Source organism: Eretmochelys imbricata, chromosome 12 (assembly GCF_965152235.1).
Source record: "Eretmochelys imbricata isolate rEreImb1 chromosome 12, rEreImb1.hap1, whole genome shotgun sequence".
Taxonomy (NCBI): Eukaryota; Metazoa; Chordata; order Testudines; family Cheloniidae; genus Eretmochelys; species Eretmochelys imbricata.
Window position 1 is genome coordinate 6,175,567 of NC_135583.1, and position 141,085 is coordinate 6,316,651.

General features: G+C 46.3%; 3 protein-coding genes across 3 annotated transcripts; 1 reads left to right on the plus strand and 2 right to left on the minus strand.

The window, feature by feature from the left end:
• Positions 1-479: 479 nt before the first annotated feature.
• Positions 480-47,500, minus strand: KCTD19 (potassium channel tetramerization domain containing 19). The gene is made up of 17 exons (XM_077831410.1): positions 47,279-47,500; positions 37,549-37,848; positions 31,623-31,773; positions 29,417-29,608; positions 26,176-26,298; positions 23,045-23,267; positions 21,730-21,890; positions 19,730-19,833; positions 17,540-17,682; positions 16,638-16,721; positions 14,882-14,990; positions 12,916-13,573; positions 11,818-11,898; positions 6,973-7,155; positions 4,576-4,730; positions 2,042-2,143; positions 480-578 (listed from the first exon to the last, which is right to left on the minus strand). Exons 1-17 carry the CDS (start codon positions 47,498-47,500, stop codon positions 480-482), a joined length of 3,090 nt encoding a protein of 1,029 aa, XP_077687536.1.
• Positions 47,501-47,590: 90 nt separating this feature from the next.
• On the plus strand, positions 47,591-87,235 carry LRRC36 (leucine rich repeat containing 36). The gene is made up of 14 exons (XM_077831480.1): positions 47,591-47,660; positions 52,044-52,171; positions 53,237-53,429; positions 58,181-58,280; positions 61,536-61,627; positions 62,287-62,432; positions 63,531-63,582; positions 67,989-68,456; positions 74,599-74,897; positions 77,570-77,735; positions 79,578-79,744; positions 81,721-81,835; positions 84,563-84,677; positions 87,037-87,235. The coding sequence occupies exons 1-14, from the start codon at positions 47,591-47,593 to the stop codon at positions 87,233-87,235; spliced, it is 2,310 nt and encodes a 769-aa protein (XP_077687606.1).
• Positions 87,236-101,848: 14,613 nt separating this feature from the next.
• Positions 101,849-105,774, minus strand: TPPP3 (tubulin polymerization promoting protein family member 3). The gene is made up of 3 exons (XM_077831335.1): positions 105,587-105,774; positions 102,907-103,060; positions 101,849-102,037 (listed from the first exon to the last, which is right to left on the minus strand). Exons 1-3 carry the CDS (start codon positions 105,772-105,774, stop codon positions 101,849-101,851), a joined length of 531 nt encoding a protein of 176 aa, XP_077687461.1.
• Positions 105,775-141,085: the final 35,311 nt, after the last annotated feature.

Genomic DNA, 141,085 nt, shown 5'->3' on the forward strand with positions numbered 1-141,085 from the left:
GCCTTGTGGTCAAGGTCAGGGTGGCAGCACAGGGAGAGGGGGGCGTGAGAGAGACACACACACCAGAAAACCGACAGCCTGTGATCACAGGGTTTCTCCTCCACCCACACAGAAGGAAAGCTGAGAGGCCAGCGTCTCTCCTGGGGCAGTTCCAGGCGTTCAGAGGCCTGAACTCGCAATGGTCTTTTTCAACTTGTTTTGTTTCTGGTAAATTTAACCTAATTCTGCATTTCCTGCTTCTTCATATTTTTGGGTTTCGGTAGTTGGTTTGCGTTCACTAAAAGTTTTGTGTAAGTTTTTCTAGGGCTTCAGTGCCTGGTTCTCTCAACCTTAATTCATCTTAGAAAGGCTTTTCAGCTGGGACCTGGCTAACCTTCCACATCGTTAATGGCGGATTTACCAGCTGAGCTGTCAGAAGCAAGGACAGACATTTCACAGCGAGAAACAGCCAGGTCAAACTTTATTAAAGCTCCTGTAAATTATTTTCCCAAGCCAAAATATGAGATGGATTTGGAATACCCTTTCTTTACCAGTAAATCAATGCAGTGACTGTACTTCCATGCAAATGGCAGTGTAAACTGAAAGGAATAATCAAAGAGACAGTTACACATCACTCAGAATTCAGAGCAGTGCACTAGTACGGCTCCTAAGAGAGTCACAGAATTGTAGGCCTGGAGGTGACCTTGCAGGGTCATCTAGTCCACCCCTGCACACATGGCAGGACTCATTATCTAGACCAGGGGTCTCAAACACACGGCCCGCGGGGTTATTTTCTGCGGCCCGCCAGCTCCCTGTGCCTGCCTGCCCTGCCCCCGCACTGCTCCGGGAACCAGCCAGGACCTCGGGGGGGGGGGGGGGTCTGTGTGTTGCCTGCCCTGGGAGGCCCTGCCCCCAGTGCATGCCTGGCCGGACCCGTTCCCCAAACCCCTTCTGCAGCCGAACCCCCTGCCCTGAGCCCCCTGCTGCACCCCACACCCCTCCTGCACCCCGACCCTCTGCCTTAAGCCCCCTGCTTCATCCCTCCTGCACCCCAACCCCCTGCCCTGAGCTGCCTGCCACACCCTGCACCCCAACCCCCTGTCCTGAGCCCCCTGACACACCCTGCACCCCTCCTGCACCCGAACCCCCTGCTGTACCCTGCACCCCTCCTGCACCCCCTGGGGGCAAGGAGGGGCGGAGTTGGGGTGGGGATTTCAGGGAAGGGGTGGGAAGAGGCAGGGCAGGGGCGGGGACTCACAGAAGGGATGGAGTCGGGGCAGCGGTGAGGGGTGGTGGTCAGTGGTGTGGCCCTCGGGCCAATGTACTAGTCCTCATGTGGCCCTTGTGGTCATTTGAGTTTGAGACCCCCTGATCTAGGCCATTCCTGAGAGGTGATTGTCTAATCTGCTCTTAAAAAATCTCCAGTGATGGCGATTCCACAACCTCCCAAGGCAATTTGTTCCAGTGCTTAACCACCCTGACAGTTAGGCATAGGTATTTCCATCCTTGCTGCAATTTAAGCCTATTGCTTCCTGTCCTGTCCTCAGAGATTAAGAAGAACAATTTTTCTCCCTCCTTGTAACAACCTTTTAGGTACTATAAACTGTGATCATGTCCCCTCACAGTCTTCTCTTCTCCAGACTAACCCAACCCAATTCTTCCAATCTTCCCTCACAGCTCATGTTTTCTAGACCTTTCATCATTTTTGTTGCTCTTCTCTGGATTTTCTCCAGTTTGTCCACATCTTCCCTGAACTACTCCTCAATACTCCAGTTGAGGCCTCGTTAGCTCTAGAGACGGCAAGTGTCATCGTGTCCCTTTTACAGGTGGAGAAAACGATTCCCTGAATGGCTTCGGATTTAACTGACAGATTGGTATGATTTTAAACTAATAATATTAACATCTGTACAACTTTTATCTATATATGCTGCAAACTAGCTCCTAGTTCAACCATCCCACAAGGAAAGCCGAGCAACCACAAACTAATATAAAAGCGGATAAATTTGTTCAGCATAGTCTGTCTTCAGTGATAACACAAGGCTCTTGAATGCTCTGTACTTACTTCCACCCATCTAAGTAGCTTTTCATGAACAGGTCCGTCATCATTAAAAGGGTTTGTGTTCAAGACATCAGCAACAAACTCCCTTGGTGTGATCTGTTGGGTCTAATGAAATAAAAGGTTTGTCTCAGTCGTACTCTTACCTGGTCCTGCCAATGAGCCTTGGGCTTATTCGTGTGCAGAGCTGCATCCAGACCGGGTAGCCCCCAGTAATACTGATGTATACAGGACCGGGAGAGAAAACGCATTGCTCCCAGAGTGGCAGATTTGCTACATTCTTAGATCTGACTTGTGAGAAGCAACTCGGCTTCCACAGTCTGACAGGAAACACTTTTTAAACACTGGCCATTGAAAAGAAGCTGCTTCCAACCCAGCTCACAGAGCCGCACAGACTGCAGGAAAGTGCAGGAGGTCGCTCTTTGCTCACCCCAGCCCTAGCTGACATGGTTCACTCAGTGATATAAGAAACAGACAGGTACGAGTAACAGATTTACCCACGATGACGTGTCCAGCCACAGACGCCTGGCCAGCCCACAGCGAACTCTCATCTCTAGAGGTGGAGCTATGCGACCGCCTCTCACCAGGGCCTGCCTTGACCAGCAAGGTGTGGTAGCCTAGGGCTAGAGCCACAGAGAGACTTTGTCTCCTTGCCATGCAGTGTTATTCCCAGACTCCCTACAATGCACATGGGGAGAGTGAGGTGCCTAAGGGTCTGTCTACACTGCAATTAGACACCCGCGGCTGGCCCACGCCAGCTGACTCAGGCTAAGGGGCTGTTTAATTGCAGTGTAGACTTTTGCGCTGGGGCATAGCCCAAGCCCTGGGACCATCCCACCTTGCAGGGTCCTAGACCCCGGGCTCCAGCCTGGGCCTGAAGGGCTACACTGCAATTAAACAGCCCCGCAGCCCAAGCGTGGGCCAGCTGCGGGTGAATAACTGCAGGGTTAAACATATCCTACAAAAGCAATTCACGAAGCCAGCTCACTGAGCAGGAATCCTAACCCCTCTGCCCCTTAAAGGTAGCTGGGCATCTCCCTCCACAGGATTCATTGCCGAGCCCGCTCCTGGAGTCAGAGACCCGCATCCACCACACAGCCCATTGCAGCCAGTAGCCCAGTGAGCAGGGCACTCAGCAGGCATGGAGAAGCCCATGTTCAAATCCCTGCACTGGTGCTGGGACTTGACTTTAGGTCTCTCACACCCCAGCCACGTGCCCTGCCCACCAGGCTACAGCGTCACCCTCACTCTGGCCCACCCACTAGTTAATTATTTATACAAAGTGGAATGGCTTCAATAGGAGAGCACCAAAGCCTCAGGTGCAGAGCACGCATCTGGGAGGCGGGGCATGTGGCTGCCAGTCACTGCTCTGACACAGCCAGAGCAGGAAGTTGAAAACCGATCATAGCTGCGGGCCCTAACCATTGCACTGGTGGGTATTCTGGGCCATACAGCTGCCCCGAAAGTCCCAATGTGCTTGCCTCCAGCAGGCTTTTGTGCAGCCTATGCACGCTCAAAACACACCCACCTGACGAAGCCCCACGGGTGAGCCAGGGAGGGGAACACCCCGGCTGAGAATCCAGCCAGGGGTTAGGTGTGCACTAGGGCGCTGAGCAGTTTGGTGGTGTTAGGACACTGGTGGCTTTGTGCATGCGCATGGGTTGGCATGTAGCCACCTCGGGGCCTTAACCAGCAGTCACTTAGGTGCTTACGGGGCTAGGCAGCATCTAAGCAGGACTTTTGAGGCACTCAGGAATGGTGGCCTCAGCTACCTAAAGTGACAGTTAGGCGCCGAGGTCCCTCTGTGGATCTAGCCCCAGATGCCCTGTCTCTTGCTGGCAGTTTGAGCTTCTGCACTCACTGCTTCCACTGGGAAATTTGCCTTTGTGATTCCTTGCATCTCCTCTCTCCTCTGGCCCAGGGGAGCGAGCTGCCTTGGACACTGGTTCTCTACTCTTCTCCTTTGCTCCACAAGCCCAAGGAGGGATTTTCTTCCTCTGGCTCATGATTCACAGTCGGGACCCCTCTCTCCTGGAGTTAAGCACCTAAGCCAGCTCAGCCACTTAAGTAGCCCAAGTCCTAGCAGCCAAATCTCTCTCTCCTACTCATGCTTGATAATGCTCTGACCCTCACCCTACCTTTCCCTGTGCCTCTGGCTAGCTTTTATGTAGGCACTCTGCTGCTCCTTCCGCCTCTTGGTGGCCTGATGTGGGGCAGGGAGGTATCAGGTGTCCGGTGTACTTAAAGCACACCTATGGGATCATGCCCCAGTGGCAAGCTAAGCGTCCCCCTGCCTAGATTTCAACTCCTCCTTCAGCGCCTCTGGGGCTGTGACGTGAGCTAGGCTCTTAGCTGCGGGGCAGCATCACTACTTAGGCAGCTTTGCAAAGCTGACTGGCAGAAACGTAGGTGCCATGGGGACTTAGGCACCTTTGATTAAATGTCAGTGGCACCTAAGTGACGGATGTAGGCGCAGAAAGACGCAGTAGGCACCTCGATACCCTGGCCCAGCTTCAGCATTGATAGGAAATCATACCTACCCAAAGCCTGTGCACAAGCCTCACAACTTTGGCTGTGATCTCTCTGGCATCCTTCTGCCTGATGGAATTCAGGATGATGTCAGTCAGAAAACAATGGCACTTCCTGGCATAAAATATCTCTTCCCGTGCCAAAGCAAAACTTAGGAAAACTATATCTACAAGGAGAGTGTCAAACACAACATACAGAATTAGACACCCTATTTCAGCGTACCAGCCCTTTTCATTTAGCCGGCCACTGAGCCACCTGTCTCCATTGTCATGGGTGCAGCAGAATCCTGTAACACGCCATGTTCTGATCCAGGGTCAATGGACGTTGCAGAGTAAAAACTGACCAAGGATTTCAGGATTCTACCCTGGCTTTTTCTAATTGCTAAAAATATTTCCAGCTTTGCCTGCTGAAGTGTTGGGGAGCGTGACAAGGCCACTGGGATTAGCTACAAACAGCATCAGTACATTTCAAGCAGTAAAGCCTCTGGCACAGCAGAACGTCTCTAAAAAACGTTTTCCAATAGGAACTGAATTGCCACACTGTCCATTTCACTGAGACTGATACAGGGTTGGGCCCCTACAACAGCAACTACAGCAATGTAGCTGCAGGGATCTGCCAAAGAAAGCAGCTCTGTGGGTGTACACATACCTGGAGAGGTCTATCATGGTGTGTGTGTGTATGGGGGGGGGGGCCTGGCCCCAGAGCTGGCCCCTCTGGACTTCTCACAAGGAATAAAGAGCACATTGCAGCTGCAACGAAGAGATTAGTGATTGGTTTATTAGTCGCCAGGCACTAACAGCGGGGACTCAATCTATAAATTTACCTGTAGTTTGTACTGCAGGAGCAGGCTCTAGCTACACCCCATATTCGTCACAGTAATATTATGATGATATGACATGATTATGGTATGGTTGCATATGGTATCATATGGTTGCATTTTTTACAAGATGGGTCATGTAAGGTGTTATTGGAAAAGGTATGATTTGCTGAAGATATATAATTTTTGTATCTGAAGTTATGAATATTGACTATGGATCTGTATTTCAAATGTGCTTACTCTGGATACACCGACAGCCAGCCTTTCAGGTACGACACTGATGAAGCTAGACAGTGCTGATGGCTCATCAGCAAAGACAATGGGCTGTAGAAAAGCTTTGTCTTACTGCAAAGATTTCAACCAGCCTCTAAGTAATGGCTCCTATGTCTCAGCAAGGGCATGTGACCAGACCACATGGTACTGAACTCCATTTTGAGTACCTGTATTTTTCTAGGCTGGGAACTGTTTTTGGAACAAAGGGTTCCCGCCCTATGTTAAAGCTATATAAGGTGGAGTGTGACATCATCTAGTGGCCTCACTCCCCACACAAGAGAACTCCTGGAAACACCTGAGGAACAAAGACTGAACTGAGGGAAGTGCTGGTCCCAGGCTAAAAGGATTTCTAGCCTATGTATGGAAACCTGGTGAACTGCTTGTATCATCAGCCAGAGTGAGAAATTGCTAATTCATATCCAATCTTTCTAGTATTTTAGGCTTAGTTTGCAATTTTGTTTATTTATAGGTAATCTGCTTTGGTCTGTTTGCTATCACTTATAATCACTTAAAATCTATCTTTTGTAGTTAATGAACTTGTTTTTTGGTTTATCTAAACCAGCACGCCTTTAAGTGAAGTGTTTGGGGAAAAATCTCAGCTTGGTTAACATATTGAGGGAGAGGTGAACCATTTATGAGCTTGCATTGTACAGATCCCTGTGCAGTGCAACACGGTATAATTTTGAGTTTATACTCAGTGGGGGGTGCGTGCCTGGGGAGCTGGGTCTTATCTTGGCTGCAGCCTCTCTATTGCTGGTTCATACAGCAGCTGGTTGGAGCCTGCATGTAACCTCAGCTGGGTGTGTCCCCACCTGTGTAAATGCTGGTGGGAGTGTAGGACCGGAAGTGGTCTACAGCTTGTCACAGCAGCACAGTGTGAGAGGGAGCCCAGGCTGGTAAGTGAGAGGGCTCAGTGGTACCCCAGTTCCAGATGACACCCCGCAGGGAACCCGTCACATTTGCCCTTTGGGGAAGTCAGTTAGAACTCGGGGTGTACTGTAAGTGCGAGGACTGATTTATTCTAACCAACTGTGACTACACACGTCTATAGTTTGTTAGGGATTTATGATATTTTGGTAATCTACTGTCATCTCGTCTTGTCTTCCCTCTACTAATGATATAAACTTGTTGGCCTTCATGCCAGCGCAAAAATTAAACAAGAATAGTTATAAAAGTGCTACCAAGAAGTTTGGTACTTAGCTCCTCATACTATAGACCAGGAAAAGGTATCAGAGGCATTTGTTGTCACACAAAAAGCCTTGTGGCACCATCGAAACGCTAAATAAGCTGCCAGATTTCCAGTTCTTTTCAATGTTACCTCTAGCCACTGGTTGAGTGTTTGCATTAGCCAGTTTGATGCCAGCACTGTAAACAACACTCTCTTCATGCCAAGTGCAAGATCCATCACTGCCTACAACTGGAGGATGTTCGACTTTAAGGATGAATCCTACATTATTAAATTCTTTGGTTAACATGTTGGTTTGGTCATTGACGGTTGTTTCTGGGGATAAAAAACATGTGGATTTTCAAACAATAAAACCTGCAAAACTTCTAACAGGATTAGCACATCTGTTCACAGCAAATGAGGGGCACAGCATTTTCGCCCCCTTACTTCTAGTTGTACCCCTTTATTATTAAGGAATTATTATTAAACATTTATACTGCAGTAGCACCTAGAGTCTACCAGTCTGGTGCAAGGCGCAGAACAACCATATTATAAATGACAGATGGCAGTCCCTGCACCAAGGAGCTTACAAACTGAAGGTACAAAACCACAAATATTCTCTCCCTCCTTGGTATTGAAATCCTGGAAATACTTAGTGATGGTTATCATGTGCTCCCTTAGTCGTTGCTTAACCAAGCCCAAACAGATTTAGCCTGGGATGTTCAAAGGAGCCTAAAAGAGTTCTAGCTATTGAGGTAATCATATGGGCTTCCTCACCATTGTACTGGAACACTTTGCAATCATTAACACATTTTACCTTTACACCACCCCCAGGAGGTAGGCAGTGCTAGCATCCCCTTTGTACAAGGCACAGGGTTCATTTTGTGACTTGTGCAGGGCCATGCGGTAAGCTTGCAGCTAAGACAGAAACTGAACTGAGATCAGGTGAACCCCATTTAGGCCCTGCTCCACTCTCCTCAGCTCCACTAGGTGCCTTTGAAAACCTCAGCTTTAGCTCTTCCAGTCTTTCCCCAGGAGTAGCTCATGGCAAGCAGAGACTTGCAAAATGTTCTCACTACAGCCTGGCATCAGCTGAGCCTATCTCAATTCAGACTAGCACAAGACTAATGATTGTGTGCTCTGGGCTTACTGTAATGCCCTGCATCTGAAACTCAGAAGCATACAAATCATAGAGGCTTTTCAATTTTGTTGTGAAAATAAATTCCTCTGAGCTGGTCTTGTACCCTGATTAGTTCTGTACAGTGCTAGGCATGTACTACAGACAAAGCCTAATGAATAAAATAACTCCAATACTTAAAAGGAATTGTACTAGTATCTTCACAAAACTTTGAAGAAGACTCAGTCAGATCCTCTCCCTCTGCTCAAAAAGCCCTGGGACCAACCTTCGCAGCCCCTGAACGAGGACTAGAATTGCACTCCCATTGTATTTTCATCACGCTCCCAACTTCCACACAGAACGTCAGTGTTGTAGAAGCAGCAGTGATCTGTATGCTCTGTATGACTATGCTATGTATAACCTGTACGCTCAAAAAGTCTGTTACACCTCCCCCCCATTTTGTCTCCTCTCCCCCTTTGAATACCTGTGAAGTGGCTTTCCCCCCTCCCCCTCCCTCCTGGAATGCTTGGGGATGAATGGGCTGGTTGAACAGCTGGAAGATCAGAAGAGCTCCCAGGTAGACAAGGTGTCTGGGACTCTAATTAGGCAGCAACCATACACCCATGCATGGACACTGCATGGACACTGGCCGAGGTGGAGTGGTTTGCATAGAGTAGTCATTGAGTGTTATTAAAGTAATTGGTCCAATTTCTTTCTGGAGACAATAATATGTTACTGAGATTCCAACTGTATCAGACAGGAAGACGAGTAAGTGTTTTTAAGCACAGGAAACCAGATTCTGTTTTTAGCTACACAGGTGAAAATGTGAAGTAACTATTGACTTTAGTGGAGCTACTCTGGATTTACACCTCAGCAACTGAGGTCAGAATTACCCAGTGTCTGTAATGGAGGAGGAGCAGGGAAATTAATATCCGTGAATTAATTTCACTGGGCCAAATTCTTCCCAATTGCGAGTCCACTGAAATCAATAGTGATGAATTCAGCTCTCTTTGTCTCACTGTGAACAACTCTCCTGCACAACTTGCTGTTGTTACATCATGCTACCAAAGTGCTGTCACCAAAATCATCGTCTCTCCCACCTCTCTGATCACATTGCCCCCTTCTTGCTTCAGATCATAGAATCATAGAATAACAGAGTTGGAAGGGACCTCTGGAGGCCATCTAGTCCAACCTCCTGCCCAGAGCAGGACCAATCCCAACTAAATCATCCCAGCCAGGGCTTTGTCAAGCCTGACCTTAAAAACTTCTAAGGAAGGAGATTCCACCACCTCCCTAGGTAACACATTCCAGTGTTTCACCACCCCCCTAGTGAAAAAGTTTTTCCTAATATCCAACCTAAACCTCCCCCACTGCAACTTGAGACCATTACTCCTTGTCCTATCATCTGCTATCACTGAGAATGTCTAGATCCATCCTCTTTGGATCCACCTTTCAGGTAGTTAAAAGCAGCTATCAAATCCCCCCTCATTCTTCTCTTCCATAGACTAAACAATCCCAGTTCCCTTCACTGGCTTCTCTTCTGCCTCAAGTTCCCGGACCTTGTCCTCACCTGTAAACCTCTCCACCACTCTTCTTCCCTCAGTAACAGTTTCTCAGCCTCCTGCTTCCAGTGACTACGTTTGTCCCAAGCCACCTCCAAAAAGCCCTTTTGTGTCCTTCTCCCACTCATATCTTCACACCTTCATCACACATCCTCATGCGTTTACTACACAAGAACACAGAGTTCCCAGTGACCACTCAAATCCCTCCTTAAAGCACATCTTCTGCGGAGCACTTCAGCAATCATCCACCAAACTGAGAAATGCGTGACACCAAAAGAAGCATGCCGGTACAACCAACAGGCAGCTGTACACAAATGAAGAATGCTTACTTGTAACCAGAGTTCTCTGCAAGCACTGCGAAGTCACAGTAATGGTAATGCGCTGCCTAGCGCAGCCTAGTGGTAGAACCTTCTCCAACAGTTGCCCATTGGAGCACATGTGCACCCCTTCCCATTCCTCCCTTCAGGGTGTCCAAAAGTTGTGAGAAAGAGAGCTCTACCCCCTCAGTTCCTTCCCCGCTACAAATCATAATAGGACTCTGAGAAAGAGGGGAAAGGTGGCGGAAGAAAGAATTCCAGTTACAAGCAAGTAACCACCTCTTCTTTGCGTGGGTCTGCATATTCCCACTTACGGGTAAGTTGACAAGCAGGGCTGAAAAACTCAGAAAGAGGAAGCAGAGTTGTAATTAAATAAAGACTGACAAACCATTCTACCTAATTTGGCATCGGCTCTTGAAGCCAAATCCAAAGCATAATGTTTGGTAATGGATCGACTTCCAAGTCAGTCTTACAGACTCCCCCAGTAAGACCATGTTTAAGGTAAGCAAGAGCCGAATAATATCTTACAACAGTAGGCCCAGGAACTGTCACCAACTTGTAACATTCAATGATACATTATCTAACCCATCTGTAAATAGGCTGCACAGATACATGAAGACCCACAGGATTCTTAGCCTAAGAAACAACCGACATAGATGAACTTCCAAAACCTTGTGGCTCTATTTAAATAATCTGCTAGAACCCTTCCAGCATCCAAAGTATGTAACACACATTAGTATGTGATTTTGGGGGAAAATAAATTAATTATCTGATTCATCCATATGGACTGGAGTGCTTCACTTCCATCTGGTGCAACACTTGGAAGGAACTGAGCTGGTAGAAGGCGCTGTGCCCCCTTATAGAGCCTTTCCCTCAGAACATTCCAAAACTCCGAGGGGACGGGTAGGACAGCACATGCGTTTGCTCTAACGGCCACTGCTCCGAGGTGTTTCTGCTGCTAGGCATCAGTGGGCGGCACATTACCATAAGTGTGAATAAGCAGAGCCACTCAAAGAATCACTTTCAGATTAGCCCACTCTAGAGTCATCTGGTGGATGTGTCTGAATTGTTCTCTCTGTCTGGCCCCTATGAATTGCTGAACATTTCCCTGGGGAACTGAGTGTCCTCAATGCCAATGAAGTCAAGAGGAACTGAGGTTACTCAACCCCTCACAAGAGAAGCTTAGGGTCAGATTTAGAAAAACATCCCATTTTTAGGCTCCATTGCAATCCACAGAACTCCCGCTTGACAGCCACCTACCTCTGTAGACACACAAACTCACTTGGCACCTAGGCATCTATGTTTCTGCCTCTGACCACACACACATTCAAATCCCTTCTCATCAGGCAGTAGAGGGGCTTGAACAAGTGATCCCTCATGTCCTGGTGGTGCTCTGGCCACTGGGCTAAAGATCATAAGAGACCTGCTCCTGCTTCCTTCTTCCCCAGTTCTTTTGTGTAGATCTAGGCGGCCTCTGAGCATGCCTACTTGATCAGGCCCCTCACATTAATTAGGTGGAGGAGCATCTGCCTTACCACAGTTCATGAATCATTAGCAGAGCTAGGTGCCCCCCTGCAGCCCAGATTTAGGCACCTAGCTCCGTGAGAGGGGCAGGGCTTAGAACGCATCTCTCATAGGCATCTCCCATTGGCTAGGTTAGGCAGTTTCCCGCCTAACATGCTGGCTTTTGTAGATCCCGTCCCTCTCCTCATCCACTGTATAGGGAGCCTGGGCACCAAACTCAGGCTTTGTGGATTACAGTGTTATTGTGTGATTTGCTAGGCGCCTAAAAGTTAGTCATTGTGACACTCAGCATCCCGATGCCTACGTCCCTTTGTGAATCTGGGCGGTAGTGTCTTGCAGCATTGGTTCTTATATTAAGCTCCTTGGGGAAGGACCTATGTCTTTCTCTATGTTTTACACAGTGGTGTGTACATTGATTGACAGCTCTCAATAACTAACAATAATTTGAAAGTAGCTACTTAAGAAGAGGACATGGTACCTGGGCAAGTGCTACTGCTCATCCCCACGCTGAACTTGCCAGTTATAAGCTGCTTCAGCCAGGGAGAGGTTGGGTGAGGATCTGTTAGAGAGGGGAAATCGTGACACAAATAAGAAATAGGGTCTTTTTCGCACAGCTCCTTCCTTTTAATCTCCGGTTCGTCTCAAATCTTTTTTACATCTTGCTGCTCAGGTGCATCCTCCCATGTTGCATTTCCTAGACACATTAATTACTGTTTTCCCCAGGCTTGTGAACTTCAGGCCCAGGCCTCACTCCAGCAAGGTGCTGAGGAGTCCAGGCTGCACAACATACCGCAGCAGATGCTGAGCACAGTGCGACATCAGGCGCTTTGATGCTCATATCCCTGCAACAAGGGCTAAAATCTGGCACACAATAAAGTAATACAAATAAATCATAATTAATACCTGATAGGGAATCTAAACTCTTTTCTGAAGGAAAAGGAAACTTGCTCTTCACCATCTTCGCACCCCTTCTGAGCAATCTGCATTAGTTTACATGTTGTGGGTCAGCACAAGGAGCAGGCATCTCTTCAGTTGCACTCAAACCCTTGGCCAGGTCTACACTAGGAAATTAGGTTAGTATAACTATGTCACTCAGGAGTGTGAAAAATCTACCCTGCTGAGCAATGCAGTTAAACCAAGCTAACCCCCAGCGTAGACAGCACTATGCCAGTGGGAGGGCTTCTTCCATCAACAGAGCTACCGCCTCTCAGGGGAGTGGAGTAACTACGCCCATGGGAGAAACCCTCCTGTCAGCATGGGTAATGTTTTCCCTGAAGTGCTACAGCAGGACAGTTTTAAGTGTAGATCTGCCCCGAGTTTGGAATCTGAAGTGGGCCTCAAGTGGCATAGGACTAGAGCTATGTACGGGGTGAATTTAGTCATCCAGGTGCTGCCCCTAACTGCAGTGGGAACCCCTCTGGTTTGTGGAAGAACAAGAGGAAGAGGTGAGATTCTTTCATCCTGACATTTCCTTTTTGTTAATCAGTATCACCAGACATTTCTGGTTTCTTTAAGCATCACGTTTACTCGTTAATTTCTCCTGCCATTGTTAAAGTAATGAGCACATGACACTTACCTTTTTCTGTTTGCTCCTGGCCCCTCCACTCTTTGAATGCTGCCATTTTTTCCATTGGGTAAGTCTCCCTTATGGTGCTGAATCTGTGTTTTTCAGCAGGTAGGGTAACTGGCAAATTCTGTTTGAATGCGTGTTGCTCCGAATGTTTCTCTTCGGCACTGAATGCAGCTTGAATAGTCTGGTCATTTTCCTGAACTCCATGACTTATTTTCGCAGGAGATCTGTCAGCAGGATCTTTGATGTCACCCCCATTTTCAAGTGTTTTATGACAAAATACATTATCTGCAAGGTTACTGCTGGATATTGTCACATGCCGGAATTCACATCTTTTGGAGTTTACCATATCCCATTCCTTTACCAGGGAAATTAATTTCTGAATGGGAGTGGCTGAGTTTCTATTTTCTGATTTTTTTGCTAAATTGCCTCTTTCCCCTTTCTTCCTTGGAGGGCTTGCTGAATGTTTACAATAGCTGGAATTTTCCCCGATGTCTGTAGACTGATGATATCCTCCAGATTTATTCCTTCGTTTTGTCCCTCTGGTCTGTGAAATCATTCTGGTATACTTCTCATTCTCTCCTTTGCTATCCTGCATGTCTTTTATTTTACTCCAGGTATTAACACACCAGTTACTGAAATCCACAGCAGTGTAGGAATGTTCCTGAAAAGGGAGTGGAAAGCGGTTTATTTTTAAATGACTCTTCTTATTTGTCCCAAAGGCACGGTAAGTTTTGCCTTACCTGATCGCTTAGATTTTAGCACTGCATAAACAGGGCCATTTTGTGGTCTAAGTTGTATTGGCATAAACTTGTGAGGCAGCAGGAGCTGAGAACTGGTCATTCTGAGCACTTGTCCATCTAGACCTTGCAGAGGCCTCACACTGAACCTTGCCCATGCTACCAGAGCTATAACCACATGGGGCTAAACCCACAGAGGTACTTAGGCATTGTGGGCTAGATCCACAAGGGGATTTGGGTGCCTAACTGCCACTTTAGGCAACTCATGCCAAAGGCCCAGTGGAATTCTCCAACTAGGCGTTCCCCTGCCTATCTCACCTGTGGAGCCCCGTCCAGTAGGCATGCTCAGAGCATGCCTACCAGATGAGACCCTGCATAAAACAGACACAGGTGGAGGAAGTGCCACCCTTTTGCCCATTAGTTAGAGCAATCACCCAGGAGATGGGAAACCCAGGTTCAAATCTTCTCTGCCTGAACGTGGAGTAGGGCAAGTGTGCCTGTTCTTATGGGTAAAAACCTAGCACAGAGAACACTGAGACAGGGAGTGGCCTTCCCTGGGGCAAACTGGACAGGTCTTGATCAGCCATGTTTACTCCAGAAAAGAAGCACAAATTGCTCTGGGAACTCAAAATGACAATGGCACAGAAGCTATCTAAACCTGAACACTAAAAAACTATCCAAACAAACTAAACTACAATAATTAGCTGCAAATGACTGAGATTTTCTTTCTCCTTTTATAGATGGAACCTTCTCATATTTCTGTAATATCTAAAGAAAATACCTTCAGCTGTTTTACCCTGAATCTGTATCTCTTGATGCTCAAAAACCTGTTGTTCTATACATAGGTGTTGGGACCTGAGAGACTGGGGGTCCTGCCGTACCGCCTGGCTTGAAGTGGTTTCCATCATATCTAGGGTTTACAGTTTGGTTCAATGGCTCTCGGCACCCCCACTATACAAATTGTTCCAGCACTCCTGGTTCTATTAAAAAAGTCATTATTTTTTCTGAACTGCTACTGGCATCTTGATGTGAGCAGATTCTTAGAAATTACTGCACTTTTGGAAGAAAGATTTCCTCTTTATGTAGAAGTTTCAGGACTTTCATTTTTGTTGATAATTTTGCAGTAAGAGTTAAGACAATTTGTCCCAAGCTGCAACTGGACAATTTAAACATTCAGGTCTGAACTGTTTTTTAAACTTATTGTTTTGAGGTATTTCTGAAAAAAATCTTACTTCTTTTGGGTCTTTGCTGAACTCACGCTCCTTATCCCAAGTCACAATATTTAATCTTCTAAATGGAAAAGAAGCTTCATCGTAAGTTTCATGTTTTTTGACCCACAATCTGTAAAATGAATATTTTTCAGTTTTGCTACATTTGTGAACCTTTGAATTTTTTTCCAGGGACAGCCTAAGGTTGTTGGGTTGTGTGTGCATTCTGGTGAATGTTAAAATTAGTTTTATATGAATTTTAATTATTGGGGAATTATTAGACAAGATAATGGAGTGGCTCATATGGGACTTGATTAAAAAAGAATTAAAGGTGGAGTATATAATTAATGCCAATTGACACGGGTTACTCTAAAATAGATCCTGTCAAACTAACTTGATATATTTTTTTGGATGAGATTACATATTTGGTTAATAAAGATAATAGTGTTGATGTAATATACTTAGACTTCTGTAAGGCCTTTGACTTAATAGTTCATTTTGATTTAAAAACTAGAACAATACAAAATTAACGTGGCACACATTAACTGGATTAAAAACTGACTAACTGATAGGTCTCAAAATGTAATTGTAAACAGGGAATTGTCACTGAGCTGGTCTGTTTCTAATGGGATCCTGCAGGGACTGGTTCCTGGCCCTATGCTATTTAACATATTTATCAATGACCTGAAAGAAAACATAAAATCATCACTGATAAAGTTTGCAGATGATACAAAAACTGGGGAAATGGTAAAAAAGAAGAGGATAGGTCCCTGATGCAGAGCGATCTGGATCGCTTGGTAAACTGAACTTAAGCAAACAATATGTTTTTAAATGGCTAAATGTAAATGTATACATCTAGGAACAAAGAATACAGGCCATACTTATAGGATGGGGGGCTGAAAAAGTTTGGGAGGGGGCAGGTAGATATTCAACTGAATATGAGCTCCCAGTGTGATTATGTGGCCAAAAAGGCAAATGGCTGTCAGAGGGGCAGCCGTGTTAATCTGTTTCAGCAAAAACAACGAAGAGTCTTGTGGCACCTTAAAGACTAACAAATTTATTCGAGCATAAGCTTTCGTGGGCTGTGACCCACTTCTTCAGATGTATGGAGTGAAAACTGCAGTAGGCTAATGTGATTCTTGGATACTTAAACAGGGGAATCTCGAGTAGGAGTGAATAGGTTTTTTTGCCTCTATATTTGGCACTGATGCAGCCACTGCTGGGATCTTGTGTCCAGTTCTGGAGTCCACAATTCAAGAAGGATGTTGATAAATTTCGTGAGGGTTCAGAGAAGAGCCAGGAGAATCATTAAAGGATTAGAAAACCTGCCTCATTGTGATAGAATCAAGGAGCTCAATCTATTTATTTTAACAAAGAGAAGGTTACAGGGTGACTTGATCACAATGTGTAAATATCTACATGGGGAACAAATGTTTGGCTCTTCAATCTAGCAGGGAAAGGTGTAATATGATCCAACAGCTGGAAGTTGAAGTTAGACATATTCAGACTGGAAATAAGGGGTACTTTTTTAAGTGACGGTAATTAATCATTAGCACAATTTACTAAATATTGTGATGGATTCTCCATCCCTGGAAAATTTTAAATCAAGACATGATTTTATTTTTAAAGAAACATGCTCTAGTTCAAAAGGAATTATTTGGGGAAAGTTCTATGTCCTGTGTTATACAGGAGGTCAGACTAGATGATCACAATGGTCTCCAATGGCCTTGGAATCTATGAGCCTATGAAACGATAGAAAATAGACAGGCATCTTCTTTACCTGTATCCATCGCACTGATAAAGTGCTTCAAAAAGAGAAGGAATTCTGTACTCCTCTGCTTCTTGACAAAATAGAGACCATTCTCTGTAAATTGTAAATAAACATAACTGTACAGTAATTCTCTCAAATACATTTAGATTATCTTTTCTAAATACTAGTCAATTTTTGAAATCATCTTCTGTAATCAACGATGCAAAGTGATCGTGCAAAATGCACTCTCCCTAACTTGAGTCATTTCTTATTTTGCTACTGATGCAATATTAACACATGGAAAAAATAGAGGCCAAAACTTTCAAAAGTGTTTATGACTTTCGGGTGCCTTGTGTTTTGGATGACATACAGGCATCTCAAGTTGGGAACCCAAACAATGAAAGGTGAAATTGTGGCTCCACTGAAGTCAAGGAAAAACTTCCATTGACTTCAGTTGAACCAGAATTTCATTCCAGACATCCAAAATAAGTGAACTCTTTTGAGAAAAACAGTTCAAACTTTGAATATCTAACACTGAAAAGAAACTGCTCATGAACACTCAACAGAGCAAGATTTATGTGTAGAAATCATACAGCAAATAATTTTGAACAACAAACGAGTTTAAGTAAACCATGACCTGTTTGCAGTCAATTTGCACACAAAAAAAAGAAGCTAAATTTGGTGAATAAATTATTGGCTACAATTTTTTGCTCAGGTTTTCTTTAAATTCACAAAGCGTTATGCTAATTTTTCTCACACTAATGTTGCTGTATGAATTTGATAACAAATACTACTGGAACTAAAAATCTTGCTTTAATGCTTTAATCACCATGTAAATCAGAAAACCTATAGGTGGAATAAAAGATTAATACCTTTTTTCCTATAGATATCTGGAATAAGACTAATAAAACGCATGATCTCTCTTTTCTTACTTAAATTCAGTTGGTAAAAACAGCTTGCCAAGTCTAAGGAAGTTGAGAATGTGTCGAAATATTTGCCCATCTCCATGGATTAGGAGACTCTGACCATATGTAATCCAATAAACTTTTTTGCAGTTTGACAGGAGCTCTGGACACTGGAGAAATAAATATATATCGTAACTTAGGAGGTCAGAGTTACTTTAAGACCTTTTTTCTTCCCACCGTGTCCCTCCTTCAAAGCAACTCTCCTTCTAGCCAGGGAAGGTTGAATGTAGCTAAATGTAGAGCAAGTTGCTAGAACATTATGCTACTTCGCTTGCCGATGGGGTTCATTTATATCAGCGGTGCCCAAACTTTTCCTGTCGCGCCCCCTCTTATCAGTACTGGAATTTCTCTGTGCCCCCTCCTCCATTACTGCACAGTTGGCTCAGTAGAGGAGCTTGGGCTGACGCAGAGCTGGCCTGGTGGGGGAGAAGGAATAAGGGCAGAGCTGGGCTGGGGATGGAGCAGGTGGTGGAGTGGAGCTGCAGCTGGGGGTGGAGCTGGTCTGTGGGAGGAGTGGAGCTGTGGCTGGGGGTGGATCAGGGGGCAGAGCAGAGGTGTGGCTAGGGGTGGAGCTGGTCTGTGGGAGGAGCGGAGGTGTGGCTAGGGGTGGAGCTGGTCTGTGGGAGGAGCGGAGGTGCGGCTGGGGCTGGAGGGGGACTGGGAGCAGAGCAGGAAGTAGAGAGGAGCTGTGGGTGGGGCCAGAGCTCAGCCGGGGGTGGAGTCAAGGTGCGGATGGGGCTGGAGCGGAGGTGTCGCTGGGGCCAGAGCTGGCCTGGGGGTGGAGTGGAGGTGCAGCTGGGGCTGGAAGGGGGCTGGGGGTGAAGAGGAGCTGTGGCTGGAGCTGGAACTGGGGTGGGTGGCGCTCCCTCCCCACAACCCCTGGGGGCTGGCCAGAGTCCCACCATGTGCCCCCCGAAACATTCTCCAGGCCCCCCTCCAAACTCCACGGTTTGGGGACCACTGATTTATAACATGAGATAGTCCCTTCCCAGGCTGAGCTTGTTACTTCTGCAATATATCCAGACTTGCTCTGCTTGCTCTGGCATTTGTGGCAGCACAAAAGCTCAGCGCTAACCATGAGCTCAGGGTGACCGTTGATTCTTGTCATTTAAAGCCTCTGAGGCCAGTGCATAGCAGGTGACTCACCAGAAAACGGGGGTTCTCTGAATATAGAACTTCCAGAGACCTCCCCTCTTAGAATCACATTGGCCTGCCTGGACCTGGAAACGTGCAAGGCCTATGAAAGAGCCCCATGTGTGTTCTTTGATGTCAAGGTTGCCTTTATAAAAGAGGCTCATTTGTCCCACCCCCCTCATTTCTTCTCTACCTGCCTTTACATAGACAAGTGGGGATGAAGGGAGGGCAAGAATGGCTCTGTGGAGGGCGAAACTTTTCAGTCAGACTCAGGCCTGTTTTCCTTGCTTACAGGTGTAATTTGTGTCTGTAAATTACACTTCTAGTTCAGTGCTCCTGCAGTCAGGAAATTAGAATCGGGCACCTGCTCAAATTTGTGCCTTCAGTTGAATTACAAACCCACAATTCAGTGCAATTCTTGTAGGGCCAAAGGCAGGCCACCTTTCTGAAAATGCGCCCTGGAGTGTTGTGTATACATTTTGAGATTTAGATTGGCTCTTTTTGGCCCTGATTCAGCAAAGCCCTTAGGCTTTTTCTTAACTTCACACATGCGCTTAAGTCCATCTCCATTCAGCAGAGCCCCTAAGCATGTGCTTAAACTAAACTTGAATTCAATGGAACTTAAGATCATCCATGAAGTTAAGCGCATGCTTATGAGCTTCTATTTGTTCTTATGGATTTCTAATATTAATTTTGAGGGAAGGAAGCCCCACCCCCCATACATGGTTTTGGCAGCCCATGTACCCGATGAAAGAAGAATTAACCAGGTCCTATCAGCCCCAGTCAATGCTGTTTGTGTTGTTGGCCAGAAGGGGAACTCTTCTCTCATGAATAATTCTAGGTGCTTATTTCCTCAAGGGACTAAACATGGTGCCTTCATACAGCTCCCAGCCCAGAAATGAAGCTCTGCTTGCCCCAGGCTGCCAGGCAACCCCATCAAATGCTATCTCATCACCTTTCCAATAGTAAAATGTCTTAGGCAAACTTACAGTAAGGCAATATAAAGATACTTATTGACTGTACCTTCAGCAAGGTTTGTAAGTATGTTTCATACCAATGGCTTCCTACATAAATTTTCACAATCTGATGCAGGGAGTAGACTCTTACTTCTGCTTTCCAGTCGTCATCTAAGGGATAAGGTTCAAAATGTCAAGGTCACAGTGGAAGTCATTTTAAATAATAATGAAACTTGGTGGTGGATATGACAGTTGTAAGCTACTGAGGGGATATCACAATAGTGTAATAATAAAAATATGGATTCTTTAGTATGCTAAATGAATGTAGAGAATTCTGAGCAAACACACACAGAGCTCAGGCCTTGCATTCTGGTTCCAGGGCTCAGATATAAGCATTGTCAAAAAATAACCAGGCATGCAAATGTACAACAGCAAACACCCATGCTGCAGCCAGTATTCTTCTCTCTAGTCCAGTCAAAAGTCTTGGCCTGCATCTGTGAACATAAGTTTGGTTCTGTTTGGGCTCTCCAACCTGGTACATTTAGCTGCCCAATGTAGATAAAGCTGGATATGCTGTTGAACCTGCACCCAAAAGGTACACAACGTCAAAATTCAGCAGTGGGAAAAGCTGAGGTGTGCTGGAGTTTGCTTTGAAAGTTACGACTGATAGAAAGCTTTCACTGGACTTGACTGTGGGTTTAAGCTCAGGGAACTCCTGGGAGCGCACGGGAAGCAAAGCTATTTCTTCACCACTGTTTGTGTGTTCCTTTTACCACTACTTCTGGAGACATTAGGCTAGCCTCACTCACTTCGTGTGTGCAAGGAATGGAAGTAGTGCTATGGTGCCTGCTCCATTCCCTCCTGTGGACCTGCACAAGCTTGGGCACAATTTAGCCTCTGCATTTAGCCTCTAGATTTTATCGGAATGCGGAAATGACTTTCTGGAAAAGTTCAGATTGAAATCAGTCACAGGAATAGTCCGTGAGACAGTTACCGTATTGTCCTGTGATGTGCTGGCTGGAAAGTTTAAATAAATATTCACCCAAATCAAAATGGTGAAAAATATTTGAAAAGTGCCTGCATTAAGAAAAGATTTGTGTGCCTACAATAGCACACGTCAGTACTGAAAGATATACGTAGCAGTCACAAACTCACAGAAGTGATGTTTGGAGGGACGTGAACAATAACATGAAAAGATTAGACAACTCTGGAACGGGAATATGTAAAATAAAATGAGTGTGTAGAGTAGCTCATCTAGCACAATGAGCCCCGGTCCATGACTGAGGTCCCTAGTTGCTACTGTTATACAAATAATAACAACAACAACTCAGTTGTTAGGCATTTGAGATTGTTACAATTATTTCCCATTTAATTTCTCTAACACAAGCTATGCACCACACTATGTCATGATGACATCAAGATGCCATAGAGATGACTGAACTCCTTCATACCAAGCCCTGTTATCATGGATTTTAATTCCATCAAAATAATTAGTAGGATTCAGTCCTTTGTAGGTACAGAGATTTCCCACAGGAACCCACTCTGAATATCAGTCCCCTAGTCTCATATGTACGACATCTAATATTAACCAGAAAATGTATTGGAGCAACTCAATTCACAGAGACTTACTGGAATGTAAGGCTTATTTGCATATCTGCCTGGAAATATGCTGTGTGCCATGAAGGGCTTTCACTAATTCCGTCTCTTTTGAGGGGGAGAGACAGAATTTTCAAGCAAGCAGTTATATTCTAAACATAAATATGAATGCCTCTTCAGAAATAAGTGTCACTGTAGTGCAGTTACTGTGCATTTCTTCTAAAGCTTTTTGTTGTATGTATAATTATACAGCTTGGGGGGGTAGCAGTAGCCACTTCTTAAAAACTATTGGCTTATACTAGATTTTACGAAAATGAGGAGTTTGTTGGTCACATAAAACCCTGGTTAATTTGAAACCTACCTTTTCCTCCTAGCTAGCACTGGACTATTGAGTCTTTATTCTTAATCAGCCAATATCCACTCATCATATTTTAAAACAATATAATTACTTATTTAAATCAATTTACTTACTGTGTCCCTTCATCTCTGCAGGTATCTTTTGTTTCAGATATGATTTCAAAGCATCTTTCATTGGTTCATATGTGATGTCCCTTTTGTCCAAGTAATCACAGAGTTCATGGATTTCAGACATATTTTCAGTAAGCGGGAGGCGGCAAGTTCCTAGCCAGTTCCTATCCATCCAAAGTTAAATGAGAATAGGTCACTAGATCTTTGTCTACTTTTTATACTACCAAATACTTTTACATGATTTATTTTTAAGTAATTCAGGCCAAGCCATTGTTAAGAACACCTGGTAGAAAGCTTTTCCAGCTATTGATACTTGAGCTTTCAATAAGATTTTTCCCATTGAATACTTTTGCATTTCTTCCACTTGACAAATCATGCTAATTCACTAGAACCTTCACATGAGTGCTCCTTACCAGCCTTAGAACAGGTCTGCAGTATCAGGCCCTAACAGACTATATGTGTTGTCCAAAAAATTTAAAGGTGAACTTATGGGCCTTTCATCTGCCAAGACCTGGCAACGGTTGCTGTTAGTAGAGACACCTAAACCAGTTTAAGAGCTGTCTCCTTACTCTGCAATGTTAGTGATCAGTGATACAAGCAGAGGACTGCAGAATGCTGAGAGGAGGGTAACAGCAGGTAAATGAAAGACAGGTAAATGAAAGAAATTATTAAACAATTTTTTTGAAAAAGTATGTTTTTAACTTTTCACTCCCTCCTTTCATCCTTTTTGTTTCTTACATTTATACACTTTTTGGAAAGCATTTCAATGCCTCTTTAGTGCTCCTTGGGGAGTCATTCCTTCTGTCTAGTGTAATGATGTCTGCCCTTCTCTAGGCATACAGGGTCACTTTGTCACAAAGCAGAGTTTAGCACTTTCAGTGCAGTTTAGAAATTACAATATTCAGTGTTAGCAATTTATCTGAATGTTAACAGTAGGAAAATAGGCTCAAATTTCATTCTTGGTGTAACAGACCACTCTATATACTTATACTCAGCTAGGCTCATTAAGTCAAATATATGCAATTTATGAATGAGCCAAATTCATGCCTGATGTGCGCCAACTGAAGTCCATGTCGTATATTTGGAGAACTCCAGCTATTGTTAGTAACTTTCCTTTGTTCCTTATGCAGTTGCCTGTGCAGAGCCCCACTGTCGGAGATTAGACAGTAGTAACAGTCTTCAGGAGCAGCACTAATTAAATGAAAGGCTGAAGGACTGCTCTTCCAAAGTTAGTATGCAATATGGCTGAAGAACTCAAACAGAAAAAGAACCCAACCTCATGAATTTAATGAAGACTAGTTTATAAAAGAAAACCTACTTGACATGTTGGAAGAGGACGCCATTCCCAGAGACGTACAGCTGGTTTCTGTCTAAAGTACTTTCTATATGGAGCTGTCCAAGTGCTGAATCAGGGTATTTTACTAAGACACCAAATGCCATAACATACAAGGGAGGCCTCTCGGCTTCCTGAACTTCCAGCATCTTGTTTACTATGCCCTTCATAGAATCTTCAAGGTTAGAGGTCAGCATAGAGCAATTTCCTACATGAAAAGGAAAAACATAAAAGTATCAAGACTGTGCTCTAACAAGCAAAATATTAATATGAGATTAATATCATTAATATTAATGTGAGATATAATATAAGATTAATTGTGTGTGCCCTTGTTGCCAAGAAGGTCCATTCCAACCCTGATATTCTATGATTCTATGAATAATTACAGCAACACTTGGCCCTTCTCTCAGCCTTCATGCAATCTGTTGAGAAGACTCTGGGTTCAAAATATTCATGTAATATATTTTTCTGTCCATAAGAAATGAATGTTAAAAACATGCCAGCTGTTTTGGCATAACTACAAGGAGCAGTGCTTGCTCAAGATGCTCCTAGAGCCCTTAAGCAGCAGGTCACTAAGAAATACAAAACCTGCTCTTAAACAAGCAAACAAAACCTTTGCTATACTGGAGTTAGTTATAAATGCAAATTCTGAAAACAATAGGAACATCTTTTCCGAGTGGGAGCATTCATTTAATCTTTCTTCCTTCATGAAAGAAAGACATGTCATCATGGTCTGCCAGGAGTAACAGAGGGTGGGGAAGGGAGCATCCAAATTCTGGTTAATTATGCTGATGGAAATACAGTATGCCTTAAATAACCATTTCAATAGGTTTCTATTTCATGCTGTTATTGGTGACTTAGCAGACTGCTTGGTGCCTAATCATTACTCTGTACACTCTCAAATTTTGCAAAAATTTGGCACCATAAAATTCTTTTGTCATTCTGATACCTAAACAGCTAAATGGCTCAGAGAAATTACATGCTAGGACTCTGGGTATGTACTCTGGTGGCTAGACCACACTAAAACCCATGCCACCACATCTTCACTATTATTGTTACTAGCTAGATTAAAACTTGCATGGGTAGTGATACCTGTGGCCCAATTACACCTTAATTTGTGGTGCAGGTGTATCTTTAATGTTGTAAGAGAAATTCAGAAGGCAGTCTTTAGGGGGGCTGTATATATGGGGACCTGACACACTGGGGTTGGGAAGTAGATCCATGCATAGGGCAACATGGAATAAGTAGGAGTGGGAAAAGAGAATGTAGGGGCCACTGTTAATGGAGAGACACAAAGGAGCAACAAGAGACACAATAAGAATTCAGATCCAAGTTGCAGGCCAGGGCAAAGTTGTTCAGGGCCATAAAGATGAGGGTAAGAAGTTTAAATATAATTTCATGGGCAAGGAGCACTAACTGAGGGATTCCAAGAGGGAAGTGATGCTGTCTGATCAAAAGGCAAGGAAGGTAAAATTACTTATCTTGTAATTCTGCATCTGAGGAGATCATCTCAAAGGGGTTTTTGTCTCCAGCAACTGTTATGTCAGAAATTGCCCTAGCTCAAGATTTTTGAGCCCATTAATTTTGATTTTCAATAAGTCTTGGGATACCGAAGTCTTCTTCCAGAAGACTGGAAGAAAGCTAGTGTTGTGCCAATATTTTAAAAGGGTAAATGGGATGATCAGGGTAATTACAAGCCTGTCAGTCTCACATTGATCCCAGACAAGACAGTGGAGCATCTGATATAGGACTTGATTAATAAAGAATTAAATAAGGGTAATATACTTAATGGCAATCAAGATGGGTTTATGGAAAATAGATCTTGTCAGACTAAGTTCATTTTTTTTATGAGATTACAAATTTGGTTGATAAAGGTAATAGTGTGGATGTAATAGACTTCTGTAAGGCATTTGACTTGGTACTGCATGACATTTTGATTGAAAACTAGAACAATATAAAATTAATATGACACGGATTAAATGGATTAAAAGTTAGCTAACTGATAGATCTCAAAACGTAATTGTCAATGGAGAATCATCATTGAATGGGTATGTTTCTAGTGAGGTCCTGCAGGGGTCAGGTCGTGTCCAATGCTAGTTAACATTTTTATTAATAACCTGCAAGAAAACACAAAAGCATCACTAAAAATTTCCAGATGACACAAAAATAGGGGAAGGAATAAATAATGAAGAGGACGGGTCACTGATACAGAGCATTCTGGATTGTTTAGTAAGCTGGGCTCAAGCGATATGCATTTTAACGTGGCCAAATATAATGTATACATCTAGGAATAAAGAATGTAGGTCATACTTACAGGAATGGGTTATCTATCCTGGGATGTAGAGACTGAAAAGGATTTGGCGTTGGGAGGGTGGGTAATCAGCTGAACAGGAGCCCCCAGTGTGACTCTGTGGCCAAAAGGGCTAATGAGATCCTTGAATGCATAAACAGGGGAATCTTGAGTAGGAGTAGAGAGGTTATATTACCTCTATTTGGCACTGGTGTGACTGCTGCTGGAATACTGTGTCCAGTTCTGGTGTCCACAATTCAAGAAGGATGTTGATAAATTTGGAGAGGGTTCAGAGAAGAGCCATGAGAAAGATTACAGGACTGGAAAACATGCCTTAGAGTGACAGACTCAAGGAGCTCAATCTTATTTAGCTTAACAAAGGGAAAAGGGGTGACTTGATGACAGTCTATAAGTACCCACATGGAGAACAAATATTTCAAAATGAGCTCTTCAATCTAGCAGAGAAAGGTCTAACATGATCCAATGGCTAGAATTTGAAGCTAGACAAATTCAGACTGGGAGAAAGGAGTAAATTTTTTTTAACAGTGAGAGTAATTAACCATTGGAACAACTTATCAAGGGTCATGGTGAAGTCTCCATCCCTGGCAAAATTTAAATCAAGATTGTTTTTTTTTTAAAATGCTCTAGTTCAAACGGAATTATTTGAGGTAAGTTCTACATCCATGTTACACAGGAGGTCAGACTAGATGATCACAATGGTCCCTTATGACCTTGGAATCTATGTATCACCTCAATATTCAAACACCTTAGCTGAGACAGGAAGTGAATGGAAGAATACACTGAAAACAAAGTGACACCAAATTACCCCTATAAAGCTTCACTGCGTCTGTAAGGTTAGGAATTCCCAAAGCTACAACTTCTGCTTCCAAAACATCTATGTTGGAGAAATTATCAGGCAACAAAATCTTCTCTGAGCGAAGAAAATTTACTTGAAAAATAAAGACAAAACCCGAAGTGTTAATTTTGTCATTTACCTGTCCAATGCTCACTCTAGCAAAACAATAGGCTGTTGACATTTCCCTCCCTCCCCCCAACAACAATATATTCATTAGTTGTTTTATATTCTAGAAGTAAACCAGGAGATCCTTGGTGTTTGAAAATAAATACCTGAAAACTAATATATTTGTAACAGTTTTTGAAGATCAAGATGTAAAATCAAATGTCACTTTACTTTAAAGCATAGCAAAATGATAGGTAGTACAATCCATGAATCAGGAATCAGTTTGGTTTTATTTGCAGCAATGTTCCACGTGACTCAAATATGGGCTTTTCTGCAAGCAGAAATCCTTCCTGAAGTATGCTTCAACATAGTTTACCACGGGCTGATGAAATCTGATGCCAGCAGGTCCTTCAAAAACACCAGGGCAAACTTGTGGCAATATCAGAATGGAACAGTGGAGGAGCTGTGGTTTTCTGCCACACTTTAAAAGGGTACATAACTCTTTTGAAGCTAGATGATCCTTTCATAAATGAAAAATTATTTTGTTACTACTGGAGAGATAAAGAACCTAATTCTCATATACAGTAAGACCCCTTTCTACTGCTTTGGTAGTGTAAAGAGGCTTTAAAAAGGGGGTGAAATTTATTCCCACCTTAAGATCCATTTATACTGTTCTGGCAGTGTAAAGGGCTCTTGGTGTAAACGAGAATCAGGCCCACCATCCTTCTTCCACATGTTCCACAGCATATTAATGGGATTATTTACAGAAGCAAAAGATATAGGAACATGCCTTAATCCCGTATTTGAGTTTAAGATATTTTAAATTATTATTTTAACTTTGACATTAATATTTTTAAATCTATATTATTGATTGATTTTTAGGTAAGCTTACATTAACATCTACAAATTATTGTATTAATATACAGTATATCATACTAGTTGAGAATTACATTAAAACAAATATAAGCTTTTCTTTTGGTTCAAACTATTCACCATTAGTGTTATATATTCTGAAACCTGCATAACAAGTTTGATTTGCAGTCTAATTGAAATTTGTTCCAGTATATATATATATATATTTTTTTTTCCTTCTATTAAGGCTACAAGCAGTGGTTTAAAAATATTTAGACCATTTTGTCTGTTTCAAAGTAATCTGTATATTTTGACCATATTTTGTGGTATATCTTAATGTTTTTCCTTTTTTCAATAGCTAGTTTGTTCCTTGGATGATGCTTTCAGCACACTGCGAGGCTATGGTTTGTTATAAGTCTCTTTTTTCATCCATATCAAGGGGATGCTATGCTTGGCAATCAGCAGTGGCAGAAAGGATTTAACATTGTCAGGGTATGTCTACATCGCAAACAAAACCCCATGGCAGCAAGTCTCAGACCTGGATCGACTGACCTCCCAGGGCTCATGCTATGGGCTAAAAAGAGCAGTGTAGATGTTCCTGCTTGGACGGGAGCCCAAGCTCTGAAACCCAGTGGGGGTGGGTCTGAGAGCCCGAACGTCTACACTTCTATTTTTAGCCCCGTAGCACAAGCCCCAGGAGCCTGATATATATAGTTGGTACTGGTTTTCCAGTAACATTTGGTATTACAGTTGGGATTTGTAACCTGACCTTTTGCATGTATATACATTTCCAGATGAAGTGAAGAAAGGTACCCCTTTGAATATATATTAATATAGTATCTAAACTTTTCTTTTTATTAAATTTTAGAAAGTTTCACTGGCATTATATATGCTTCATGGAGCATTTTGTGTTCTACAGCCAATTACAGTATAAATATATACAGACACAAACACATACATTTATGGATAATGTTTTAATGTTATCATGAGTCTTGTCTGCATGAGGAAATTACCAGTTGCCAGCAATGGATGTCACCAGTGGCTGCAGCTGAACTAGTTCTAGAAATGGTCTAACTCGGGGTGGCCAACCTAAGCCTGAGAGGGAGCCAGAATTTACCAAAGTACATTGCCAAAGAGCCACAGTAATACGTCAGCAGCTCCCATCAGCTCCCTCCCCTCCCCCCACTCCCAGCGCTTCCCACCCACCGGCAGCCCCACCGATCTGCACCTCCCCCTCCTTCCCTGCCTTTCCCGATCAGCTGTTTTGTGGCATGCAGGAGGCTTGGAGGGGGAGGGGGAGGAGCAAGGGCACGGCAGGCTCAGGGGAGGGGGCAGAAAGGAGTGGCGTGGGGGCAGGGCCTGTGGCAGAGTAAGGGGTTCAGCAGCAAGCACCCCCCAGCACACTGCAAAGTCGGTGCCTATACAAGGAGCCGCATATTAACTTCTGAAGAGCCGCATCTGGCTCCGGAGCCCCAGGTTGGCCACCCCTGGTCTACCTGCAAACAGAGGGAAAAAGCCAGAGAGTGTGAAGTAAACTTGCAGGCAAAGTTGCCTGACAAGTGAAGCTTGTTGCAATGCTACAGAGGCAGTTTCTCTATAGCTCACTGGAGAAGTCGTCTGGTCTGACTAAATTTACCAGGTCTGTAGACTGGGAATCCCATTGCTGAAGCTTAAAATATCCAAGGAAGACTGAAGGGGTATGGATGAGGGACTACAGGCAGGTAGGATGAAGGGTTGGCAAGGGCTGTAGCTAGCAAGCAAGCGAGTACAGTTACTCAGCCTCAACGCCCAGCCTAACTCCCCAATTCCAAGGCCCTCTCTCCATTCCTCCAACTCCCTTACCTCACTCTCTGTGGATTAAGGCGATATCTTTTATTGGACCAACTTCTGCTGGTGAACAAAACGAGCTTTTGATCTTACACAGAGCTCTTCTCCGAGCTTGGGCTTGAAGAAGAGCTCTTTGTATGTTCAAAAGCTTGTCTCATTTACCATCAAAAGTTGGTCCAATAAAATATATTACCTCACCCATCTTGTCTAATATCCTGGGACCAACACGGCTACAACAACGCTGCATACTTAATGCACAGTCAAAGTTTATATTTATTTTCAAAATGTTGTGTGTTTAACATAATACAGATACCAGAATGAAACTGAAGATGTTGAGAGACAGGGGTAGAGTATAATTATTTGTAACTTATTTTGATAGTGCTCAAATGTGCAAGATGCTTTCTAAACAGAAAAGAATGAGGTTTACCTATGAAACGGAACTCACTGCATTCACACTCTATCAGAGCTGCATTCTCCAGGAGCCACAGCAAATTATCATCATTGACTAAAGTAGGGTACTTTCCCACCAAGTCTAATGGCAGAAAACAGTAATGCACTTCCTCTTCTGTATCAAGTAATGGTGTATCCATCAGCCCCAAAGGAGCTTTATCATGTAATCCTAGAGCGAAATCAGAGGATATCAATACACAAACAGGGAAGACTGCCGTTAATTTTGTATTGGAGTTACTTCTATTGGTGGACGGTACAAAGAGTTCTTCTTAGCATGGGTGTTCATGTCTCCTCTCTAAACACAATATGGCACATATCAAAGATTAATAGTGGGAAATAGACTATATAGTTGTTAATGGGGAGTTATCACCTAATGGGTGTGTGTGTGAGACAATTTGGGGGATCTGTTTATGTACAACATATTAATTCTGTTTGACTCTGGGGATTCTCTGTGTGTATTTATGACAGACTGCAAACTCAATTTTGAATGTCGGGCTTGTCTCCCTTCTCTGTTGTCTTTTTACCTTCATTTTGGAATGAAATTTCAAGGGATGGTGACACAGGGTTAACAAAGGAGGGTTGTTAGAGCTTGATAGTCTTCTATTCTATGGAAACACCCTTGGGACAAAGAAGGCAGACTAAGAAAACCGGTCCATCTAGGTAGGCTGCTAACTCAGCAATGGATAACTTGGCATGGGGACTGGATATTACAAAAAGGAGGTTAAATCAGGAGTCACTGGCCATTTTGGAGAGAGGGATAAGAGACCAGTGAGACTTCATGCTCAAAATGAAAAGCCAGTGGAGGAGAGCAGGGAGAGAGGGAACTCCTCTCCTGGACTCCTTAGAAGACTCTGGCTCATATCCCAAAGAACACTCCAGAGTGGTGAGGAATCTCAGGGAGGAAAGGGTGTATAGGTGTTAAGATCTGCATGTCTTTTGTGCTGTATAACATAAAGAGTAATTGTTTTAGAATCCCTTTTGCAAAGTCTGACTGTTACGTCCTTCAACTATGTGTTCCTGGATAGGTAAACTATAACAGAATGTTCACAAGATCGGAGCTCTGGGAAAGGGTGTGATTAAGCACTTGGAGTGTGTTGAGAAATCACCACTGGTACTGGGGGCCTAGGTTAGTTGAACCTAGGCCCCCAGGTTATGAAGGAGTAACAGACAGTGCCTGCAACCAGGAAGTGCACCAGAGAGGCCAAAAAAAAGACACAATGCTGGAACCTCCCCAGACCAAGGGAAACTTAAAAACACACTGTCCAGCATATGGGATGCAGGCACAGCAGCCTGATGTGTGTCCAGCAGGGGGAGCTTTACCAGGGCTGCGAGAGGCTCTATCTAGCAGGGTCTTGCTGGGATTGGTTCTTGGCCCAAAGCTATTCTATATTTTTATCAATAATACAGAAGAAAATATAAAATTGCTGCTAATAAAGTGTGCAGATGACAATTTACCAAGCGTCACAGCAGATTTCCATCACTGACAATTTTTAAATCAAGATTGGATTCTTCTTCTAAACGATCTGCTGTAGGAATTATTTTGGGAAAGTTCTCTGGCCTGCGTTATACCGGAGGGCAGACTAGATGATCACAGCAGTCGCTTCTGGCTTTGGAATCTATAAATCCATGATTGGTAGGGTGGCACATAATGACTAACACCAGTCACTGATCTAGAATGATCTGAATCACTTGATTAACTGGCTACACTTGTCAGATGGGGTACTGATTCCTGGACAGCCGTGTCTAAGAAAAGGACTTAGGGGTCACTGTAGCTAAGCAGCTGAACATGAGCTCCCATGACAATGCTGTGGCAAATGGGGCTGATGTGATCTCTTTACAAGGGAGTATTGAGTAGGGAGGTGGCGTTTCCTCTGTATACAGCATTGGTGAGACCCATACTGGATATTGCACCCAGGTAGATGCATGCCTGCCTGGATGCACACACCAAAATCCCCCATTGCATGTGCACGTAACTAAATGTGCAGCTTTCCTTTCATATAATCAGTCGTCTGGAAGTTGAGCATGTGCATGCAAAGCATAACATTTTAAGGACCTTCAGATTCTAAAGTATTTTAAAAATCCTAGTCTTGGCTGAACACAAGTGGGTGCTTATGACCTACAGAGTGTGCTGAGTAATTTAAAACACCAGGTACATCCACAGAGAGGAGGACTGGGACATTTACCTGTAAATGCTGGGCTTTTAATAGGAAACTCTGAAGGCTTGCTGATACATTTTTGCGTTCTCCAGTAATTCATAGATGCTCTTTCAGCTATTGGTATATCTGCAGGTCGCACTCGCAGATTATGTTTCCCTTCCTTCAAATTGTCTAAAGTCTGTTAAGATATAGAAATGTTATTGACTATTTTAAATGCAAATAAAATAGTTCAAAACATAAAAGCCACAGATGATACTCTAATGCATGGTGAACAGCCCTTTGCAGCCATAAAAAAATGTCATGGAATATTGTACAATAAGTATGCAATAGCTTCTATGGGTGTTAACAGATCCAAACTTAGAATGTCCCTATTTTCTGTAGAAATAAGAATGGCAGGTGGATTTTCATAGGAACGTGTAATCTAATGAGAACCCTCATATATTCCAAAAAGTGTATTTGAGTCGACATGCCTAGCCCTGTGACGGTACAGTACAGCCAACATTCACAGTTTTATCACAAATCTTACAAATATTTTTGGAAGGGAGAGGAGGATAAAGGCTTTTAGGAATTTCTGATTTCTACCTTTAAGGTTGTGAAGTTTGGCCCTTACTCCAGTTACTGTCAGTGGGACTGAGCAGGGATGCAGAGAATAAACAGGGGGCGGGAGTGGGGAGCAGTAAGGAAACTGAGGGAGAAAGTGGAATAGGCAGTGATCTACTCTGCCTGGGTAGGGCAGGGGATAGGATTGTAGCTCCCACACACCAGGCAGGAGGAGGGTAGAATAAGGCAAATCCCCTTCAAGTAGCTAACAGCGAGGCCTACATTTTTGTGTGTACATTTAAAGTTGAACTTTGAAAACAAGATGGTCACACACAAAGTGAGGGTAAGCAACTTCTCCCTCGAGATGAAAATCAAAAGACAGGTGAAAAGCAATGTGCTATATTAGTTTTTAAAACTCTCATAAATCTCTCCTGTTTGTTGTCTAACTCATGAATGTTGAACACTTTGATTTGGCAATGTTAGCATAGAAAATGAGATATAAACAGGCCCAACACAAAGGCCGAAGGACCTGCTGGGCTCTGATGACATCATGAAGGTAGGTTATTGGAATTAAGGGATCAGGAAGGGGAGTAAATGTTTGGCTTCATATAAAAAGTGCCCTGGTGCTAGTAGTAAATAGTATCTTACATTCAAAACTTTTTGTTTGACCCAAACACTTTTTTTGTTTTAAGATAGCGACCTTCATGTCTGTGATTGCGTGACCAGAGAGATTGAAGTGTTCTCCGACTGGTTTATGACAAATCAGATGTCAAGAATTATAACATTCATAAACCAGTCGGAGAACACTTCAATCTCTCTGGTCACGCAATCACAGACATGAAGGTCGCTATCTTAAAACAAAAAAACTTCAAATCCAGACTCCAGCGAGAAACTGCTGAATTGGAATTCATTTGCAAATTGGATACTATTAATTTAGGCTTAAATAGAGACTGGGAGTGGCTAAGTCATTATGCAAGGTAGCCTATTTCCTCTTGTTTTTTTCCTACCCCCCCCCCCCAGATGTTCTGGTTTAACTTGGATTTAAACTTGGAGAGTGGTCAGTTTGGATGAGCTATTACCAGCAGGAGAGTGAGTCTGTGTGTGTATGGGGGTGGGTTTTTGGAGGGGGGTGAGGGAGTGAGAGAACCTGGATTTGTGCAGGAATGGCCTAACTTCATTATCATGCACATTGTGTAAAGAGTTGTCACTTTGGATGGGCTATCACCAGCAGGAGAGTGAATTTGTGTCGGGGGGTGGAGGGTGAGAAAACCTGGATTTGTGCTGGAAATGGCCTAACCTGATGATTACTTTAGATAAGCTATTACCAGCAGGACAGTGGGGTGGGAGGAGGTATTGTTTCATATTCTCTGTGTATATATAAAGTCTGCTGCAGTTTCCACGGTATGCATCTGATGAAGTGAGCTGTAGCTCACGAAAGCTCATGCTCAAATAAATTGGTTAGTCTCTAAGGTGCCACAAGTACTCCTTTTCTAGTAGCTAATTATTAGCCCTAACCACTAAGCTAACCTAAAGCTGACTTTTGCTTACAGTGTGGGTTGAGTATCAATTTGGATACCTAGGCCATGGCATAAGCTACATACTGGTAAATACTGATTATTTATTTATTCAATATTTGTATGGTATTTATTAATTATTTTTATTATTATCCTCAGGTATCCCATAGACAAAATATGGAGGCAGTCTTGAACATGAAGCACTCCTCAACTGTATCTTATGAACAATGCATTATTTGCCAGCAAGTGAAAAAGGACAGTGTTGTTGCTTTTAGTGAACAGGGATTGGCTATAATACAAGAGGCAAACAATACAAGACAGAAACTCCGGGATTTCCAAAGCAGGGATGCAACTGATAATCTTCTGCCAGCTCTTCAATCTGAATGCAGGCAATCATTATTTTGGCATAAAAACCGTTATGCAATGTGCACAGGTAAAGGTCAAATTAGCAGACTTGGAAATCCATTGAAGGTACTTCGTCACCCAGTCAGGATGAACTGCAAACCCAGTCTTGTGTTACAATCATCAAAACTTTGACAGTACTTCAGAGCAAGTTCCCCACAGTGTACTGGAGTCTTTGCATTTTCTGCCAGGGTGAAAGTTCCAAACAAAAACTTTCTTCTGTAAAAACTGTTGAGAGCGAAGGCATATTTAGGCCTTAACAGAAGCCTGCTTTGGATTTTATGTGTCTGTTCTGATAACATTTAACAGCATAAACCTAAGTAGAACTATGTATATTAAGAAAATGCAGACTAATCGTGTTTAGTGTTGCGCGTGTGTAAGAAATTGCAGAGTAATCGTATCTATGAAAACAAGAAAAGATACAGTAACTATAAAACTAGAAAAGACCAGTTTGGACTAACACTAATCTTGTACTGAGAGAGGAGGAGAGATAACATGGAAATGAGAGACTAATAGGTATGTATAAGAAAAGAAAAGTTATAAATAAATGTGTGGAACAACGAGAAGCTGATGCTGTATTGTCTGGTGCTGGAGGCAAACTGTGATCGTCCTGCTAAGCTTCAGAGCTTCTCACTTGTGAGTGTAACTGATCACTATTCTGAGTGTTTTGCCTTAATAAATATTCGTTAGACCCATCTACTGAGTAAGTGAACCTCAGTCCGACAACATTCAAAATGAACAAACAAATCCGTGAGGCACCAAAGTATGAACATGAGCTCTGTGTATGCACAGTGGGTGTAAGGAACCTTATAGCCTAAGAAGGGAAATACCACCCTAACTGCTAGAAGCATCTCTTCAGAAAAGTAACAAAAAGTAAGAATGAAGGTATTGACTTGCCAGTAGTCTGAATTAGTACTGGGTTAAAACACTGCAGAAAAAGGCAGTTTGAACCTTTTATGGACTCCTTACAGTTTTCTCTCAAGTGAAGCCAGTGGAGAGGTCCACATTCATTTGTAAGCCATCTGGCAACCTTTAACACCCCCCCCCCCATATTCTACATCTTGATAGTGCTTACGAGTTCACTGTCTTACATGATCAACCTGCTTCAGAGAGACAAACATTATTAGTGCCTTTCAAATTCCACCATATCCCTTTCTCTAAACCAGTGGTTTTCAACCTTTTTTCCATTTGCAGACCCCTAAAATGGAGGTAAAAGCCCTTTGGAAATACAACTTGTGGTCTGCGGACCCTTACCATAGAGTCTTAGATTGAAAACTGACTGAACAGAATTCAACTATAAATGTTGCACATGCTCTGCACGGAATTTGACGCCACATGAGAAAGGGTGCTAAACTGTGGGCTTCTATGGTAATGACAACACTTCTGGGTTTTGACCTGATAGGGGAGGGTATTCACATACTTTGATTGATCAGAAAAATGGAATGCCTTTTCTGGGATTTGAAACTTTATTTTCATAGTCACTTTTTGCAGATCCCTTAGACATAGTCTGTGGACCCCCAAGGGTCCAGGAACCACAGGCTGAAAACCTCTGCTCTAAACTCTTAAGACAGGGCAGGAGAAGAAAATGTATCAACTATTACAATATACAAGACTGAGCTGGAAGATGAATTTCTCTCAGTGATCATGTAGCACTGAAATTACGCTCAGATATACTTGCTCATCCCAGCTAAATGTCAGTGAGGAAGAGGCACTAGACTGTGTGCCAAACAGTGATTACCAATGTTCCCTCTAATTTTTGACAGTCCATGTGCGCAAATTGTTGTGCTTCTGTGCAAATGTTTCTGCGCGCGGTGTTTCGCTGTGTGCGTAGGGTTTAGGATCTGTGTGCGTGGGTACGGGAGGTAGAGGAAGTTGAGGTAGGGGACGTTGAAGAAATTGATGATAACAAGGAGGAGGAAGAGGACACAGAAGATGACATTGCACAAGTACATGAAGATAAGACATTGGAATCACATATGCAGTGTTGTTGGAACTGTGTTGGTCCCAGTATATTAAAGAGAGACAAGGTGGGTGAGGTGATATCTTCTGTTGGATCAATTTGTGCTGATGACAGAGCAAGCTTTTGAGCTTACACACACCTCTTCTTTAGGTCTGGAGCGCTCTATGTAAGCGCAGAAGCTTACAATACAGAAGTTGGTCCAACAGACATCCATCTTGTCTCTAATATCCTGGGACCAACATGGCACAACAACACTGCATAGACAGATACTATGTAAGGAATTAGGTATATACACTGAAAATGTGTTCTTAGATTCTGTATCAAGGTATAAGTCACCAGCAGACATGAAGAAACAAGTTTTCTGTCAGACAAAAGATGTTTATTTATCTCTCAGTCAGATTTAAATTAAGCATTGTAAGCTAATAAAATGGATGCCCATTTACATATGAAGTTATCAAAGAGGTTGGAAGTCAACAGGGCAGAAGCACAAAAGGAAAACTAACTACAGTACATACAATGAACTTTAGGGATATAAGAAGAAGGCAAACAAGACACCCCCTTATCCTGCACGTAGGAAGTAAATGGGCAGTGCATTTACACTCATGAAAACGGGATCTCAGCCAACCTTGGCTGAAGATACAGTAAAAGACATTCATTGGGTGAGATAAATGTCTTTAGACAGGAGGTTAACCTGTTTGTTAAGTTTAGTCTCTAGAAAGTGTGTTATAATTTTGTTTCCAATATCCTTACTCACTATAACTTGAATCTTTGATAATAAACTTCTCCTTGTTTTCCCTATAATATATTTAAGTGCTGTGATATTAAGCAAGGTACTTCAGCTTCTGAGTTGAATCACACAAGCTGGTAGGTACACTGTTCCCTTAGGTACAGCAGACCTGGTATTTCTATCAGTGTTCAGTGGGAAAAGGGCTGGACACTACAGAAGAATGCTTCAAAGGTGCTTGAGGACTGGGGTGCACCTATTGCTAACCTGCAAGACAAGCTAAGGGCTGGCAGAGTCCAGAGGAAAGCGTGTGAGTGGTTACGTTGATGGTGTCAGGGAGCTGATACCGGGTTAAGCACAAGCAAGAGTCTCTCAAGCTAGATGCAGGGAGCAAGCAGGTTATTCACAGTCCTGGGTACCCTGAAAACCATCACACGCTCACTGGAAGTTTTAAAGAACAGGTTGGACAAACATCTGTTAGAGATGATCTAGATTTACTTGGTCCTGCCTCAGTGCAGGGGCTGGAATAGATGACCTCTTAAGAACCCTTCCAGCCCTATGTTTCTATGGATCTGTGTTTTTAATATGAGTACAGATCTTTCAATGGCCTCTGATGGAAAGGTCAAATGTCATATTCGGGTTTTATTTCTGTACTCAGCAGCCCATAATGAATAAGTGTATATTGAAATTAATTGTTAGGCATCCATTCCAAGCATCTATATATTCACACATACTCTGAAATCTTTATATGGTCATTATTATTTATGAATTAACAAAAGCTGTATAAAAGTAATACATAACATCACACTGTACCTGCAATAAAGGTGTCAGCTGCAAAATTAATGCTTGTTCATACAACAAGTTCAATTCAGCACAGCTGGAAAAAGACAACTTTGAGGTATGCAGATAATAATGGACATGCCTAAAGGTGAATCCATCTCTGTCGATGAATAGTCTTGGGTTTTCAGACGGAACCAGGGAAGAAGATTCTTTCCAAAGCAGAGATTCTGGAAACTGAGCAATTTTACTTTTAGGAATAGAGAAATGCCAGCCGCCAACATTAAAATGAATTGAGTCCTCTTCTGTAGATTCATTAACTATCTCTGGTTCCTTCTAATTAAAAAAGAAAATCATATCAATAGGCTAGAGTGAATAGGTAAGTTCTGAAGCAGGGTCTTATAATAATTTATTTTAAATGCCAGTGGTCTTTACATTTGATTTCCTATTCAGTGGCAGCACACTTAGTACACATTTTGGGCCTGATGAAAGAAGTATGCATATGACCAATTACCTTACCTACACAATCACTTGTGCATACAAACACCATATTTCACACAAGTATGGTAACTGTGCATGCAAATTAGGCACACAATACATAATTCGAAAGTCAGGTCCAAAATGCATAGTGAGTTTGTTACCATTGAATGAAAAGTAAAATTTAAAGAATAATATCATTTGTAGATGCGCAAATAAAATTGAGCATCTAGTAAGTACTTACATGTCTGACAACAATGGGCCTGACTATAATCACTTACACTGGTGTTTGACAGACCTGTAACTCAGTTGGCTTCAGTAAAGTTCAGTGATTTATATTAATGTGAGATCAGCCTGGCCCCAGTGTGTGTAGTAGCAGAAAACACATAGCAGTAAAATCCAAAATAGAACAGCACTAATAAGGTACTATCCTAAACAACTCTGAATAACACATGAATGCATCTTACAACTATCACAGAAAAATATTTTGTTCCTATCTAGAAATGCATATATGAACTATTATTATGGAATGTTCAATCACAATTCTGATTATTTCATAAGGGGCCAGGGGGGGAAGGGGGGCGGATTGCCTGGGTACCCTAATTGTGAATTTCCAGAGGTTAACACATTTGGATTTCTTTTAAGGTGAACTTTAACCCTGAAGTACCTGTATTTTAATGCTTGTTTTTGAGATAATTACAACATCCCTGTAAAGTTTTTACTCTAATTTCTCATATATACACTTAACATTAACTAATGCCTTCTTAAGATCATTTTAACTAGAAATTTCAGATGAAAATTTATATATCTTAAATTTATATCCATATGGCAAATTTCTTTAATCAAGAAAGACTAAAGTTAGACCATGTCTACATTATGATATGAGGCTGGTAAAACTGTGTCACTCAGGGGTGTGAAAAATCCCCCCCTCTTGTGCAACACAGTTAAACCGACCTAACCCCCAGTGTAGATAGCGCTAAGTCAATGGGAGGGCTTCTCTTGACAACATAGCTAACGCCTATCGGGGAGGTGGAATACCTCTGCCAATGGGAGAAGCCCTCCTGTAGGCATAGGAAGCATCTTTCCTGAAGCCCTACAGCAGCTATTCCTGGGGGAATTCTGCACCAAAAATTTCAAAATTGTATGGAATTGGAATTGTATGAATTGGAATTCTGCACACAATATTTTAAAATTCTGCAAAATGCTGCACATTTACTTGTCAAAATAACACAATATAATCCTGCCAGTTTCAATTAGTTTGGTAATTTGTTTCAAATTACCCGTCAGCAAGTATGTCTGTAACAAAACAGGCAACAAAAAAGATTCGGGAAATGTTTTTTGAAAAATTGAATCCTGACTAGGCATATTAATACAGAACTTAGAGTAATAGTTCATTTAAACTACAATACAAAAACGTATTTCCTGCACCCCTCAGAAGCAGTGCAAAGCCTTGGGGAGTCAGGGGTAATGGAGGAGCTGAGGGAGAGGGAAGTAACTGCTGGGAAGGAGTCTGAGAATGAACCTGGAGGGTTGTTGGGTGTGGGTGGTAGAATTGTGGCACAGGTTTTTTGGTGGGGAGGGATTGTTAGGGAGTTGGGGAGCCTTCCCCATGCAGACCCTGGCTGACCCCTAGCCTCTCCCATTCAGTCAGGCACATCTGACCCTGTCTCTGTGTGTCCCTGCACTTCCATTAACGATTCAGCCAGGCACAGCAGCACATGTCCCCATGTGGCCCTGCACTGCCACTCCCATTGAGCTCCAGGCTCAATGTCGTCACCCCACTACGTCATAGATTCATAGATATTTAGGTCAGAAGGGACCATCTAGTCTGACCTCCTGCACAACACAGGCCACAGAATTTCACCCACCACTCCTACAAAAAAAACCTCACACCTATATCTGTGCTATTGAAGTCCTCAAATCGTAGTTTAAAGACTTCAAGGAGCAGAGAATCCTCCAGCAAGTGACCCGTGCCCCATGCTACAGAGGAAGGCGAAAAACCTCCAGGGCTTCTTCCAATCTGCCCTGGAGGAAAATTCCTTTCCGACCCCAAATATGGCAATCAGCTAAACCCTGAGCATATGGGAAAGATTCAGCAGCCAGATACTACAGAAAATTCTTCCTTGGGTAACTCAGATCTCACCCCATCTAATAGCCCATCACAGGCCATTGGGCCTATTTATGAATATTTAATTACCAAAACCATGTTATCCCATCATACCATCTCCTCCATAAACTTATCGAGTTTAATCTTAAAGCCAGATAGATCTTTTGCCCCCACTGCTTCCCTTGGAAGGCTATTCCAAAACTTCACTCCTCTGATGGTTAAAAACCTTCGTCTAATTTCTAGTCTAAATTTCCTAATGGCCAGTTTATATCTATTTGTTCTTGTGTCCACGTTGGTACTGAGCTTAAATAATTCCTCTCCCTCTCTGGTATTTATCCCTCTGATATATATATAGAGAGCAATCATATCTCCCCTCAACCTTCTTTTAGTTAGGCTAAACAAGCCAAGCTCCCTGAATCTCCTTTCATAAGACAAGTTTTCCATTCCTCGGATCATCCTAGTAGCCCTTCTCTGTACCTGTTCCAGTTTGAATTCATCCTTCTTAAACATGGGAGACCATAACTGCACACAGTATTCCAGGTGAGGTCTCACCAGTGCCTTGTATAACGGTACTAAAACCTCCTTATCCCTACTGGAAATACCTCTCCTGATGCATCCAAGACCACATTAAGTGAGCTGTAGCTCACGAAAGCTCATGCTCAAATAAATTGGTTAGTCTCTAAGGTGCCACAAGTACTCCTTTTCTTTTTGCGAATACTGACTAACACGGCTGTTACTCTGAAACAAGTCATCCTATGATCAACCAATACTCCAAGGTCCTTTTCCTCCTCCGTTACTTCTAATTGATGCGTCCCTAGCTTATAACTAAAATTCTTGTTATTAATCCCTAAATGCATGACCTCACACTTCTCACTATTAAATTTCATCCTATTACTCCAGTTTACAAGGTCATCCAGATCCTCCTGTAGGGTATCCCTGTCCTTCTCTAAATTGGCAATACCTCCCAGCTTTGTATCATCCGCAAACTTTATTAGCACACTCCCACTTTTTGTGCCAAGGTCAGTAATAAAAAGATTAAATAAGATTGGTCCCAAAACCGATCCTTGAGGAACTCCACTGGTAACCTCCCTCCAGCCTGACAGTTCACCTTTCAGTAGGACCCGTTGTAGTCTCCCCGTTAACCAATTCCTTATCCACCTTTCAATTTTCCTATTGATCCCCATCTTATCCATTTAACTGATAATTCCCCATGTGGCACGGTATCAAATGCCTTACTAAAATCTAGGTAAATTAGATCCACTGCATTTCCTTTGTCTAAAAAATCTGTTACTTTCTCAAAGAAGGAGATCAGGTTGGTTTGGCACGATCTACCTTTTGTAAAACCATGTTGTATTTTGTCCCATTTACCATTGACTTCAATGTCCTTAACTACCTTCTCCTTCAAAAATTTTTCCAAGACCTTGCATACTACAGATGTCAAACTAACAGGCCTATAATTACCCAGATCACTTTTTTTCCCTTTCTTAAAAATAGGAACTATGTTAGCAATTCTCCAATCATACGGTACAACCCCTGAGTTTACAGATTCATTAAAAATTCTTGCTAATGGGCTTGCAATTTCTTGGGCCAATTCCTTTAATATTCTTCGATGAAGATTATCTGGGCCCCCCGATTTAGTCCCATTAAGCTGTTTGAGTTTTGCTTCTACCTCAAATATGGTGATGTCTACCTCCATATCCTCATTCCCATTTGTCATGCTACAATTATCCCTAAGATCCTCTTTAGTCTTATTAAAGACTGAGGCAAAGTATTTGTTTAGATATTGGGCCATGCCTAGATTATCCTTGACCTCCACTCCATCCTCAGTGTTTAGCAGTCCCACTTCTTCCTTCTTTGTTTTCTTCTTATTTATATGGCTATAGAACCTTTTACTATTGCTTTTAATTCCCTTTGCAAGGTCCAACTCTACTTGACTTTTAGCCTGTCTCACTTTATCCCTACATGTTCTGACCTCAATAAGGTAGCTTTCCTTGCTGATCCCTCCCTTCTTCCACTCCCTATATGCTTTCTGCTTTTTCTTAATCACCTCTCTGAGATGCTTGCTTATCCAGCTTCGTCTACAACTCCTGCCTATGATTTTTTTCCCCTTACTTGGGATGCAGGCTTCCGATAGCTTCTGCAGCTTTGATTTAAAATAATCCCAGGCTTCCTCTACCTTTAGATCCATAAATTCTTCAGTCCAATCCACTTCCCTAACTAATTTCCTTAATTTTTGAAAGTCAGCCCTTTTGAAATCAAAAACCCTAGCTGCAGATTTATTTTTATTAATCCTTCCGTTCAGTTTGAACTGAATTAGCTCATGATCACTTGAGCCAAGATTATCCCCTACAACCATTTCTTCTATGAGGTCCTCACTACTCACCAAAACCAAATCTAAAATGGCATCCCCTCTAGTCGGTTCGGCAACTACTTGCTGAAGGAATCCATCAGCTATCTCATCTAGGAAAATCTGAGCCCTGTTATTATTACTAGCACTCGTCCTCCAGTCTATATCTGGGAAGTTAAAGTCTCCCATGATCACACAGTTTCCATTAGTATTTACTTTATTAAAAACATTAAAAAGGGCTCTATCCATATCCAAATTAGATCCCGGCGGTCTATAGCACACCCCAAGCACTATCCCAAAGGAGGCTCTAATAGTTTTCTTCCCCAATTTAATTTTTGCCTAGATGGACTCAGTCATATCCATTTCATCGCTTCTTATTTCTTTACATTCTATCTCATCATTGATATACAGTGCTACTCTACCACCTTTACCTTTATTTCGGTCTTTCCTAAACAGCACATACCCTTCAATACCTGTAGCCCAGTCATGACTACTATTCCACCATGTTTCTGTTATCCCTATAATATCTGGTTTCACTTCCTGCACCAGTAGCTCTAGTTCCTCCATTTTGTTACCTAGGCTCCTCGCATTAGTGTACAAACATCTTAATTTTTGCTGTTTGGCCTCACTCACATTCTGTACCCTATTAGGCACAGTCATTTTACTACCAGTATAACCTATTAGACTTGTACCTACACTGCCCTTCCTCCTACCCATGGCTGTATCCACTCTTACTTCATTTTCTTTCCTCTCAATGCTAAATTCTGGCGTGGAGATTACCTGGACATCTCCCAACCATCTCCCCCTAATTCCTAGTTTAAAGCTCTCTTAATCAGTTGTGCCAGCCTCCATCCTAGAAGTCTATTTCCTTCCCTACTCAAATGAAGTCCATCCCGAGAGAACTGTCCTCTATCCATGAATGCCTCCCAGTGGCCATACATCCCAAAGCCCTCCTTATAGCACCACTGCCTAAGCCATCTGTTGATAGTTATAATCTTGTCACACCTTTGTTGCCCTTCTCTAGGAACAGGCAGAATCCCACTAAAGATCACCTGAGCCTCAATTTCCTTAAGCGTCTTCCTCAACCTAGCACAGTCTCCCTTAATACTTTCCAGCGAGAATCTAGCCATATCATTTGTTCCCACATGAAGGATAATTAGGGGATTCTTTCCTGCTCCCTTTAGAATCCTTTTCAACCTCAGGTCTACATCCCGTATCTTAGCACCTGGAAGACAGCACACCCTCCTATTCTCCGGATCAGCTCTGGTTACAGGCCTATCTATTCTTCTCAGTAAAGAGTCCCCAGTCACATAGACCTGTCTTTTCCTAGTGACGGTGCTATTCTCCAGTCTATCCCCTGTTCCCTCTGGCTGCAAGTTCTTTCCATTCCTATTCTCCCTTGTAATCCTCTTTAACCTATCCTGTATCCTCCTGGGGCTCATATTTGGTGTAATCTCCATTAACTCTTCCCCTTTTCCTATAGAACTAGCCGCTCTTCTCTTCTTCCTTGCCCTTCCACCTTCAGTGACTACCTGCTGAGCCCCTTCTTCATTTTCCAACTCTGCATACCTATTCTTAAGCTCTATTTCTCCTTCACTAGCCCGTCTTTTCCTCTGCCTGGTTCTTTTAGTCACATGCTTCCACTGACCACTTTCCTCACCCAGTCTCCCCTCAGAATTCCCAGTCCTGCTTCCATCTGCAAGTCTGAGCTTTTCCCGTCAGATACCTCATATCTTTGCTCCATAATCTGCTCAAACCCCGTCCTAAACTCTACCAGACTTTCCACCTGCATCCCCAAACCTCGGATCTTTTCCTCCATCAGCTCAATCAGACGGCACTTCATACAGACAAAACTCTTACCAGGTGCCCCCTCCAGGATCATGTACATACCGCAGCTTCCACATCCAGTCATCTTCATTGTGTCTTCCGCTACACAGGTCACTCCCACTGCTGCCTCTGTATCTGCCATAGCCTTCCCACCTAAACCCTGTTAATCTGGGAAACACGAACCACACCAAAACACCACCCCCCACAGCAAAAAACAAGCACCACAAGACAGACTCCCCTGTTTACAGCTCTGGCTGCTGCCTGACTGGCTGCTACCTTTTAGGACCCCTAGTCAGAGAAACCCCGCCCCCTTATCAGGGCTCAGCTTCTCTCCCAGCACAAAGCCCCTGCAAGCCTCTCCACATACAAATAATACAAATACAGAACCAAATACAAATACCTTCTCCTCCAACAGAACTCCCACTGAAACTCCCCTGTTTACAGCTCTGTTTGTTAGCTCCTGTGCCGCTGCAGCTGTCTGTGCCTCTGCCCCAGTCTGTCCCCCCACTAGTCCTTCTGAACTTTTTAAAGACTAAGGAATTGCAGGAGTTGCCACTGTAGCGTTTTAAGTGTAGACAAGCCCTGAGTCATTTTCCTATTGTTGCCCCTTTTGGCCTGAGCAGTTAGCCAATGCCTAGGGCCTTGCCAAACTGTTTCCATGAGGGGAAAAAAACTGATTATATAAGTCAGGTATTACTTTGGTGCAATCTTGTTTATTTACCAGGCATAAAATCTTGTTTCCTTGAACACAGTGGGAAAAAATCAACACAGGCAGTTTCTTGGCTCACTATTTCAAAGCCTGCCTCTCCATATCTCTGCTTCATGTCTGGTCCACACTCATGACCTCTCTCACTTCTTGTTCGGTTTCTGCTTCTACCACACACACAGATACACACAGCTGCAGCCAATCAATCCCCTCACCTCTGTGTTTGCAGTTAGTCCCAGGACACACAGGACAACAGGCAGACAACAAGGCTAACACTATGTCTACACTACAGACCTTACAGCAGCACAGCTGTACCGCTGTAAGGTCTCCCATGTAGCTGCTCTAATTAACAAACCCCTAACAAGTGGAGGTACTATGTCAGCAGGAGAGCATCTCCCGCCAATGCAGTGCTGTTCACACCAGTACTTTTGCTGGTGAAACTTTTGTCAGTCAGGAGTGTGGTTTTTTTCCACACCCCTGACTGACTAAAGTTTTACTGGCAAAAGTGCTAGTGTGGCCATAGCCTTAGTTTCTGATTGGCCTCATAATATAGCCCATTGCTTTGGGCAATGGCTTCCTAATGTTTCCAGTTATCACTACATGAAGCAGCATTTAGTTGCTCCACACATTTAACAAAGTTTGTGATTGTCTCTTTATCAAAGACACACCTGACAGCAGCCATTTACACTTTCCAGCATAACACTCTGAAATGTCCCAGTAAAACAGCTATCCTCATATAGTGTGTCCCATTGAAGAAGAGTATGCTGTAGTAATATTTTATATTTACATAGCACCTTTCATTTTATACACATAAAGCATCATGGAACTGCAGCAGCCTCTGTGGAGGAGAGCAACAGCCAACAGACAGGCACAGAGTGCACTACATAATTACTCCAGGGCAAACTAATGAACTCTTACTCTAACAAAATGCATCATGGATTTTTTTTTGTTTGTTTAACATCTACGCACTTCCGACACAGTCTCACTATTTAAAGGTCCAGCCTGAAACAGCCACACAGTAAACTGCAGCAAACTCAATGAACTTGAAGCTGAGCTGCTCTATACTGCATCTGGTTTCAAAGGCTCTCCAATGGACCATCCTGCAGCCTGAAATCTCTGGAGTCAGGAAGTGTCAGAAAGAAAGGAACAAAACTGTTTGAGGACAGCCCAATCAACTCCAACAGGAACACTGGGCTCCACACCTGGCTCTTCCACTCTCCAGCTGTGTGGCTTCTGTGCTCCAATCTCCCTGCCTGTAATATGATAATTATGTGAACTGCTCTGCATCAGTGAACGCAACACTCAGGCCTCGACTTCCCAGAAACAGAAAGTGAAGTAATGAAATCAGCTGCAATTCACACCAACTATTTCAGCACAAGTCTGCATGTGGATGCCAGTTTTGGGAGAAGAGGGCCCCAAACTCAAGTCAGTTTAAACAAAACAAAAAAGATTTGAGAGCATCTACGCATGGACCGGCACTGAAAGCTCCGATTAAACCCGATTGCAATGACGCAGTGCCAGTCTCTGTGCGTACAAAGCCTCAGGGACAAGCTGGCTGGGCAGACACCAACCATGATGCCCTCAACTGTGACCTGAGGAATCCATTACAATTACATCTCCATCACAGGAGAGCAATAGAGACAATGTTTGCACATCGACTCATGCATTGCTCGGAACACCTGGGCGAAAAGGTACCCTCCCCAGCCCGGGCCAAATGAGCGAGTGAGGGTGGGGGAAAGCAAGCAATGGACGGAGGGGGGATGGAGTGAGCGGGGTGAGGCCTCGGAGAAGGGGCGGGACAGGGACGCTCAGATTGTGCTATTACAAAGTTGGCAACCTTCCCAACTTCTCCCTCCTCCGCCCACAATGCTCCCAGAGGAGGGATGCCCCCTGTTCTCTCTTTGATCCCATGGGGGCCTTTGTTCCCTCTCCCCCTTGCAGCCCAGGGAGGCTGCTCTCTCCTCCCCCCTTTGACCCCATAAGGGGCCACTCTCTCCTTCTCCCTTTGATCCCATGGGGGGCAGCTCTCTCCACCCCATTTGGCTGCCCCCTCCCCCTTGATGTCATGGGGGGCAGCTCTCTCCTCCCCACTTTAATCCCATGGGGGGGCCACTCTCTCCTCCCCCCATTGGCTGCTCCCTCCCCCCTGATCCCATGGGGCGCAGCTCTCTCCTCCCCACTTTAATCCCATGGGGGATCACTCTCTCCTCCCCCCTTTGGCTGCCCGCTCCCCTTTGATCCCATGGAGGCAGCTCTCTCCTCCCCATTTTGATCCCATGGGGGACAGTTCTCTCCTCCCCACTTTGATCCCACGGGGGTGGTCCACTTTCCCCTCTTTGATCCCAGAGGGGGCCGCTCTCCCCCCTCTGATCCAGGGGGCGCCGCCCTCTCCTCTCCGTTCATGGTCCATACCATGGCGAAGGCGGCGGCGGCCCCTCTTCCCGCGCGGGCGGGGCGGGGCGGGAGGGCGCTGGACTGAGGTTCCAGTAACGGGCCCCGCCGCGGGGCTGCGCGCGCCCTCCATCTTCCGATCTCTGCGCGTGCCGCCGCCCCTTGTCCTAGGCGCGCGCGCGCGCGGTGGGTGTTTGGCTGCGTTGCCCGGCAACAGGCCGGGATGGCGCTGCAGCTGGACCTCAGCGAGGCCTGGATCCGGGAGCAGGCGGCGCTGCGGGGAATTGGCCCAGGTACCGCCCCCGGCAGGCCTGGGGATGCGGGAAATGCTGACGGGGCAGCACCAGGGTCCTGGGGGCAGAACGGGGGCCCCAGGGTATTTGGGGGCAGGGGCTTGAGGCATGCGCCTGGGGAGGGAGAATCAGGGCCCCAGGGTATTTGGGGGGCGGCAGCAGGGACTTGGGGTGTAATCAGGGCCCCAGGGTATTTGGGGGCGGCAGCAGGGACTTGGGGTGTAATCAGGGCCCCAGGGTATTTGGGGGCGGCAGCAGGGGGCCGGTACTGGAGCAGCCGGCAGGGCACAGCACGGGTACTGGGCGACACTGGGGTAGGCAGGGGCGCTTGTGGAACCGTCATGGTTGGAAGCACAGGAACCCAGGGAGCAGCGATCGCCCGTGAGTATCAGGACCGACCGTCCGGGAAACGACGCTCATTCAACAGGGCAAGAGCGCTAGTAGCCATCCGTACAGGTGCACGCCGCAGCCAGGCACATAAGTGGTGGCCCATTTCCCAGGCTCCACGTCAAAGGAAACGTCTGTGCTTGCTTAGGCCCACCACAATAGGACCCTGGTTTTTATGATGCCTCGGGGTCTGACCAATTAAATATTTTAGTAATAGTAAAAGGTGTCCCTTTGATATGAAACCATATGCCAGCCCATTGTGGTAGGGGGAGGTCAGCATCAGGGTATATAGAAGTGTACAACGCTGGTTCTGATACATTATCTGGGAGTTGTTAATGCCTCCTTACTTCCATAAACAAAATTGAAGGTCATGGCGATAGCTGAAATAGTGATGGACAGCGGGACCCGCACAAAGGTATCATTTGGGTAAGATACACGAGCCCTGTTGAAGGGACACATTCCTATAGACAAAGTGCTGCAAGCACAGAGTGGGAAACAAACAGGTCCTGCCTAGTCTTCGCAGCATTTTCTAGCTCGTCACGCAGTAGTGTGCACAGACGCAAAACAGCAGTATGATTCAGAGGGATCTTTGAAGTGAGAAAATCTGACAATCAGTATTATGATGCATAGTCTGTTCAATCTCTCTGGTGGTCTATGCAGTCAGAGGAACATGTCTCTCCTTTGGCACACTCATTTGCACGCTGCAAATACTATCAGCGCTGAGTAGGACAACAATAAACAGCGGGAAGGCACCACCCCCTAATGGCTAGATTCACAAAAAAAAAAAAAAAAAAAAAGGACTTAGGTGGTTAACTCCCTCTTAAGGTGCCTAAGACCAACTCTTAGGCCCACTCCCATTCACAAAAAACATTGCTCAACTGCCAGCTGAAGTTCCTAGGTGCCTAACCTTCTGCCACGGGGTACAAGCAGAGCCACCTACGTCCTGTCACTTGGCAACTAAGCGCTGGCAGGATTCTCAAGCTAGGCTTTTCCCCATCTATTTCCCGTGCAAGGCCCAATCCAGTAGGCATGACCTGAGTCCACCAGATTGAGCCCTACATAAAAGACAGTCATTGTGGGCATGTGTGTAGCCCTGACCTAGTCATTAGGGCACTCCTATAGATCCAGATTTGAATCCCTATTCTGGCTGATTCAAAGCCCTTACATTTTCTCTCATCTTTCTTCTCTCACTTCCCTCCAGTGCCCTTTCATATTCTACACCCATCCATGCACTCACTACAGCACACCTACTCACACACAGAAGTGGTGAAATTTCACCATACACATCACAGACAGAGGACTAATCCCGCTAGCAAAATGCCTGTGTGAAAGATGAGAACTTCCTACTATCCCATGTCATTACCCAGGTGAGAAGCCAACACCTTCCAGCACCCAGCCTGCTGTGTGAAGCAAGCATGAGTAGTCTTTTTCTGTTCATTGCTCTCATTCAGAAGCTTCCTGGTTGCTGCAAGGGTTGGTTTGTGTCCCCTTATCCCTCCCTCAGCTTTCTGCCTGTTGCATGGAGGTTTCTTACTTTATCCTTCCCTAGTCTGTTCATCTTGTTTTCTTCTCCAGCACACAGCTCCATTCCCTCATTCTGTCAAGCAGCAGAAAAGAGAAATTGATTAGACTTTTGTCAGTTTCATGATTGGCCACAAGATACTGAATATCAGTAGTGAAAACTGAGGAGAACCAGGTTAGTTTTCACTCAGTTGCTGTGTGGAATAGCTCTGAACAGCAGCAAAAACACTGGCACTATCTGCAAATTCACACCGACAGCACCGCATCTGTTACACTCTGGTTCTGAGTTTTGTTTGTAGCCATATGGGCTGGAAGCTATAGTTTATTTTTAAATTAACTCAGTTCTGCAGTAGTTGATGGCAGTTGCCAGGAAAATATGCCTACTAGCAACACTGTCAAGTGGAGTTGTCAAGCCCTGCTCTGAATAGAAATTAATTCTTGGCTGAATGTTCCCAAGGCTGGCTACACAGTCAGTGTGTGGTTATGGTAATTCAGCTGTAGTGAGATCAGTTGAGTGTACACAATCAACAGGTTAATTAAAAAAGCTGGAATGGCAAGGATTGTATTTCTTTCAGTGCTGTAGCAGCATAATGTTAGCCATACCAAATGAGAGAGAGCTACAGACATCCAGAGATGCTCAGACAGGATGAACATTAAGCCAGGTATAGAACATGATCAGGTCACACAAGAAGGGAGTGATCATAACAATTTACAGTTCTCACCTGCTGTCAGGAAACCAAATCTTCTAAGGTTCAGTGCAAACAAACTCCAGGCTGAGACTGAGCTGCTGTGGAGGTAATTCCTAGTCTTTCATATACAGCAAAATCCTTTTGCAGAAAATCCCTTAAACGTTGCTCTCTTCCAACTGAGTTCTTGCAAAGCTTATCCATGCATGGTCTTTGTAATGCGGTTGGCACCCGCCTCTTATGAGTTCCCCCTTTCTTTGGCCAATGTACCTGCAGTCACAGTTCTTTTCAGGGGTGGCACTCACATCACGCGGGGGGCCCCCTTTGGTTGGTTGGGTGTGATCCTGCATTTGGGTCTAGTTTTTTCAACAGGGTGGCACCCACCTCTTGTGAGCAACCCCCAGCCAATGGTTCTCTCAGCAGGTCTTCGGCAACTCAGCTGTCCAGCCAAGTTGCATACGCTGTCCCCAATTCCAGAGTATAGAATCCCGAGTTCTTATCCTGGCCCTGGTATGGGGCTGTAGTTCTTAGGCTTTTTCCCAGAGGCACTGCCTTCTTCAACCACCCAGCCGGAGCCCATCTTGGTACCCTCAGCTGCTGTCTTTTTCAGCAGCCCTCCCTGGGCTCAGTCTGCAACCAGACTAGCAGGACTCATCTCGGTACCCTTATCTGGTCTGTCCAGGTTCTGTGCTCAGTTCCCACATTGACCTTTTCATGATCCTGCTGCTATTCTAGCCAGCCAGCCAGGCACCCAGTCTTTGGCAACCTTCCCTGGGTGGTTCTGTCTGGAGAGCTCTCTTCAGTGAGCTGTCCATGGTCCTGCTCCTGTTTCTCTAGCCAGCCAGGCACCCAGTCCTCCCTCATCAAGCTCCACACAGCAACTGAAGACTCTGCTTTGCTGCTTGCCTTTTATCTGGCCCCTTATTGGTCGCTCCATCTTATTCCACTCCAGTGGCCCCTCTGATTGGCTGCTTCTCTGCATCCATTCTAGGCTGCCTGGAGGACTTCTCACTGCTCTATTCTGGGGCAGTGAGACACAGAGCCCCAAGGCCTCCACCGTCTTCGTGTTGTGACTCAAATGACAGTAGTACCTCAAGATTGACCCAAGGTGTGTCCAGATGCTGATAGATAACTGGAAGAGAAACTTGTTGAGAAGCCAGCAGGGCATGGCAGACCTGGAATAAACACTCTACCCAGGGATCACGACATGCCAGAATGCTTTAGAACACCATTCTGGCACTTTTCGAGGAAGTACCAGAAGTGTGTTATGGCACTTTTTTTTTTTTTAATAAGGACTTGCCCACTTACTTTACCAGTGCAGAGTATTTCCCCTAATGTAGATAATGTTGGGTCATGGTAACAGACACCAGCAGAATAGAGCGCTATATAAGCCCAAATTTCCTATTTCCCCTCCAGGTTAGTTCTCCTGTGGAGCTCTAAAGGGTATGACACCCGCAACATAAGTCAGTTTTCTATGGTGGGTCTGGACACTATAGTCCTGAAATAAGGGTTATTTTAAAGGAAGTAGTACTGTGATTTCTCCCCTCTTCTAGGGCACTTGGGGCATTCACTGCAGAATTCTAGTGGGGTTAGATTTTCTCTCAAAAAAAGGGCACTTCAGCTCACTGTTACTGAACAAGAGAGACCTCTAAAAATGAAAAAGTAAGGCTCGTGCACATACAAGAAGCTGATGAAACTGGGGTTATTGAACAATCTAAAATATAAGTTACATTCAGTTTTTAGAAAACTAGGAGAGACCTTAGGACCTTTACAAGTTCTTTTCTTTCAGAACAGGTGGAGTCCCTCTCACTGCAGGGAACATATGCAGGGAAAATCCACTCCCTTGGAGATGCCTTCAAAAATTTTAAAAGTCTCCAATCATTAGATCTGTCCAGAAATATGATTGTCAGTCTAGAGGTAAGTTCCCCATTCTCTGTTGAACTCTCTACAACCTCCAAAGACTTTGTAAGAGATTTGCTGTTATAAAGGATTAACAATTTATTTTTTAAAAAATCTAGTCAATCTGATAACCTGACTAAAGCAAACTGGTTTCCTTTCACCTCAGGCAGGGAAAAACTTTTCATGATTACCCTTTTGGTAACCCAACAGTCCCATTCCCTCCTCCAGGCAAAGAGTTCTGTTTCCTTCTTTTAGGTGGGGAATTAATTTGGGACCTGTAAAAGCAATTCCAGTTCTCCCTTGTGACAAAGCAAAGGGGAAAAAACAACGAACCAAAAAAACCCCAAGGGATTCGCTCCTGACTACATAGTATCAACCAAAAACCCCAAAAGAACTTGTACCTTCCTTTTCAGCAGGGTAGACAAGCACTCATAAAGATGTCCAGCTCCTCAGGTTCAGAATAACCATTCTACAGTTTTTCTTAGCTCCTTTTCCTCTGGGTTGACTTTCTCTGCAATCAAACTTCTCTTAGCAAGCATGGCTGGCTTGCCACCTCCCAAGCACCCCTTTGTGGTGCTACAGCTCCCTGCCTCAGTTTCCACAGCTGGGTCACTCTCAGAGTTCAATCACCTTTCTAGGTAACAAAAGTTAAAAAAAAAAAAGTTCTGCAGAAAGGAATATTGATTGTGACTGAAGCCCTCCAAACTATTCAGACAAATGGGTGTGTGGTAAACCATATGTGATGTGAAAGGCAACTGGGAGAAAGTGAAGCCATTCAGAACTGATTGGCTAAATGATGTTTGCTTATCAGAGGTTATCCTGTATTGCTTTCCGTCTCTATTTGGGTCATAGGATAATAACCCTTTTAGAGTGCCTTTTATCTGAATATCTCCCAGTGCTTTACAGAGCTATACGTAAGTATAATTATCACCAGTTTACAGATAGAGAGATCGAGTGCAAAGAATGTAAAAGACTTGACCAGCATGCCACAGTAATCCTGTGGAAGTCTCTCTGTTTAGGGCTCTAAAGACTATACCATGCTCCTACTCTATTAAATATATAACTTTGTTTTTTTCCTTACAGGGTATTGAATATTTATATTTGTTACAAAATCTGAATTTATATTACAATCATATCTCATCCTTGCTGGAAGTGTCTCGCCTCCAAACATTACCAGTCCTCTCAGAGCTGGATCTGCGCCTCAACCCCATTACCAGAAAAGAATCCGATTATAGACTGTTCGCTGTCTATACGCTACAAGCCCTGGAAAAACTGGGTGAGAGATATTACTGTTGAATGCTGAAGAAAAGGTATTCAGTAGCAGCAATCTGTTATTACTGGATCAGTGTCATAAACTGTTGTGGCAGTTCATACACACCATGGGAAGGAGCTTTCTCCCATGTCGTTTATCAGCTCCACGGGCTCCTCCCTTCTTGCTGAGTTTATAACCATACAAATTGTTGTTCTTCCAAGTTCTGCAGGTAAAGCTGGCAAAACCAGTCATCTCTACAGTTCCCATAGTTGTGGTTCAGAGACCTTACAAGCTCTGCAAGTTTAACAGCTCAGTATTTTTCCTTCCTTTTCCTAGAAAATCCAAACAAGCAATTGTATAAATGTAACTTTACAAATTTTAATCCTCAGCATAGGAAATGAAAAACATAAGGCACTCCTAGTAATGCTGACTCAGCCACAAAGTGTTGCTTTGTAAAGGCTCATCCCTGGTCTACAGTCTTTTCTGCTGTGTGTAAGAAGGATTGTTTCTACAGTCTGTGCAGAGCTGCGCTCCAGTTAAATGTTTTATAATTCTGTGTTTTTTCCGACTGTTTGAAGGTACTTGATTAGACCTCAGCATCACTTTATGCTCAACCTAGAATTAAGTCTTCATCCTGAATTTATCACGTTGCAGTCTGTTGCTATGGAAATAACTGAAGACAAAAGCAGGTTCATGACTTCACTACAGAATCCATGTGAAAGAGCTGAAGTCAAAGCAGGCGGTTGCCATGGCAGTAGACTGGAAAGTGAAGTATGCCCTATGTTGGCTAGCCTTTTTCCGTTTGGATACTCAGTTCAGTGCACAGCTACTATGAGTTAGGGAAGAGTGTGGCTAATAATTCTGTCCCTCTCTTGGCATGTCTGAGGCACTCTGACCCCAAAGTGGACTAAGGTAAGTATGTATACTTGGGCTAAAATTTTAAAGAGCCTTGAGTAACTTAGGCCATGGCTACATGACAAAACTATGTCGACCTAACTTACGACAGCACACAGACACTACAGTTATTAAATCATTGGTGTGCACGCATGCTTGGCTCTTTGTAATAGTGGTGTGCGTCCTCACCAGGCGCGCTTGTTATCGATTGTATTGCCAGCATGGGGCACTGTGGGATGGCTGCTGAAAGGCAGTAACAGTTGTAAGTAACGCAGCCTCTACACTGACTCTGCGCCCACCTAATTACATCGACCGTGACTCCACGCCACTCGGGGAGGTGGTGTTACTACATCAGCATAGAGAGGCACTTATGTCGGCGGGAGCCAAATTTAAGTGAAGAGCCTTCCACAAGACGCAGGGCAGCTTATGTCAACCTAACCCTGTAGCGTAGACCAGGCCTCAGTCCCTTTTCAAAAGTGATTCCAGCACAAGAGAGCCTAGACCTTATTCAAAGTCAATGGAAGTTAAGCTCCTAATTCAGAGGCACACTTGAAAAGTTTACTATTGGTATTTAGATCCTAGCTTGAAATCTCTGTTGGAGCCATGGTAATGAACAGCACCACTCTGCTCCCTTAAATTCCTCCCCACCTTGACTTAGATCTTTTTAGGCCTGGCTTTGGAATCATCAGGTGTTTTGCTGTGGACATCGATTTCAATGTTGTAACGAGGCAGGGCTTCTCCTCACCCTGCAAAGGATCCATTGCCACACCCAGAGTCTCTTTTAGATGGTTTTATTTTCCCAAACTTAAGCAAACCAAACAAACACAGTTCTGCAGTTCACGCTGGGCTATAACTCCCAGGGGATGTTTCCTCTTTACCTTTCAGGCACTCATTCTGCTTCCTCTCCCATGGGACACTGGAAACCTTGCTTCCTACTTCTGACTCATTAGGTCTTTCTTACTTCCCCAGGTCAGGGGCCCTCCTAATCCGGGGCCAGGTCTAAGAAATTAGGTTGCTATAAGGCATTCCAACCCCTGGTGTAAGCAGTGCTATGTTGATGAGAGAGCTTCTCCCATCAACAGAGCTACCACCTCTGGGGGAGGTAGAATATCTATGCCGATGCAAGAAGCCCTCCTGTCAGTATAGGTAGCATCTTCACTGAAGTGCTACAGAGGCACAGCTGCCCTTGTACAGTGTTTTAGGGGTAGACCAGCCCTGGGTCAGCTGGTGCAGCACAAGTACACTGGCCCTGCTCCCTCTTAAACCGTCAGTCACCCTGTAACAAATGTTTACGTTGATTTTATTATATTCATCTGGGGTCTCATGGTCTCTGTAACAACCATAAAATTGGCTCAGGTAGCTCTGTAGCATACTGGGGGAGTTGGGCCACTTTGTGTTGGGTCCTACAAACACAGACTGTTCCTGCCCTGGAGGGTTTAGGATTTAAAAGACCTAAACAAATGAAGGGGTGGGGATGGGGCTGTAACATATAAACCAATGAATGTAATGATAAATTGGCTTGATTTTGTGCTAGTTACATGTTTTGTTGTTGAGCTATTTATTTCACGTTGGGTGAGGTAGGGTGACCATGAATAGCAAGGAAAGAGGAGTTAATAAAAGTAAGGGAACAAGAACAGAAAGAAAGGGACAGTCACAGCTCACCACGTGCCTAGCCAAGTTAAGAAAATGTGCTCTACTTCTGGCTGTCCTTGAAAAACATCTGAAGATTCCAACTGGTGCAGAATACTGTGTAACTCACTTCTTAAGGAGGGTGAGCTGCTATGAGCATGTAACACCAATGCTCTGTACTGGGATATCGGATTCTTCTTTGAGTGCAATTCAAGGTGTTAGTTCTGGTCTTTAAAGCCCTGAATGGGACTCTCCCATCTGGGTGTTCTCTCTCTAATATATCCTATTGCAGGAGTTACAATCTTCTTGGATCCTTGGGTTAGACTGTCTGTAGTGGGCAGGGGGGTGTTCTCCATGGAGAGCCATGCCTCTGGGCCTTTTCCCTCCAGTGGTCAGCCAGAGCCAGAGTCTGGAAAGCTTCATGACATAGACTAAAAGACTTATTGAATTGGGCAGCCATTTGAAAATCTTTGGCTTAACGTAACAGGGATTGGAGTTTTGCTAAGGAACAGGGGTTCCATTGGTGGACCTTTCAGTGGCTTGAGACACTTGCATTTTGACTTCTTCAGACCTGCTGATTGTTTATCATGGAGAGGTGAAAAGAAAAGGAGTACTTGTGGCACCTTAGAGACTAACCAATTTATTTGAGCATGAGCTTTCGTGAGCTACAGCTCACTTCATCGGATGGAGAGGTGCCTGCTCATGTGTGCTGATATAAATTTCTGAATGAATGAAGTGATAATGAGGTGATAATTTCAGAATTATGGGCACAACATTCCTGGGTACTTCTGAGCTATAGAAGCACTCAAAGTGCTAGTAATGGGCACAGCACATGTTGTATTACTTACCCACAGCCCCAGTCCAGAACACTGCTGAGAGTCCCAGCAGCTAATGTAGCGTTTAGTCAGAGATCTCCATGTTTCAGCCTTGAACTCTGACACAGGGAAAGGTGAGATCTCACTGTTTACAGCACATCCAGTGACAGGAAGGGGAGCAGACTGTAACTTCTTTCAGTCTTGTGTCGATAGAGCTTTCACTCCAAAAGGCTGGAGGCTGTTAGGCCCCCCTGCTTGTGTTCTAACTCTTCCAGTAGCCTGCCCTTCAAATGTTCTGCCCTTAGCCCCACAAACACCCCTCTAGCCACAGGTTTTGTCCCTGTGCCAAAACCACCACTCTCAGCTTACTGCAGTGCAAAGAACCATGGGATATGGCCCCAGCTGTCTAAGGGCTTGACTACCTGGTGAAGTGATCCACTCTACGGGGTTGTGATTTCTAAAGCGCGCTAATGTGTTGTGCATCAACTGATCTGTGTAGATGATGCAGATGCACACTAAAAGTTCCAGAATGCATCTTAACGTAATACTATTTCAGACAGCGCTACGTTAAAGTGCCCCAGCAGGGTTTGTGCCGCTCAATTAATGCAGTACGTGTTAGTGCGCTTTAGAAATCACACCTCCGTAGAGTGCATTACCGCACCACGTAGACAAATCTTTAGTGCCACACATGAGTGAGTGAAGCTCCAGCTATGTGGACACAGCAACTGGAGTGTTACTTTGCCGTGTGGCTCCTTTTACTCGAGCTAGGCCAGCTTGGCAGAGCTATCGTAAGTGTAGATAGCACACGTTAGTGTAATGTCTGAAAATTACAGCCTGAAAAGTGAAAGTTTAAGAAAGGCATAAGCAGTTGAAAGGGGGAGGGGGGATAGAGTGGAGTTGTTTGTGTAATCTTCATTTAAACAGGTGCTACCACTCCCTCAAACAAAAAAAATTCAATGCGTTCATCTTATGTTTCTTGGTGACACTAAATGCACACATTTGGGCAATGGGTGATAAAGCAATTTATCAGAATCTTAGAAATTAATTCCCTTCTGATTTTGAATTAACTTGCTAATAAAGTGATACGCTGAGTTTTCATATGGAAATACTTTTGTAATAATATTAGCAGCTGCACTGTGAGCGTATCCCATACATTCCAAATGGGGTTACGTATATCTTTTTCTTTGGTTAGGTTAATATGTTGTCAGTTTTCTAATCATTAATGGAATTTCACCTGGTGTGGGAAAGGCTTTAATTGTTAATATTTTACTTCCCCAAGTTGTGGTTATGCAGTATACAGGCTGTTGCTGTGGCAGTTAAGAGAGTCTGTTTTTGCTTACACTTGTGATAACATACGTCGGGGCTACACTGTAACGCTAGTGTGCTTATACGCAAAAGGAAATCTAGAAATGTTCAACTAATCTTTCCTCTTTTTAGATGACAGAATAGTGAGGGAGAGTGAAAGAAAATCTGCCATGCTGCATTTTGGCCTAAAGAGAAAAGAGGATTGTTTATTTTCTGAAAAAGAAAGCGTAAGGTAAGAAAGTTTGTTTTGTGTTTAATTGATAGTGCCCTACATAGTGATTTGATGTTCCTTTGCCAGGTAGACAAAGTCCCTGGAAATAAATATAACAAACCCTCTGCCATCAGGAATCTATGGGTATGTCTACCCAGGGATAAAAATCCGACGGCTGGCTTGGGTCAGCTGACTTAGGCTCGTGGGGCTTTGGCTTCGGGGCTGAAAAATTGCTGTACAGACATTTGGGCTTAGGCTGGAGCCTGAGCTCTAGGACTCTGCGAGGGTGGAGAATCCCAGAGCTCGGGCTCCCCTGAGCCCGAATGTCTACGCAGCAATTTTTAGCACCATGAGCCCGAGTCAGCTGACCCTGGCCAGCCACAGCTGTGCTGAGGGTCTTTTATCCCTGTGTAGACATACCCTATGAGTCTCTGGGCCAAATTCAGCTTTGGGTAAGGAGATGCCACTCAACTGACTTCAGTTTGGCCCTGATGGTAAATAGTTACTATCCTTTGGAATTATCTCCTGTAGAAATCAAGGGCTGTAAAAAATGATTGGTACTTTACTGTTCTGCCTAAAATCTGTTCAACTCTGATTATCTAAAAAATGACTAAGCACTACAACGGAAGGGAATATTATGGAACACACCTTAGCTATATCACTGGGAAATCTGTCTTTCTTTGCTTTGTGTCAATTTGCTAATTCATAGGGTTTTGTATTATTCAACTCAAGTTTTCTCTAAATTGTTTCAGTTCTTTACAGCACCATAAGTTGTACCTGTATTTACAAAATATATTGCTTTGGGTTATGCTACCAAAGGCAACATGCAACATGATTAACTGGCACACAGAAGTATATAATTTCTCTGAATATAAAAGGCAAGCTTTTGAAAAGAGCCCAGATTCCTTTTAGGTGCCTAACTCAAGTGGCAAGATTTTCTACCTTTGAAAATCTGGCTGCTTCAGCTGGGTGCCTAAACAGGACCTGAGCTCTTTTAAAAATTGGGCCAGAAGTGTTTTGCAATGTCTTATTAACACCAGACATGCAAGTGCTTGTCATGTATAAAGTAACTCTGTCTGTAGCCCAACTTCCCTAAAGGACCCAAATACAACAGTGGTAGGGATTTCCTTTTTCCACTCAACATACAGCATCAGTCATAGTACTTCTCTCTCCTTGCTTCACCAAAGTAACAATCAACAATATTTTAAATGCTGCAAAGGGCTCTGTTCCAGATTGGCATACACAAGTCTTGAAAATCTGTTTACATACCAGTAACTCTTTACAAACATTTTAACAAAATGTGATCGCATTTACATAGCTGAAACAGTATAGAGAGAGGGTAAAGTGCCTGAACCCTGAGATATATTCAGCATATTTTTCTGCCCTGTCTCTGACTAAACCCATTGTGATCCCCATCCCATGAGGTTCTCAGTGCCTCCTGAACAGTGATGATTGTTCCCCAACTCCCATTGTCTTCAGGGGAAAATTAGGGATCTCAGCCACTTCCAGGACTGACCATTTTACCATTGTCTTCAAAGGAAGCAAGATTAGACCATCCGATCTGAATCCATTTTAAGTTAATGTAAGGGCTTGTATACATGACCATTTAGTTCACAGCAAGCTGGAATATGAATCTACCCCATGCTAACCTGCCACACACTAACTTTCCATATGGACCCTGCTGATGCACACTGAGGGCTTGTCTATGTGGTGCTTTAAAGTGCACTAGCTGGGGTGTGAATTCTAGTGTGCACCATAGTGTCGCACGTTAACTGGCCATGTGGACCCTGATGGCACTCACTAAAAGTTGCCTAGTGCATGATGATATCATCCCATTTCGAACAGTCCTACATCCGTGTGCACTTAGGGAATGTGTAGTGCCTGCCAGGAGGGTCCATGCAGCCAGTTAGTATGCAATATGCTTGTATGTGCTAGAATTTATACCCCAGCTGGTGTACACTAGTGCACTTTGTAGACAAGCATTAATAGTTCCTTAGTGCACTTTGACTGAGTCCCGTTGCAAAGCAGGATAGATGAAAGCACACTAAGGAACTGTTTGTGGACCCTGCTGATGCACACTAACAGTTCCTTAGTGTGCTTTGATCTACCCCACTTTGAAACGGGACTGGATCAAAGCACTCTAAGAAATAGTTAGTGTGCGGAGATAGATTTACACCTCAAATTGCCATAAGCTAAATGTTTGAGTAGAACAGCCCTAAGAAAATTGTCACTCTTCTATGCTGGGATAGACAGTGGTTTACTTTGCAGCAAAGCCCGTTGCCAACTGTGTCCACATATCTATTCAGGGGACACCATCATAGGGCCTAATCACATCAGCCACACTATCAGAGGCTCGTTCACCTGCACATCTACCAATGTGATATATGCCATCATGTGCCAGCAATGCCCCTCTGCCATGTACATTGGTCAAACTGGACACTCTCTACGTACAAGAATAAATGGACACAAATCAGACGTCAAGAATTATAACATTCAAAAACCAGTCAGAGAACACTTCAATCTCCCTGGTCACTCAATTACAGACCTAAAAGTCGCAATATTACAACAAAAAAACTTCAAAAACAGACTCCAATGAGAGACTGCTGAATTGGAATTAATTTGCAAACTGGAAACCATTAAATTAGGCTTGAATAAAGACTGGGAGTGGATGGGACATTACACAAAGTAAAACTGTTTCCCCATGTTTATTTTTCCCCCCTACTGTTCCTCACGTTCTTGTCAACTGCTGGAAATGGCCCATCTTGATTATCACTACAAAAGGTTGTTTTTTTTTTCTCTCCTGCTGATAACAGCTCACCGTAACTGATCACTCTCATTATAGTGTGCATGGTAACACCCATTGTTTCATGTTTTCTGTGTATATAAAATTGTCCTACTATATTTTCCACCGCATGCATCTGATGAAGTGGGCTGTAGCCCACAAAACCTTATGCTCAAATAAATTTGTTAGTCTCTAAGGCGCCACAAGTACTCCTGTTCTTTGTGGTAGAAGAGAAAGTGGTAGATCAGAAACTTCTGGTATCTATGGCATGCCCTTTAAACCAGTCATATTTTTCTTGTCTGTACTTGCATCCAGAGGGTGGGGGTATTTGTTATAAAATGTAACTGGTAAGAAATGACATTTTGAGGAAGTAAAGGAGTGTAAACAGGGTACTAAAATTCTATTACATTTGGGTACAGTTGCAGGGCTTGATTCTGCCACTCTTACTCATATTACTCCACATCTAACCCTGGTAAATCTCTTTTCTGTTGCAGCTGTAGGGAGAATACAGTGAAGAACTATGCAGTAGATAAAGGGACTTCTTCAGTATCTAGTTTAGATATTGATAGTAGCAGAAATCAAACTGGTAAGTTGCTTCTTACCAATTAATGTAGCAAATACAAAGATGTATAGTAGGCCTGTATACAAGGTTGGAAATATGCAGGTATTGAAAATACAGGAGGAAGCGTAGCCTCATGTTTTGTTCTAACTAATTTTAGAAATCACTCAATAATTAGCATCTCTTTAAAAGGAAAAAGTTCAAGCTACTGACTACAGTCCATGTACCAAAACTAAAGTGCACTGCCTTTGAGATTTGGCTGTGTAGATCCACACTCTGGGCTTTGTGCATCCCCCATGCTGCTAGGTTGGAATCTGCTGTAAAGGAGTGATTGTTGGGGTCCTGGGGGTGTCCCATTGTGAGCCCAAATATGAGGCTGAAAGGTATTAAAAAAGAATGCACTCCCAACCTTTTCATTTCCTTTTTGGTCACGGGCTGCTCTGGGCTTCAAGGACCTTTGGCCCCCTTTTTGAGCTCTCTTACTCTTTAATAATCATCCTGCAAGGCCCAGACATTAGTGAGTGCACAATGTGCACGGTGCATGTTTTTTAGGGAGAGGTTTTGAAAATTGCAAATGATCAGGTAGTTCTTTCTGAGAATCAACGCTTCTCCCATAATAAAGCAACCGCTTTCTAGTTACCTCTGCAATGTTGAGTCATGGCTTCTAATTATTTTCTGTTTAACAGAGTCAAGCCAAATGCAGTTAACTCATAAACTTCTGTTAAAATGCCAAGCAAAGGATTCCTCAATAAACACTTCATCTGCTTCTGCAGTACAGGCCAGCAGCACAGCCAGAGAGAATAAACAATGCAGCAACACACTGGGAACACAAGTAAGACACTCTTGAGTTGTTGTTTAAGCACTAACAGTATGCTTGCACATTGCCTGCTTTTCTTTTAAGTGACTTGTATCTATTTTTGGTGATGCTTTAATTTTTTTTCTCCTTCCTTCCTTAGCAGTTGTATGTAATATGAGTGTAGATTGGCTGGATAGCATAGTTTAGTTTAGCTTTTTTCTTTTACTTTAACATCATTTAAAAGGCACATTAAGTTCAGTGCAAAAATCTTTATGAATAGAACCTTAAGATTGGGAATTGAAATGCACAATAGTCAAGAAATTCATAACTATGGATCCTACAGCTACAATAAGTTGCCCACATATTAGGCCAGCTCAGTTGTCCCAGAACTGCAGTTGGTACACATGGGGGCAGCATAGATAGCTTGATCCCAGGGCACACTGAATGGCTTGCTCTAACGTGGTAATAACAGCCCCAAATTGACGGTGTGGCACATGCTCTAGCCATGCCGTTAGCTCTCCCCATATGCTCCATATTGGCAGGAGCGGACAGTGTACCTCCACACTGGCTTGCCACCACCACCTGGGGACTCCCATCCACAAGGGGAAACTTCATTTTCCATCCTCTTTGGGCTACTTGAGCTGAGGCTATACTCTGATTCATTGTACCTACAACTATCAGCTTAAAATCATAAATGGGTATATAGACTACTTCAGACATGCAGCGTGACCTAGTTCCCCTGGGTGTGGGAATCTTTACTTTTGATTGTCCTGATGTTTGTGTTTAATTCTTAACCTTAATGCAGACTTCTAATGAAGCAGACGTACTGTGGGTTTGAATTCTTGGTGCTAGTGACTTCATGTTTGAAAAGCTTCTTTTAAATTTGTGTTCAAGCCTGCACTCTTGTGTTCTGCACCTAATTTGTTATCAGTGTTGCCATCTGTAGCCATAGAAAGTCTCTCTGTCTTGTAGCCTGGACAGGATGGGCACAGCTGCAATCCTTTCACTCAGGGAGCACAAGGGCTAGACAAGCCCATGGCTTCACATTTTCAAATTTTCTTTTAATAAGTGGATGACTCGGACCCTTTTGTGTCAGTACGAAGTGCATGATTTGATGTTTCAAATATTTTTCAGCTGGAAGAAGTGGCAGGAAAACAGTTGCTGAATCACAGTCATCTGGAAGATGGTAAATCTTTCAATCTTCAATTTTCTTTCAACAATGGGACTTTTAATTCTTTCCTATACCAATAATAATCCTGTAATTCTTTTTCAAATTCATCCTGCTGCACTACTGAATCTAATATTAACATTGGAACAATTTACCTCTGCTTGTGGTGGATTCTCTATCATAGGCAAATTTTAAATCCAGATTGGGTGCTTTTCTAAAAGATCTGCTCTTGTACAAACAGGAATGAATTCCAGGAAATCCTATGGCCTGTGCTATACAGGATATCAGACTAGATGATCACAGTGGTCCCTTATGGCCTTGGAATCTCTGAATCTATTAAGTGACTGTTCCAGTCGAAGTGGTGCTCTGAGTATAGTTGTCATGTATGTCCTGTACACGATAGGCCGAAGGGCTGCTACAAACAGGTCAGGATTTTGTACCAGGTGTGGACTGGCCAGAGCTTCCTGCTCAGTGATACACACGTAGGTTCACTGTAGTCTCCTCTCCTGTTCTATCCGGTATGGCCGAGGTTAGCTTAAATAAGGTATATTACAATTTGTTAGTCTCTAAGCCCTGGTCTACACTAGGACTTTAGGTCGAATTTAGCAGCGTTAAATCGATGTAAACCTGCACCCGTCCACATGATGAAGCCCTTTATTTCGACTTAAAGGGCTCTTAAAATCCATTTCCTTACTCCACCCCTGACAAGTGGATTAGCGTTTAAATCGGCCTTGCCGGGTCAAATTTGGGGTACTGTGGACGCAATTCGACAGTATTGGCCTCTGGGAGCTATCCCAGAGTGCTCCATTGTGACTGCTCTGGACAGCACTCTCAGCTCAGATACACGATTGTTTGCCACTGCTCTGACGCAGGGAGGGGCGACTGATGACACAGCTTACAGGGTTGGCTTACAGCGAGTTAAAATCAACAAAGGGGGTGGCTTTACATCAAGGAGTATTTCAGGCAGGACTTCAGGGAGGGTTCCAATAAGAAATGGTGCACCTAAGTTATTGTTCTTATTGGAACAAGGAGGTTAGTCTGGCCTCTGATTGATAGATGGCTAGATTTACCTCGCTGCACCTTCTCTGTGACTGAGTGCTGTGTGACCTAGAGGAATGAGTCCCCTAGACGGGGGGCAGAGAGAGGGGGTTGCAAATGAGTACAAAACAAATCTGGTCTATTTCTTGTTTTGATACACTCCATCTATCTTTTACATCTTTGGCTGGCAGCAGACAGTGCAGAAGGACTGCATGCCATCCACATCTCATGGCTGCTCGGCAGAAGATGGTACAATAGGACTGCTAGCCATCCTCATCTCTTGCCTGCCTGGCAGAAGATGATGCAATAGGACTGCTAGCAATCCGTATCACCTGCCTGCTCACCATAAGATGGTTCAATAGGACTGACTGCAGGACTAAAGAGAATGACCTGATCACGTCACTCCAAATTTAGTCCCTGCGCCCATGTCTGCCCAGGCGCTCCTGATCGACGTCACAGACGCGACCAGGAGCACCTCAGACATGACGATGATGGCTACCAGTCCTATTGCACCGTCTGTTGCCACAAGGCAATGGGTTGCTGCTGCTGTGTAGTAATGCAGTACCGCGTCTGCCAGCACCCAGAAGACATATGGTGACAGTGAGCTGAGCAGGCTCCATGCTTGCCGTGGTATGGCGTCTGCACAGGTAACTCAGGAAAAAAGGCGCGAAACGATTATCTGCCCTTGCTTTCACGGAGGGAGGGAGGGAATGGGGGCCTGACAATATGTACCCAGAACCACCCGCGACAATGTTTTAGCCCCATCAGGCACTGGGATCTCAACCCAGAATTCCAATGGGCAGCAGAGACTGCGGGAACTGTGGGATAGCTACCCACAGTGCAACGCTCCGGAAGTCGACTCTAGCCTCGGTACTGTGGAAGCACTCCGCCGAGTTAATGCACTTAATGCACTTAGAGCATTTTCTGTGGGGACACACACACTCGAATATATAAAACCGATTTCTAAAAAACCGACTTCTATAAATTCGACCTAATTTCGTAGTGTAGACATACCCTAAGGTGCCACAAGTACTCCTTTTCTTTTAGCACCATCTAGTGGTTGAACAGTATAATACAGTCACCTCAACTGCTAGAAGAGGGCCTCATCCTCCCTGATTGAACTAACCTCGTTATCCCTAGCCTGATTCTTGCTTGCATATTTATACATGCCTCTGGAAATTTCCACCACATGCATCCGACGAAGTGGGTATTCACCCACGAAAGCTTGTGCTCCAGTACAGCTGTTAGTCTATAAGGTGCCACTGGACTCTTTGCCGCTTTCACAGATCCAAACTAACATGGCTACCCTTCTGTTACTTCAGTATAATACAGTTAAGCATTCCATTACATCTCCTAAGGTTTACATTCCTACCATTTACAAAATGTACACTATCACCCTATCTTTAAAGTTCAGTACAGATCAATGTGTTAAGTATCTCTGAATTGGTACTCTCTCTGTTCTGGTTTTCTAATTACACTAGTAACAATATATAACAACTTGATCATCTGGCAGTCCATTAGTTGCAACGACCGGCAGAGGTCGGTTTGGAATTCTTGAATTTTCTTCTGCATCTGTCATGTGTAAATTTTGCTCGGATTGCTCTTTCTGAGGAACAAACTGTAGATGTTGATAGCTTCTGTTGAACTCTCCACTGTTGGTCTCAGTCACATATGATCAGGGCCGGATTTAGGGACAGGAGACCGAGACAGCTGTCTGGGGTGCTGGGGTTGAGGGGGCACCGGGTGCTGTTTTTGTTGTTAGCATGAATAAATACAACTTTACAGATCCTAGCCTAATGTGCAAATGTATTGTCTTATATAATGGATAAATCATGCGAGCAAATCGTGCATCAAAATAATCAAATGGGCCACAAATGCAATAAAAAATAAGGTATTCAAAAGTTTAACAAATGAGGGGGGGTGCCAAAGACGTTCCTTGCCTGGGGTGCCATTTGGTGTAGGGCCAGCCCTGCACATGATTTGAGCACTGAATTATTTTTCTTTATTACTGCTGTAGTTGGCTATCCAATTTGACACAAGCGTGGTCACCAGGTTTTAGAGAACTGCCTAGTCTACCTGAGCGTCATCTGTTGTAAAAGTTTTCATAAGCTGTTTTTGCCTTTTATCTGATTTGGCTACTCTTTGTGTCTGGCCACTTTGGAGATAGATTCTTTTCCAGAGTTGGAACAAAAAGAAAAGGAGTACTTGTGGCACCTTAGAGACTAACCAATTTATTTGAGCATAAGCTTTCGTGAGCTACAGCTCACTTCATCGGATGCATACTGTGGAAAGTACAGAAGATCTTTTTATACACACAAAGCATGAAAAAATGGCTGTTTACCACTACAAAAGGTTTTCTCTCCCCCCACCCCACTCTCCTGCTGGTAATGGCTTATCTAAAGTGATCACTCTCCTTACAATGTGTATGATGATCAAGTTGGGCCATTTCCAGCACAAATCCAGGTTTTCTCCTCCCCTCCCACCCCCCCCCACAAACCCACTCTCCTGTTGGTAATAGCTTATCTAAAGTGATCACTCTCCTTACAATGTGTATGATAATCAAGAGTTGGAACAGCAGTTCTGAGTTGTCTTCCCGTCAGGAATTGTGCTAGGCTATATCCAGCACCTCCTGCTGGTGTTGTCTCTAGCTCAGAAGAGCAAGGACTGGATTTTCCTGCTGCAGGATTTTCACAAGTGCTGCTTTGCTCTCTGCTCACAAGCACAACTGCAGAGGTTGATAGTGGTTGGTCCAGCTGGGCAGTGGCCCCTCCATCATAGGTCCCCTGCCAGCTCACCAATGTCTCCTCACTGCACAGGCTCCCAGCTCTCACACCCTTTACTTGTTGCAGCAAAAGAGTTAAAACTTCAAAACCATTAGCACTGGATCTTGCAAAGTCCACTAGAGAAGTATGTTACTCTCTTTGAATTTCCACTGTTTGAAAGTTGTTGGAGATTTTGGGGGGCAATGAACATCACAAAAAGAACATGATTGTGAATGGTGACAGGTCATCTAAATGTGAGGCTTAAGAGAAATGGTGGAAGCCCCATCATTTGAAACATTTAATACCGGAATTTTTCAAGCACTGGGGAATATGTTGTAAGGAATAATCCTGAATTGGTTCTTGTAGGAGAAGGGATAGCTGAGATCTAATGGACCTTTTCCATCTCTAATGTATGATTTCATAAGTGTGTACAACATAAGACATGTTACATTCAGGTCCCTGCTTTCTTATGATTTCTTTCTGTGGGGGCCAGTTCTTCATAGGAGGCTTACAAATGCCGGCAACTTAAGTGCGAAGTTGGAATATGAATAAAAATAACTTTAGGTGAATGTTTTGCAGTTTTCACAATTTTTAACTCCTATGTTTGTGCTTGTTTTTTGCCAGAATACAGATCCCTTCCATCACCACCACAAATGCGTTCATCCCTGCGCTCCCCAGACAAAATAAGAGCCGGACTCACAAGAGGAGGATTTCGGGTGACTTTTTCAGAAAACGATTCCTTAGACTCCTCTCTTGAGAAGGACATAATAGAAAAACCTAATATTTATTACCTTAACCAGGACATTTCTTCAACCAAGAAATTGCATTTGAGTGACACCAACAAAACGAACCCATACAAGTCACACAGAGATACTGGTCTAGATAGTTATGACCACCTCTACCTTTCCTCCACCCCTCAGAACAAGGACTTTAAGAGACTTCAAAAAGATAAGAGAAGTACAAATTTCAGAGATTACAGTGTAAGCCCTGCTAATGAAATTAAGACAACTTCACAGTCCACTAGTAGTGATCTACTGACACAGCACACTGAGATGGACAATAGCACTCGAAGCCTCTTAAAACTCAGTTCAGGTAAAGACATACTTACTTGTCTTAATGGTTTTACTTTTGAGAGGTTCAGGCCATGGCAGGGAGGATTGTATTTACTGCCATTCCTACTTTTGTGGCCACTAAATGAATTTTAGGCCCTGGCTAACCTACAAATAAAAGCCATGTTCGTTCCAGGATATGAGAGAGACAAGGAAGGTGAGGTAATCTTTTATTGGACCAGCTTTGCTGGTGGAAGATACAAGCTTTCAAACTACACAAAACTCTTCTTCGATCTGAGGAAAGAAATCAGATTGTTTGAGTTAAATACAAGTTGGGACAGATAGTTAAGCATAAGAGGTAACGTGTTGTAGGAAGTCACTGGAGATAGAGTAGGCAATAAGGGTTAGCTTGTTTATATAAAAAGAGTTTGAAGTGGGCCATTAAAGTTTAGCTAGCAGGTGTGTATTACAGGTTTTTGTAATGAGCCATGAAACCAGTGTCCCTGTTAAATCCATGGCTTTTAGTGTCTAGCAGCATGAACTTCAGTTCCCAGGCTCACCTTTTGAGGATGTTGTGTAGGTTTCCCTTGAGGATGAGTATTGAAAGATCGGGTATGGAGTGATCATTTTGTGAAAAGTGTTTGCCCAGGGGTGATATGGTGTGTTTGTCTTCTATCACTTTTCTGAGTGAGTTCATTTGAGAGCGTAGTGATTGTCTGGCTTCACCCACATAGCTGTTGGGGCATTTGATAAAACCCTGTCAGGGAGCATGATTATAACTCAGTTGTCCCCTATGCTGATTGCAAATATAGTTCCAGATAGCAGAGGAATCTCATAATCAGAGTAAAGCCTGATCTGGACAAACACAGTGAAGGGCCAATGTACATTACGAGTTGGAACCATGTTAAGAAAAAAACCAGTTTTAACCAGACTCCCTGACAATTTTATTTGTGGAGTAGACAGGACCTTGTTTTTACCTCTCTATCCACCTGTGTCATGGGCTGACTCTAGGTCTGTTGAGGGGTCCATATTTGACTAGTTGCAGAGCTCTGAACGCAAGCTCATTTAGATTGAAGCCTCTTTTAGATTCCTAATATAATAGCACAGGTGGATTTCTTTTGTTTTCTTTTTTATTAAGGCAAAATTACAATAAAATGGTAACATGCTGCATGATACGTTATTTATTCAGGAGCAGGTTAATATTCAAAGAGGCCGGCTAAAGATTCTGGCTTCTTAGCTAAGGAGCCGTCCTCCGCACTAAAAAGCGTGATCAAATTTCTAAATACCTATACTCTTTTTGGTGCTTCTCTTTTGTACTTGATGTGAAAGCTTTTTCATTACAAGGACAGTCCATGTTGTGCTGTACCACAACTCCAGTAGTGGGAGGGGTCACACCTTTCCAATAACGTGCAATACAAAGCTTACCTTCTAACAATAAACAAATACATTAATTTGATCAAAGACATAACTAGGCATTTTAGCACCTGGGGCAAGCAAGCATATTTGTGCCCCCCAGAGGTGACGCTTTGGGGAGCACATGGGGTCATGCGCCCACTCACATTTCTGCCTTCCATTTAGCACTGAGGTATTCAAACTGTGGGATGAACCCCACAATTTGAAATCATTGCATCCTTCCAGGAGCCGGTGGATTGGAAGCTGATGGGAGCTGCTCGGGCCCCAGGCTCTTCACACTGTGGGAGCAGGGGTGCTGCCCAGCCTCCCTCCCTGCCCTGCTCCCTGAGCCGGGCTGCCTCTGCACAGCCAGACACTCCCCAGGCATGGTGAGTGGCACAGCTCCGAGCTGCACCCCTGATATGCTCTTGCCCCTTCCCCAAAGGAGGCCGGCACCACTGACCTGGCTCCTCAGGAGCAGCAGCAGAGTCAGGAGCGCCAGGGCAGCGGCGAGTAAGGGCATCTGGTAGCACCTCATGGCAGCCAGGCTACGCGGGCAGGGGACGGCCCTGGGGGTGTCGCTGGCTGGTGCCGGGCTCTTTCAGGGGAGAGGCATAAGTGCTTCAGGGGTGCTGCTCGGAGCTGTGCTGACCAATCTGCCTGGGGAGCGCCTAGCCTGCTCCAGAAACCTATCTCCTGTACTGCCCAGCCCTCTCCTGGGCAGCGCAAATATATTGAATCCATTATTCCTTTAAGTGCACCAATTTGTTACCCCAAATGGAGTTTCCCAGACCCTTCAATTTAAACACACTGGATTAGCTAAAACAATAAAACAGGTTTATTAACTACAAAGAGAGGGTTTAAGTGAATACAAGTAATGAGCATAAAAGTCAGAAATGGTTACAAGAAAAATACAGATAAAAGGCTTAATAATTCCTAACTTACCAAACTATATTAGATTCAAGCAAAGTTTCTCACCACATGCTTCCAGCACATTCTAAGATTACTGACCAGACTCTCAAATCAGGGTCCCGCCCCCAGAGTCCAACACCTGCTTCCTTTGTCTCTTCAGGTGTAATTAATGTAATTGGCAGGGAGAGAGAGGGGGGTGCCTTAGGGTGTTAGTCCCTCCCGTTTATAGTTTCAGTCCCCCTCTTGAAAAACATTTCCAGCTGAGAACCAGGAGCCAAAGAGTTTGTGTGGAAGGATGATCCCTGCTGTTTTTTTCACCTGTTTGAACTTCCTTTGTCTTCCCTTCCTGCTTGATGGCTCTGTTTACTGCTTAAATGCAAATTCAGCAGAGCACATGTTCCTTTGTTTAGGACAGTCCTGTTTACCAACTTCTGTTTGGACAGTGTTGTGGGGTTTGGATCTTCTGTTAATAACACCATTCAGAGGAATCTTATAAATTCACATTCAATGGTGCCACACATTTTACCAGGAGACTACTGATCAGCAAATTGAGTGTTCAAATGGTACCTTATAAGGCCTATTTTGTACAATGCTTATTACAGTCGTGTGTAGGGTGTGAATACAAGGGTGTCTATTCTGTCACAACTGGACAATATTTCTCCCCTACCCCATGACTACAAGGCTCATCAGGAGCTGTTTAAGAGGATGACCACAGCTCTTGATATTTAAATGGAGTGAGAAGTCACACAGACTGGTGGATGTTTTAGCCCTGGCAAGTACCTGTAGAGTAGCCCTCCCATCAATGAGTCTATCCTTGAGCCCGGCAAGGTGTTATGCCAGACCCCATCTTCTCTTCCCCCTACTGTAAAGAGAGCAGAAAGGATGTACTGTGTCCCCTTGCAGGGGTTTGAGTATCTGTGTACCCATATCCCTTGAGGCTGCCTAGTTGTCTCTGCTACTAATGAGAGAGAGTGAGCACCACCAGACATCAGTGCTCAAAGGAAAAGAGACAAAAAAAATTGGGTCTATTTGGAAGAAAAAATTATTCCACAGGAAGTTTACAATTTAGGATTGCAAACCAGCAGGCTGTGCTGGGTCATTATGATTTTACCTTGTGGGAAATGTTTTAAGGGTGAAGAACAGGCTACTGGATGAGGTGAAACAGGAGTCTGCTGCAATAGTGGATGAGGGCAAATTAGTGGCCAAGATGGCTCTCCAGGTCAGTCTAGATGGGGATAACTCTGCTGCTCAGGCTATGGCCATTGATATGGAGAGGTGTTCATGGCTCCCGTCCTCCAGAGGTTCAACTCAACAGCCCATTTAAGGCCTCCCGTCTAAGGGTCCTTTGCTGTTTTCAGGCAAAACAGATGATAGGCTGTGTAGCCTAAAATATTTAAGGGCAACACTTAAGTCTCTGGGCATCTGTATGCCAGCAACAAAAACAAAGCGGTATCACCCTCAGCATCCTCACTGGTATCCAGCTTTTATGCCTTGTATCCAGGACCTGTCCAGACAGAAGAGCAGAAATTACAAGATGCATCCTCCTCCTCCCTCATCTTCTGCAGCCGCTACTTCTTCTTGGCAAGCTGGTTTTTCCAGTCAAGCTTCTTGCCACGATGGTCGAGGACTGACAACTGGTCCCCAGTATGCAATCATCTCCTACCCTGCTATTTCTCAATCGTTTATCCCACTTCCTATGAGCGTAAATGACTTTAAGCTACAAAATGTGATGCTCAAGTGGGGCTATATGTTTCTGGCCCCTATACCTATGACTGTGGCAGAGAGCCTTAAAATATGAAGCATCTCCTGTAATGTCAGTGGCTTGAGAATAAATGCTCTTCTGGTGATCTGGCAGAGTGCAGTGATCAGCAGTCACATGTGCATGGATGTGGTGGGAAGTAGTATGAGGACATGACAAGAAGACAATCATGGCTACACTGTTACCCGGGGTTCTTTCAACCCAAAGCTCTTGGTAACTTTTACTCTGTGTGAGTGGTGTCAGGGAATAAATCGGGAGACACGGCCGTCCGACCGATAGATGGTTGGCACAAACCGGACAACACCAGAGTGCTTTCACTTAAAGCTAAACTTTACTTAGTCTCAAGCACTTATGCACACGTCCGCAAGAGGTTAGTAAAACACCCCCAACCCTTGATAATTACCAAAGCTGAGTGTGGCTCTCGAGTGGCACAGCGGCAGCCCGTCTGCCGCTGGGAAACACAAGATGCATCCAGAGAGAGAGAGAGTCCAGTCCTGAACAGTCCCCCTACCTCAAACTTTTTCCCCTTATTTATACATTAGTAATAGAATGACATGTCCCTTAAAGCAAACTTGTTAAGTAAGCAGTCTCAATGGTCAAGCAAGAGTTTCCTTCTGATTATCGATTAACCAGGTGTGGGTTTTTCCAGAGTTTGCAGCCTTGAGGCCCCAATAGACATTCCTGGGGCACATCCTGCTCTTCTAAGATACATGTATCAGCAACTTCAACATAATTCTTATCAGGAAGGATGAGGGGTCAAGCTGCCCTTTCTGTGGCACCCAAAAAAAACCTCTCCCCTCCTGCCTTGGTTAAGCTAAGCCTGCTGACTTGGCTAATTTACAGCCTGCTGACTTGGCTGCTTTTAGCAATAAGCCATAGTGGTTTCAGGCACTTTACTGGTTTGCCAAAGTGTCCCCATACAACACTACCTAGCCAAGAAATGTCATATGTCTTCCATTCCTCCCAGTCTTTTATTATTTTATTCCACATTGGACAGTAATGCCCTTTATATTTCTCCACAATATATTTAAATATTTTAAAGATTCCTTTACCCGTTTAAATGTAGGTAGCTGACAACAGTTTGGTTTGACCCTTTGGGGAATAGTAATTCCTACCATTTCAGATTTTTTGTAGTTCATGTGGAAGCCCTGCTACCTGCCCACATTCCAAAGTCAATTGTTCTATAATTTTTAACAGGGTTTCTGGTGCCTGCAAAAACAAGACCTTGTCAGCACGTACAAAGCTATTTGGTGTTCTCATCCAGAAGGCATTTTGATGCCCTTTACCAGGGGACTGTTTCTCACATTTGTTGCAAATGGCTTCATTGCAAAAGCAAACAATGCGGGGGAATAACCAGCTACCTGGTCTTGTACCTTTAAACAACTTACAAGGAGGGGATAACAAAATTCTTTTGTTTCCAATTATTAATCTTTTATGTCGAGTTCCTTTACAGTGTTGTGTACATAACTAGGAATTCTTGCATTGCTTGTTTCATTTACAGCTTGTGTATACAGTGCTGCCTGTGACTGAAGGGGGTGGAGGCGAGAATTTGAAGCATAATCAATCTCCATTGACTAAACTTACTAGGACGGTTTTCTAAGGGAACATATCTATCAAATGTTTTCATGTAGATCCATCTCTCTTTTCCAAACTTAACCTCATAAGACTACCCTCCTTTCAGACAAGATGTCTGCAAAGTGATGCATCTCCCACATTTTGCCTAAAATTGAATTAATATTTGTTTAATTAGATTATTTTTGATATAGTGTAAAAATGTTGATTCTACAGTCACATTGCAGATCATTGATCATTTGGCAGGCCTGGACATATTCACTCAACCTGGCCTACATCTATCCACTGCCCCAGCTGTTCCCACGCTATGCCCTTCCCAGAAACACTGTCACTCAGTGTTTTGGGTTTGTTTTTGGTTTGTTTGGGATTTTTTTGTTGTTGTTTTATATGAATGACCCCCTTGACACTTTATGTTAGAATCATAGTCCTTCCTTTACTGATAAGTAAATGTGAGTTACTGCTTAGCGGAGAGCACAGAAAGATACACGGGGGAAAGGAGGATAAAAATGTCTGAGAAGGTTAATCTGCATTCCTGTTTTCCTTCCCCTAGATCTGAACACCAATACACACCTAACCAGCGAGCCTGCTCTGTTAGCCACTCGTTTTTCTACATTATCTACGAGCTTCAGTGATTTAACATCAAGGCATCAACCTTTATCAGCTGAAGCGTTGCTTGAGCAGTCACAGCTAGCAACAATGAGAAAAACATTCCCATCTGCAATGCCTAGGAAAGACAGCGAATCGGCAGCTAACAGGTGCTTGAGCCCTTCTAGAATGGGGTATAAACAAAGTGACAGACTGCATTCATCACTGTCCCCTCAGCATTGTTTTAAAGAGTCAAATAAGGAGGCAAGTGTCTTGCTATTTAGCCTCTTTGCTGTACAGAAATGCATTTACTATTAATGGAGATTTATATCGGCATCTCATTATAATATGCCTGTTTGTAACAGAAAATGATTGTAAAAGCTTTTATGATGTGGCTATGTTTTTGTATGATTATTCTAAATACTACAAAACTGTAGAATGCTACTTATAATGGGTTACGTAAAATAACATACAAAAGGTACTCTAAGAAAACAGTACCCCAACTTGAGTAAGCAATAGATCCTCCTCTGAAACTACCTGGCAGCACTTAATTTTGAATCCAGGATCTTGCAGACTTGGGGGTCCAAACCTAGCAGCACTGGGATCACATTAATATGGAATGTCCAGTCTTAGAGATGGAGTTATTGTGCCCACTTTGCACCACACTGGCCATGTAGGTTGGACACAAACCTTGTCTACGTGGTTTGGAGATTATCACCCAAGCACAAGTGTCAACGTGCAGTGGTCTACAGCCGTCTGAGAGGCTGTACATCACATGTCCTCTTCGTTGTAAGGGTAGATGAGAAGGGGACAGGGCTACCAAAAAGGAGGAGTGGTTGTGATGGCGTTGCACCATACTAGCTGTCCTAAGCCTGCTGCTGTTCAGCACCTTGTGGCTCTTACAGGCAGGCATTACATATGCAGCCCTCAGGCTGCTGTAATATAATATACACAGTGGAGGGCATGCACAGAGTAGCACCAGATATATACTGGGTACTAAAGGGTTCTTCAGTCTAGCAGAGAAAGGCAAAACAAGAACCAGTGGCTGGAAGCTGAAGCCAGACACACTCAAGTTAGAAATTAGGCACAATTTTTTAGCAGTGAAGGTGGTTAACTGTTGGAACAAACTTCCAAGGGAGATGGTCGACTCTCCATCTCTTGATGTCTCAAATCCAAACTGGAGGCCGTTGTGGAAGATCTGCTTTAGCCAAAGCTAAGTTACTGGGCTCAGTATGGGGTAGCTTGGTGCAATGTAATGGTCTGTGATATACAGGAGGCCAGACCAGATGATCTGGTGCTCTCTCCTGGCCTTAAAACTAGGAATCAGAACAACACAAGCAGGGACTTTATGCCAGCATTGTACACTAGTCCTGATTCCGACTGTATGCATTTTGTGAATTCCTGAGGATCTAGCCTTTAATGCTTTGGCCTGTGTCTACTTTCTTGTGTCCTCTCAGTTCCATGTACCTTAACACTGGGACTAATTTGCCACCGCATTATACTCGTATAATTCCATGGAAGCCAATGGAATTATACCAGCGGGTCACATGATGCAGTGGAGAATGTGCCCCATGGTAAATTTTCTCAGGTTCTAAGAGAACAGGCTGGGAATTCTTCCATGTCTCAAGGCTCTTGAAAGGAAATATAAAACCATTGTTTACAAAGCATGTAGATGACACAGATATTGCTTGGGTGATCATTAATGATCATTAGTAATGAGCAGTCTGAGTCACTTGGTAAATGGGGCATAGCCAAAAATATATTTTAATACGGCCAAACACAAGGTCAGACAGGTAGGGACAAAGGTAGGTCACACTTGCAGGTTGGGGGACTGTGTCCTGGAAACCAGTGACTCTGAAAAGGATTTAAGGGTCAAATGCAGTTGTTTGACATAGAGAGAGAGAAATGCTGAGTAGGAAGATTATATTAGCTCTGTAGGAGGCCTTAGCGAGACCATTACTGGAAATCGGTGTGAAGTTCTGGCTTCATTTAAGTAAATGGCAAAACTACTATTGGCTTCAGTGGAGCCAGGATTTCACACACTGGGTCCAGTTCTAGTGTCCACAGTTTAAAAGGGATGTTGAAAAATTGGAAAGTGCTCAGAAGAACCAAGAGACTCATTCAGATACAGGAAATGAGAGACTTACGGAGCTCAGACTGTTTAGTTGATGAAAAAGATTAGGAGGCTCCTTGATTATGATCTGTAAATTCCTAAATGAGAAGGCAAATAGTGGAGACCCCTTTGTTAATCAAGTAGAAACCAATGGCTGGAAGTTGAAGTGAGACAAATTCAACTTGAAAATAAGACACTAATTTTGAACAAGTGTAATTAACCGTTGGAACAGCTTCCCAAGGAATGTGTTGGATTGTCCAGCACTTGAAATCTTTAAATCAAGATCAGATGTCTTTCTAAAACATATGCTCTTGAGATGATGAATGAATTACAGTGTGAAATTCTCTATCTTGTGATATACAGGAGGAGAAGCTACATGGTCCCAGTAGTCTCTTCTGGTATCTCTCTTAGTACCCATCTTACTTGTAGTACCTATGTGCAGCATACGACTTCAAAGAGGTTTTATGTCCTTAATATAAAGAGAGGAAAAATTCTCTTTTCTTTATGTTTTTAAAGCCCTATGTGATTTATTTAGATTGTATGTATCTTTATGTACATGTGGCCTTTACAAAATGAACCTCATGCAATTGTGCATGTAAATTCAGGCGCCCCTAGCTTACCTGATTTGTGTGAGAATGTATCTTCCTGTGCACCTGGCTAGTTCTGTGCCAGTTGGAAATATACAAGCACAAATACCTGGTTTATGCACGTAAGTTAGGTGCTTGCAAATCTACTGCAAATTTGCAAATCTACTGCATAATTTGCAAATCTACTGCAAATCTACTGGAAAAATAAACAGTTTGTTTTGCCTTTTTCTCCTTAGTCTGTCCCCAGTGATCTGAGCAATGATACGAGTTTTACAGAAAGTCCAAGTCCCAAAAGGACTGAGAAAGCATCACATATTGCAGTTGTCCTACAGCAGCTCCTGGAGCTGGTAGATCGTTACTGGGATGGAGCTGGGTCCCTCCTCCTCAACAAGAATTTTCTTGGTAAATTTCATTTGAATGAATAGTTTTAAGTCTGTTTTTGTCTTTGCTGTACCTATCCTCCCAGGCGACCTGAAATTCTTTGGCTTAAACATCAAACTGCTTGCTCCCAGTTGGCATTTGTGGATGGGAAGTTATTCTAACTCTTTTGCATTTCACTTAGTGCAATTTCTGGCTCAAAGTGTAACATTTCCTGCAGTCCTGTCCTGTTACAAAGTGGTAGCTCCCCATTACATTCTGGAGAATTCTCTTAAGATATGATAATTTTTCATACATTGCTGAGCAGTAAGTAGTGTTTTCTGGGACTCTGAGGTGTGGTTTTCCTTACAATTGCTGCATAGAATATGCTGTGCAGGTGTAGTGCATAGTAGAAATGCAAGTCAAGAAAAGCTGCAATAAATCTAGGGCTAGATTCACAAAAGGAGCTAACGACCACTTTAGGCATCCAAATCCAAGAATCGGGCCCCATGGGGATTCACAAAACTGCTACTCAACTGCTCCCAAACCCTGTAGGCTCCTAAAAATCACTCAGCACCTATATTTTTGCAGTAAGAGTTCCCTAGGTGCGTATGTTTCTACCTCTGTGCACTCACACTACAGCCACATGCCAGACATCTGGAAGCCTAAGCCCCAGTATGATGCATGAGCTGGGGGAAGAGAGGGGTTCTTCTACCTAACTCGCTTGCAGAGCCTGATCTGGTAAGCATGCTCAGATCTCACCTACCAGACTGGGGTCTGTGATGGGGTGTACTCCCCACACTCGTTCCGAGAGGGCTGAATTAGGCCAGACAGGCCCAATCAGCCAACTAAGCAGCAAAAGAGGGTGATATAGGCTGAGTGGAGAGGGCAGGCCTGGGTTCCCCTACCTGCCACGGGGGAAGTGGCATCAAGGAAAGACTGCGTGAGACTGCTGGTGAGAAGGGACTTTGATACCCACCCCAGAAGGAGAAACTGCACAGGGACCTGGCATAAGGGCCCAGTCACAAGGCAGCAGCAGCAGCTCCTGGAGTGAGAGAAAGGTTGGAGACCAAGAGAGATGGCATGCAACTGCAGTAAGGGATCTTGGCCGCACAGAGCCAGGCCTGCTGACAGAAATTCCAGGGCCAGGGCTGTCCCTGGGGGGGCGGGGCCTGGGACATTCATTGTATAAGGAACCTGGGTACTGAACTCAGGTTTTGGGAACCCCAATGATTTTCCAGTCACCTGAAAATATGGTGTGACAATGCTCAGAGTCACCCTTCTTAAGCTCCTCTGTGAATCTAGTCCTTAGGGACCAACCAGTATGTCAGAGCTAAACTGTCCAACGTTTTAGAATCCATGCCTTTTCTATAGCTGTGATACTGTTAAGTGCCCAGGTGTCTTGATACTTAGAGCTGGTCAGGAATTTCTCAACTAAGCATTTTTCTATCACAAAATCGCCATTTTGTTAATGTTTGGAGGGGAAAATGTTTCCAATTTGTCAAAATGGGACATTGACATTTTCTAAATGAAAAAGTTCCAGGTTTTGGTTCAAAATGATTTTTGGTTTCAAAATACTATAAACTAAGTACTCTTCAAAATTTAAGTAAAAAAAAATGTTCAAACAAAAATGGTTGAAATCTAAATAAAATAGTTTGAAATTATTGAAACAAACAGGAACCAATTTATTTCTGGGGAGATTTTCAGTCTGAAAATTTGAGATTGACTTTTCATTCTGATTCAAGGCAGGAAAATTTTTCAAAATCTTGAAAGTTTCCCCATATGGGAAAAACCATTTCCCACCTAATGCTATTGATACTGTCACTAAACATGAAACCAGTGCTCTATTCTTCAGACTGCTTTTCCAACCCATTTGTTTTTCTGTAGCTCCAGCTCAAGATTTGCTTTTGTACCTTATGGCCTCTACCCCTCCACAGAAGGATGTTCACCTACCAGGTGGGGATAGCCCATCAGTCTTAGCTGGAAATGCTCCCAGACTTCAAAGGACCCAGCTGAAGTATGCTGAGCCGTTTGACAGAGCAAACATGGCTTTGGTATGTGTTTTCCTTTCCTTCCCATGCCTATGTCATATGGAAACAAGGGGATGAACTTTCCAATAAGGAAAACTTCCTTGTAACATAAAAATCCAAAACTGATAATCACTACAGCTAATTACAAAGAGGTATAAATGACCCACAAATTGCCTTTTTGTCTGCATTCAAGTGGGATTTGTATTCCTTGAGTCCCACTGTACTGTCATCAGACTAGACCTCCTGGAAAGTATCAGTGCAGTGGAAGTGTCAAATGGGAGCACTTTTTTACTGACAGTGCCTTGTGAGAGCAGGGTCTATCTTGGCTGTGCCTCTGGTGGTTCGAGAGTTTTATGGTATTGCATTTGATTTGCAGTGTAATATGTTAATATGTAATAAAGGGACATTGGCAGGGGAAAGATGTATATTAAAAATCATCCGTGATCTAGGTCACTAACACCATTTCGGGGGGCAAATTTTCAGAGGCACACAAAGTAGCTAGGCACTCAGCTCCCATCTGCCTTTTATGCCTGTAAAATCTTCCTCCAGATTATTAAAAATGAAAGAATTAAAAATAATAATTTATCATGTATGCGGTTTGCCTGGTTTTTGCAGCTTCATGCAGTATGACCAATGGAAATAGACTAGTCACTTTTACCTTTGTAGCTAGATGGTTTCATTTTCTGCTTCTTTTGCAGCAGTGCATGAATAGCCATCACTTTACATAGCAATTTTTATCTTCAGAGCAGTCTACAAACATCAGTCCAGACCTCATCCCTCTGAGCAAGTTTACACCCTGTTACAGAAGGAGAAACTGGGGCAGAGAGGTTTTGTAACTGGCCCAAAGCACAGGGTCAGTCAGGGGCAGGGCTGGACTTCCTATCCCCAACCCCATGCTCAGTGTTCAGGTTGCAGCCACTGCAGGGGAAATGTTTACATCCAAAGTTAAAACCTGTTTTCAATTAAATCCTTTAAACAACGTATAGAAAAACATTTCTGTTTAAATCCGGTTCCTGACAAACCTTGAACTACCTGCCAGTGTCCCTTAAGTGCCTTTTTTATTTTATTGGTTTTTAAAGTATTTGGAAATGGCAGAACTTCCCCACACTCTGTTAACAGCTGAGAGCACCATTTTTCTTTAAGAACGCATTTCAGCCAAGTCTTTAAAAGGCAAGGTGCATTGGCTTTGGGGAAGAGCACAGCAGCACTGCACGCATTTGCATTCATCACTGCACAAAGGGCCTGATATGTTGACCATCAAAACCAATGGAAAGACTCCTCTTGGCTTTGACGACGAGGAGTCCTTGTGATACCTTAGAGACTAACAAATTTATTTGGGCATAAGCTTTCGTGGGCTATAACCCACTTCATCAGATGTGTAGAGTGGAAAATACAGTTGACAAGAAGGGGTGAATATCAACAGCGGGGAAATTACTTTTTATAGTGCTAACGAGGCCAATTCATTCATGGTGGATGTGGGCCATTCCCAACAGTGGACAAGAAGGTGTGAGTATCAGAGGGAAAATTACTTTTTGAGTGACCCATCCACTCCCAGTCTTTACTGAGGCCTAATTTGATGGTGTCCAGTTTGCTAATTAATTCCAGACTTAAAAGTGGCAATTCTTCAACAAAAAAACTTCAAAAACAGACGTCAATGAGAAACTGCAGAACTGGAATTAATTTGTACCCACTCGGTAAGACAACTCCCAGCTTTTCATGTGCTGTGTATTATACCTGCCTACTGTATTTTCCACTCCATGCATCTGATGAAGTGGGTTCTAGCCCATGAAAGCTTATGCCCAAATAAATTTGTTAGTCTCTAAAGTGCCACAAGGACTCCTTGTTGTTTTTGTTGATACAGACTAATACGGCTACCCCTCTGAAACCTATTGGCTTTGGTGGACATTGGATCAGACTGTAGGAAAACATTTAATTTCTCTTAACGTTTTGATTTTTCAACCTTTTTTATTCTCTGTTGTCAAATACTGGACTGTGTGAAGCAGCAGCAAGCCAAGGGGCAGGAGGAGAGCCATGTGTCATCTTCCCAATTACAGGAAGTGGACTACACTGCTGCTTCTAATTACTGCTTCAGTGGGACTCACTCACTCACTTACGGTAGGTTCACAAGGCTTGGTTTTGGCTTATTATATGTAATATGATTGTGTCTGAATTACTCTTTTCTCCTTGCTGGTAAGTGCTGTTATTGCAGCTCAGAAGAGTTAGAAATAAGTCCAAGTGCTGCTCAACACTAATACCCTGAGAAATGAAGGATCCGTTTTCCGCCAGAAAGGCTGTAGCATCTAATTAGTGGTGTTGTGATGGTTCTCGGGGTGCCCAGGACTCTGAGTCACTGTTACACCCCTGCCTCTAGCCTGAGGGAGTCTTGCTTGTGGTAACTGGGTGTTAGCTCCCTAACAGCACCAGCCTTTCAGACACTCAAGCATTCTCCCCTGGGCTATGCCAGTCCTGGCTTCATCTTGCAGGTTAACAAGAGGTGCACTCCAGTCCCCAAGTCCTCTTGAAACATTCTCCTCTGATAACCAGCCCCTGCCACAGGCTACTCACAGGAGTCCCAGATCTTCTCCTCCCAAGGAGTAGTTTACTAATTTTACCTTAAATCATTGTTCCTGTATACCACACAGCACTTATAATAAAACAAGAAAAAGGTGGAACTCCTTGCCAGAGAATGTTGTGAAGGCCAAGGCCATAACAGGGTTCAAAAAAGAACTAGATAAATTCATGGAGGACAGGTCCATCAATGGCTTTTAATTAATTTCAGGGTCATTGCTTTCTAGAATACAGTCACCCATTCTGTGGCCTACATTTTTTGTTCCTAGATGTAGCATCTTGAACTTGGCCATATTAAAATTCATTTATCAACACAATTACTCTTAACAATTGGACTTTAAATCTTGTCAAAGTATATCGAGTTCATTTCATAAGATCTATTTTACATGAACCCATGATGAGGGGTATTCATTTTGTTTCCACCCTTTAACTCTTTAGTGATAGAGTATTGATAATTGGCTTGCGTGTTTGTGTGTGCTTTCCGTGTGCTTTCCCAGCTCTGCGCAGAGAGATGGTTCAGCAGATCTTGATAGTACTACCCAGCATGGTTAAGTGCTGGGGGCTGGAATATTGTTGCCTCGGTAGCACTGTTTAAGCTGCTCAGTGCTTCTGTCCTTGAAGTTCAATGTTATTAGCAGATATGGCAGCCTGTGAACTAACGCTGCACTGTTCCTCAAAGACAGACCACAGGCATGGTTCAGTGACAAAGGCACTCGGCCAGGTTTATTGCCATCAAGACACAGTCCTAGGGCCCTGGCTCAGTGGTTACAGGTACGCTAACATGAGTGCCCTGGGTCAAGGAACAGCTCAGTCAGCAACTGGACGTTCTGCTGCCACCTTAGCTGAACAAAGAATCAAGGCAAAGTACCCCAACATTTATAGGCTAAAAAAACCAAACTAACATAAACAAATGCCATGAAATGTGTAAGCTGGGTGTTACCCTCCCCTTGTTCCTGATATCTTGGACAAAACATCCCTATTCATTATGTTGTCAAACTATCTTATCTTATACTAGTTTGGGATGTATCTGTACTAGCTGGAATATATTTACATAAATATCTAGTGCCTAGTAAGCGAGCAACAGCTTTGCCAAGTTCATGTACTGAACAGTGAACCTGTAAGCATCTGCTTTCCTACAGGGCCTGACTTTGGTTGTGGAATTTGATAACACCAAAGATTTGGCTGAGGCCAGAGCTTGCAACCAGTAGATGATGCTGTGGGGCTCCTATTTTAACGTAGGCAATCCCCTAACAGACAAACCATAAAATGGCCCTTGCAGTTGCTCCTGAAATAATGCACCTGGAATCTAGATAAAATTATGCAAAATATGAAAATACAGAACTGACTCCTCCTCGGGGTGGGGGGAGGTCACAGATTATTTGCCAGTTTGTTTAAAATAGAGTCTAGGAACGATGGTGAAAATCCCCTTAGAAACGTGACTTAGAATAATAAAATAAAGTAATAATGAGCTGAGGTTCTACATTCAGTGTAATGGCCTTTCTCAGTCTGTAACACAGGGTTTGAACATCACAACCAGTTGAGTAGAACTGTACTGATTTTGGTGAAAATCGGAAAACCAGAAAGGGGAAAAATGGGGGACACACGGAGTCCATTTCCTCTCTGTTGCAGAGCCATGGCTTCAAGCACCCCTGTAATTACCTAGAGATCAAAGACCTGGTTGATGATTCCAGTTTACACTTTCCAAGATAACAATACCTCATCTCATCTCTGCCCATCTTCCCAATAGACTTTAACATGTTGATATTTTGAATGACTTATCACCCAGACAGAAAGAGGACAAATGGGGAGAGTGGAAGGAAAGAATGGGGATGTGCACACTGAGCCCCTGGCAGGGGGCAGAGTGGGAGACCCTGGGCCTGGGGGGTGGGGGATGGGAGCACACAGAACCCTGGCATGGCTGGAAAGAATGTGGGACCGTGGTATGAGGGAAGGGGAACTGGGGGATACACGGAGACTCTAGCATGGATGGGGAGAACGGGAGACAGTGGCATGGTGGAGAAGGAAACACGCAGGACACACGGAGCTTGTGAGTTGGAGTGGCAAGATGCCAGGAGCACCTGATTTGTTCCATGAGTTCGGCCTACAGAAGCTACAAAATGTGCAACCCTGTAGTAATAGTAATCATTACTAGTAGTTAATTCTACTCAGAGGTATTATCATTACTATTAATAATGTTAATTACGTATTTTAAAATGCATGTTCAGGCATACAGCTCTGTATTTTGCTGACCCCAACTCACTGTAATTCTTTTAGATGAGTTGCTACATAAGAACGAGCAGCTGAGTGTCCAAGTAGAGTACTTAACTCTGGAATTAAAACAACATAAGAAACTGCAGGAGACTGTGCATCTTCTACAGGAGAGTCAGAGGTATGATGAATGGTCTGGTGTAGATGTTTTACACACCTGGAGGCCAGGTCTACACTAGGAAATGAGGTCAGTATAACTATGTTGCTCAGAGATGTGAAAAATCCACACCCCTGCGCGACTCAGTTAACCTGACCTAACCACTGGTGTAGACAGCACTATGTAAGTGAGAGAAGCCTTCCTGTTGCCATAGCTACCAGCTCTCAGGGAGGTGGAGTACCTATGCTGATGGGAGAAGCTCTCCCGTCGGCGTCCATATTGTCCGCTGCAGTGCTTTAAGTATAGACCTGCCTGGAGACTTTTTGCAGAAAAAGAGCCTCTGGCCTAATTTTCAAATGTCCCAGTCACACACACAACTCTCATTGAAGTCAGTGAGAACAAACTATGCCCCACACCTCTGAAAAATCAGGGTACACATCAGTGCATCGGGGGGGGGAGTAATAGTTCTGACTCGTTAAATCAAATTGGATTTTAGGCTCATCTCCTTTTCTAAAAATGGGATTGACCTAGATTATGGTGACTCACACTTTGTCACTATATTGTCTCCACTGTACATTTGTAGAAACATGATTGACTCATCCATAGTGTGTGATGAGCTACTATAATTTTCATTATAAGCCCGGTTTTAAATCAAAGTGAAATTTCAAGCAGATTGATTTTAGAAGCATGAACTTTTAAACAGAGAATTTTTCACAGAGTTTCAGCCAAATTGGACAAAGCATTTGATGATCTCACTTACAACATTTTCAAAAATGTCTTGGCCTAAAACTCCAAATATGTTTTGATCTCGGTAAAGACTTGGATTAGTTCAGGGGGAAAGTATTTATCTGTTCAAAGCAGTTTCTTCATGCATCCTAAACCCTGCATGGAGTCCTAAATGCCTCATAACCCCAAGCACACTTTACAAGGTCTGCCCAGTATCACTGATGTGTTTGCACAGCTCATAAGTTTGTCAGAGACTCTTGACGCTGCGCAGTTCTTCAATATGTTAATAGGCCAAAGCAACACTTTATTTAAATGAATGAATATTGCAGTTTTCTTAAAATACAAACATATTAGCCTGGGGGAAAAAATCAAAATTAAGATTACATTAAAAAAAAAAGAGCTAAACCTTAAAAGTAAGGAACTTTACAGTTGATGTCACTCAAGTAATCTTAAGTCTGATCTTGTACAACAGCTCACAGAACAGCCAAAAACCTAGAGACAATCCTGCATTCATATTATGGACATATAAAATAGCATACTTATTCATTGCAACAGTGACTCTGAAAACTTAGAAGCAATCTAATTAGACACTGGCTATGTACACGCTACAACTTGGGCCAGTATAAATTACTTCACTCAGAGGTGTGAATGAGCCACTCCCGAGTGATGTAAATTACACCGACCTGGTGCGGACAGTGCTGTGTTGGTAGGAGAGCTTCTCCCGATGCCGTAGTTACCGCCACTCGTTGGGGGTGGATTAAGTAAATCGACGGGAGACCTCTCTCCCATCCGCTTAGAGGGTCTGCACTAGCCGCGGTACCCTGGCACAGGTGCGGCTGTAAGCTCTGTAATGTTGCCGTAGCCTAATGTAGCTGATAGAATTACTCCAGCATTTTCATCAAATTGCACCAGTCTCAATTGGTACTACAGACTGCTCCTTCCTTCTTTGAAACCATAGTCAGTCACTGGAAGAAGACAGGCTTTTCCTTATTGAACCCTAAAATGACCATAACAGAGGTTGTGTCGTGCTAGGAAACTCTCAGACATGTAGCTACTATGTGTAATGATCAGAACAACAACAACAAACAGAGGTAGCTTGCAGGCATCAGCGTGTGGGGACGGATCATACTTGCATATCAGATGCATATGTACATAACCAAAGGCACCCATTACTGAGAGTTTCTCGATGGCATGGGAACTTTGCTCAAATATGGAAGTAGTGGATTTAATATATTCACAGGTGTGAACAGACCCCTTTTGTGAATCTAGTCCCATATGTTCTAATGGGTGGTTAATCAATTGTCCATCAGGTCAGTAAGTTTCTTATTATCATCCACAATATAACTCTTTCTACTGATGTGCTTGTAGCTGTCCATAACACATTACTTAGGCCTGTAACAGGTTTATAACGTCAATCATTTTAGCCCCTTATAAACTATTTATAAATGGAACCTTAAAGTGTGACTGCTGTTATAATTGGTTTGAAATACAGAAGCATGAACTACACACTTCATTTTAACTTTTCGTTTGCTATGAATTTGAAGAAATGGAAATTAGTATCTCATTTTGGGGAATACATTCCACATCTTAGCAGAGTTCATTCCGATGAATGTATGCTTATGCATCATTTTAACCGCCTCTTCGCCATCTTGCCCAGGTCTTTAGTGTCCACAAACAACTTTCTGCTGCAACAGCTGAATAAAGAGCACAATCCTAATTCCGTAAAAACAACGCTTTCTTCTGAGAAATTCACCCTTCGTGAGAGATCGCCTCCCTTAGAAAGAACTCCTCCTGTATCAGCACATGGCTCTAGTCAGTATTGTAATGCAGAGCAATTAAGCAATTCTCCTCTCTAAAGTAAACAAGGAGTCACTTCACATACTTAATGTTATATGGATTATGTTCTTTTCCATTTAAGTACAATATGAGATGTCAAACTATATTTAAATGTGTCCACTTTTACTGAAATTAATTCATTATCTCATTCTAATCTTACTTTGCATTAGCATCTTAAGCACCACTTGGTGTTAGCATTCTTATGTTTTTCTGTCTTTATTGATTTACCAAAAAAATACAGAAGGCTCCTTAAAATAAAATGGTAGTCTACAGTCTTGCCATCCCAAGGACGTATGATCTTCGCAGATGCTACAGAGCATGCAGATTCACACCTCAGAAAGTATTGGTGATTCAGTAGTGCATTCAATTTCCTCTGAAATGGTGCTGAATCAGTGTCCTGTGCTAGGTGGCTGTGTGGTTGAAGATCCGATATTTGATATAAATTGTAAAATAAGGTAATGTCCCATGGCATTTTTTGCAAGAATTTGGAGTTCTAAAACCAGTGTCCTGGTGAAATGTTATTTGGGATGATAATCTGCAGATAATTATTTCCTCTGCAATTTCAGTTTAATACAGAATAATTTCTCTCCCCCATCCTAAAGTGTTGTGTAGTGTTGCTGTTTGCTGTTAACAGCTGTCGTGTTCTACCCTAGAGATGGTTGCATTTCAGCTATGGGATGGTGATTCCAGTATATGTTCCCTGAGAAAGATGTAAAGCGTTAAGGTTGCCCGGTGGTATCTTGTGCTCTTCCACAACATCCGGTTCAATAAAACTCAAACTGTTGAAAACCAGGAAATAAAGAATTAAGGTAATTCAGCTTTTAACGCCTGAAAGGTGGACACCAATGCAACCTTAACTCTGTCCCCCTGGAGCTGGGACTAGCCTTTAGGAGTTATCTGCATGCATTCTAGCTGCATTCACTGGGTTAAGTGTAGCTGTATTGAATGCTGGAGGGATTGGGTGGGGCAGCTTAGCAGAACTGTGAATGTGATTTGAGGTGATGCTTGGGGGGGGTGGAATCTGAGCACTTCCGTGTGCTGAAAAGCAACGGGTATGTGTGTGCCCTGAGGGATGCAGTTTGCCTCATATCAGCACTCAGTTGTGTAGTTGTGGCTGTAGCGATACTGAGGGGTCTTCTTCCCCTGGGGATTGTGGGCAGTGAGGTGTGATGTGAGTACTGTGTGGGTGTTATGGTGGAGACATAAAAGTGTTGTGTTAGAGGAACCCCGTATGCAAATCTGAAAGGACTGTAAAATGCACTAGTTATGGGGATGTTTGATGGAGCAGGCTCAGTGTCTGCGTGTAGGGCAGGTGTAGGTAGTGCACTGAACAGGAACCTCAGCTACATGCGAGTTTTGCCTTTGATTCTGCCCTACAGTGGGCATGTGCCCTATTGACTGCACGTTCCGCACTATCTGCAAAGGCAGCATACGCTAGAATCATTGCTCAGAGGGCAGAGTTAAGGTGACGCTGGCAGGTACCGTAACTCTCTATTCCCTGGGTTTCAGAGGTTAAATTTTGCTGAACTCAGTGTTCTGGAAAGGTAGGCGATACTACTGAGCAACCTTAAATTCTGCATTAATGAATTTTTTTGTCAGAGAATTTCCTAGTTTTCCTGTGTTATACAGAAGGTCAGATTACATGATCAGAATGATCCCTTTTCCCTTGGAAGCTATTATTCAGATTTCCTGCAGAGAGGTGAGGCCTCCAATCCCACCACACACATGGGAGAGGGGTTCATACTCCCCAGAGGGGCAGGGCTCTCTGGATCCCAGCTCACATGGAGGGATAGGAGGATGGGCTCAGACTTCCTCCCAGAGGGGTAGGGTCCTTTTGAGATTCTGGCTCACATATAGGGGCAGCAAGAGGGGATCAGACCCCCAGCTCAGCATAGGAGACAGGGAGAACAGCTCAGATCTCAGAGGGGAAGGGCACTCCAGATGCCAGCACAGTTGCAGGGGAGGGAAGAATGTGGAGGTGACTAGGCCCCTGCCCTTACTGCCCACCTCTCCCATGTTCACCTACTCCATCTCCTCCCCTTCCATTCCCCAAATCCCTTCGCTGTTCCACTGGCCTAAGCCCTCCCAACCCTTCTCCCCTACATCCATCCCTATTTACACCCTCTACCCCCATCCACCTTCCCTCCCTGCACTCTGCCAAACACCCCAGTTTTATCACTGCGTCTCCGCAAGTCTGCATTCGTCTTCATAGCTGTGACCCTGCCCCATATTCCCTAGCAGGGGCTCTGTGCCCCCTATGCCCACTTCACCCCATATTGTCCATTTCCTCCACCCCATTCTACCCCCCCATACTAGCTGCTCTGCATGCCCCCATGCCCTACTCCCCCATATCCATATCCCTCAATCTTCCACACACTCCCCCGGCCCAAATCAGGAATTGTGTGAGCCCTATTCCCCTTCCTCTGCAGTCCCACCTTCCCCCCTACCCATTGCAGGGGTACTGTGTGGCCTCCATCTCCCCATTCCAGGGTCCCCCATTCTCCCCTTCCCCTTGGCAAGGGATCTGTGTGTGCCCCTATTCTCCCCTTTCTCCCCATGCTCCTCCCCCCTCCCACAGCAGCGTCCCCTATTCTGCCTCATGGCAGGGGCTCTGAGTGAACCCTCATTAAGTCCTTTCCCTCTTTCCCCTTCCGTGCCATGCCTGGGGTTCTGACTACCATTTCCCCCCTCTCCCCATACCAGGGTACCCCACTCTAACTCTGCCATTTCCCACCCCACTTCCCCTTCTCTCCCCCCAAACCAGAGTACCCCATTTCCTCCACCCCGGGCCAGGGGCCTTCCCCCTCACCATTAGTCATCTTTCTGGGTGGGTGATAAGTCACTCAGGATTTCAGCGTTTAAACTCTATTGGGAGGATAGGCAGGGCTGAGATGGGGTATTATTACATTTTTAACAAGTGGATTAACCAGTTGTTTGATCTATAGACAGTGGAAGGGGGTACCTGAGGCAGTGGCTGTGCTAAAGAATTGGTGGGGGCTTCATGTGCCCCCCATTAGCCCCCCTTTCAATTTTCTGATTTTCCCCAAAATCAATAGGGTTCTGGGCACCAATGTCTAGATCTTTCCCTGAAATTTTGGAATTGATCAGTTGCAGCGTTCAAAAATTTAGACAAACAGGGAAAAACAGAAATGCCCCTGAGTTGAGGGTAAGGCCTTGATGCACTCAGTGAAAAATGTCACGCATACTTCCTGTTGAAGGGGCTGTGAATTGGGAACCCCTTGGCTTTAAAGTGATCATTTCCATTGTTCAAGAAACATGATTACATTATCCTGTCTTTCATCTTCCCTCCAGCCATCATCCCTTCCATCTTCCCTCTGTGCTGACTGATCAAGCGGGGCTGACGCTCTCCTATGGTATTGCAGGTAGAGAAAGTAGCAACATGCCCTGCCATCACTCACACATCTGCGGAGAGCATGTGCAGTTTATTGTCTAGAGAAAGTGGTTTGAACTCCTCCTAAAGTAGGAGTACAAATTAGCAGGGCACAGTCCCCAAAAGTTAAAAAACACTTGAGAGGCAGCTACTAGCCCTGTTCCTACAAATCATGCTCAGATCTCTGCCAAGTGCAGGGTTCAGATTTACGGTGCAGGGGTGTAGCTAGGTTCAGTAGCTATAGCATGTCCCCTTGAGCCAGCCACATCATCGGACCATAGGGCGGCTGCAAAGCCTCTGGCCTAGTCTTGCTCCATAGGCACATTTCACTCTCTTTGTTGCATGAGTGCTTGCCATGTACCGTTCTAGCGAGCTGAGCTCTTCCTTTAATAATGTTTTCAATAGAGCTTCCCCCAAAGGGGCACAAGCTGAGATGAACATTGAGTAACTGGTGGGGGATGATTAAAGCCACGGTTTGAACCCCACATGTGCAAAAATAAACATTGTAAGAAGCTGCTGATTTTGTGAAATGCTCTTTTGTTTGGGGAGCGGGGTGTATCTCAGGACCACGTGCTCAAATGACACCAAATTTGCACTAGTAACCTTACCTAGCTCCTCCATGGGGCACACAATTTCAAGACAATCTGAATAAGCATGCAGATTTTAGAGTTCTTAGAAGAGTCATCTTTTAAATAGGAGGCACTGCTCAATCTGAACTCAACTGAGCAAAGAAGAGAACACGGATTGAAGAGAGAGGAAACTCACACCTGCAGAATCAAATATATTGTAACAATTCTGCTGGGTTGGACCTCCCCATTCAGGGATGCCACCTGATGTACTGGGATTTCACTGAGCCTGCCTGCTCCACTAGCCTGGGCTCCCCTCTCCCTGTTTTGCTGACTTAGGCTCTCCGGCCTCTGGCCGCACACACACAGGTAGGGACACACCAGCTGTAGAATCACACAGAGTCTGCAAACAGCTCTCTATGAGAAGACTCAGCTAAGAAATCGCCCAGCACTCACTTGCAGCTCCCCTCTGAAAAGTACACCCAAAATAATATTGTCTTGCACTGTAGAGAAATGTATTCAACGTAAGTTCATAAATTCACCCCCTCCCTCAATGTGGAGGAAGATATGCACAACTTCTTGCGGTATCCCCAGTTAGAAATTGCACAAACTGGGTTTAATAATAAACCAAAACAAGTTTATTAACTCTAAAAGGCAGATTTTAACTGATTATAAGGGATAGCAAACAGAACAAAGCAGATTACCCAGAAAACAAAACAAAACATTCATACCAAGCTTAAGATCTTAAGGAGACTGGTTTCCATAAATTTCTCACCCTAAATGTTGTTTTAGGCAAGTTGCAGAGTTTCTGTAGCTTAGAGTTCCAGTTAGTTCTCTTTACAGACTAGACTCCCTGCCTTAGTCTGGACTCAGCCCTTGCCTTTCCTGCTCAGTTCCTTTGTCTCTTCAGGTACATTCAGCAGGCTCTCTTCTTGGGCAGAAAGACAATGGAGAAGAGTCCTGTTTGCCTTACTCCCCAGCCTTAAAAAAAGATTTACATAAGGCAGGAATCTTGTTTCCCAATCTCGACCTCCCCCTCCTTTTAGTGGAAAACTACTAGAAGTCCAAGATGGTGTTTAGTACCAGGTGACAGGACAACCTGACCTAGCAGTGTCACAGCTACATCCCAGGATGCCTCTCAGGAAGGAGAGAAGTTAGTATCTTCAAAGTCTTATTGTTTCTTCCTAATGGCCCATCAAGGCTAACGGCCCATTGTCTGGTGGGTGTCTCCCAAATACACACACACACAGTACACACAGACAACACCCCCTCATTTTAAGGGTATGTAGTAGCGAGGTGCCTCACCACCCATTGTACCACCAGGAAGCGTCATGCCTGTACAGGGAGGTCTGTATGGTGGGTTGCACAGGGGACATGTCTAGGGAGGTCTGATTGTCAGTATTTATTCCAGACAGGTCACAGATGATCCTGGTGGTCATATATCAGTAAATCAGAGGAGTTCAGCTGAGCTCTGCTGTCCCTCTGCATGTTAGCGAAAGGCACACACCAACCCCTGAGCCCAGTGAGCTTCTCCCTGGAGTGTCCAGCCCCTGATTCATTGGGCACTCACCGTATTCACAGACTCGCTGCTCCTAAAGGAACCCTGCCCCTCATCTTATTGGTTACAACCTAGATCATTGCTCCACTGAACACACAGCACCTAGATATGTTTATAGTGAAAAAAAGCAAAAGGTGATATAACAAAGACAAGAGATTCTAATGATATCACGTAAAAATATTGGAAACAAATGGTTACATATAAAATAAAATCATAACATGCATCCTAGAACCTAGACTTAACTAACAAGATATTTTCACATCTTCTGGAACAATGGTCACCCCCCAAAGCATTTTACAGCCAGGCTTGGCTGCGATCTTCCATTCATGAGGCAAGTCACAGTATCAACTTGTCTTCTCAGTTAAAGATGCAGGGGGTACCTGTGCCCCCCAGCTATACCCAAACAATCCGTTATCTGTACTCAAAAACAGGATCCCCTCCTGCCGTACATTTCCTCTTGAGGATTTCACAGTCTCTTGATTCACATTTTGGCTCTGTATGCAAATAGACCTGCATTGTGAAGCAGGTCACAAGCACATCACACACAATGACCAGACATGGACATATGCATCTGTTACCCTCTGCCTGGAAGGAGCCAGTAAGGGGATGTCACCTCCTGTTTACCAGCCTTCGCTCCAAGGCTTTGAGAACATAAGACGTTATGAACCTATACTGGAAATTAAATATCTGTATGCACATTTCAAAATGACTATGACAACCAGTAAACCTGACAGTATTATAACCTATAAAAACCCTGCAGCCCTGGTGCCCTCTGCCAGCTGGCATCAAGAGGCTCTGGGTCACAACAGGGCACCTCAAATGTTGGATTCCAAACCTGTTGCTTTTAAGTCCTGCCGATCCTGCAGTGGACTAATCCCTCTGAAAGATGGATAGAACAGGTGCTTCCTCCGTTGAGGAGAGTGATGCTGGCTGGCAGTTTCCCAGTTTTGTTGCCCATTCGCTGAAGTGAAATGTTTTGCTGCAAATTTTTTTTGCATCCTCAACGAAACTTTTGCTGAAACACAGGCAACCTATCAGCCTCCAGAACCCTGGCAGGAGCTGGGTCTCCAGGGGCTGTTACCCACCCCCCTCCCCCCACAGTGAGCCGGGAACACAAAGACACATTTAACCCTTATTGATACAGTAGTCTACAAAGATCCCTGTGCCCATAGCATCTGGCACTCCTCAATATAATAGTCTTTGACATTTACATGCTTCCAAGATCTCACATCTGAGACAGTTTCCCATTGTGTTTTCAGGGAATGCATCCAGTAGTTCCCAGATCGATAGGGAAAGTTGCCAAATGGCTCTGAAATGCCAAAAAAAAATTATTATCCTGGCAAATGGAAACACACACTCCTGAACTCATTTGTAGAAAGGAGCAGCAATATCTGACCAAGTTCAGTGTTCAGCCCTGGGCCCCAGGAGACCTTGATCAGCCTCTGTCCTGGAGCAAGTGACGGGGCCCCGGTGCCAGAACTGTGGCCCTGCCCCAGCCCTTCCACCTGCAGCTGTGCCCATTCCACCCCTGCAACCTGCGACCTTATCCACAGCCACCCCCATTCCACCCCTTCCCTGGCAGCCCCATCCTGCTTGCGCCTTTCTGCACTCCCTCTCCCCACTGCTGCGGCACAGGGACCAGAGAGGCTCTGCCCTAGGGCTGCGGCAGGGAACGAGAGCCCCTCCAGCCCTGGGGCCAGAGTTGGCGGGGGGGGGAATTATACTGGGAGCCTGTAAGGGGGTCACACTCACCTCTCGCGAGCACCCCCGGCCGAGTGCATATGCCTACACTCTCTCTCCACCTGTCTGTGGTGGGTCTCTGGTGACTCATCTTCTGGCCGAGTCTCACACTGTCTGTGTGATAAAAGCAAAGCAAACCCCTTCTGGGGTATAAGGCCAACAGGGGGCCTGTTTCAGCACCCTCTGTAGGGTCCTTCAATCTGCAGCCCTATCCTGGGGCTCACTCTTCAATCATTTCAGCAGGGCCTATCACAATACACGGGCCAAACTGTCTCTCAGCCCCTTCTGGGCTGCCTCAAGTTATCCCTGCTCTTTAAGCAGTCCCAGCCCTGGTGTGGGGCCACATCCCCCAGGGCTCCCTCCCTGAAGGCTCTTTGCTTCTCCAGGCCTTTCTGGCCCCAGCTCTTTAGCTGGGCCACTAAAAGAGTTCAGTTCCCCTTCTGGGGTGCATCAAAATCCAGGCCACTTTCCCAGTGGCTTGGACGGGGGGCGAGGGGGAAGAAGACCCAGGCCAGGGACCCTGTAGATAACAGCCACCCACCATCTCCCTTTAAATAAACTGCATCGCTGCTACAATTCCCTGGGCCACTTCCCCATGGCGCCCGCACATTCTTCACCCTTCGCTCATTGCCTTCTCCTGGTGGAGCCCTAGCAGCCGGCGTGGAGCACCCACCACTCTTCTCCATCTCCAGCAAGGAACAGCCCTCCCACGGGCTGGCAGCTCCTCTTATACTAGCCTGCTGGGCCCTGGTTGGCTGCTTCCCACACAGCCACTCTAGGTCGCTTGGAGGACCTTTTTACTGCCCTTTTCTGGGGTGGGGCACGGCAGGACACAAGGCCTCCAGCAGGGGGACTCAGGGCCTAGTCCACCCTGACACACGGCCCGAAATCGGCTGGGCCCCCTGGGCACGGGCCCCATTGGCCCATGCAGTTATCGGCTACTGGTTCAGGAAAGTAAATACCATCTCCTCTCTGTCCGCTGTTCCTTCAAGCAGCTATTGTTTCTACAGTCCTAAGGAAATCTTCACTTGGATCCACTTTTCTCTCTGCCGCGTCTCCCTCCTCCCCTTAGCTTTAAGTTCCTTGAGCAGGGTATCTGTCTCCATGTTTTCCTCTACACCAACAATTTCCAGACCCTCCTGTCCTCTCCACTCTATTGAAAGTGCCCTCACATAGGGTCCTAGTGATCTCACCCCTCTTCAAGTTGAATTTGTTTTGGTGGGGGGGAAATAACACTGGGAAACAATTGTACAGACTGTGCAAAAAACAGAGCTAATGAGAAAAGGTTAGTTACATTTTTGCCCTGGCAACCTTGCCAGTGTCCCTTTACATGGCCTTATATGCCAAAGGGGTGACTTGATTACAGTAAGTACCTACATGGGGAACAAATATTTAATTATGGGCTCTTCAGTCCAACAGAGAAAGGTGTAACACAATTCAATGGCTGGAAGTTGAAGCTAGACAAATTCAGACTGGAAATAAGGAGTAAATTTTCTAATGGTGAGAGTAATTAGCCATTGGAACAATTTACCAAGGGTTGTGGTGGATTCTTCATCACTGAGGGTTTTTAAATCAAGATTGGATAATTTTCTAAAAGATCTGTTCTAGAAATTAGTTTGGGGAAGTTCTTTGTCCTGTGTTATACAGAGGTCAGACTAGATCAGGGGTTCTCAAACTGTGAGTCGAGACACCATTTTATGGGGTTGCCAGGACCAGCGTTAGACTTGCTGTGGCCCGGGACTGAAGCCAAAGTCTGAGCCCTACTGCTGGGGGCTGCAGCCAAAGCCTGAGTGCTTCAGCCTAGGGTGGTGGGGCACAGGCTCAGGCTCCAGGAATCCCCTCGCTCCATCCCCACCCAGGGTCATGTAGTAAGTTTTGTTGTCAGAAGGGGGTCGCGGTGCAATGAAGTTTGAGAACTGCTGGACTAGATGATCACAATGTTCCCTTCTGGCCTTGTAATCTATGGGTCTTAAGGCACTCTTAGCAACGTGGTCCCTGCTCTTTCTAGTGTTGGGTATAAAAGGGTCTAATTTAAAACATCAAAGGCAATTGCTTACAAATTGTTTGAGAGTCTCTTGGGCCAGTTTACTTGGACTTACAATGGAGCACCATACAGCTAGCATTATTCAGTTAAAATCACACATATGGTTCCTCGGGGTCTCACTGGAAAGTGCAGACTCAGCAAGGAAACTTTCAGTTACTTAATCTCTGAAATAGAGGGTCACTGCTTCTTCTCAGGCCTGTAACCCTAGGAGTGGGAGAGCTGGCCACAGGGCTGGGCCAAGTGTCTGGTAGCACTTTTGAATTCTGCAGCTTCTTTTGTGGGTTCAGCAAACTTCTCTTCTTAGTCCTGGAGGAAGGGAGAGGCTAGCCATGGAGGTTCAGCAAAACTTTGAGATCCACCTTTGTAACCTCCATTTATATACCCTCTTTGGGGATTTGTCGGAGGAGAATGGTCCTCATTTCTTTTGGACACTTGCCAAGGGTCTCTGGTTTCTTGTTCTCAGTTTTATTGCTGCTTCCATCAATATCCAGTAGATGGCAACAGTGTGTAACAAATATCTTTTATCCTTTTTCTTCTTAAGAAGCTTTTTTACGTTCCATTGTTTTCGAGGACTGTATTTCTGTCTTAGCCAGACTCTTAAATGGAATACCCCCTTTTTCAAGCAATTTCTTTTACTACATCAAAACTAGACCCTGGTTAGGTACTTACATCTTTCATCTTTACAACTTACATCCTTTGTGTGCTTTGCTTTTCACATAATCGCCAACAAAATCCTTTCTAGCTACTCTAAATTTAGTGGTCCTAGTCCATAGATTCATTGGTTATATTTCACACCTTTCATTTCACATCGTTCAGGAACTTACACTACAACGAGACATTATTCTGAAGGAAAAAGGCAGGTTAACCGCATACAGAGAGATGGATGTGTGCTTCATAAGGCAGACAACTATACGGTTCTTAATCTGGGCTGAAAGCTAGTTGGCATGAATTGCTAGGAGTATCAGAAAGTTTGACCCATAGAACCTTTCCCTTTCTACAAGTCATACAGGATGTTATTTCTACCTAGCTTAACTCCTGTGGTTTTCACACTCTCCTGAGAACTTGATGAACGCCAGGGTGCAATGGCCACTATACATAAGAAAACAAGGTGTTATTCTTGGCTGTCAACTTTTGGGACATTTTTATAGTTTAGACAGAAAAAGAAAGAGAGATGCACAGGGAAATTCTATCCATATATAAATTATGAGATTATGGAAACTGAAACCATTGACACCGTAGAGCTGGGTGACTAAAATTTGGAAATCTGGGTCACGCTTTATGTACTTCATTTCCACAACACGCTGCAGGGGTGGGCAAACCTCAGCAGGTTCACAGGCTCAGTCTGGATGCACATGCGATAACTCATGGGCTTCTCTACACCACTTCAGAGAGAAAATCTCACGCAAGCAAGTTTCCTAGCAGAACTCCCTATAAGAACCTCAATAGAATAGAACATCCTAAAGTAGCCTCCGCCATCCAAACAGACACTTCTTGGTGAACCAAGTTTTTGACACAGGAGGCCACTTGCCACCTGCAAAGAACTCTGGGTGGGACACATAGTGTAATCTGACTTCTTGTTGAGAAGGCTGTTTACTTGGTAGGGTACTTGCTGCCCAGGGGTGTTTTGTACAGTTGTCAGGAGTCTCTGGCCTGCGAGATAGGAGGGAAAGTGCCAGGAACTAGCCTCCACAAAGAAGCTAATGGAGAGAAGGATAGTTAATCAACCGGTTGGCTTAGTTGCTGCAGAGCTACTTGCCGTACTAAGGGAGTAGGAGCTACGGGGACAGGCAGTGCTGAGTCAGGAACCTAGCATCAGATTAACCTTCATCATGCTTTCCTTACCATTCTTCTCCTTTCCCCTGCTCCTCTCCCCTTCCCCCAGTGCTTCCTCCCTTTGTTCCTTGCTCCTCCCAACTCAGTTGAGATGATGACATTATTATACCTGTTGGCAGACTGTGACTTCTCCAGGATGTGTTTTCTGCTCGGTAAAGTTACTAGCACACTTCAGATGCTAAATAAATAATAACTCAGCTAAGGCCACATTTCTGATGAGCAGGGAAAATCCAGATGAGAAATGTTTAGGTGAGCTGAAGTGGTGCATCAGGGGAGCGGCTTTCTCAGTACAGCAGGGCTTCAATGCCTTGAATTCCTCCAAGGCACACAAGCATGGAAAAGGGGATATAAGACCAGCCATATTGGGTCAGACTAATCGTCCATCTATCCCAGTATCCTGTCTTCCGACAACGGTTGGTGCCAGATGCGCAGAGGGCACGAACAGAACAGAGCAATTATCGAGAGATCCGTCTGCTGTTCTCCAGGGCCAGCTGCTGGCAGTCAGAGATTTAGGGACACTCAGGGGTAACGTCCTTAACCATCTTGGCCAATAGCCATTGATGGACCTATCTTCCATGAACTTATCTAGTTCTTTTTTGAACCCAGTTATACTTTTGGCCTTCACAACATTCCCTGGCAGCAAGTTCCACAGGTTGACTGTGTGTTGTGTGCAGAAGTCCTTCCTTTTGTTTGTTTTAATTCTGCTGTCTATAAATTTCATCAGGTGAGCCCTGGTTCTTTTGTTATGTGAAGGGGTAAATAACACTTTTTCTCTACAGCATTCATAATTGTATAGACCTTTATCATATCCCCTCTCAGTCGTCTCTTTTCTAAGCTGATCAGTCCTGTGGCCCAGCAGTGGCTTCCTGAGGCAGTGGCATGAGACGGCACAAGATGGGAGAGCTGAGCATCATCACTCCCAGACATAGGCACCGACTCTGTGGGTGCTCCAGGACTAGAGCACCCATGGGGAAAAATTGGTGGGTGCTCTGCACCCACCGGCAGCTCCCCACCCCAGCTCACCTCCGCCTTCACCCCTGAGAGCACCTTCCCCACTTCTCCTCCTAGCACTTGCCGCCACAAAACAGCTGTTTCACAGCATAACAAGCTGTGGGAGGGAGGGGGGACAAGCGGGAATGCGGCGTGCTCTGGGGAGGAGGCGGGGAAGAGGTGGGGCTGCGGCGGGGATTTGGGGAAGGAGTCCAATAGGGACAGGGAGGGAGCAGAATTGGGGCAGGGACTTTGAGGAAGGGTTTGGAATGGGGGGGGTGGAGTCGGGGCGGGGCCGGGGGGCACGAGCACCCACCGGCGCCAGGAGAAGTTGGTGCCTATGCTCCCAAACACACAGTATTCCCCAAGGCCTGGTCTCTGTTGACCTCAGTATTCTGGCCCACTCTGCTGTCCTCTCTGGCCTGGTGGCTCTGGGATTCCTCTAACCTGTGACTTCAGAAGAGATAGACCCATCAGTCTGGGGAAGCAATTCCAGCACTGCTCTTAGTGAGTGTGAGGCCAGAGCCCTAGCCCCAGGTATCTCGGCACCTGGGAGTTAGGTGCCTTTGAGGATCTAGACCTTAAGCCTGTGTGTTAGAGGCTTTAGAGCCCTGTCTGAAGCACAGCAAGGTGGTGGGGCAGGGGGACAGATGCTGGGCCACGTCCATGGGATGTGATGGTTCCAATCAAGACCCAGTTCCCAGTGAGTGTTACCAGGAGCTCATGTGTTTGGTTGCAAACACTGCAGCAGCTGGAGCCAGGTGCCTGAATGTTTGTGTGTCTCTCCAGTTGCTCTGGCAACATCGGGGCACATGGGTGGCCAGGAGCTTGCCAAAGTCATGAGGTGACCAGGGCCAAGCCCACATCACTCCCTGCCTAGAGTCTGACTCAGAGCCAAGTCGACTGACTGGCCTGTTTGATCTGATCCTGGGTCAAAACCAGCCTCCTTTGCCTCAGCCCTGAATTGCCTGCATTGTTTCCCTCTGAAAAAACACACGGGGCGCGAGTACAAAACGGGGGGAGGTTTATTGCAGAGCCAGGTTACAGAGCAGGGGAGCCTTTGGCTGTGTCTCCACCAAGAAGGCAGGCGTCTGAGGATGGGGCCTGAGGAGACCGAAGGGTGGTAGTTAAACACAAGTCAGGCCAGTTCTCCAGGGAAGGCGCATGCAGGATCATATTAATGCTGACGAGTGAAGTGCCCTGAGGAGAAGGAGCTGCGGTAACGCTGGTGACTGATGTGCCCAGAGGGGAGGAGGTGTCGTTAAACTTAGGGCAGGTCGACATTTAAAAGTGGCACCGTACAGCTGTTCTGCAGTAGGGCTTCTCCCATCAGCGTGGGGACCCCACCGCCCTGAGGGGCAGTCGCTCTGCGGATGGGAGACGCCCTTCCGTTGACAGTGCTGTCTGTGCTGGGGGTTAGGTCGGTGTCACTGCATTGCTGGGGTGAGGGGGTGGATTTTTTACACCCCTGAGCGACATAGTTATACGAGCCTAGTGTAGACCTGGCCTTCGCTGAAGGGACATAGGGTTGGAACAGGCCCATCTGTCACTAGCAGGAGGGAAATTGGCATCTGTAGCGAGTAGAAGACCTCACTAGTGGAAGAGATACAGGCAGGCACCCGGTGGCACGAGTAAGGGAAGGCCTCATTGTAGCGAGTGGGAGGAATGTGGCGGCCTTGTGAGGGGCACGGAGGAGAAGGCATCTTAGCGCTAGCAGAAGGGCCTAGGAGTGTTCAGGGGAGAAGGCAGCAGGAGGGGCATGGCGCCCTGGGGGCGCAGAGGGGAGAAGGTCTCGTTAGTGCCAGCAGGAGGGGCGTGGCGCCCTGGGGGCGCAGAGGGGAGAAGGTCTCGTTAGTGCCAGCAGGAGGGGCGTGGCGCCCTGGGGGCGCAGAGGGGAGAAGGTCTCGTTAGTGCCAGCAGGAGGGGCGTGGCGCCCTGGGGGCGCAGAGGGGAGAAGGTCTCGTTAGTGCCAGCAGGAGGGGCGTGGCGCCCTGGGGGCGCAGAGGGGAGAAGGTCTCGTTAGTGCCAGCAGGAGGGGCGTGGCGCCCTGGGGGCGCAGAGGGGAGAAGGTCTCGTTAGTGCCAGCAGGAGGGGCGTGGCGCCCTGGGGGCGCAGAGGGGAGAAGGTCTCGTTAGTGCCAGCAGGAGGGGCGTGGCGCCCTGGGGGCGCAGAGGGGAGAAGGTCTCGTTAGTGCCAGCAGGAGGGGCGTGGCGCCCTGGGGGCGCAGAGGGGAGAAGGTCTCGTTAGTGCCAGCAGGAGGGACACGGCTCACAATACATCTGGAGTTGATGTAACATTGGGAGCAAAGTACAAGGCCAGGTCAGTTTCTAATCACATCAGCCCTTGGTGACAAGAGGCCTGTCAGCCTTGGCTCCGTGGCTAGGAGCTGGGCCCAGCACAGTCTCAGGAGGCCTGTGCCATTAAGGCCAGTTCCCAAGGCTGATGTGATTGAAGGCCCAGAGGCTGTGGGGTGCCTGGACCTGGAAGGGTCAGTGGCACTTCCTGTTGTCCCTATTTCTTCACTTTTGCATCGTAGGTGCCAGCATTCTTGTAGGCCCCCACATAACCGCTGGTGTCTACGATGTTCTCCCGCCCACTCTTCCCTTTGCCCTTGCCACTCTCATCGAAGCGCTCCTTGTGCGAGCCCGTGTACTTGGTGGTGTCCGTCAGCCTGTCCACTGCCCCACCCGTTGCAGCTTTCTGTCAGCAAGAAAATGGGTCAGGGGAGTCAAACACAAAGAAGTAATTATAGCCCCTCCCAGGTCCCTCCGGCCCCCATGTGCCCATCCCAAGCCCCCTTCATCCCCCACGTGCCCCTCCCAGGCCCCTCTGACTCCCACATGCCCCTCCCAGGCCCCTCCGTGCCCCATGTGCCCTTCCCAGGCCCCTCCATCCCCCACGTGCCCTTCCCAGGCCCCTCTGGCCCCCACGTACCCTTCCCAGGCCCCTTCGGCCCCCATGTGCCCGTCCCAGGCCCCTCCATCCCCCACGTGCCCTTCTCAGGCCCCTCCGGCCCCCGCATGCCCTTCCCAAGCCCCTCTGTCCCCCACGTGCCCTTCCCAGGCCCCTCCGTGCCCCACGTACCCGTCCCAGGCCCCTCCATCCCCCACGTGCCCTTCCCAGGCTCCTCCATCCCCCTCATGCCCTTCCCAAGGCCCTCCGTCCCGCACATGCCCCTCCATTCCCTATGTGCCCTTCCCAGGCCCCTCCGTCCCCCCATGTGCCCTTCCCAGGCCCCTCCATTCCCTGTGTGCCCTTCCCAGGCCCTGCCCTGTCCATACCCCATAGACCATCACACTGGCTCACTCCACCGCCCTGTCCCTCATTGTTCCAGACACCTCCATTCCCCATGCACTCTCTGGACCCCCTGCTGTCCCCACTGCTCAGGGCCCTGCCCCGTATTCTCTCCCTTAAGTTGTCACAGCCCTCCCAGATCCCTGCCTCTTCCGGGACACGCTGCTTTGCTATGTGACGTTCGTGGGGCTCCCCGTGGCCCAGAGCAGCATCTGCATGTCCCCAGATGGAGCCCACACTCCTGCTCTACACGTCCGAAAAGAGCAATCACTCACAGTGACGCCTACGTTGGTCGGTTCCTTCCCTGCCACCAGTTGGCAGATGGATTCGAATGCTTCCTCCTTGCTCTTGCCCTTAAACCTCTTTGGGGCCAGCTCCTCTAGGGCCTTTTTGAATTCCTCGTAACTAATGACTCTGGCTGTCTTCCCTCTGCAAGACACAAGGGCTGGGGAGTGACCAAACACGTCGCTAGAATGGTAGCTGCTGCAAGACAGACACCAGGGCTGCATTTGCAAATAGCACTTGTATTCCCAGCTGTGGCAGGGAGAGCCAGGTGACAAGCCCTGATACCCAGAGAAGGTGGTCTTTGAGGGAAAAGAGCAAACTCTGATGCACCAGTTACTGAAATAGTTGACATGTAAATTGCTTTAGATACCCAGGGGTCTCTCCTCCAGAAATGCAGCCACAGCTGAGCAGAACCTGGCAGCTGATCTACAGAACAGTTTCGGACAGAAGAGAAGAATCTTAGCTCTGGCTGAGACTGCAGGAGACACGAGAACTGCCACACCAACTGATACAGGAAGTTCTTGCTCATTGACCTTTAATCCTTAGGGTCAAGGCCTTGTCCTCAGAGTGCGACCTCATCCAGCCCTGGGTCAATGTGGATGTGGAAGGGCTAGTGGCGAGGCACTGCAGTCCAAGATGCGCCTGCAGGAGCCGGGCCCTGGCAGGCATTGACCCCTTTGCTGGCGAGAGCCGTGTCACTGGACAGGCTCTTGTTTCCAGGCAGATGACCGGGGGCAAACATCCCTGTTCCATCTACCCATCCCCAACCCTTGCGGCACTGAGCCAGCAGCTATGCAGCCTGGTAACATTTAGGGTTAAATACTTTATAAGACTGAAAAACTCCTTTGTGATGAGATGGGCAGAATCTTGTTCCCAGGGAACGGTGGGACAGCTGGGAGGGAGGGCAGAGAGGGACTTACTCATCATGTAAGATTTCATGGGGGTCTGCAGGGGGCTGGAGGCTATGGGAATGGCGCTGCAGCCTGGAGGTTAGGGCCCGCAGCTGGGAGGGCAGAGACTCAAGTTGAAGTCCCTGCTCAAGTGAGTGTTTAAGTATTGTACATAAAGTGGTACAAGGTCCAGCAGGAGCCTGGTTCTAGCACACCCCAGACCTCAGTGGCTAGGGCACTCCCCAGGGAGGCACAGGAGCTTTGGACCACAGCAGGCAGAGAGGGGATTTGAAGTCGGCGTCCCACAGCCCAGGTGAGTGCTCCAGCCTCTGGACTACTGGTTATAGGAGGGGCACTGGCTTGGTTTGCAAGAAAGGAGTGACCTGGTTTAGGTGCTTAACTTCATGGCTGTGAATTCTGAGCAGCCCACACTTAGGCTCCTAATTCCCGGAATTCCTACCCTTGCTGTCTAGCTTAGGCAGCTTCCTGGTGAGCATATGGGTTTTTGTGGATCCCACCTTTAGGCACCTAAGGCCTTGTCTGCACTAGACAATTAAGTCAGCACGACTACGTGGCACAGGGGTGTGAAAATCCACACCCCTGAATGGCATAGTGAAGTGCTCTTTGGAGACAGCACTAGGTTGAAGGAAGAATCCCTCCCATCTGCACAGGTAGTGTCTACACTGAAGCTCTGCAGCAGTGCAGGTAGAGCGGCATAGCTGTTCTGCTGGAGCATTTTAAATGTAGAAAAGCCCTAACTCTACCCATTCCTGCACGCCTGACTCAAGGCTGTGGATTCACTAGCTGGCAGGGTGCGTCCTTGGGCGTCACAGTGCTCATTCCCCTTTGCGGATCTAGCCCAGGGCTCCTCTGGCATCATCTTTACATAGTAACCTGTATCGAAGGCCCCACACACTCTGGACAGCCGCTCCCAAACGCTGCTGCAAGCGCTGTGGGTTTGGCAGACTCTACGGCGGATTCCGGGTGTTCTGCAGCAGCCTCAGATACCATTTAAATCAAGGCTCCTACAGAATCCGACGTGCCAATGACTAATCCAGCAGCCCCCACCTTCTTTGTAGTCTCAACTTGTTGCCCCAAACTTCCAGGTGTCAGGATGCCATCGATTTCTTAATGGGGAGCGAGAAACTGCCCCACCGACCTTGTCAGGGCAAAGCTGGGACTTTTGGCTCTGGGAAGGTGCGAGGGGCAGGTTGAGTGGGTGGGATAAGCCTGCGAGCTGACTGGTTCTGCTCAAATGATCAGCAATGCAATCATTCACGTGTATATTGAAATAGCCAGTTTAGGTTACAGGGTTAAATGGGGCCGTTTACCCCTCTCGGAGCCATGGTTTCAGGGACGTGTGAGACTCAGACAGGTGTCACTGCATCCATTACACTCAGGTCCCATAGGCAAGGCCCTTTTCAACAACGAGGGCTAAAGACGTGTGTGTATCTCTGTGTATGAAAGCTAAGCAGCCGTGCAACAATGTGCAGCAATGTGCTGCAAATATCAGTGAATAAGATGTGGGGAGGGTTGTCCGGAGGCCGGTAGCTGCTAGACAAGAAACTCTGTCCTGGATGCCAGGCTCCTCTAAGCTCCACACAGAGTCTGACAGGGCTGGAGGGGGCTGAAATGAATGACCTGGGAGTGTGCCCATGGGTGACCCAGCGGGCAGCACACAGAACTGAGTGGCCTGGCGATGCTGGCCCTGCGAAGCTCCAAGGGCCACGCCACTGATGTAGAGCAGGCTCTAGGGAAGGGACGCAAGGGAGCCACTTACTTCACTTTGGAGAAGACGATGTCGACGTCCGTGCCGGTGACCCCTTTGCCGTCCATTACTTTACACTCCTTGCACAGTTTGGCCCAGTTTTTCCCAGTCATTTCTTGCCCTGTAGCTTTGGTGTCTCCATAGATTGCAAACTTCCGGAAGCTCGCTTGCAGAGCTGCCACATCAGTGCTTCCAGCCATGCTGACCTTTGGTAGTCAGAGGAGAAATGGATCCAGTTACTACGCAAACTCCAGCAGTCACACCAGATACTGTGCGTGCCATCTGTGCACCCCTGCACCACCCCTTTTACTGCTGCCTCCCACAAAAGCCTGGCCCCATCACGACGAAGCCGCACCAGCAGACGTGGAAGTGGGCAGCCGAGGACGAGGATAGCAGCGGGAGCTGAAGGTCAGGCTTGTGGGGCTTGTAGAGCTCCGTGCATGTGGGTCCCAGGGCTAGAATAGCAGAGGGGCTGCGGGTCGGGACCTGGGAGCGTTGACGGAGCTGTGTATGGGCCCCAAGGCTGGCACTGTGGGTCAGGAGAGAGGGGCATTGGCAGCGCTGGACTGGGAGTGTTGGCCCAGTGTATGGAGACGGATTTAACACTGCCTCTTTTCCTCCTCCTTCAGCCAGCGCTGCACTGGCTGATCAGCGTTTCTGCTCAGTATCAGGTTATACTCTCCCTTTGGCACAGGCCCCTCCACGCCTGCCTCCTACGTCTGTTAACCCCCTGGGAAAGCTGTCACCAATAGGCTTTTTCACAACTAAACCGGTTGCGCTAAAGAGACATGTTTTGCCTGATCAGCCTCTCGGAAGCCAGCCCCTCAGTGCCATGAGCCGGGGAGGAACAACCGGCCGGCACTCCACAATGGCCACCCGCCTCTTAGCCGTTAACACCAGGCCACTTCCCCTTCACTTTTCACAGAGCCTGCGGCCAGTCACCTCCAACTCCCTGGCCACTCTGATTCTCACAGGCCTGGCCCACCTTCTCAATGTCGCTGGCTCCGTGCATTAGCAAAGCACAGGTCAGCATCTTCAGGTCATCCCGTCACCTCCTTCGGGGCTGGCACTGGGTGGGGCTGGGCGCTCGTCATGCACTGGCCCCAGCAGCTCCGCTCTGCCTATGGCGTGCCCTCCGTGCGGCGAATCCAGCTGTCACCGCGCAGGGAGCAGAGGCAGTGTGCAGGTGAGTGGGAACAGAGCAAGCGCCTCATCCTGTGTGAAAGGGGCATTGGGGGACCACAGTGCATCAAAACGGTCACAGCCGGGCAAAGTACTTCAGCGCCTGCAGGTCTGTCACTGGGGGCCAGGGCCAAGCCTTGCACCAGGGACTAGGGGTTCTGGGGGCCCAGCCTGGGATGCCGTACAGGGGCCTGGTTTACAGATGAGGGGCAGCACCTTCTCAGCCTCGGGACCCTTTAAGCTGTCGCCAGCTGGGGAGCCAGTGGCACTGGTCAGTTTTGAAAAGCCTTAACCCAGCAAGCTCCCAGCTCCACGCCCCCGCCCTACTCCTGCTCTCTTCCAGGCCCCTGGACACACCCAGCCACAGGGCAGAGTCACCCGGCCTGGCCTGGGCTGGGCTGGGCTGGGCTGGGCTGGGGGGATGGCCCAGCCCCGGGCCCTAGTTACAGTCTGACATTAAACAAAAACAGGCGTGTGGGCTTGTCTGCTGGCGTGGCCAGAGTTTGTGCTGCCTGGCGACCGTTGCTAGGGAGGGCTGTGCTGCTTGGAGCTGTTGCTGCAGGAGGCATGGCGTGGCTGGACTACGAGCATATCCACTCGGTCCAGACGGAGCCAGAGCGACAGGGCGGGTGAGGTCATAGCTGTTATTGGGCCAACTTTGGTTGTTGCGGGAACAAGCTTGGGAGCCACACCAAGCTTGTCTTCAGGTCTGGGAAAGGTACTCCCGGCGTCCCAGCTATTAAAGATCCTACATCACACACCTTGTCTCTCAAATATCTGGGGACCGGCACAGCTACAACTGCACTGCATAGCAGTCCAGACAGCCACATGGGCCTTGATTCCCCTGCAGTGCTGCTAGAACCAGGGCTCCAGGCGGCATCATGTCTTCTCACCCCCCAGGCAGCCTGGCAGCACCAAGGCCCCCATCAGGGCAGCTGCCCTGAGGCTGGCAATGGGGGAATTGCAGGGGACAAAGCCTAGGCTGGCACATAAAGACACTCACAGCCTCATAGACACACACATATACATACACACACATGCATGTACACACATGGGCACACACGCATACAGAGACACACTGACATGCCAACAGCCATGCCCAAGATCCGGGGCAGGGCCTCGTGGCCACACCCAGGAGTTGTGGTACTCCCCATCTTGTATATTTTCAGGCGCCTGGCGGATCTGGAGCACTCCTGCCAGGGCACAGGGAAGGAGTTCATAGCGTCTGGCCTTCCCAATGGGAATCCACTCGGGCCTGCTGCAGCAGAAACAGCTGCAGGCCATTAATCAGCGTGTGCGTAACCTGCCAGCAAAGCAGCATGTTGCAGCCAAAGGGAGCCAGGTTCCCACAGCGGCTGGGACCAGAGAAGGCTCTTGGCACGGAGTCTCTCTCTCCCAGGAAGCGGGCCTAACAAACATGCTCCTCTCCTTGGCTCAGGCAACTTTGGTCTTACTGAACCGAGTTGATGGCCACAGTTTGGCTAATGGACACATTCTCCCCACCCAGCCCCACTGCAATGCAGCTTCCTGCAAGCCGGGGGCCCACTCGCCAGCCTGCAGCTCCCTGTTCACAACAGGGACAGGGACAGGGCAGCTAGACCAACCCCCGGGTCTCCTGCACAGTGCCATGGGCACTGCCGTCTGTGCTGAGCAGACTAGCCTGGAAGCTACACGCAGCACCTGGGAAGAGCTGGTCTTCTGGGCCAGGATTGGGCCCTGTTTTGCCAGGGATCATAACCTGCTATTTCACACCAGATATACCACGAAGCCACCCTTTCTGGCTCTGCCTTCTCTTTCACTATCACAATTAGCCCTGAGCTAGCCAGGACCGACAGGGCCCCAGAGACTGCCCATGCCAACATCCCTGCCAGGAGGAGTCCCTCCAGGGGCAGGACAGTGTGGGAGTGAGGGGTCGGAGGGTTGGCAGGGGGAGATGTGAGGCCTGCTGCTGCCAGGCTGTATCTGCTGTTGGTGGAGAGGTCCTTGCTCCCTAGGCCAGTCACACCAGCGCTCGGGTCAGTAGCGTCTACAACTAATCTGACCGTCCCCCTTTCCAGGCTGTGAGCGCACATGCAGCCGTGGGTCTGTGGACTAGCAGGGGCATAGGGATTGCAAGGAGGGGAAGGTGGTAAGAGGAGGAAGCTGCCAGCAGGACACAAACCTACCAGTTATTTCTGTCTCCCTGAGCACTGCAGACACTGTGTGACAATACTGAGCCGAGTGGGATGCAGTGCCCCGCCCTGAGAGAGGCACCACGCAGGGTCACGCCCGCTCCAGGGAGCGCTCAGTGAATTCACAGAGGCATAAGGGGGTGGGGGACGGCAGGCCCCAGAGCAACACAGGCCACCACGCCCCGGGGCAGGTCTTAGGGCCTGCGCTCATGTTTGTGTGCGGGAAGCCTGCTAGTGGATCAGGTGCAGTACTGGGAGCTAGGAGACTAGGGTCCTGTTCCTGGCTCTGCCATTGTCCTGCTGGGTGATCCTGGCTCATAGAATATCAGGGTTGGAAGGGACCTCAGGAGGTCATCTAGTCCACCCCCCTGCTCAAAGCAGGACCAAGCCCCAATTTTTGCCCCAGATCCCGAAATGGCCCCCTCAAGGATTGAACTCACAACCCTGGGTTTAGCAGGCCAATGCTCAAACCACTGAGCTATCCCTCCCCCCATCTCTCATCTCTGGTCTCCGTTTCCCCAGCTGTGAAATGGAGTTTGGGTACGTCCCTTCTTTTGTAAAGTGCTTTGGGACCCGGGGATGAAAAGCGCTAAGCATCTCTGCTGCGGTTTGCACAGGGCACACGTGTGGGCCGTGACGTCAGCGTGTGCGCAGGGGTGAGTGCACGGAGGGGTGCACACGTGCAGGGTTGGGGGGGAACGTGTGCAAGGGCCGAGGGGAAGGTGCAGGTGTATGCAGGGTCTGGGTGTGGCCGGGGATGATGCGTGGGGGAGGGGTGCACTGCAGTGTGCCTGTCGCGGGCATTTCCTTGTTCTGGTCCCACGCGGGGTGCCGTGGTTTGCTCCATGTGGTGCACTGACGGCAGCCCCGATGCTGCGGGAGGTGCCGATGGGCGAGCACCCCATCTCCAAAGCTGGTCTGTGGGAGCAGCCAGCCAGCCCGCTCTGCAGGGCGTGTCCCTCCTTTTCACCCAAGGGAGCTGGCTTCTGAGCTAAGTCCCTGGAAGCAGCACACGCAGGCCGCTGCAGATGAGCTCCAGCCCTGCTCCCTCCATCCCTGCACGTCAGCCCAGTGCTTTCCCACAGGCATAGTCCCCTGGGCATGCAGGCCAGCTCGCTTCCCTGCTCTGCGCCCCCAGATGGGGGGAATTCGCCACCATTCAGTGATGCCAATCCAGGCAGCCAGTGCACCGAGCAAGCCTCCCCCCGTTGCCAGCCAGCCCGCACCCCCCTCCTTCTCCTCCTGCAGAAGCAGCCCATCAGGTTGCTGCTTCGCTGACTTACCGCCTGAACTGCCTCTGCTGAGCTGTGGCAGGCTACCCGGAGAAGCCCGGCTCCCTCCTGGTCTCCAGACTGCAGTGCTGCTTGGAGGCGGCCGCGCTCTTATCTGCTGTTTATTCCGGTAGCCATAGAGACAGCCTGCTAAACAGCCCGGGCGCGTAACAGTCCTGGTCTCATGCAGGAGGGTGACCAAGGTCACGGCGAAGAGCTGCGCTCCCTCCCGCCTGCAGTGCCAAAGCACCTCCAGCTGGGGCAGGAAAGCGTCCTCTGCCAGCCTCCAGCCAGCCTGCTGGAGCAGAGCCCAGTGGTCCATTTGCGTCTCACTGCCGCTGGGAGGGGGACGGGCTTGCAGATCCTTTCCCTCGGCTCTGGCTTTGCTGGCTACCGGTGAGGGATGGTGGAAGGGCAGGCAGGGGCCAGGTGTCAGGGACAGGTGCCGCCTTCGTCAGCAGCATTGCTGGACCAGAACCCAAGGGCATGTGCAGCTCTGCCTGGAAGGGGGGTGTGGGAGCAGCCCTGCAGGCCGCGCCTGTCAGAGGAGCTAGGCGGCTGGTACCCTCGCCGAAGGGCTATCCCTGGAGGGCCGGGGTGGCCAGACTGCAGCTTGTGAGCTGCATGTGGCTCTTTCACAGTTAAAGGGCGGCTCGCGGCGCTCCCCACGCCCCTCCCTTCCATTCTCTGCCTCCCAGACTGGTCGCGGGGGAGGCTCAGGGAGGGCTTCTGCCCTGGGCGAGTTGGTGGGGCTAGGGGCTTCTGCCAGAGATGACTGGTGCCTGCTGAGAGTGGGGAGGGCACCATTTAAAGCCCCAAGGAGAAGCCCTAGTCCCAGGGCAGGCAGGGCTGAAGCCCCAAGCCCCAGCAGCCACTCCCTGGCTCTCGAACTTCTAAAGATTGTCGCATGCGGCTTGGAGGGTCAATAAGTTTGGCCACCCTGCTATAGGGGCAGTGCAGGGAGTCTAGTATAGTCTCATCCAGGCATTGGCACAATGGGATTATTAAGTAGGTTCCCCGCACAGAGCCCTTGTTACTGGGGCTAATATATGAGGTGGAGCAAGCCCAGCACAACTCTCCTCTCCAGGAGCACCCGGCAGGGCTGGCAGACAGACAAAACCTGGAAATGGAGCACATCAGCTGGGGCAGTCCTGGAGCCCCATGGGGCCATTCTACAGCTCACTGATCACAACAGAACGGCACTGGCCGTGCAAAAGGCCCAGTGCAGGCAGTAAGGATGGGACACAAAGCATAGCTGCGCCCCAGGAGGACAGGGCTGGCTACAGTGTGTGTGGCCCTGGGGTGCCCAGGGGCTCGAGACCAAGTGTGTATGGGGCCAAGTACAGAGCAGCTATTCATATGGGGACAGGAGCTGGGTACCTGCTGCCCTTGAGTGCAAGGGAACAGGGGTACATGGGGGTCGGTGCACAGATGTGCTGGGCAACAGAACGTCTGTAGGTGCAATGCATATTGGTAACGGGGGGCTGGGGAAAGTGGTGGGCATGCCCAGAGGCTGGGAACACGGTATGTCAGGTTGCCAAGGGGGCTGGGGACATGCCATGTTTGGGTGTTAGTGCATCCTGAAGCTGGGAACACGGTCTGTATTGGTTGGGGAACACTGGATCTTGGTACATGTTGCAGATGGGGGCCCAGTTGGACTGGGAACGTGGCGTGTACATATGTGGGTTCACGAGGGTGTAGGCACTTGTTGCGTACAGCGTACTGTGGATAGGTGTTGTGTCAGCACGTATGTAATATAAAGGAACCACACGGCCACAGTGCAGTCCAAATAACCATGTTTATGAACTATACACAAGCCTAGTTACACAAACACAGCTGCTCTGACAGGGTTCTGAGGCTGAAACATAGAAGACAGTGAGGGCCACCGGAAGACCCGCAGAATAGTTAAAGGGATACTACCCAATTCCTACACTCTACTGTAAGCGGGGTCTGAATGAGCTCTCCCCGGATAACTAGTGATGAGCTGGGGAAAGGACTTCAGGAACTGACCTTGTCTGCATTGTCTGCTCTGCCTTGGTGCACAGCTGTGCGGCCAAACGATCTCTTTTGGCTGATGCTGGATTGCAAGTCACTTTGTTATTGGGTGCAGGGGTAATCAAGTGTCAACCTTGTTGTGTGAACAAAGGGGCAGCAGAACGGGTACATGTTGCAGCCCCTTTATTCACACAACAATTGGTACAATTCTGCTTGGCAGGCCCTGACTGAGGGGTTGTCACTCGACTGAAGTGCACTAACTCGGCAGGGAGGAGGGGTGCCAAAGCCCAGTGGAGATAAGAGAGGGTGAGGACGGGTGGTTTTGCCTTGTCCTGCGGGCTCTATGGGCCCTAGACACCACTTGACCCACCCCCTCTCCCCTGTTTAAGGACAGAGCTGATTAAGACCCCAATTAAGAGTCTTTCCTTGTAGAGCTGAAATCAGCGATAACCTGGTCTAAGCGGTAAGCCTTAGACCTGCTTGTGGGACAGTGGCTCTGGTGAGAGAGGCTGCCCAGCCTGCACTAAGGGTGAGGCTCCCCCGCAAACAGCTGAAATCACGGAGAGCTGTTACGTGCTGGGTCCTCAAGACATCTCAGAGGCCGCAGTAGAGAAGGCAGTGGCAGAGTGAATGACACCAGAGCAGCCGGCGGTGGAGCAAGCGATGGAGAGTGAATGGTGCAGCCGCTGAGGCCTTTCCTTCCCCAACCTCGGAACTCCGGGTCATTGCTGATCAAAGACAACAACTGGGAGTAGGGAGCGGTGGAGGGAGAGGAGAGTGGCATGTTAAAGGGCCATTTGTTTGTCGGCCTTTCACACCACAAGGTGAGAGACTGAGGGAAAGGACACTGCCCACTGTACTCTGGGGTGGGTGTTTTGCTCATGGTCATATGTTTTTGAATAATGCTTGTGGGGATTTCCCAAATTAATGCTGGATTCCTTCCCCTTTTAGTTAGGGTGACCAGACAGCAAGTGTGAAAAATCAGAACAGGAGTGGGGGTGGGGTAATAGGCGCCTATATAAGACAAAGCCCCAAATATCGGGACTGTCTATAAAATCGGGATATCTGGTCACCCTACTTTTATTAAAAGTTTTCTTTTCCAAACACAGACTCAGTGCTTGCAGGAGGGGAAGTATTGCCTCTTAGAGGCATCCAGGGGTGGAGTGTCATTTTCCCAGATTACTCGGTGGGGGCTTGATCAGGTTTTGTGTTGTGTTGTCAGAAGGAACCTCTAGATATTGAACCTGGCCCTTGTTGCTGACAACTCCACAGCTGTCAGATGTGTTGCACTACAATAAAGTTGCCACCAGTCTCAAATTTCACAAGTCGGTCCCTAAATTCAGGAGGCTGTCCTGTCCTCCTGAGACCCAGATAGGCAAAATGACAATTTGTTGTGTAATGTGTGAGAGCATTCCCCTCCAAAACACCGTGTAGCTCAGGAGAAAGTACATTACACTGGGATCCAGGAGACCACCTCTCATTTCTCTCACCGTCAGCATTTCTGATGCGACAACACTTACTGTTGTAGGAGGCAAGAAGACAATATAACTTCTGACATAGCTGAGAGAAGAACCCAGGTCTCTACTAGCAGAGCCAATCTCAGCCACTCTGCCTTGCTGAAAGACTGCTGAATTGCTACTTGGCTAGCCCGTAACCACTAGACTCCACTCCTGGCCCAGAGCCAGGACCAGAAACCCAGCATGCCTGTTAGCTAACATCCTAGTGCTGACAAACAGTTGTGTGACCCGCTGTTAAAACGTGTCACAAAGTGGAACAGGTTCCACAGGAGAGTTTGAGTCCAGACCCAAGAGCCCCAAAAGGCCAGTGATTAGAGCACTCACCTCACAAGTGCATTGGGTGGGGGCTTCCTTTCCAATCTAAATAACCGAGGTCACCTCTTGGTACCTAGGCCAGGGCTACACTAGGAAATTAGGTTGGTATAACAACATCATTCAGGGGAGTGAAAAATCCTCACCCCCTGAGCAAGGCCGTTAAATCGGCCTCATCTCCAGTGTAGACAGGCGCTGTTCTTCTCCGGGAGGTAGCGTACCTACACCAATGGGAGCCGCCCTCCTGTCAGCATAGGTAGCGGCTACAGTAGACCTGCCCATAGGGTCACGGCTCTGCTTATGGGTGAAGCGTAATGAATAGACTTTAAACAAAAACAAATCTCATTAACTGGGCTGGCACCTGCAGCTGTGGTAACAAAGGCCTAGCCAAGCATCACCTGGCGAAAGAAAAACGTGAGGGAAGAGCTGCAGGCAACGTGGGTTTACAAAGAGCTGCTCAGAGCGTAGGAGAGCTTGCACTGGCAAGTGGGCTGGAACTAAGCAGGGCTTTTCAGGCAGGGCTCCAGGGAAAATTACAGGAAACCAGGGCGCACAAGGAGCTAATGCTGACACCGAGCTAAAAGCCTTTCCGATCTCTCAGGGGAGAAGGAGTGCTGCGGTGTAAGGAGGGGCTGGAATCGGCGATGACGTCTCAACGGCTGAGGCGTGTGAACTGCTGCCTGTGAGAAGGAAAATGAAGGGTCCTGGTCCATCAGGAGTGGAGGAGCCTGTTGCCAAGGTTACACAGCAAGGAGACTGATGCTGAGTGGCTGATGAAATTGGGCAGAGCCTAATCAGGATGGGGCCAGCCAGCTTGGAGAATGACAAACAGAAGTGCAGCCTGAAAAGCCTTGTTTGATATGCTGGAGCAAGCTCTCCTCTGGCCCCTTCCCCTTGTCTCAGCACCTTGGTGCCCTGCACAGTGGCCAGGCGCATCATTCCTTTTTGTGTGCGTGGCGGATATAACATGCTCAGACTCACTCTGTGACCTTGTGTTACATGTGAAATATTCAGCTACTTAAATGCTGCAGAACCATCTCTCTGTGGTTAGCAGGGATTGGATGATGGCCATGTCCACCCACTCATTCTTTATCTTAATCTTTGCTTGCCCACCAATGTGATTTTTGCATCCAGCTGCTACATTAGCATCTTTTTCAGCATCTGCTGCAATTTCTTCTGCAGTGACGGCTGGGAGGTTCTCCCAAGAGGAGGCCCTAGAAATGGGATTGCGGTAGCAGCTCAGATAATGCATCAGCCATTTCAGTATGTTTCAGAATCCTGATGTGTGTGCTAAGATGTTAGCATAAGCCCCTCCCTGAGATCCAGGCGTTGCAAGACGCGATATTGGGTTTTGGTCTAAGAACTTTAACAAGGGCTTTATGATCTGTAACTGAAGTAAACGTCCTCCCTCGTAGAAACTCAGGTAATTTGCTAAGTCCAAATATACACTCAGAGATTCAATTTTATCTGCGTGTATTTTTTTCGTTACATTATATAAGGTTCTGGAAGTAAAACTGATTGACTGACTGTTACGTCCTATCCAGTGCGAACACTTGTGTGTTCACCACACGGAAGAAGGCAAGGACACGTGGGATGGGTTTTAACCAGGCCATAAATGTATTAGTCTTATTATGTCCACGGCTCCCCCGTTGGGGGACAGCCCAGAGCAATCACTCGCACCTCATTGGTCTTTTGCCAATTCTTAGGGCTCACACCATAGAGTGAGCCAATCATCACACGAGGCACCTCCACTCACTCACTAACATCCCTCCCACTTTTGGGAGTTGAGGTGAGAGGGGACCTCGTCCCCCAGCCAGCACCACCATCCAATGCATTGGTGGGGCGGTTCCCTCCAGGTAGTGCCCTGGCCCATGGTTTGCATTTGCCTCCAGGGGGTTCGACACAATGTCCCCATGCTCTCGGGATGCCCACTATGTTACCTTTTTGGATCTAGAGTCCAAAACAGCGAGTTTCTGCACTGGGCACTTGCCACAAGGAGGAACCAGCATTAGCTTGGCTGCCTCCACCCCACCCCGCATGAGCTACCTAGAAGTTCAGCCAATCCAATACCAAGATCATCCAGGAAGAGAACTCTGCCCCTAGATCGGAGAGGTGCACTCCATCCTCTTGATAAAAACTCAGCCGCATTGTGGGCTGATAACTGAGCCACCTCAGGACTCCAGTCAATACTTTCCAGTTGGCCTTCCTATGGGCCCTATCCACATTTTTAATAGGTGGACTGCAGTCCACCATACCCTGTGGGCTAGTGTCTCCAACCATACTGTCCCCCACACCAGGAAACATGGTCACCAGCAGGCCAATATCCCACGTAGCCTTCCAAATCAGCTGCAGCCTGCAGCCCATGCTCACGTCATTCTTCCCTAAGTGGATAACAGTGATGCCAGTGTGTCCTCATGGGGCACCAGCCCACGCAAAAGATGCATGAGCTGGACCCAGCACAAGCCCTGTCTGCTGTGCCAAGACAAAAACTGCATCCACCCCAAGGCCAGTTGCAAGACCCTTGCCGAGTTACACCCTCTCCTGGGAGCTCAGGGCACAGTGCTGTGCCCGCAAATCCATATCCCCAGCCACAGGCATGCTCTAAGAGTCTATACCATAGACATGGTTATACTTACGGCCCACCTCCTGCATTGGCCTCCCCTCAGGCAACTGCGCGTAGGACTTATAGGCCTCAGATCACTCACACCCTATAGCTTGGACCTCTGATGCCCCCAGACCCAGCTAGGTAGCTGCTGTTGCAGCCTCTCTATCAAACAAATGGGAGCTGTACTCTCTCGTGGCAAACCCAGGAATGACAGCCCTTCCCTAAACACTCCCACAAACCGGAATGTGGTTAGGAAGGAGCGGTCCCTCATGCAGAAACAGGGGACCCTCACTGACTCACATATGCCTGCAGTGCCCGTCCAGGCCCCAGGCCCCATTCACCAGAGTGGTGCAAAGCAACAGTCTTGCCAACCCCAAGTTGATCAGTTTTTGCTCTGCAGACCTTGAGCTGTAGAGTCCTGTAGTTTGAGACTCCACCGCAAAGAGTCTCCCTTGGCAGAAGGGAACCACTCATTGACTCAGAAGGCCCCGAAGAAAACCAACAGAAAGCCTGTCTTGAAGAGTACAGCCTCACCACCAAATGGTAGACCTGAGGAAGAGCCTCAACTTATTGCCTAAGAACCTGCAAAGTCACTGGCTTCCTGACATTATTCTCTGTCCCGGCAACTTGTGACCCACAGACCTTCAGTCAAAAGCCACCCTGGCTAACCGGTTAGTGATAACTAGACCATGAACTGGTAAATTTGGAGTTCTGGTCTAGGCCAGGTCGGTGGTAGAACCTCAGGCCCCCCGAGAAACCCCTCAATGGGTGTGGCACAAGGGCTCCCTTGGCTACTTCTAGCAACCAAGATTCCACAGGGCTTCCAGCATCTGTTCTGGTGCTTCCTTGGCCTTCAGCGCCAGTGCTCAGAATCTGTTGCCATGCAATCGAGAGAGCATCATCTGTGCTGTTGGTAAGCCCAGGCACATGCTTGGCAGTGGAATGAAGCGAGCATGCACATCTCTGTCTGCTAGCATTAATTGTTAAACACCTCTAGACAGAAGAGAGCTTTGAGAGCAGTAGGCCTGGTCTACACTACAAAGTCAGGTCAACATAAGCTGCTTTGGGTCAAACTAGTGGGCATGTGTCTACACTGAAATTTGTGTCCCACCAATGTAAGTGCCCCATTGTGCCACCATAGTCACACCACCTCCCCGCGCGGTGTAGAGCCATGGTTGATGTATGGAGGTCTATGCAGAGCACGTGTAGACATTGCTTTACTTATTTCAACCCTAACAGTCCTCCAGCCACTGTCCCACAATGCCTGACACTGACCGCTCTGGTCATGATTGGGAGCTCCGCTGCCCAGGGGTCACGTAGACCAGAAGCCGCCTCCCTCTTAAAAATGTCTGTGAATTTTTGAAATGCTGCCATTTCCACAGCTGGTTCAGAGCTGTACCTGCAAGCCTCTTCTCCCCACAGACCCAGGACATGCACGATCTCCGGTCTGCTCCAGGCAGGAGCATGACAGCTGCATCGTGCTTTGGAGACGTGGCTCGGTCTCATGAGCACTGAGGGACAGAAGTAAGGGCTTGTCCACATTTAAAACATAGCATCTGTCCCACTGCAGCACTTCAGGGAAGACGCTACCTATGCTGACAGGCGGGCTTCTCCCCTCGGCGTAGGTAATCCACCTCCCTGAGAGGTCGACCTAGTGCTGTCTACACCAGGGGTTAGGTTGGTTTAACTGCGTCGCTCAGCGGGGGTGGGGGGGGATTTTTCACACCTCTGAACAATGTAGTTATACCGACCTAATTTCCAAGCGTAGACCTGGCCTAAGTCAGGGGCTACCATGTTTCTCCATATCCCCAGCGTGACAGAGGTTCTAGCATTGAGGTGGCTCCTTACCTGACAAGCAGAGCCGTTGAAGCTCTGTAATTGAGGGTCCATTGGAGTGGAAAGTGTGAGAAGGGTCCTTTTGCCAGATGATCTCTTTCTTCCTACCCCGTTGTCTTGGCTCACCTTGGGAGAGCAAGTTGTCAGAGTAGTCATTTGCCATTCAATTGCAGATGATTGCCCTACCCCAGCTTGTACATTAGAATTTAAAAGGCTGCATTCTCATGGACAAAAACTCCTGCACTGCAGGGAGAGGCAAGAGATTAAAAAGGAGAGGAGCTTGCTATATGGGTGGAGGGGAAGAAGAAATAACTTTTATACTGTAATCTCTCTCCTCAAGTTTTGTAGGGACTGTGGGATTCATGGACACAGCCAAGTTGACCAGAACTCAGTGGAAAATTATGAGCACAGGGTGCTGAGGAGTGGAAATTTCCCATCTTTGGGGCAGGGCAGACAAGATACAGTCTCTGCAATCCAAGGTCCTAACCCCATTAAGGAAGTTTGTCCTAACGTAACTACATAAGTATGCAAACGCCTAACTAAAGTGAATCAGTCTGAAGTGGGGCTTTCACCCATTGAACTGCTGTAGGACAGGACCACGAGTCTAAGTTTGAAGTGAAAAATGGACGCTCCTCACCAGGTGTCTGGTGAGATCAGTCTTGCTGAGCAATCTCAGAGGGACAAAGTCACCAGCAGCATCAACCCCAGCATACTAGCTATGGCCTGGGAGTGGAGGGTTCCATTTTCACTTCCCAAAGTGCCAGTTTCTCTGTTGGGCAGAGGTATAAGCTGCAAGCATGGTTAGTGCCCCACAGGAGATTAGGGGTGGGCACAAGCATGTGGCATGCTGACACAGAAAAGGTCTCTGTACAAGGAGACAGATGGGACAAATTTTAGCCCAGTGGTTAGAGTACTGGCCTGGGATGTGAGAGACCTAGGTTCCGTTCCCCCCTCTGCCTGATCTGAAGAAGGGATTTGCGTAGGGATTTCCCATCTCAGGTGAGAGCCCTAACCCCTGGACAACAGAGTCAGTCAGCCCCACAGCCCAGTGGCTAGCACACTCATTGTAGAGATGGGAGACCCCTCTTCAAATCCTTTCTCCTCGTCAGGCAGAGAGGGGAATTTAACTGATGACCCCCAGATCCTGGGTGTGTGCCCAACCATGGGCTAAAGGTTATAAGGGAGGCTGCTGCCCCCCCTCCTCACACGCCAACCCCCTAGGTTGTGAGGTGTGTTCAGAGCACACCTAGCAGATTGGGCCCTGTGGGCAACACAGGCAGGGTGATGTGTTGTTTGAGAATCCCACTGCAGCTTGGGCAGGGCATGTGTGTCCGGGTGCCTGACAGTGGCTGCAGGGCACATGCCCAGCGGCAGAAACTCAGGTGCAAAGGGGACTTTTACAGTGAAATGTAGGTGCTTAGGGAATTTAGGCACCTTTAGAGTTAGGCAGCCACTGAGCAGGGGTTTTGTGAATGCCAGTGGTGCCGAAGTAAGGGCCATACGTCCTGGGCCCCTTTGTGACTCTAACCCCGCTGTGGCGCTTGTTGACGTCAGTGGGAGCTGCTGGGTGCTCAGCACTTTTGCAAACAAGGCTGCTTATTTAGGTGCCTAGTTATGGATTTAGGAGCCTAGCCTAATGCTTCCAGTTTTGCCGATCTCGGCCTTCATGCTTGGAAGGTGTTGGAAAATGCAGAGCACCATTTCACACAGATACGTGCTAAGTATTGTTGCTAGTCTGCTCAAGTGCCAATGGACATTTCTCAGGCCAAACCCACGCTAGCCCTCTTCTAACAATATTGGACTTGTTCCTGCAGGTCGCTTGGGTAGACATTTTCCATACTTAACCTGGGCTGAAAGGATCTAAATTCTGCTGACATTCTTCGGCACAGTTATTTTGGATCCTGCTTCTGTTTTCTCTGGCAGAGGCCTCAAGCCCTCCACATCAATCACAGGACTCAAGTCACTTCTGATGAGAAGGCACAGTTCTTCCGTTTTCACCTGTAATCCAAGTGTTTTATACAGGGCCGGCCTTAGGGGTGGGCCACCTGGGTGGCCACCCAGGGTGCCCAGTGGTCAAAGGGGTGCCGTGCAGCAGCGCAGAGGTGCGCGCTGCCTATGTAATGTCAGAAACTGCTCCCTGGGGGTCACTGCATGGGGGGCGGGGGGACATCCAGATTTCTCCCTGCTTCCTCCCAGCCGAGGATCATGGGAGGGGGGCAAGCAGGGACACTGAGATACTGCTTCCCCGTCCAACGTTCCTCCGTGCCCCCCAGGGGGCTGTGAGGGGGGCAGTGAGGAGCAAAACCAAGCGCTCCCTGCATCTAGGTCACTTTCCCCACCTGGGCTGTGCTGTGAAGCAAGCATCAGGAGCTGCTGCTCTCTGCCCTCCCCTTACACAGTCCAGGTGGGGAAAGTGACCTGGATGCAGGGAGCCCTGACTTCGCTCCTTGATCCCCCTGCCCAGCCTCCTAGGGGTGCGCAGAGGAGCAGTGTTCCAGGGAGGGACCAAGCAGCAATGCCAGCTGCTCCAGGCATCCAGGTCAGTTTCTCCATTTGGGCATGGGGGGGGGGGCGGGTACAGGGGTTAGGGGTGAAGGAAGCACAGTGCAGGGGTTGGGGTTGCAGGAGGGAGGTGCATGGGTTAGGGGTGCAGGAGGGAGGTGCAGGGGTTAGGAGGGGGCGTAGTGGGCACACTGCAGGGGTTAGGGGTGCAGGAGAGGGGCAGGGGTTAGGGGTGCAGGAGGGAGGTGCAGGAATTGGGGGTGCAGGAAGGAGGTGCAGGGGCAAAGGTCCAGGGGCAAAAGGGGAGTGGGGAGCCCATGGGGCGCAGAGGCAATGGGGGGTGCCATGCCCACAGGGACCAGGGACACCAAAATACAAGTTCATCCAGGGCACCATTTTCCCTAAAACCGGCACTGGTTTTATAGCCGTTTCAGCAGCTTCCTCACTTGTACCTCTGAACACAACATCCAGATACCAGAGTGCTCCAATTAAACCCAGTAGTAATCCGGTGTATCCTGAACTACATCTGGGGCACGAGTTACTCTGTAGGGAAGCCTGTCACAGTGCACAAATCCGCGATGGACATATGAGGAGAAGCTTTTGAGATACTTGCACATATTCCACCTGTTCCCCTCCTCCCCCCACCAACTTGGCAGGCAGATTCTAGGCTGTTGGGATTTGATATCATTCCACACCCAAGCCAGGTAACCCATAGTCTCCATGGGGCTGGCCTTGTTTGGCATCCGAGCATCCCTGCTAGATCATAGCCCCCATTTAGTTCGCACATTCAGTCAGACGTTGCCTCTGTCAGATGTCCTTGTCGGCTGGTGCTACAATTCACAGTTATGTGACCTTCTCTGAAGCTAATAAGATTTAGTCTGAGCTTTCTATTTATCAGGACTGAGTCACTGTAACAGTTCCCTCACCAGACTCACTGCATCCTCCCATTCACAATCCTGCAAACCGCCTCATGTTCCAGGCCCATGAAATTCCTCTCTCTGGTCTGTCCTCAGAGGATGGAGCAGAGCAATAGGTCAAAGAAACTGACATGGTTCATACAGACACTAAACGTATTGCCTCACCCACCTAGGGGCAGTTCTGTCACTTCCTGTTGGAGCTTTGCGGGCTCTCACTCCTGACACAGAGATTCGTAGATTCATAGATTCCAAGGCCAGAAGGGACCATTGTGATCAACTCGTCTGACCTTCTGTGTAACACCGGCCAGAGACCTGCCCCGAAATAATTCACATCTGAGCTGGGGCTTTGAAACGCCAGCTTCACCGAATCAGGGGAATCAGGGATGACAAAGGCCTAGCCAGTTCCATCTATCATATTCCCTTGTTTCAGAGTCTTGGGGTCTGGGAAAACCAGAGACTTTATTGTTACTAATTCTTCCTGTCATTATCAATGTCTCTGACTCTCCATCCTGCAGGCTCTCTCGCAAGTATCACTCCAAGTCACTGCACGCACTACTGGCCTCCGCACAGTGCTCTCTGGGGCGGAGAGGGACGAGACCAGAGTGACCTGCTGCCCACCCTTGCTGTGACACTTCAGTTTAGACACTACCTTCTCCCGTGGGAGGGAGTATCCCCCATCGGTGGAGGGGATCCCCCACCTCGCCAGGCAGGAGCTAGCTCTGTGTGCACAGGGACTTAGGTCGGCTGAACTATGCCGCTCAGGGGTGTCAGTTTTTAAACTGATTCATTTTCTAGTGTAGACCAGGCCACCGTGATTTTCTAGGCGCCTAAGGTTTAGGCGTGGCAACGCTGAGTGACACCGCAGTGAAGTCTCTTTGTGAGCCTAGCCCGGGTGAGGGCCTGGTCTACAGTACAAAGTTAGGCAGATGCAAGGCAGCGTACGTCGACCTGGTTGTGCATGTGTCTACACTTCGATTGGTCTCCCACTGACATAAGCGCCCCGTTCCGCTTACTTAACAACACCACCTCCTCCCGCGGCGCAGAGTCACAGTCGATGTAATTAGGCGGAGGCAGTGTGAACGTAGACACTGCATTACTGGTGTCGACCCTAACTGTCCTCCAGCAGTTGTCCCACAACGCTCCACACTGACTGCTCTGGTCATCGCTGTGAACTCCGCCATCCAGGGGTCGCAGAGGCTGGCAGCCCCTCCTCCCATTTAAAGCCCCCTGAATTTTTGAAATTCCTTTTCTTCATTGCCACACCTGGCGACTCTCCATTGCTGTGTGCAGCTGCCCAGTTGTCGGTGCTGGCTACACACCCTGTGGAGCACAGAGAAGACGTTGGGTCTCCTGGGCCGGTGGGGAGAAGAGGCTGCAGGCAGAGCTCTGAACCACCTGTAGAAACGTGGGCACCTACAGGCTGCGACAGGGACCAGCAGCAGGGTAGGGCGAAAGCCACGGAGCTGCAGCAGGCGTACCAGAAGGCCCGGGAGGCCGGAAATCAGTCTGGTGCTGAGCTGCATGCTCGTCTCAGGGGAGATACCACCACCCACAGCACCGCGCAGACCTCCTAGGAGCCAGAGTCACAGGACCCTGCCGTGAACAGTGAGGAGGTGGTGGACAAGGAAGAGAGGAGGAGAATGGGGGACAGGAGACCAGGGGATCCAGCTGTGCAGTGAGTCAGTACCTGTTTTGGATGCCACCGCAGCCCAGTCAGTCCCAGCAGCTGAGCCTGGGCAAACCCGATTCCGGGGAAGGAACCTCCAATGAGTATGCCGTTTAATTTTAAACGACAGGGATGGCAAAGTAGCAGGCCACATTGTTTGATTTATCGTTAATTGACTCGTGCTAGGAGGGGCAGCAGCACAACCAAGAGAGGTGGAGTTGCTATCTGCTTTGCAGTCTCCTGTAGAGTGAGGTGGGGGGAATATCCAGAGCAGTTTGTTTATGCACATGGGGGCATCCCTTGAATCCTCCTGAGAGATCTCCGTGAAACTTCCATGGAGGTTCTCTGCAGTCCTCTGCTGAAGGTTTCTAGGGATGGCAGCCTTATTTCTTCCTCCGTGGCAGGACACTTTGCCACACCACTCCGTGATAACTTCAGCAGTGCCTGCAGTTACTGCAGTACAGGCTAGCAGCACATGGGCCCAGGCGGCTTTGGGACTGTGCTCTCTCTGCCTGTTACCCGCAGGAGTGAGATATCAGAGAGGCTGAGGGAACTGGGGATGTTTGGTCTACGGAAGAGAAGAATGAGGGGGGATTTGATAGCTGCTTTCAACTACCTGAAAAGGGGTTCCAAAGAGGATGGCTCTAGACTGTTCTCAGTGGTAGAAGAGGACAGGACAAGGAGTAATGGTCTCAAGTTGCAGTGGGGGAGATTTAGGTTGGATATTAGGAAAAACTTTTTTACTAAGAGGGTGGTGAAACACTGGAATGCGTTCCCTAGGGAGGTGGTGGAATCTCCTTCCTTAGAAGTTTTTAAGGTCAGGCTTGACAAAGCCCTGGCTGGGATGATTTAATTGAGGATCGGTCCTGCTTTGAGCAGGGGGTTGGACTAGATGACCTCCTGAGGTCCCTTCAAACCCTGTTATTCTATGATTCTATGATCAGCTAAAATCACCACCGCCTGTGGAAAACGGTGCCGGTATTCAGTGCCATTGCCCTATGCTACTGGACTCATGCAACCAAGCAATTCCCTCCTCATTTCCCCAGCCTGGCAGGCCAAATTCACCATGACTGGTGCTGTGACTGGCGCCGTGCACAAGCAATTCCAAGCAGAAGCCAGAATGTAGTGCTTAAAACTTTAGGGGAGTGAGTTCAGAGTCTTAAGTTTCGCTTTCCATAGTGAATACCCTGACAATGGTACCTCTGTGTGTTTTATCTGCAGCTGCTGCCATTGCGGCCTTCAGGGTCTCCCCTTCCACACCTGTGGAACGCCTGAGCCAAACAAGGAGGAAAAAGAAGAGGACTCAGGAGGATACGTTCAATGAGATCCTGCAAGCCAGTGTTGCACTGGACAATGAGCACAGGGCCTGGAGGACCAACAGCCTAGAGAAGGATAGAGTGGAGAGGAGAAAGGCACAGGAAAAGGAGAGAGAGATGCACCAGCACATACTGGGGCTTCTCAGACAGCAACACAGATGCTACAGACTCTGGTGGACTTGCAGATTCAACAATCCCATGCTCACCTCCCTCTGCAGCCCATTGAAACCTTCTTATACCCCTGTCGTGCTGTCTGGAGTGGTTTACGACGATGAGTGCCAACCGCAGGGAAGATTGTCAAAAGAAGGGAAGATATGCCAAAACTGGGGGCATGTTCTAAAATTAGATTTCACCAACCCAGTAACAAATATGAACTCCTGGATCACTGTAGCAGCCTTACCATGGAGTCCACTTGGGCTCTCCAGTCTATCTTGTCATCCAGGCAAGCCGGACTTGGTGATAAATGGTTACTTACACCAAAAATCACAAAATATTCACATTGCTCCCAGTCCCAAGAGACCAGTCACTTACCCCAGGCCAGTTTGTACCTTAGATCTCACACCAAAGACAATGCTGGTAGCCAATGAATGAAGGATTTATTAACTAGGAAACAGAAATGAGAGTTATTTACAGGTTAAAGCAGGCTACAGATGTACACAGTCTATGGTTCCAAAAGGTGACAAAGATGTAGTTGTCTGTCAGCACTGAATGTTTTTTCAGGGCTAACCCAGGGTGACCCTGGAGAGCTCTCCTTTTTGTTTCTTAGCTTCAGTCCTTCTAAGAGTCCAAACAAAAAAGAGAAGAAAAATCTTCATGTTAGCTATTTTTATTTTCCTCGTCCAGCATTCAAACTGATGGAAGAAGGCCTTCTGCATGTACTTCTCCATGCCTGTATGGGGCAATTAACAAGACTTGTGTTCTACAATGGCCCACTTACATTTGATAGTCCTCCTGGATGGACAAGTGGAGCCACTCTTCACATCTGAGTTCACAAGTTCAGAGCAGGCATTTTAACAATTATGAAACAAACATATTTTACCTTATGGCATGGAATACCGCCATTACAAGTAACATTCATGCATGTGGCAGCTTGCAAGCATTTTATAGAGTCTAAACACACCCTTACAAGGGTAACACCCAGCTTGATCAATATTAACAGGTAGGCGAGCTGGTCTGGTTTCTAGCTACGAATTTGTCAGTGCTCAGCTCATGCCTACAGACTTGGCAAGAGTAGGCATGGGTTTACCTGCATTACAACCCCCTCTCAATATTCAACTTAAAATCAAGGGTCGTTGAAGGACATTAAAGACACTCACAGCTTCACACACGCTGACCTGTGAAAGCCATAGTTGGCATATGTGTAGCTGAAAGGGACATGAATGTTCTTTCCCCTTCATAAGTTCTGTTCTCTTAATTTCTTACTGTTTATTACATTTTACATGCTTTTGTTTTTGAATTTCCCAGGTTTTTCTTTCTGTGATTTTGTAACAGAATAAAATTGTATTACCTGGAACATAATTCATCTTTATTCGTACACAACATATGCTGGCTGGTGCTCAGCCGTTCTGAAGGCAGCCGATTACCTGTTCCTGCCCAGTGTCACACAACTCATTCACAAACAAAATTAATAGGTTCATTGACATCCCTACGTATTCAGCAATCACCACATGATTCACACCGGGTCACAAAAGAGCAGGGCCAGATAGAGCACACGACAGCAACACACACGACTCAGGGTCACTATTAAAATGGTCTTTTAAAGCGTCTCTGAGCTGTATAGCTCCACACTGAGTTCTTCTAATAGCTCTTGTATCTGGCTGTTCAAATTCAGCAGAGAGCCACTCCACCTCCACCTTCCACCCCTGCGAAAAAATTTTCTGCTTCACAGATGTTATGCAGGACACAGCAGGCAGCTATAACCATTGGGATATTTTTCTCACTGAGGTCCAGTCTTGTGAGTAAACAACACCAGAGACACATCCAACGGTCATTCTGCACCTGATGAGCCAGTAGCTGGAGCGCTCCTTGGTGCTGTTGAAGTGGATGGTGAATGGCTTCATAAGCCAGGGGGTAAAAGGGTAGGCTGGGTCACCCAAGTTCACTATTGGCATTTCAACGTTGCCAGTGGTAATCCATCGGTCAGGAAGGAAGATCCCTGCTTGTAGCTTTCTGAACAGTCCTGTGTTCTTAAAGATGCGAGTGGGTGGGTGACCAGCCCACACTGATGTCAGTGAGGCGTCCCCAGTTATCCACCAGTGCTTGCATATCCATAGAAAAGTAGCCCTTTCTGTTGATGTACTCTGTGGCAAAGTGGTCTGGTGCCAAAATAGGGATATACATGCTGTCTATCGCTCCACCATGCTTCAGGAACCCCATTTAACTAAATCTATCCACTTACGTCCTGCACACTGCTGAGAGGCCGTAGCAGGAGGCAATTAATGGCCCTGCACACTTGTATCACACTTGCATCTTAAACACAAAAAAGAAGCTTACAAGAAGTGGAAGCTTGGACAAATGATCAGGGAGGAGTATAAAAATATTGCTCAGGCATGCAGGAGTGAAATCAGGAAGGCCAAATCACACTTGGAGTTGCAGCTAGCAAGAGATGTTAAGAGTAACAAGAAGGGTTTCTACAGGTATGTTAGCAACAAGAAGAAGGTCAGGGAAAGTGTGGGCCCCTTACTGAATGGGGGAGGCAACCCAGTGACAGAGGATGTGGAAAAAGCTAATGTACTCAATGCTTTTTTTGCCTCTGTCTTTTCATGAACAAGGTCAGCTCCCAGACTGCTGCACTGGGCAGCACAGTAGGGGAGGAGGTGACCAGCCCTCTGTGGAGTAAGAAGTGGTTCAGGACTATTTAGAAAAGCTGGACGAGCACAAGTCCATGGGGCCGGATGTGATTGCAGAGCCATTGGCCATTATCTTTGAAAACTCATGGCAATCGGGGGAGGTCCTAGATGACTGGAAAAAGGCTAATGTAGTGCCCATCTTTAAAAAAAGGAAGGAGGATCCAGGGAACTACAGGCCAGTCAGCCTCACCTCAGTCCCTGGAAAAATCATGGAGCAGGTCCTCAAGGAATCAATTCTGAAGCACTTAGAGGAGAGGAAAGTGATCAGGATCAGTCAGCATGGATTCACCAAGGGCAAGTCATGCCTGACTAATCTAATTGCCTTCTATGACGAGATAACTGGTTCTGTGGATGAAGGGAAAGCAGTGGATGTGTTGTTCCTTGCTTTAGCAAAGCTTTTGACATTGTCTCCCACAGTATTCTCGCCAGCAAGTTAAAGAAGTATGGGCTGGATGAATGGACTATAAGGTGGATAGAAAGCTGGCTAGATTGTCGGGCTCAACGGGTAGTGATCAATGGCTCCATTTCTAGTTCGCAGCCAGTATCAAGCGGAGTGCCTCCGGGGTCATTCCTGGGGCCAGTTTTGTTCAATAACTTCATTAATGATCTGGAGGATGGCGTGGATTGCACCCTGAGCAAGTTTGCAGATGACACTAAACTGAGAGGAGTGGTAGATACACTGGAGGGTAGGGATAGGATACAGAGGGACCTAGACAAATTAGAGGATTGGGCCAAAAGAAATCTGATGAGGTTCAACAAGGGCAAGTGCAGAGTCCTGCACTTAGGACGGAAGAATCCCATGCACTGCTACAGACTAGGGACCGAATGGCTAGCAGCAGTTCGGCAGAAAAGGACCTAGGGGTTACAGTGGATGAGAAGCTGGGTATGCGTGAACAGTATGCCCTTGTTGCCAAGAAAGCTAATGGCATTTTGCGCTGTATAAGTAGGAACATTGCCAGATCATGTAAGATAAGACATGATCATTCCCCTCTATTCAGCATTGGTGAGGCCTCATCTGGAGTACTATGTCCAGTTTTGGGCCCCACACTACACGAAGGATGTGGAAAAATTGGAAAGAGTCCAGCGGAGGGCAACTAAAATGATTAGGGGGCTGGAGCACATGACTTATGAGGAGTGGCCGAGGGAACTGGGATTGTTTAGTCTGCAGAAGAGAAGAATGAGGGGGGATTTGATAGCCGCTTTCAACTACCTGAAGGGGGGTTCCAGAGAGGATGGATCTAGACTGTTCTCAGTGGTACCAGATGACAGAACAAAGAGTAATGGTCTCAAGTTGCAGTGGGGGAGGTTTAGGTTGGATATTAGGAAAAATGTTTTCACTAGGAGGGTGGTGAAGCACTGAAATGGGTTACCTAGGGAGGTGATGGAATCTCTTTCCTTAGAGGTTTTTAAGGTCAGGCTGGGACGATTTAGTTGGGGATTGGTCCTGCTTTGAGCAGGGGGTTGGACTAGATGACCTCCTGAGGTCCCTTCCAACCCTGATATTCTATGATCACAATGGCCCCAGTGGTGGATTTCCTGACTCCAAATTGATTCCCAACTGACTGGTAGCAATCTGGCACTTCAAGTTTCCACTGTGCGATTGCCACTTGCTTCTCCACTGTCAGTGCAGTTTTCATTTTGATGGCCCTGCACTGGAGGGCTGGGGCAAGCTCAGCACACAGATCCAGCAATGTTGTCTTGTGCATCCAAAAGTTCTCCAGCCACTGCTTGTCACCCCAAACCTGCACAACAATGCGATCCCAGCAGTTAGTGCTTGTTTCTCGGGCTCAGAACTGGTGCTCCACCATCTGCAGCTGCTCTGTGAATACCAACAACTGTGAATTGGTTCTGGCTATGTCCCACAGCAATCTGTCCTCCAAGGAATCATCATGTTCCCTGTGGCTCTGCAAATACTGCAGGATCCTATGCCCTGTGCTTGCAATGCTCCGGACACTAGTGCAGAGCTGTGCAGGGTCCATGCTTCTATTGGAGATGGTGGACAGCAAGGAGGGCCATGCTGGTTTGTGGGATTTTGAAAAAAAAGGTGCGAAAATTACGGGATATGGATAACATCATGGGATGGAGACAGTTGCAAACTGGGGAGTTGTCCCCATGCTCCCAGTCACTTCGGTACAACTCATTTTGGCTCCATCATGCATTGCCGAAACTTACCAAAAGATAGCCATCTGGATCGTGGTGAGTTGCACAGTGGGATACCTACCTGTGGGGCACCATACTGTGCATCGATACAAGCACTCCTGGTGAGGCACGCACTGCTGACACCAGGAGCCAAGCTTGCACACGAACACACGATGTACTAACTGCAGCAGCCATATCCCGATGTAACTTGAGTCAACATAAGTTTGCAGTATAGACATGGCCTAGGTAACTACTTTGCAATGGCATCTCTATGGCGGGTCCGGATTCTGCAGAAGGTAAGGGACGCTGGCCCCAAGGTAGTCCCTGCACACTGATGGTGTGAGGCTCGGAACCCGCAGCATGTGAGATACTTGAATTCTGGCCAGCGTCTAAGTTAAACTGACTTCCAACCAGGGACACCGGGGATTGTGCAGGTGCCGGGTTCAGTAGATGGGATTTCTTACATTAGTACTATATACCAGACAAGCCTAGTGTCGAGCAAGGGGCAGAATGCTGAAGAAAACATTCGCATTCACGGCGGATGATGTGACCACTGCCGAGCTCCTGGCATATGGACAGAAGCTCTCACAGGTGACTGGACTGCTTCCCCCCAAGGCTGGGAGATGAATGTTTAGAGATGCAATCCTGAAAAACTTTTCTGTTTGTTGCAGACCAAACTAAACCAAAGCCCGGTATAGATCAGCTTCTGTAAGGGGGACACAGACTTGGGGCGCAATCTTGTGCTGTTTCAGTCCTGGTCACGCATCAAAAGGCCATGTTGGCATTGTCTCTTAAACATTTGGTGTGCTAGCTAAGTAGCAGAAGACTGGCTCCTTAAGTCTGGGCTTGAAACCTGGGCTGGGAATATTGGCATTGGCCTCCCTTTCTGGGGTACAACGCGGCTTCCCAATGAGCTGTATTTATGACAGTGAAAAAATTGAAGTCTGACTCATTTGCTTGGAGCAGCTGCATAAACTTGCTTGGTGCCCGTCCCCCAGCCACTCCTCACCTATATCTCCATCCTCCTGGGGGGGGTTGAGAACCTGAGCAGAAGAGGCAAGACGCGCTCATGTCTGGAGAGCTGCTGCAGCTCTGCACTTACCCCCAGCAATGTACGCCTGACACAGGGTTGGCAAGCTGCCCCACCCCACCCAGCTGTCAACAGAGGGTTGGGTTTCACAGCAGACTTGTTTTCCAAGCAACTGATTTTGTTGTATCTAGTTGTCACCATAGCACCTTGGGATACAAAGGGCTCACATAAGGGAGAGGGGGAAGCTGGGAATCTATACCCAGAGTTCAGGGAAGGGCTTGGGGTGGGGAGAAGCTCCTCTCAATGTTAGAAGGGAGCCCAGGGGAGAGTGAGGACACGGAGAGAGACGCTCTTGGAATGAAATATCTAGGTTGGCGGGAAGTGGCTACAAAGCAGCTGTACATGACCCTCCCCTGCAGGCTATCCCAGAGGAGGGGGCCGGTGCCAGGGATGCAGAGCTGGCTACACTCCCCACAAGCAGCCATGTTCAAGGGCACAGAGTGTGCAAGCCGGGGGATACTGTGCACCCTCTATTCCTCAGCTGTCACAAGGCCAGTAGGTATCCTTGCAGAGTGTGCAAATTAAAACAGCCCTCAGCAGCCCCAGGATCGGGGGCTACAAATCATCTCCCCTTACTCCTGCTACAATGTCTGCTCCAGCACAGGGATAGCTCCCCTCCAACAGAAATTCCTGCTGGCCGTTCTCATGAAGCGGGGGCGGGGTGGGTGCGCAGAACTGACAATCGGAGATGTTGGGCAAGGGGATAGTCTGGTCTCTGAGTGACCGTGCAGGCATGCTCCAACTCCAAAGGCACCTCCCAGGAGGCAGCCCGCGCAGAGAAAACCTCAGGCGACGAACTGAACCGGAGCGCGTCATGTGGAAAACAAGCCTGCATTGGGTCTTGGGGAATGGACCGCCACCTCTACTGTGCCCCTACAACGTCAGAGAAAACACTGACAAGAGAAACAAGGAATGGAGAATGGACAGATGGGCCAGTGTTCCGAGCATGGAAGCATTGCCCTGCAGCACAGCCTCCCAGGACCATTTGCCTTGAGTAAGTTGCAGGAAGGTCCATCTGTCCTCCCACTGCACCCCATGACAGTCTAGATTAACAGGCTCATGGCTCCTGTGTCTCTTTGGGACTTACTGAGGTTCTGGCAAAACATCTCTGTGTCTGAGGGTTCCCTAGGCTAGGGCCATCCATCGATTATTTAGCACTCTACTGGTTTGAGCAGGGACCAGGCCACACTGGTTTAGGGACACCTGCAATTTTGTCCTGAATGAGGTGCAATGCCCCCTTGGAGGGTACTGTCATATTGGCTTACAGAACTGAAGGAGTTTATTAGGACACTGCAAGTAACATTCGGTTCGCTTTTCTGACTGCCGCTGCACTTTGAGCAGATGTTTTCTGAGAACTATCCACGACTCCGATCTCTGTCTTGAGTGGGAACAGATAAATTAGACCCATCACTTTGCAGGTATAGTTGGGATTACGTTTTCCAATGTGCACTGGAATTATAGTTGGGATTAGGTTTTCCAACATGCAATTTGTATTTATCAGCATCTCCACTGAGTAAGTAACAACTCCAGCACGCACAGGCAGAAGTAACTTCCTCTTAGTCCCCTTGAAACAAGGCAACGAAGGTATGTCTACACTGCAGCGGGGAGTGAGCCTTCCAGCCCAGACAGACAGGCTTGCGGTAGATGGGCTCATGCTAGCACACTAAGAATAGCGGCGTGGAGATTGCAGCCTTGGCAGAGGAGCTAGCGACCCGAGCTCCCTCTACGTCCTTGGGTCAAAGCGCAGGTAGCTGGCCTGAGCCTCCACTGGTGCCACAGCACCCACACCCCTATTTTTAGCACACTAGCACAAGCCCCACTTGGTCTCAGCTGCAGTGTAGTCACACCCCAACATAATATCAAAACAACACAACTTAACACTCAAATAAGATAACAGCATCATCTATTGCTGGAGGTGCTGTTCACACTGGCCGTTACAACTCCTCTTTCCCCCTTTAGTTTCATAAGAATTTGAAAATAGTAACACAAGTGCTATTGATGTAACTCCTAGGAATTCGGGCAGCCTGACAGCTACTCGGGTTTCCATGTTGGTCTGCCCCTTGAGTGCTGTATCCAGTCACGGAGACACCTCTTGTAGTTGGCTCTAGTTTATCATTGAGTAAAGGGTTCGTGTCTGCCACATTAGGCCTATCTATTGGGGGTAGTTTCGCTGTTGAAAACTGTAGTATGGTGAGTTTCTGAGGACATACCAGCAATTCTTTGTCCACGACTGGTCTCCAATTACAAGCTATAGAAACCTGCTGGGGTATTTCCAAACCCACTTCTGCCACACCCTGTGACGGCTGCTGAGTATCTCCAGTCTCTGCCTGCTCCAATGGCTCTGTGAACCAGTTCTTGACATATGTTTTGTATTGACAAGGATAAACTGTTTAGTTTCTTAGTTAATGTGTCCCCTCCAAAAAGGAGTAAGTTTGGACTTTTTCCCTGGCTGCCTTTTCTTGCTGCACTGACACACCTTCTCACCTACCCCAGTGGACACACAATTCTTTTTCCTTGCATGTTATGTCTGGCATGCTTGCTCCCGGCTCATCTGTTCCTTCACCTCCTAGCACGCTGATCTCAGCTCACTGATATAAGACACTGCCAATGGCACCCACCTGGGCAGGTGGAGGAGGCCTTGCTGGTTCTTGCTGTCGGAACATCATGTCACAGGGAAACATGAGTCTGGAGTCCAAAAATAGTGTCCTAAGCAGAGGAATGGATAGTTGGATAACGGTGAGTAACTGTAGAATAACGGTACATATGCGGTAGTGTCAACAGAAAAAGGAAGGGGCAAAAAAATGGCAAGTTACAGTTTAGCGTTTGGAGAAGTGAAGATCTTTCTAGGGTTGCGTGAATGGTGACGTAAGTTCCTAAGTGTTATGTGCTTTCAGTTTTATAAACTTATACAATAGTTTACAAAATGTAAAATGTTAAAAAAATGTAAATTTAAAAAAGTCTACAGATGAAGCTTTAAATGAACAAAAAAGTACTGTATTTTTTTACACTGAATACAGATAGCTGGCCAGTGTTGTATGCAAAGATGACAAAAGGTGACTTTGTATCCCTGTGTCATTGGTTTTAATGTAAGAACCTAAGAAAACCCACACTGGGTCACACCAATGGTCTATTTAGTCCAGTATCCTGTCTTCCGACAGTGGCCAATGCCAGGTTCCTCAGAGGGAATGAACAGAACAGGGCAATTATCAAGTGATAATTATAATTATCAAATGATAATCAATTGTCATTCAGTCCCAATGCTTGGCAGTTTGAGGCTTAGGGACACCCAGAGCATGGGGTTGCATCCTTGACCATCTTGGTCAATAGCCATTGATGGAGCCAATTATACTTTTGGCCTTCACAACATCCTATAGCAACAAGTTCCACAGGTTGACAGTGTGTTGTGTGAAGAAATACTTCCTTTTGTTTGTTTCAAACCTGCTGCCTATTCATTTCATCAGGTCAACCCTGGTTCTTGTGTTATGTGAATGGGTAAATAACACTTCCCTAGTCACTGTCTCCAGTCATGATTTTTTAGACCTCTCTCATCTCCCCCCCCCAGTCGTCTCTTTTCCAACCTGAACAGTCCCAGTCTTTTTAATTTCTCCTCATACCGAAGCTGCTCCATCCCCCTCATCATGTTTGTTGCCCTTCTCTGTATTTTTTCCATTTCTAATAGATCTTTTTTGAGATGGGGCAAACAGAACAGCACCAAGCAGTCAAGTGTGGGTATACTATGGATGTATATAGTGGCAATATGATATTTACTGTCTTATTATCTACCCCTTTCTTAATGGTTCCTAAATTCAGTTCGCTTTTCTGACTGCCGCTGCACATTGAGCAGATGTTTTCTGAGAACTATCCACGACTCCAAATCTGTCTTGAGTGGGATTAGATCCCAACTTGTAGGTATAGTTGGGATTACATTTTCCAATGTGCATTACTTTGCATTTATCAACATCTCCACTGAGTAAGATGCTAAGCATGGAACCAATGGTCCAGTGTATTCTCTCCACTCCCCCATTACTTGCAGGTAGATAACACAGGTCCTCACCTTGGTTATTTGGAGTTGCTGGCAAACCTAGCGTAACAACCGTGATTCAAATTCATTCCCCTGACCACTGCAGGACCCAACAGTATCATTACCAGAGCACTACAAAGGGACCAGTAGCAAGTACTTGGGTTTTATAACCCAGTGCAGGCTCTATTTCCCGAGCCAAAGGCGGGACTGGTCATCGGCCTTCTAACAAGTGAGGCCCTGGACTGAGTGTCCCCTCTGCTCCATCAGGATCACCGCAGGCAATTTTTGTTGACCCCACACTGAGCTTGCACTACAGAGGTAGCTCTACAGAGACTCCGGCAGGCCTCTGGATTAGCTGCAACATATGCAGCCCGGTTCTGACAGCTTGTGCTGGATATGGCTTGGAATGAGCCGACCCAGTTACATCAGTTCCATCTTGGTCTCACCAAAGGAAATAAAAGATGATCTTGACTAATGATGGCGATTACACAATCTCCCTAGGCAATTTATTCCAGTGCTTAACCACCCTGAAAGTTAGGAAGTTTTTCCTAATGTCCAACCTAAACTGCCCTTTTTGTACTCTCATTGGGTGCTTGGACAATATGAAAGCCGTAATAGGAACATGAAGCTGTCTGAGCAACAGACTGTTGCCTGCTAGGTGCTGCCTAGATTGTCTTGCCCTGCTGCCTGGCTGTCTCACTCTACCTTGCCTCCCCAACCATTGACCCGAGATTGGATCTTCCTGCTACTGACCCTTGTGATGCCTTCAAATCCACTCCCAATACAATAGCACCAAAAATATTGGTCACCACTATGAATGTCCATTTACTATGCAGAGAGCCCAGATTCAGTGAAAGCTGGATTTCTCCGGTTTGTCTGCAGTGGCTGATGATTAATAGTCACCAATTTAACTCCTGCTGTACAAATTTTTCTTTCTTTCAACACTGGGTGTTCTCCATGGATCAGACCTATTGCAGATCCTGAGTCCAACAGCACTGTTGATATTGCCAGATACATCGTAACTGGTATTTGCGCATCTCTTCACATGCGCCGTTCCTACAGCTGCTGATGGTGGTCCTACTACATCAGCAACTTCTAATTTCCCTGGTGTGGCTTCCCTCTGTTTGGGCAATTCTGTATCCAATGGTCTTAGCCCCCACATTGCCTGCAAATGTCATCAGGACTAAGACCCATTCAGGAAACTCTCTCTTCTGACCCCTGGGATGCCTGTATATAGCTTGGGCCTCTTCCAGTTCTTTAGCCCTTTACTAGCAATTATTTCTTGAAGTGCTGCATCTCGTATAAAGGAGTCACTTTGGGCCAGGGAATTAACATCTTATCAGGAAACCCCTGTTACTGCTTCCATGTATGTACCTCTGCATATAATCAGGTCCATAGGTTTATCTAATATGCTATCCTCCTGCACGAGCAGGTTATGAAGTTCCCGTTAAACCATTTATAAGATGACTTTTCATGCGAGATTCTCTCTTGGAATGCCACTGAGCATAGTCCCCACTCTGGATTGCCTGTTCCAGATTTGGCACAGCAGGTTCCACTTCCCTTGAGTCCGCTTCCGACAGCTGACAGCCACCTCGAGCCATGTCCTGGCCAGGATGGCACAACCCTATTGAACTGTATCCTCAATGCACACAAATAAGTGTGCAGGGATTCCCCTTTATGCCGCCTCCGGGCTTCTATTCCTTCTAGTGTTTCAGAAAGGCCAATTCCCTCTCATAGCAGTTGTATAAGTGTCTGCATGGCTGTCTGCACTGAGAAGCTGCAGGTAAAAGGCTTTCGCATCACCATCCAGAGCCACTGCTAGGTACTGTGCTGCTTTCCCATTGGTCCACTCATTCAGAGAGCAACAGGTCAAAGTCTGTCCACTGCTCACATTCACAGATTTATAGATTCCAAGGCCAGAAGGGAACCACTGTGGTCATCTAGTCTGACCTGCTGTATAATACAGGCCAGAAACCTGCCCAAAAATATTTCCTACAGCAGATATATCAGAAAAACATCCAATCTTGATTTCAAGCGTCCATGATGGAGAAGCCCCCATGATCCTTGGTAAATTGTTCCAAAGGTTAATTATTCTCACCGTTAGAAGGTTATGCCTTATTTCCAGTGTGTATTTGTCTATCTTCAACTTTCAGGCATTATTAACTATTTGTTCCCCATGTACGCATTTATAGATATAGTCAAGTCACTCCTTAACCTTCTCTTTGTTAAACTAAATATCAACATCCTTCTTGAATTGTGGACACAAGAACTGGATGCATTATTCCAGCAGTGGCCACACCAGTGCCAAACACAGAGGTAAAAACACCTCTCTACTCCCACTCGATTCGCATTTTTATGCATCCCAGGATTGCATTAGGCCTTTTGGCCTCAGTGTCACACTGGAAGCTCATGTTCAGCTGACCATCCACCATGACCCCCAAATCTTTTTCAGAGTCACTGCTTCCCAAGGTAGAGTCCCCCAATCTTGAAAGTATGACCTACATTTTTTGTTCCTAGTTGTATGCATTGAGCTATATTAAAACATGTATTGTTCGCGTCAGTCCAGTTTACCAAGTGATCCAGATTGCCCTGAATCAGTGACCTATCCTCTTCATTATTTACCACTACCCCAATTTTTGTATCATCTGCAAGCAATCATCAGTGATGATTTTATGTTTCTTCCAGGTCATTCATAAAAATGTTAAATAGAATAGGGCCAAGAACCAATCCCAGAGAGTCCCCAGTAGAAACACACCCATTCAATGACGGTTCGCCATTCACAATTACATTTTGAGACCTATGAGTTAGACAGCTTTCCATCCATTTAATGTGTGCTGTGTTAATTTCATATCTTTCTAGTAGAGCTGTCGATTAATTTTTTGAGTTAATCACGTGAATTAACTTCGATTAATTACAATTAAAAAAATTAATTGCACTTTTAATCACACTGTTAGACAATAGAATACCAATAGAAATTTATTAAATATTTTGGATGTTTTTCTACATTTTCAAATATATTGATTTCAGTTACAGAGCTCACTTTATATTATTATTTTTATTACAAATATTTGCACTGTAAAAATGATAAAGAAATAGTATTTTTCAATTCACCTCATACAAGTACTGAGGTGCAATCTCTTTATTGTGAAAGTGCAACTTACAAATGTAGATTTTTTTTGTTACATAACTGCACACAAAAAACAAAACAATGTAAAACTTTAGAGGCTACAAGTCCACTCAGTCCTACTTCTTGTTCAGCCAATCGCTAAGACAAACAAGTTTGTTTACTTTTACGGGACATAATGCTGCCCACTTTTTATTTACAATGTCATCTGAAAGTGAGAACAGGCATTTGCATTGCACTTTTGTAGCCGGCATTGCAAGGTATTTATGTGCCAGATATGCTAAACTTTCATATGCCCCTTCATGCTTCGGCTACCATTCCAGAGGACATGTTTCCATGCTGATGACACTTGTTAAAAAAAAAAATGCATGACTTAAATTTGTGACTGAAGTCCTTGGAGGAGAATTGTACATCTCCTGCTCTGTTTTACCTGCATTCTGCCCTATATTTCATGTTATAGCAGTCTCGGATGATGACCCAGCACATGTTCGTTTTAAGAACACTTTCACTGCAGATTTGACAAAACGCAAACAAGGTACCAATGTGAGATTTCTAAAGATAGCTACAGCACTCGATCCAAGGTTTAAGAATCTGAAGTGCCTTCCAAAGTCTGAGAGGGACGAGGTGTGCAGCATGCTTTCAGAAGTCTTAAAAGTGCAACGCTCCGATGCGGAAACTACAGAGCTGAACCATCAAAAAAGAAAATCAACCTTCTGCTGGTGACATCTGACGCAGATGATGAAAATGAACATGCGTCCATCTGCACTGCTTTGGATTGTTATCAAGCAGAACTTGTCATTGGCATGGAGGCATGTCCTCTGGAAGGGTGGTTGAAGCATGAAGGGACATAAGAACAGAAAAACGGCCATACTGGGTCAGACCAAAGGTTCTTCTAACCCAGTATCCTGTTTTCTGACAGTGGTCAATGCCAGGTTCCCCAGAGGGAATGAACAGAACAGGTAATCATCAAGTGATCCTTTCCCTGTTGCTCATTCCCAGCGTCTGGCAAACAGAGGCTAGGGACACCATCTCTGCCCATCCTGGCTAATAGCCAATAAATCTTTAGCGCATCTGGCACGTAAATATCTTGCAAAGCTGGCTACAACAGTGCCATGCAAACACCAGTTCTCACTTTCAGATGACACTGTAAACAAGAAGCGGGCAGCATTATCTCCTGCAAATGTAAACAAATTTGTTTGTCTGAGCGATTGGCTGAACAAGAAGTAGGACTTGTAGGCTCTAAAGTTTTATTTTTATTTTTGAGTACAGTTTTTTTTTTTGTACATAATTCTACATTTATAAGTTCAACTTTCCGGGTAAAGAGATTGCACTACAGTACTTGTATTAGGAGAATTGAAAAATACCATTTCTTTTGTTTTTTACTGTGCGAATATTTGTAATCAAAAATAATAACATAAAGTGAGCACCGTACACTTTGTATTCTGAGTGGTAATTGAAATCAATATATTTGAAAATGAGAAAACATTCAAAAATATTTAAATAAATGGTATTCTATTATTCTTTAACAGTGCGATTAATAGCAATTAATTTTTTAAATCATGAAATTAATTGTTTTAATTGCTTGACAGGCCTACTTTCTAATTTTTCAATCCAAATGCCATGCAGTATCAAGTCTAATACCTTACAGAAGTCTAAGTATCTTACATCAACACTATCTACCTTTTTCAGCCAAACTTGTAATCTCATAAAAAAAAACATATTCAGTTAGTGTGACAGAATCTATATTCACAAATTAGTCTCCTCTGCATGACCAGTAAATATCTTAGGTAAAAGTACTTTTGCCATCTTCAAGCTGCTGCCACCATTTGTAATTAGAGCTAGGTGGAATTTTTCAGTCAAATAGTAAATTTGACAAAAAACGCAGTTTCACCAATTTGGGTCAAATTGAACTAACAGTTGGGGCCAAATATAAAATGAAGAAAAATGTTTTTGAAAAAGTCAAAATGGGTCATTTTGCCATTTTCAAAATGAACTGTTCATATATTTTGTTTTGGAATGAACCATGTCGTTTGGAATCAACATTTTCTAAATGTCATTTCAAAATGTTTCAGAGTAGCAGCCGTGTTAGTCTGTATCCGTAAAAAGAACAGAAGTACTTGTGGCACCTTAGAGACGAACCAATTTATTTGAGCATAAGCTTTCGTGAGCTACACGAAAGCTTATGCTCTAATAAATTGGTTCGTCTCTAAGGTGCCACAAGTACTCCTGTTCTTTTTTCAAAATGTTTGAAACCTTTAGTTCCATCCAAATAATTTTTTTTTTTTAATTTTCATTTTGGCAAGCAAAGCAAAAAAATATCAGTTTTGTTTTGTGTCTGATTTTTTTTCTTTTCAGCCACCAAAACAGAAAGTCAATAATTTGCTCAGCTCTAGTTTGAATACTCGCTTATAGAAATCAAAGGATTTATTGCAATATTGCACGTAACAACTCAGGCACACAGAGGCAGGACTTATCATCGGCCCCTCCCAAACCTCTCTGCCAAAAAAACCCAACATACTATGAAAACAAGACAACTTTAAGATAAAGATACAGCACCACCTATTAGCAGAGGTGCTATCTACACTGCCATTATAATCTCCCTCAGTCCCAGCTCAGTGCATTCTGGGCAATATTTGATTAGCTTTATCGCATAGCTTTGGGGTCCTGGGGAATTGCAAGGAGAGGCCAAACCCCATATGGCCTCCCTTATATGCTTCATCTTGTGCTCTGCCCTACCCTACTCTGCCCCCCCTTGGAGTGTGCACTGCAGGTTTGGCAGGCCTGTTCTGCTGTGCTAAGGGAGGACAGGAATCAGTCACTGCTGGCTCTACAGTCTGGGGTAGGAGGTTGTCACCATGGGGACAGGGCTTCTGTAATGTGACTTGCTACAAAACACAGTGAAGTATTTGGGGGGCTTGTGCAATATGTGTACATTAATTCTGGCAACACCATCACCAGGAGACGGTAATGTAGCTCCACGGTGTATGACCAACATCCA

Coding starts and splice junctions, on each gene's coding strand:
- TPPP3 (XM_077831335.1), bottom strand. CDS start 105,774: ATGGCTGGAAGCACTGATGTGGCAGCTCTGCAAGCGAGCTTCCGGAAG. Junction 103,061..105,586: donor ATCGTCTTCTCCAAAGTGAA/GTAAGTGGCTCC, acceptor TGTGTCTTGCAG/AGGGAAGACAGCCAGAGTCA. Junction 102,038..102,906: donor CGACCAACGTAGGCGTCACT/GTGAGTGATTGC, acceptor TCTTGCTGACAG/AAAGCTGCAACGGGTGGGGC.
- KCTD19 (XM_077831410.1), bottom strand. CDS start 47,500: ATGGAGGGCGCGCGCAGCCCCGCGGCGGGGCCCGTTACTGGAACCTCA. Junction 37,849..47,278: donor ACCACCCCCGTGGGATCAAA/GTGGGGAGGAGA, acceptor TTTTTTAATTAG/AAGGAACCAGAGATAGTTAA. Junction 26,299..29,416: donor CAGTGAGTTCCGTTTCATAG/GTAAACCTCATT, acceptor TTATTTTTCAAG/TAAATTTTCTTCGCTCAGAG.
- LRRC36 (XM_077831480.1), top strand. CDS start 47,591: ATGGCGCTGCAGCTGGACCTCAGCGAGGCCTGGATCCGGGAGCAGGCG. Junction 47,661..52,043: donor GCTGCGGGGAATTGGCCCAG/GTACCGCCCCCG, acceptor CTTTTCTTTCAG/AACAGGTGGAGTCCCTCTCA. Junction 52,172..53,236: donor ATATGATTGTCAGTCTAGAG/GTAAGTTCCCCA, acceptor TTTTCCTTACAG/GGTATTGAATATTTATATTT.